Raw genomic sequence first — 144,179 nt, 5'->3', positions numbered from 1 at the left:
CAGCAACCAGCAGCCAACATGGCAGCCAGTTAAGCGCTAGGGCTTCCCACTGCTCAGAGATGGGTCCCTTTGCAGGCTACTAGGGACACCTAAGGGATGTTTCTCTATGTTCTTGCGTGGACGAGCTTTGCGTGATTTTGTGTGTGTGTGTGGGGGGGGTGCGTGAGGTTGAGATGAGGGGTCACACTGATCACAGGCACTGGGCGACTGCAGGGCACCTGCCAGCCACAGAATGGCCAGGGAAGAGGCCTGCAAGACCTAAGGCACAGGAGCAGGTATTGCTCAGGGCCCTAGGGCAGCTCTACCTAAACCCAGTGCCAATCAGGACCGTAGGGGCGGAGCCTCAGAAACAAACCCCTGGACTGGACAACCAGCTGCTGGCCCCGCCCACTCGGAGGACCCAGCCTGGCTGCTGGGACTGGAGTGGGCCCAGAGATCCAGAGGACACCTGCCCGAGCTGGCCCACACTTCCTGGGGGTCCTCTAAACTGACAGCCAGGTCTCAGTTCATTTCTGGGCGGCACAGACTCCGCGGTGCCTGGGCACACTCTCTCAAGTTTGCAGGTCAAGGCTGCCAGCCAAGAAGGCCCTCCCAGGATCTCCCTGCCTGGCTGGCTGGTAGGGAAGCTAGGTGCTGGTGTCAGAGAGCTCTGGGCACAGGGGAGGCTACCGAGTGCACCCAGGGCAATGGGTGGGCTGTTTGGTGTGTGTGTGTGTGTGTGTGCCTGTGATGCCTTCAGTTTCCCTGTCCTGAGCCCCAAGTCCCAGGGGAGATGAAGAGAAGGGACCCGGAAAGAAAGCCTTCTTACCTGGCCACACAGGTTGCTATCTCAGGTACCGCTCAGGATGAGTTCTGCTGGATTCTGTTCCAGGGAGTCATCCAGTCATGCAGTCCACTTCAGAGACCCAGATGGGCAGGATGCCTACTTCTGCAATCTAGCCCGCAGGCCGCCCACCGCCCTGAGCTGAGGACAAGGATATATGAAGAGAAGGAATGAATATTCTTTCCACACAAAACTCCCACCCTGACCCCTTGACTACCAGGTCCTGGCCTCAGGACCCCAATTCTATGCACCTACTAAATAAGGATCACCATCGCCAGGCGACCGGGGAACCAGGCAACCACTATGAGCTAATTCGGGCTCCCTCACAATCTCTCTCCTCTCCCTAACAATCCACCCCACCCTCACCCCACCCAAGCCCTTCACTAACCACTAGCCAGGACTCCTAGGAGATGAGAGGAGGGGACGGGGCAAGGGGGGGGCAGGGGGCGGGAGGGGAGAGGGACACTTTGTTCTTGTTCCTTCCTCTCAAGTCCCCACGTCACTCTCACACATGCATACTTCTTCCTGTGTCCTCCTACCTGTGAACCTACTGACCTACTGACCTACCGACCTAAGCACCTCCTACTCCTCTCTGCCTCTGGCTCGCCAATATTTACCGTTTCAGGCACACTTTCCAGGGCAGATGGGCCTCTCAGGATACCAGATGATGTACACCCTGGTCTTGTGGGAAATCCTGTCCACTATCCACCAGCAAGCCTTTTCTGTCATGAACACTGAGTCTCTCCAGAGGCCCACCCCCTGCACTGCCAGGATCCTAAGTCACGGCTGGTGGACAGACCTCTGACAGCCTCCAGGAGACTAGCCTGCCACTGCCACTGCTTCCCAATTCTCCATCCCTTCCAAGTTTCCTGGGCCTTCTATGCTCATACAACCAAGAGAGCTTTCTCCTTCCAGGCAGGCCGGCTCTGGCTTCTCAGAGGTACAAAGGCCACAAGCCCAAGGAAGGACCTGTCCTGCCACCCTCGTATTCTTGTTAAGCCATCGTCTCATCCACCAAAACAGACATGCCATCAGGAACAAATCCCCTGCCGGGCCCCTCGGACCTTTCTATACCTTGACTCCACTGGAGATACGACCTGTGGATATGTACAGCCTTACTGCTTTCCCCCAAATCCAAACCTGTCCATCTCAGGCAATACTGACTTCAAAAGCACAAGAACTACTAACCCCAGGGTCCCAACTGGACCTGCTTCAGGGCCAAAAGAGGCCTAGGGACCTGACCAGGGGACACACACCGAATAGCTGCATGGATACAAACATGCGAGCACACGCACATGCGCACGGACATGCACACACTCGCGCGCGCGCGCACACACACACACACACACACACACTCAGAGAAAGACACAGACAGGCACAGAGAGAGAGAATGAAACTCTGGTCTCCCTGTCTTCTAGGATCCTAGTTTGTGCATCCGTTATTTCCAGAACTTTCTCTATTCTTCCAGACATCCCTGGACGTGCCAGAGAAGGCCAGGTGATTTGGCAGCCTTGATCCTGGCACATCTGCCAGGGTGTTAGGGAAGTGGCCCCAGTCAGGAGAACCCCCGAGTCAGCTGCCCTCCTGGGTGTCAGGCATCACAGTAAGGAGGCTTTCCAGGGGCCCGGCCTGGATGGAACCCTGGCAGCCTGGTCTGTTTTGGTCACCCTGGGGACTATAGCATACTCTAGCTGTTTCTATTGAGTTTCACTCTGAGTTCTCTGCCTAGGCTCTTCCCCCATTGGGGGCACACAGTGAGGTGCCTTGCATTGGAGGATGGTGGGACTTCCCAGACCACTGAAGGCTTCCTGAGATGTGGGTGTTTTCCTGACAGGAATGGGACCCTGATCTCCACCTGCAGCATGGCACAAGAAGAGAGAGCCTTTTCTAAAAGAAAGGAAGGGAGAGCCAGAGATGACCAGAGTCGTGGGAAGGGTGTGAGCTGCGGTTGGGCTTGGGGTTGGGGTTGGGGTTGGAGTTGGGGTTGGCAGGGAGGGAGTTAACTGGCTGTAAGATACCTGGCCAGAAAAACTACAAGGCCTGAGCTACTGAGAGCTCTGGGAAGCAAGACAAGCAGGTAGCCTGTCTGGCCTTCCTGTCTCTCTGTGTAGAACACGGGGAGGCGGGGTTTGGGATGGCAGCCCCTGAGGAAGGCAGGTGCTGGGAAGGTTTTGACAACAGCAAGGGGGACCGGGATCGGTCTGCTAAACAGGGACAGGCAAGACACTTTGCCCACGAGAACCCAGATGCAGCCCTGGGTGCAGATCCCTGTGTAGAAAGGTCCCTTCCTGACCCCGTGCAACCTAAGATGTCCGCCTGCAGTGCACTCTGGACCTGGGAGGCTGTGCTTCCCGACTCAGGCTAGCCCATCCCTGTGGTGCCCACCCCGTCCCCTGGGCAGCTGCACCCTGCGGGCTCACGGGCCTCTCCTGGCTCAAGAGGGCCTCAGGAGCCCCCAGTCGCTCCCCTGCAGCCAGGAAAAGATCAGCTTCCTAGCCGATCGGCCGCCATGTTCAGAGAGGTGCAGGGACCTGCAGGCGGACTCCTCAAAGCCATTCCGCTTGATGGCGGTAGAGCACTGCGCATGCCAATGGCCTGCCGGCAAGGGCTCTGTGCCTCCGCCCTTTCAGAGGCGAAAAACGCCAAGAGGCAGCAACCAGCAGCCAACATGGCAGCCAGTTAAGCGCTAGGGCTTCCCACTGCTCAGAGATGGGTCCCTTTGCAGGCTACTAGGGACACCTAAGGGGTTTTTCTCTATGGTCTTGCGTGGACGAGCTTTGCGTGATTTTGTGTGTGTGGGGGGGGGGTGCGTGAGGTTGAGATGAGGGGTCACACTGATCACAGGCACTGGGCGACTGCAGGGCACCTGCCAGCCACAGAATGGCCAGGGAAGAGGCCTGCAAGACCTAAGGCACAGGAGCAGGTATTGCTCAGGGCCCTAGGGCAGCTCTACCTAAACCCAGTGCCAATCAGGACCGTAGGGGCGGAGCCTCAGAAACAAACCCCTGGACTGGACAACCAGCTGCTGGCCCCGCCCACTCGGAGGACCCAGCCTGGCTGCTGGGACTGGAGTGGGCCCAGAGATCCAGAGGACACCTGCCCGAGCTGGCCCACACTTCCTGGGGGTCCTCTAAACTGACAGCCAGGTCTCAGTTCATTTCTGGGCGGCACAGACTCCGCGGTGCCTGGGCACACTCTCTCAAGTTTGCAGGTCAAGGCTGCCAGCCAAGAAGGCCCTCCCAGGATCTCCCTGCCTGGCTGGCTGGTAGGGAAGCTAGGTGCTGGTGTCAGAGAGCTCTGGGCACAGGGGAGGCTACCGAGTGCACCCAGGGCAATGGGTGGGCTGTTTGGTGTGTGTGTGTGTGTGTGTGTGTGTGTGTGCCTGTGATGCCTTCAGTTTCCCTGTCCTGAGCCCCAAGTCCCAGGGGAGATGAAGAGAAGGGACCCGGAAAGAAAGCCTTCTTACCTGGCCACACAGGTTGCTATCTCAGGTACCGCTCAGGATGAGTTCTGCTGGATTCTGTTCCAGGGAGTCATCCAGTCATGCAGTCCACTTCAGAGACCCAGATGGGCAGGATGCCTACTTCTGCAATCTAGCCCGCAGGCCGCCCACCGCCCTGAGCTGAGGACAAGGATATATGAAGAGAAGGAATGAATATTCTTTCCACACAAAACTCCCACCCTGACCCCTTGACTACCAGGTCCTGGCCTCAGGACCCCAATTCTATGCACCTACTAAATAAGGATCACCATCGCCAGGCGACCGGGGAACCAGGCAACCACTATGAGCTAATTCGGGCTCCCTCACAATCTCTCTCCTCTCCCTAACAATCCACCCCACCCTCACCCCACCCAAGCCCTTCACTAACCACTAGCCAGCACTCCTAGGAGATGAGAGGAGGGGACGGGGCAAGGGGGGGGGCAGGGGGTGGGAGGGGAGAGGGACACTTTGTTCTTGTTCCTTCCTCTCAAGTCCCCATGTCACTCTCACACATGCATACTTCTTCCTGTGTCCTCCTACCTGTGAACCTACTGACCTACTGACCTACTGACCTAAGCACCTCCTACTACTCTCTGCCTCTGGCTCGCCAATATTTACCGTTTCAGGCACACTTTCCAGGGCAGATGTGCCTCTCAGGATACCAGATGATGTACACCCTGGTCTTGTGGGAAATCCTGTCCACTATCCACCAGCAAGCCTTTTCTGTCATGAACACTGAGTCTCTCCAGAGGCCCACCCCCTGCACTGCCAGGATCCTAAGTCACGGCTGGTGGACAGACCTCTGACAGCCTCCAGGAGACTAGCCTGCCACTGCCACTGCTTCCCAATTCTCCATCCCTCCCAAGTTTCCTGGGCCTTCTATGCTCATACAACCAAGAGAGCTTTCTCCTTCCAGGCAGGCCGGCTCTGGCTTCTCAGAGGTACAAAGGCCACAAGCCCAAGGAAGGACCTGTCCTGCCACCCTCGTATTCTTGTTAAGCCATCGTCTCATCCACCAAAACAGACATGCCATCAGGAACAAATCCCCTGCCGGGCCCCTCGGACCTTTCTATACCTTGACTCCACTGGAGATACGACCTGTGGATATGTACAGCCTTACTGCTTTCCCCCAAAACCAAACCTGTCCATCTCAGGCAATACTGACTTCAAAAGCACAAGAACTACTAACCCCAGGGTCCCAACTGGACCTGCTTCAGGGCCAAAAGAGGCCTAGGGACCTGACCAGGGGACACACACCGAATAGCTGCATGGATACAAACATGCGAGCAGGCACACACGCGCACGGACATGCACACACACGCGCGCGTGCGCTCGCGCCACCCACCCACACACACACACACTCAGAGAAAGACACAGACAGGCACAGAGAGAGAGAATGAAACTCTGGTCTCCCTGTCTTCTAGGATCCTAGTTTGTGCATCCGTTATTTCCAGAACTTTCTCTATTCTTCCAGACATCCCTGGACGTGCCAGAGAAGGCCAGGTGATTTGGCAGCCTTGATCCTGGCACATCTGCCAGGGTGTTAGGGAAGTGGCCCCAGTCAGGAGAACCCCCGAGTCAGCTGCCCTCCTGGGTGTCAGGCATCACAGTAAGGAGGCTTTCCAGGGGCCCGGCCTGGATGGAACCCTGGCAGCCTGGTCTGTTTTGGTCACCCTGGGGACTATAGCATACTCTAGCTGTTTCTATTGAGTTTCACTCTGAGTTCTCTGCCTAGGCTCTTCCCCCATTGGGGGCACACAGTGAGGTGCCTTGCATTGGAGGATGGTGGGACTTCCCAGACCACTGAAGGCTTCCTGAGATGTGGGTGTTTTCCTGACAGGAATGGGACCCTGATCTCCACCTGCAGCATGGCACAAGAAGAGAGAGCCTTTTCTAAAAGAAAGGAAGGGAGAGCCAGAGATGACCAGAGTCGTGGGAAGGGTGTGAGCTGCGGTTGGGGTTGGGGTTGGGGTTGGAGTTGGAGTTGGGGTTGGCAGGGAGGGAGTTAACTGGCTGTAAGATACCTGGCCAGAAAAACTACAAGGCCTGAGCTACTGAGAGCTCTGGGAAGCAAGACAAGCAGGTAGCCTGTCTGGCCTTCCTGTCTCTCTGTGTAGAACACGGGGAGGCGGGGTTTGGGATGGCAGCCCCTGAGGAAGGCAGGTGCTGGGAAGGTTTTGACAACAGCAAGGGGGACCGGGATCGGTCTGCTAAACAGGGACAGGCAAGACACTTTGCCCACGAGAACCCAGATGCAGCCCTGGGTGCAGATCCCTGTGTAGAGAGGTCCCTTCCTGACCCCGTGCAACCTAAGATGTCCGCCTTCAGTGCACTCTGGACCTGGGAGGCTGTGCTTCCCGACTCAGGCTAGCCCATCCCTGTGGTGCCCACCCCGTCCCCTGGGCAGCTGCACCCTGCGGGCTCACGGGCCTCTCCTGGCTCAAGAGGGCCTCAGGAGCCCCCAGTCGCTCCCCTGCAGCCAGGAAAAGATCAGCTTCCTAGCCGATCGGCCGCCATGTTCAGAGAGGTGCAGGGACCTGCAGGCGGACTCCTCAAAGCCATTCCGCTTGATGGCGGTAGAGCACTGCGCATGCCAATGGCCTGCCGGCAAGGGCTCTGTGCCTCCGCCCTTTCAGAGGCAAAAAACGCCAAGAGGCAGCAACCAGCAGCCAACATGGCAGCCAGTTAAGCGCTAGGGCTTCCCACTGCTCAGAGATGGGTCCCTTTGCAGGCTACTAGGGACACCTAAGGGATGTTTCTCTATGTTCTTGCGTGGACGAGCTTTGCGTGATTTTGTGTGGGGGGGCGGGTGCGTGAGGTTGAGATGAGGGGTCACACTGATCACAGGCACTGGGCGACTGCAGGGCACCTGCCAGCCACAGAATGGCCAGGGAAGAGGCCTGCAAGACCTAAGGCACAGGAGCAGGTATTGCTCAGGGCCCTAGGGCAGCTCTACCTAAACCCAGTGCCAATCAGGACCGTAGGGGCGGAGCCTCAGAAACAAACCCCTGGACTGGACAACCAGCTGCTGGCCCCGCCCACTCGGAGGACCCAGCCTGGCTGCTGGGACTGGAGTGGGCCCAGAGATCCAGAGGACACCTGCCCGAGCTGGCCCACACTTCCTGGGGGTCCTCTAAACTGACAGCCAGGTCTCAGTTCATTTCTGGGCGGCACAGACTCCGCGGTGCCTGGGCACACTCTCTCAAGTTTGCAGGTCAAGGCTGCCAGCCAAGAAGGCCCTCCCAGGATCTCCCTGCCTGGCTAGCTGGTAGGGAAGCTAGGTGCTGGTGTCAGAGAGCTCTGGGCACAGGGGAGGCTACCGAGTGCACCCAGGGCAATGGGTGGGCTGTTTGGTGTGTGTGTGTGTGTGTGTGCCTGTGATGCCTTCAGTTTCCCTGTCCTGAGCCCCAAGTCCCAGGGGAGATGAAGAGAAGGGACCCGGAAAGAAAGCCTTCTTACCTGGCCACACAGGTTGCTATCTCAGGTACCGCTCAGGATGAGTTCTGCTGGATTCTGTTCCAGGGAGTCATCCAGTCATGCAGTCCACTTCAGAGACCCAGATGGGCAGGATGCCTACTTCTGCAATCTAGCCCGCAGGCCGCCCACCGCCCTGAGCTGAGGACAAGGATATATGAAGAGAAGGAATGAATATTCTTTCCACACAAAACTCCCACCCTGACCCCTTGACTACCAGGTCCTGGCCTCAGGACCCCAATTCTATGCACCTACTAAATAAGGATCACCATCGGCAGGCGACCGGGGAACCAGGCAACCACTATGAGCTAATTCGGGCTCCCTCACAATCTCTCTCCTCTCCCTAACAATCCACCCCACCCTCACCCCACCCAAGCCCTTCACTAACCACTAGCCAGCACTCCTAGGAGATGAGAGGAGGGATGGGGCGGGGGGGGGCAGGGGGCGGGAGGGGAGAGGGACACTTTGTTCTTGTTCCTTCCTCTCAAGTCCCCATGTCACTCTCACACATGCATACTTCTTCCTGTGTCCTCCTACCTGTGAACCTACTGACCTACTGACCTACCGACCTAAGCACCTCCTACTCCTCTCTGCCTCTGGCTCGCCAATATTTACCGTTTCAGGCACACTTTCCAGGGCAGATGGGCCTCTCAGGATACCAGATGATGTACACCCTGGTCTTGTGGGAAATCCTGTCCACTATCCACCAGCAAGCCTTTTCTGTCATGAACACTGAGTCTCTCCAGAGGCCCACCCCCTGCACTGCCAGGATCCTAAGTCACGGCTGGTGGACAGACCTCTGACAGCCTCCAGGAGACTAGCCTGCCACTGCCACTGCTTCCCAATTCTCCATCCCTCCCAAGTTTCCTGGGCCTTCTATGCTCATACAACCAAGAGAGCTTTCTCCTTCCAGGCAGGCCGGCTCTGGCTTCTCAGAGGTACAAAGGCCACAAGCCCAAGGAAGGACCTGTCCTGCCACCCTCGTATTCTTGTTAAGCCATCGTCTCATCCACCAAAACAGACATGCCATCAGGAACAAATCCCCTGCCGGGCCCCTCGGACCTTTCTATACCTTGACTCCACTGGAGATACGACCTGTGGATATGTACAGCCTTACTGCTTTCCCCCAAATCCAAACCTGTCCATCTCAGGCAATACTGACTTCAAAAGCACAAGAACTACTAACCCCAGGGTCCCAACTGGACCTGCTTCAGGGCCAAAAGAGGCCTAGGGACCTGACCAGGGGACACACACCGAATAGCTGCATGGATACAAACATGCGAGCACACGCACATGCGCACGGACATGCACACACTCGCGCGCGCGCGCACACACACACACACACACACACTCAGAGAAAGACACAGACAGGCACAGAGAGAGAGAATGAAACTCTGGTCTCCCTGTCTTCTAGGATCCTAGTTTGTGCATCCGTTATTTCCAGAACTTTCTCTATTCTTCCAGACATCCCTGGACGTGCCAGAGAAGGCCAGGTGATTTGGCAGCCTTGATCCTGGCACATCTGCCAGGGTGTTAGGGAAGTGGCCCCAGTCAGGAGAACCCCCGAGTCAGCTGCCCTCCTGGGTGTCAGGCATCACAGTAAGGAGGCTGTCCAGGGGCCCGGCCTGGATGGAACCCTGGCAGCCTGGTCTGTTTTGGTCACCCTGGGGACGATAGCATACTCTAGCTGTTTCTATTGAGTTTCACTCTGAGTTCTCTGCCTAGGCTCTTCCCCCATTGGGGGCACACAGTGAGGTGCCTTGCATTGGAGGATGGTGGGACTTCCCAGACCACTGAAGGCTTCCTGAGATGTGGGTGTTTTCCTGACAGGAATGGGACCCTGATCTCCACCTGCAGCATGGCACAAGAAGAGAGAGCCTTTTCTAAAAGAAAGGAAGGGAGAGCCAGAGATGACCAGAGTCGTGGGAAGGGTGTGAGCTGCGGTTGGGCTTGGGGTTGGGGTTGGGGTTGGAGTTGGGGTTGGCAGGGAGGGAGTTAACTGGCTGTAAGATACCTGGCCAGAAAAACTACAAGGCCTGAGCTACTGAGAGCTCTGGGAAGCAAGACAAGCAGGTAGCCTGTCTGGCCTTCCTGTCTCTCTGTGTAGAACACGGGGAGGCGGGGTTTGGGATGGCAGCCCCTGAGGAAGGCAGGTGCTGGGAAGGTTTTGACAACAGCAAGGGGGACCGGGATCGGTCTGCTAAACAGGGACAGGCAAGACACTTTGCCCACGAGAACCCAGATGCAGCCCTGGGTGCAGATCCCTGTGTAGAGAGGTCCCTTCCTGACCCCGTGCAACCTAAGATGTCCGCCTGCAGTGCACTCTGGACCTGGGAGGCTGTGCTTCCCGACTCAGGCTAGCCCATCCCTGTGGTGCCCACCCCGTCCCCTGGGCAGCTGCACCCTGCGGGCTCACGGGCCTCTCCTGGCTCAAGAGGGCCTCAGGAGCCCCTAGTCGCTCCCCTGCAGCCAGGAAAAGATCAGCTTCCTAGCCGATCGGCCGCCATGTTCAGAGAGGTGCAGGGACCTGCAGGCGGACTCCTCAAAGCCATTCCGCTTGATGGCGGTAGAGCACTGCGCATGCCAATGGCCTGCGGGCAAGGGCTCTGTGCCTCTGCCCTTTCAGAGGCAAAAAACGCCAAGAGGCAGCAACCAGCAGCCAACATGGCAGCCAGTTAAGCGCTAGGGCTTCCCACTGCTCAGAGATGGGTCCCTTTGCAGGCTACTAGGGACACCTAAGGGATGTTTCTCTATGTTCTTGCTTGGACGAGCTTTGCATGATTTTGTGTGTGGGGGGGGGTGCGTGAGGTTGAGATGAGGGGTCACACTGATCACAGGCACTGGGCGACTGCAGGGCACCTGCCAGCCACAGAATGGCCAGGGAAGAGGCCTGCAAGACCTAAGGCACAGGAGCAGGTATTGCTCAGGGCCCTGGGGCAGCTCTACCTAAACCCAGTGCCAATCAGGACCGTAGGGGCGGAGCCTCAGAAACAAACCCCTGGACTGGACAACCAGCTGCTGGCCCCGCCCACTCGGAGGACCCAGCCTGGCTGCTGGGACTGGAGTGGGCCCAGAGATCCAGAGGACACCTGCCCGAGCTGGCCCACACTTCCTGGGGGTCCTCTAAACTGACAGCCAGGTCTCAGTTCATTTCTGGGCGGCACAGACTCCGCGGTGCCTGGGCACACTCTCTCAAGTTTGCAGGTCAAGGCTGCCAGCCAAGAAGGCCCTCCCAGGATCTCCCTGCCTGGCTAGCTGGTAGGGAAGCTAGGTGCTGGTGTCAGAGAGCTCTGGGCACAGGGGAGGCTACCGAGTGCACCCAGGGCAATGGGTGGGCTGTTTGGTGTGTGTGTGTGTGTGTGTGTGTGCCTGTGATGCCTTCAGTTTCCCTGTCCTGAGCCCCAAGTCCCAGGGGAGATGAAGAGAAGGGACCCGGAAAGAAAGCCTTCTTACCTGGCCACACAGGTTGCTATCTCAGGTACCGCTCAGGATGAGTTCTGCTGGATTCTGTTCCAGGGAGTCATCCAGTCATGCAGTCCACTTCAGAGACCCAGATGGGCAGGATGCCTACTTCTGCAATCTAGCCCGCAGGCCGCCCACCGCCCTGAGCTGAGGACAAGGATATATGAAGAGAAGGAATGAATATTCTTTCCACACAAAACTCCCACCCTGACCCCTTGACTACCAGGTCCTGGCCTCAGGACCCCAATTCTATGCACCTACTAAATAAGGATCACCATCGCCAGGCGACCGGGGAACCAGGCAACCACTATGAGCTAATTCGGGCTCCCTCACAATCTCTCTCCTCTCCCTAACAATCCACCCCACCCTCACCCCACCCAAGCCCTTCACTAACCACTAGCCAGGACTCCTAGGAGATGAGAGGAGGGGACGGGGCAAGGGGGGGGGGCAGGGGGCGGGAGGGGAGAGGGACACTTTGTTCTTGTTCCTTCCTCTCAAGTCCCCATGTCACTCTCACACATGCATACTTCTTCCTGTGTCCTCCTACCTGTGAACCTACTGACCTACTGACCTAAGCACCTCCTACTCCTCTCTGCCTCTGGCTCGCCAATATTTACCGTTTCAGGCACACTTTCCAGGGCAGATGGGCCTCTCAGGATACCAGATGATGTACACCCTGGTCTTGTGGGAAATCCTGTCCACTATCCACCAGCAAGCCTTTTCTGTCATGAACACTGAGTCTCTCCAGAGGCCCACCCCCTGCACTGCCAGGATCCTAAGTCACGGCTGGTGGACAGACCTCTGACAGCCTCCAGGAGACTAGCCTGCCACTGCCACTGCTTCCCAATTCTCCATCCCTTCCAAGTTTCCTGGGCCTTCTATGCTCATACAACCAAGAGAGCTTTCTCCTTCCAGGCAGGCCGGCTCTGGCTTCTCAGAGGTACAAAGGCCACAAGCCCAAGGAAGGACCTGTCCTGCCACCCTCGTATTCTTGTTAAGCCATCGTCTCATCCACCAAAACAGACATGCCATCAGGAACAAATCCCCTGCCGGGCCCCTCGGACCTTTCTATACCTTGACTCCACTGGAGATACGACCTGTGGATATGTACAGCCTTACTGCTTTCCCCCAAATCCAAACCTGTCCATCTCAGGCAATACTGACTTCAAAAGCACAAGAACTACTAACCCCAGGGTCCCAACTGGACCTGCTTCAGGGCCAAAAGAGGCCTAGGGACCTGACCAGGGGACACACACCGAATAGCTGCATGGATACAAACATGCGAGCACACGCACATGCGCACGGACATGCACACACTCGCGCGCGCGCGCGCACACACACACACACACACACACACTCAGAGAAAGACACAGACAGGCACAGAGAGAGAGAATGAAACTCTGGTCTCCCTGTCTTCTAGGATCCTAGTTTGTGCATCCGTTATTTCCAGAACTTTCTCTATTCTTCCAGACATCCCTGGACGTGCCAGAGAAGGCCAGGTGATTTGGCAGCCTTGATCCTGGCACATCTGCCAGGGTGTTAGGGAAGTGGCCCCAGTCAGGAGAACCCCCGAGTCAGCTGCCCTCCTGGGTGTCAGGCATCACAGTAAGGAGGCTTTCCAGGGGCCCGGCCTGGATGGAACCCTGGCAGCCTGGTCTGTTTTGGTCACCCTGGGGACTATAGCATACTCTAGCTGTTTCTATTGAGTTTCACTCTGAGTTCTCTGCCTAGGCTCTTCCCCCACTGGGGGCACACAGTGAGGTGCCTTGCATTGGAGGATGGTGGGACTTCCCAGACCACTGAAGGCTTCCTGAGATGTGGGTGTTTTCCTGACAGGAATGGGACCCTGATCTCCACCTGCAGCATGGCACAAGAAGAGAGAGCCTTTTCTAAAAGAAAGGAAGGGAGAGCCAGAGATGACCAGAGTCGTGGGAAGGGTGTGAGCTGCGGTTGGGCTTGGGGTTGGGGTTGGAGTTGGAGTTGGGGTTGGCAGGGAGGGAGTTAACTGGCTGTAAGATACCTGGCCAGAAAAACTACAAGGCCTGAGCTACTGAGAGCTCTGGGAAGCAAGACAAGCAGGTAGCCTGTCTGGCCTTCCTGTCTCTCTGTGTAGAACACGGGGAGGCGGGGTTTGGGATGGCAGCCCCTGAGGAAGGCAGGTGCTGGGAAGGTTTTGACAACAGCAAGGGGGACCGGGATTGGTCTGCTAAACAGGGACAGGCAAGACACTTTGCCCACGAGAACCCAGATGCAGCCCTGGGTGCAGATCCCTGTGTAGAGAGGTCCCTTCCTGACCCCGTGCAACCTAAGATGTCCGCCTGCAGTGCACTCTGGACCTGGGAGGCTGTGCTTCCCGACTCAGGCTAGCCCATCCCTGTGGTGCCCACCCCGTCCCCTGGGCAGCTGCACCCTGCGGGCTCACGGGCCTCTCCTGGCTCAAGAGGGCCTCAGGAGCCCCCAGTCGCTCCCCTGCAGCCAGGAAAAGATCAGCTTCCTAGCCGATCGGCCGCCATGTTCAGAGAGGTGCAGGGACCTGCAGGCGGACTCCTCAAAGCCATTCCGCTTGATGGCGGTAGAGCACTGCGCATGCCAATGGCCTGCCGGCAAGGGCTCTGTGCCTCCGCCCTTTCAGAGGCAAAAAACGCCAAGAGGCAGCAACCAGCAGCCAACATGGCAGCCAGTTAAGCGCTAGGGCTTCCCACTGCTCAGAGATGGGTCCCTTTGCAGGCTACTAGGGACACCTAAGGGATGTTTCTCTATGTTCTTGCATGGACGAGCTTTGCGTGATTTTGTGTGTGTGTGGGGGGGTGCGTGAGGTTGAGATGAGGGGTCACACTGATCACAGGCACTGGGCGACTGCAGGGCACCTGCCAGCCACAGAATGGCCAGGGAAGAGGCCTGCAAGACCTAAGGCACAGGAGCAGGTATTGCTCAGGGCCCTAGGGCAGCTCTACCTAAACCCAGTGCCAATCAGGACCGTAGGGGCGGAGCCTCAGAAACAAACCCCTGGACTGGACAACCAGCTGCTGGCCCCGCCCACTCGGAGGACCCAGCCTGGCTGCTGGGACTGGAGTGGGCCCAGAGATCCAGAGGACACCTGCCTGAGCTGGCCCACACTTCCTGGGGGTCCTCTAAACTGACAGCCAGGTCTCCGTTCATTTCTGGGCGGCACAGACTCCGCGGTGCCTGGGCACACTCTCTCAAGTTTGCAGGTCAAGGCTGCCAGCCAAGAAGGCCCTCCCAGGATCTCCCTGCCTGGCTGGCTGGTAGGGAAGCTAGGTGCTGGTGTCAGAGAGCTCTGGGCACAGGGGAGGCTACCGAGTGCACCCAGGGCAATGGGTGGGCTGTTTGGTGTGTGTGTGTGTGTGTGTGTGCCTGTGATGCCTTCAGTTTCCCTGTCCTGAGCCCCAAGTCCCAGGGGAGATGAAGAGAAGGGACCCGGAAAGAAAGCCTTCTTACCTGGCCACACAGGTTGCTATCTCAGGTACCGCTCAGGATGAGTTCTGCTGGATTCTGTTCCAGGGAGTCATCCAGTCATGCAGTCCACTTCAGAGACCCAGATGGGCAGGATGCCTACTTCTGCAATCTAGCCTGCAGGCCGCCCACCGCCCTGAGCTGAGGACAAGGATATATGAAGAGAAGGAATGAATATTCTTTCCACACAAAACTCCCACCCTGACCCCTTGACTACCAGGTCCTGGCCTCAGGACCCCAATTCTAAGCACCTACTAAATAAGGATCACCATCGCCAGGCGACCGGGGAACCAGGCAAACACTATGACCTAATTCGGGCTCCCTCACAATCTCTCTCCTCTCCCTAACAATCCACCCCACCCTCACCCCACCCAAGCCCTTCACTAACCACTAGCCAGCACTCCTAGGAGATGAGAGGAGGGGACGGGGCAAGGGGGGGGCAGGGGGCGGGAGGGGAGAGGGACACTTTGTTCTTGTTCCTTCCTCTCAAGTCCCCACGTCACTCTCACACATGCATACTTCTTCCTGTGTCCTCCTACCTGTGAACCTACTGACCTACCGACCTAAGCACCTCCTACTCCTCTCTGCCTCTGGCTCGCCAATATTTACCGTTTCAGGCACACTTTTCAGGGCAGATGGGCCTCTCAGGATACCAGATGATGTACACCCTGGTCTTGTGGGAAATCCTGTCCACTATCCACCAGCAAGCCTTTTCTGTCATGAACACTGAGTCTCTCCAGAGGCCCACCCCCTGCACTGCCAGGATCCTAAGTCACGGCTGGTGGACAGACCTCTGACAGCCTCCAGGAGACTAGCCTGCCACTGCCACTGCTTCCCAATTCTCCATCCCTCCCAAGTTTCCTGGGCCTTCTATGCTCATACAACCAAGAGAGCTTTCTCCTTCCAGGCAGGCCGGCTCTGGCTTTTCAGAGGTACAAAGGCCACAAGCCCAAGGAAGGACCTGTCCTGCCACCCTCGTATTCTTGTTAAGCCATCGTCTCATCCACCAATACAGACATGCCATCAGGAACAAATCCCCTGCCGGGCCCCTCGGACCTTTCCATACCTTGACTCCACTGGAGATACGACCTGTGGATATGTACAGCCTTACTGCTTTCCCCCAAATCCAAACCTGTCCATCTCAGGCAATACTGACTTCAAAAGCACAAGAACTACTAACCCCTGGGTCCCAACTGGACCTGCTTCAGGGCCAAAAGAGGCCTAGGGACCTGACCAGGGGACACGCACCGAATAGCTGCATGGATACAAACATGCGAGCACGCGCACACGCGCACGGACCTGCACGCACACGCGCGCGCGCGCTCGCGCCACCCACCCACACACACACACACTCAGAGAAAGACACAGACAGGCACAGAGAGAGAGAATGAAACTCTGGTCTCCCTGTCTTCTAGGATCCTAGTTTGTGCATCCGTTATTTCCAGAACTTTCTCTATTCTTCCAGACATCCCTGGACGTGCCAGAGAAGGCCAGGTGATTTGGCAGCCTTGATCCTGGCACATCTGCCAGGGTGTTAGGGAAGTGGCCCCAGTCAGGAGAACCCCCGAGTCAGCTGCCCTCCTGGGTGTCAGGCATCACAGTAAGGAGGCTTTCCAGGGGCCCGGCCTGGATGGAACCCTGGCAGCCTGGTCTGTTTTGGTCACCCTGGGGACTATAGCATACTCTAGCTGTTTCTATTGAGTTTCACTCTGAGTTCTCTGCCTAGGCTCTTCCCCCACTGGGGGCACACAGTGAGGTGCCTTGCATTGGAGGATGGTGGGACTTCCCAGACCACTGAAGGCTTCCTGAGATGTGGGTGTTTTCCTGACAGGAATGGGACCCTGATCTCCACCTGCAGCATGGCACAAGAAGAGAGAGCCTTTTCTAAAAGAAAGGAAGGGAGAGCCAGAGATGACCAGAGTCATGGGAAGGGTGTGAGCTGCGGTTGGGGTTGGGGTTGGGGTTGGAGTTGGAGTTGGGGTTGGCAGGGAGGGAGTTAACTGGCTGTAAGATACCTGGCCAGAAAAACTACAAGGCCTGAGCATACTGAGAGCTCTGGGAAGCAAGACAAGCAGGTAGCCTGTCTGGCCTTCCTGTCTCTCTGTGTAGAACACGGGGAGGCGGGGTTTGGGATGGCAGCCCCTGAGGAAGGCAGGTGCTGGGAAGGTTTTGACAACAGCAAGGGGGACCGGGATCGGTCTGCTAAACAGGGACAGACAAGACACTTTGCCCACGAGAACCCAGATGCAGCCCTGGGTGCAGATCCCTGTGTAGAGAGGTCCCTTCCTGACCCCGTGCAACCTAAGATGTCCGCCTGCAGTGCACTCTGGACCTGGGAGGCTGTGCTTCCCGACTCAGGCTAGCCCATCCCTGTGGTGCCCACCCCGTCCCCTGGGCAGCTGCACCCTGCGGGCTCACGGGCCTCTCCTGGCTCAAGAGGGCCTCAGGAGCCCCCAGTCGCTCCCCTGCAGCCAGGAAAAGATCAGCTTCCTAGCCGATCGGCCGCCATGTTCAGAGAGGTGCAGGGACCTGCAGGCGGACTCCTCAAAGCCATTCCGCTTGATGGCGGTAGAGCACTGCGCATGCCAATGGCCTGCCGGCAAGGGCTCTGTGCCTCTGCCCTTTCAGAGGCAAAAAACGCCAAGAGGCAGCAACCAGCAGCCAACATGGCAGCCAGTTAAGCGCTAGGGCTTCCCACTGCTCAGAGATGGGTCCCTTTGCAGGCTACTAGGGACACCTAAGGGATGTTTCTCTATGTTCTTGCGTGGACGAGCTTTGCGTGATTTTGTGGGGGGGGGGTGCGTGAGGTTGAGATGAGGGGTCACACTGATCACAGGCACTGGGCGACTGCAGGGCACCTGCCAGCCACAGAATGGCCAGGGAAGAGGCCTGCAAGACCTTAGGCACAGGAGCAGGTATTGCTCAGGGCCCTAGGGCAGCTCTACCTAAACCCAGTGCCAATCAGGACCGTAGGGGCGGAGCCTCAGAAACAAACCCCTGGACTGGACAACCAGCTGCTGGCCCCGCCCACTCGGAGGACCCAGCCTGGCTGCTGGGACTGGAGTGGGCCCAGAGATCCAGAGGACACCTGCCTGAGCTGGCCCACACTTCCTGGGGGTCCTCTAAACTGACAGCCAGGTCTCAGTTCATTTCTGGGCGGCACAGACTCCGCGGTGCCTGGGCACACTCTCTCAAGTTTGCAGGTCAAGGCTGCCAGCCAAGAAGGCCCTCCCAGGATCTCCCTGCCTGGCTGGCTGGTAGGGAAGCTAGGTGCTGGTGTCAGAGAGCTCTGGGCACAGGGGAGGCTACCGAGTGCACCCAGGGCAATGGGTGGGCTGTTTGGTGTGTGTGTGTGTGTGTGTGCCTGTGATGCCTTCAGTTTCCCTGTCCTGAGCCCCAAGTCCCAGGGGAGATGAAGAGAAGGGAAACGGAAAGAAACCCTTCTTACCTGGCCACACAGGTTGCTATCTCAGGTACCGCTCAGGATGAGTTCTGCTGGATTCTGTTCCAGGGAGTCATCCAATCATGCAGTCCACTTCAGAGACCCAGATGGGCAGGATGCCTACTTCTGCAATCTAGCCCGCAGGCCGCCCACCGCCCTGAGCTGAGGACAAGGATATATGAAGAGAAGGAATGAATATTCTTTCCACACAAAACTCCCACCCTGACCCCTTGACTACCAGGTCCTGGCCTCAGGACCCCAATTCTAAGCACCTACTAAATAAGGATCACCATCGCCAGGCGACCGGGGAACCAGGCAACCACTATGACCTAATTCGGGCTCCCTCACAATCTCTCTCCTCTCCCTAACAATCCACACCACCCTCACCCCACCCAAGCCCTTCACTAACCACTAGCCAGCACTCCTAGGAGATGAGAGGAGGGGACGGGGCGGGGGGGGCAGGGGGCGGGAGGGCAGAGGGACACTTTGTTCTTGTTCCTTCCTCTCAAGTCCCCATGTCACTCTCACACATGCATACTTCTTCCTGTGTCCTCCTACCTGTGAACCTACTGACCTACTGACCTACCGACCTAAGCACCTCCTACTCCTCTCTGCCTCTGGCTCGCCAATATTTACCGTTTCAGGCACACTTTCCAGGGCAGATGGGCCTCTCAGGATACCAGATACCACAATCCCAAGGAAGGATTTTTTTAAGTGTTCTAAAGTGCCTACGTCCCTATGAATACCTGATAGCCTGGCCTGTTTTGGACATCCTTCAGAATATGGCATACTCTGGCTGTTTCTAGTGATTTACATCCTGAGCCTTTCTACTCTATCTTCAGAAGCGGGATGAATCTGGTTCAAAACAGTTAATTTTTTAAGTAAAAAATAAACCAAATAAAAGTGGTAGTAGGGTCCTAATCCTCCCAACAAGTTAATCAACTAGATGTGCCTGTAGGAACAGCTAGGCAGAGTTCGTAGCTCCATTCCTGGTTCACTAAATAAACCTTTATGTATTCTTTCATTATGAAAAATGGTAGTTGGAATGGAAATATGCTTGTTTCAGTGGGTTATTAGGTCTTTCCTTTAGCATTTTAGACTGCAGAAGGTGCTTATATTTCCTACATACGAGTAAAAATTCTGCAAAAAAAATCTACTGTATTTGATCATAATATTCATTGTGTTAAACAGGGACTATATTTATCACTTTAGACTTTCAGAATGAATAAGTAGAAAAAGAAAGATACAGAAACAGACAAATTCAGACTTTTCTGTAAATAAATAACTGCTGACCTACTTTTAAAGTAGGACTTGCTCGACTTAGGCACATTTTGCATTATTATAGACCTTGGTATCTCAAATATTTTCTTTTAAAATGTTTTAAAAGTTTAAGCCGTGTGGTGGTGATACACGCCTTTAATCCCAGCTTTTGGGAGGCAGATGCTGGCAGCTTTCTGAGTTCGAGGCCAGCCTGGTGTACAGAGTGAGTTCCAGGACAGCCAGGGTTACACAGAGAAACCCTCTCTCTCAAAACAAACAAACAAACAAAAAAAAAAAAAAAAACTAAAAGTTTGATTATTCCTTTACTATTCCAGGGAGCACAGAATTCTGCGGAAGAGTAACTTTATTTGCTGTTGTGAGACTTTGGTATGTACACTCAGTGCTGTAATAGTAATTATCATAACCATAATTTCATGTCTCCCCTGGTTCACAATTCTAGAGTCTAGAGCCATGAAAATGCACATGTGCCCGGCAGTGGTGGCCCATGCCTTTAGTTCCAGCCCTTTGGAGGCAGAGTTCAGTGGAACCTCCTCTGTGAGTTTGAGGTCAGCGTGGTCTACAGAGGACCTCCAGAACTACACATAGAGAACATGCCTCGAAAAAAACAAAAGAAAAAGAAAAAGAAAATGAAAAACAGAAAGAATGTCCCTGAGTTTTTGTGAGAACTTGCCAATGCACACTCAGAAATGCAGAGGTTTTGCTGCTTTTGTTTTTGGGTCCGACTGACTTTCTGTCTGCCTGAAAATCAATAATAGTAAAATTTCTTACTGGTTAGGTTCAGGAAGCCGAAGCAGCCATCCACAGGGCAGGCCATGCTTTATCAATTATATAGTTCAAACCACCACAGCACCTGCACCTCCCTAGCCAAGGCAGGTGATCTCTGCTTAGGGTGAAGGTCCCTGAATCCTCTCTGCCTTCCCTGCGTTCTGTCCCAGGGAAGTACTTCTGAGTACCCCAGCAGGATCTTCCACCAAGGCTCTTCAGATGCTGCCCACAGCACAAAACTCAGTGTCCCCAAACTCAAGAACAAAGCCGACCCACGTGGTGTTCCTTCAAGGCCCAAGGCTCTGAGCTCAGGGTTACACACTCATAGGGGAGAGGACATGCACAAAGACCTCTCTAGCCACTAACTCCTCCAACATCTTATAAGGAGTCAGAGGGTGGGGTAAACTTACTTGATCCAGGCCAGGCTGTCCTGTGATCGAATCTCAGTCCTTTGGAGGACTGCAATGGCCAGCAGCATTCCCTCCGCGCCATCTCCTCGAGTCTGCATTCTTACTTGGGAACAAAGAAGAAAGGGAAAAAGAGCAATCCTTTCCCACTGAGTGCTGGCTCCGCCCTGCGGACGTGAAACAAATGAGATCCACCCCAGTGTCTCAAAGGGGCGGGAGCGATGAGCCTGGGAAAGCCACAGGGTCTTGGGACAGCTCATTTTGTTAGTCACTCACTGAGAGGCTGTTTGTCCATTGAATAAGAAGGAATCTTCGTACAGGAAAATAGCCATCCAAGATTCTCAAAAGTAGTTACAGGAAGAAAAAGCTTAAACAAGGTTTAATAAGGATGAGAGTTCTGTGGCAGCACACGATTATGGGTGTTTGGCCATCGTGTCTGTGTACCACATGCATTCCTAGTGCCCACAATGTCCAGAATAAGACCAGAGATGGCCCTGGAGCCCTTGAAAGTGAAGTTATAGAAACACAGGGACAGCAGCTGCTATGTAAGTGCTAGGAATCGTATCTGGGTCCTCTGGAAGAGCAGAGGGACCTCTTAACTGCTGAATGATTTCTCCAGCTCAGTGCTAGGGTCATGTCCTCAAGTTCTGGCAGGCAACCAGATCAATGACAATACCCTGAATTGTCTAGGGGGGACTCTCTTGGACCATAAAACCAGAAAACTCACAGGGAGGTCTCATACACTTGGCACCAGATTTTTTGTTCTTACATCTTTGAGGGGAGAATTTCCCAAGGTGGAGTAATTCCAATTCAACTAGGTTTACTTACTCTTTTTTGTAGTGAGACAGGTTTTTTCTGTGCTACTTTGGCTGTCCTCAAACTGCCTCTGTAGACCTGGATGGCCTCGAGCTCACAGAGATCCCACATGCCTTTGCCTCCTGAGTCCCAGGATTAAAGGAGTGTGTCATCACCTGTGGATATAGGTGGATGGATGGATGGATGGATGGATTTAAGAAAGCTTATAAATAACAGGTGTGCTTATGGCTTTTTCAACATCCATCGTATTTTTTTTATCCCTTTTGGTTTTCCTGTCCTATACTTTGCCCTCCCATAACTCCCTCCCATTTTCCCTGCTGTCTTCATAGCATCTGCATTCTACTTTGCAGTCGAGAAAATCAAAACATATTGTGTGTGTTTGTGTGTGCCCTGTTCTTATTATTTTTTTACGTTACCAGACAAAATAATGGTCTCCATCATAGCATTTTCATAGATGTGTGCCATTTTCCTTCATTCATCTCTCTCCCACACCTCTGACACCCCCTTCCTATCTTGTTGGTCTCCTACCTCCACTCAAATAGTTTCTCTTCAATTTGGTTGAAAGCAACCCCAGTCTACTAAAAACTCCTTTCATGAACATTCTTGAAATCATTATTGATAGGACCCAAAGTGTGAAACAGCCTACATGTCCTTGGCCTGATGAGTGTTTATTCAAAATGCTTAGTCTGCACCATGTCTCCATTTTGTTGTTTGGGATACAAGGCCTTACAGTGTAGCCTAAGGTGGCTGAACTTAAAAATCCTTCTCCCTCAAGCCTGGACTTGTAAGCCTGTGCCACCTTGCCCAGACTTTTGCAAAATATAGCTGGTAGGAAATTTTACAATGCACTTGACAGAAGAGAGATTATTGCAAACCACAGATCAATCTTGGCAGTATAAGAAGGACAATGGACAATGTGTTCTGATGCAATCAGAGTAAAGCCCTCAACTGCAAAGTGTTCACATTGACACAATGAAGTCTGATGTTTCAAATGATCTTTTAAGGCATCAGAGTTTCATAGTATTGACTCAGGCTAACCTGAAGGACTGAAGGCATGTGCCACCACGCCATACCCAGATCTCCATATCTGTGAATTCTCCTCCTCCTCCTTCTCCTCCTCCTCTTCCTCCTCCTCCTCCTTCTCCTCCTCCTTCTTTTTCCTTTTTGTTCACAAGTGAGATGGGATTGGTTAGGAGCACTTTTTTCGTATCACTACCACAATCATCACTGCCACATTCACCCACCCCCCCAAATAGATGTTTTCTTGCTATGAAAATAGTCATTATGGGCAGTTCATGAAGGAAATAGTGATTTCTTTGTTTCCTATTTAGTATTATTTAAAGATTTGCTAGAAATGTACAAATAAATGCAGACTTTTAAGTAAGTATAAATATTATGGCATTCACTGTAAGTGAATGAAATAATCAAAGACCACTCATAAGCTCAAGCCCAGATGTGAAAACCAAATGGAATAAATGTGCACAGAACTTGGAAGAGAACTCAGATTCTGCCACAAGGTACATCTAGTATCAGGTCATACTGAGTGCCTGTAAGAAATGTTACCTTGTGAGTCCTGAGAAGGCTGGATGCCCCAGGGTAGGGGAATTTGAGGCCAGGGAGGAGGGAATAGATAGGTGGGTGGGTAGATGAGCATCCTCATAGAAGGAGGCAGATGGAGGATGAGATGGGGGGTTCCAGAGGGGAAACTCCCGGGAAAGGGGAAAACATTAGAAATGAGAGTAAATAAATTAGCCCATAAAAAAGAAGAAAAACTTGTCCTGAAAAACTATATATATACACATACATACATACATACATACATACATACTACTGTTTTCTATCATATTCAGAAAAATATACTTTTTATTTTATATTTTCTTGTGAAGATTAGGCACATTGTTCTCAGGGGCCGAAAGAGGAGCTCAATGGTACACTACCCTTGCTTAAAATATGCAAGGCCCTGTTTTCAATCTTCAGCATGTAAAGAAACAAGGCAAACAAATATTTTAAGGGAGCTGGAGAGATGGGTCAGTGGTTGAGAGCAAGTATTACACCTGCAGAGCACCCGAGTTCAGTTCCCAAACCCACACGGTGCCTTAGGACCATCTGTAGTTCCACTTTCAGGGGATCCAATGCCCTTTCCCTCTCTCCCAGCTCCCTCCCTCCATCTGCCTCCTATGATTGTTTTATTCCCCCTTCTAAGTGAGATTCAAGCATCCTTGCTTGGGCCTTCTTTCTTGTTTGTCTTCTTCGGGTCTGTGGAGCACAGTATGGGTATCCTGTATTTTATGACTAACATCCTCTTGTGAGTCAGTTCATTGTACGTGAGTGCATGGGTTACCTTACTCAGTATGATAATCTCAACTTCCGTCATTTGCATGCAAAATTTGTAATGTCTTGGTTTTTGATAGCTGAATAATATTCCATTGTGTAGATGTACCACATTTTTTTTATCCATTCTTCCCTTGAGGGACATATGGGTTGTATCCAGTTTCTGTCTGTTATGAATAAAGTTGCTGTGAACATAGTTGCGGAAGTGTCCCTGTGGTCGAGTGGGGGCATCTTTTGGGTATATGCCCCGCTTGGTCTTGAGGTAGAACTATTCCCAGTTTTCTGAGAAACTGCCCAGTTGAATTCCAGATAGTTGTATAAGTTTGCAATGGAGAAGTGTTCCCCTTGCTCCGCATCCTCACCAGCATGTGCTATCTCTTGATTTTTGATCTTGGACATTTGTATGGCTGTAAGGTGTAATCTCAGAGTCATTTTTGGTTTTCATTTCTTTTTGAGACAGGGTTTCACAGTATAGACCTGGTTATCCTGAATCTTCTTCCTCTTTAGACTAGGATGGCCTGGAACTCAGAGATCTGCCTGCCCGTGCCTTCCCCCCAAGTGCTGAGATTAAAAGCATGTATTTTTTTCTCTCTGTCTCTCCCTTTCTCTGTCTCCCTTACCTCTTCCAGCTCCCTCTCCCTCCCCTGTCTTTCTCCTGATTTGCGGTCAAATTTTTACAGGGTCAGTTGTCAATTACATTCTTGAACTTTGCCTTTGTGGAAGGACTGTTAATTCATTCTAATAGGAATTTATTTGAGACTTCAGGGATGTTAGTTCCCGGCAGAGAGGTGGGCAATTGGTGGCTCTTCCTGGGCTAAAGATAGGCCAAGACTGAAGGGTCTCAAGACTTACAACATTCCTATTCACCACAACCACCAGAGAAATTCTAACTAGCTCATTAGATTCATAGAATTTTAACATAGTTTTGAGAGCACGCGCACATGCACACACACACACACACACACACACACACACACACACACCATTTGGAGAAGTTCAGTTCATGTCAAGTTTTATAGTCATAATCCAGGAGTTACATAGGACCACTGCATGGAGTAAAGGCACCTTGATTCGACACAGAGATTCAAGGATTTCTGACATATACCCACACCATTTGTATAGCTGCATTTATAAATGGACCTATTAGCTTCCTGAAAGTCTGTAATAAGGCCCTCTCACAGGCAAATATGGCAGCTGTGATTGTGATCCCAAGCCTTCCCATACAGGAACATATTTGCTGCATGGTGAGAGCTCTAGCCAGAAGAGTGCTGTTTGTTGGTCAATGCCCTGTGCTCCTGCCTTGGATTTTGTGTTGTTTAGGAAGTAGACGTTAGTTCAGTTAGTCCAGAGATGCCTGGTTTGAATCATCTGTCCATACATTTCCAGATACTTTATCTGTCAGATGAGTAGTTGCCTAGGTGTTTGAAAGCATTAATATCCTTATACTAGATAAATCTGATATGTTTTGTAATATGGTGGCATGATGCTGCGGGAGGGGAGTGACTTAGTGGGCCCGGGCTAAAGCAGCCTTCCTTCCCGACCCCACCCCAAGGTACCAATGGGTCTAGTATAAAATGAAGTTTATTTAAGACATGGGAAGAAGGTGAGAAGGGAGTGGAGGGAGAGAAGGGAAAGTGACAGAGAAGGGCAGAAAGAGAGAGGAGAGAGAAAGAAAAAAAGAGGCTGGCTGGGAACATGTGGAGAGAGAGGTGGGAGAACACAGAGGGACAGATAGAGGTGAGAGAGAGAGAGAGAGAGAGAGAGAGAGAGAGAGAGAGAGAGAGAGAGAGAGAGAAGCCAAACCGTCCATTATTATATCAAGCTTAGAAGAAATGCTAATAAAATCTATATGCAGGGAGATCTGGTGACCCACATCTGTGACCCTGCTCTCAGAAGTCAGAGGCAGCCAAATGTCATTTCTCCCCCCCCTCTAACAGAGGTGAGGACCAAACCCACTGAGCTAAATCCCCAACCCCTAAATGTCATCTCAAAATGAAAGTAAACAAACAAAATTTTCTCTAGGGACACGTAGGGTAACATGTGTAGCTAGAGCATGCAGGAGGCTCTGGGTTCCTCCCCAACACTGCCAATCAAAATTAAACAAATGCTCGCAGGATTTGCCTGCTAGGTCTGGATGCATGACTTCAAGGAATGACCATCAAGTGAGAAAGATCAAAACCTCCTTCAGGACAATTTGACAGGCCAGAAGTACAAAAATAGGAGGACTTTACCCTTTTCCTGTCTTTTTCCCCATGATTCTTTGAATTAAATATAGCCAGCCAAGGTAGAAAGAATTATTAGCATGGGCAAGGCCTTGGATTCTAGTCCAAGCCCCTCAACCCCAGATAAAAACATTTTTGTTTGTTTGTTTGTGGTTTTCTCCCTGAGAAATGGTCTCTTGTACTTCACCATGGCCTGAAACTCACTATCAAGCCTAGGTTAACTTCAAAATTTTCATCTTCCTACTTCCATCTTTAAAGTGCCTGAATTACACACATTTTGCCTTGGGGTAGTCTGTTCACTTGGGGGTACAGTAAGACCAATAACTCAGGGGATGGCGAGTTTTGAGAATAAAGTTTGTGCTTCACAGTCCCTAAGAAAGAAGCTACCACACTAGGTTGTAGAAAAAAGCTTTTGTTGTGGTTTCCATAGAGGAAAGGAGCAAGGCCCAGTAAGCAGGTTGAAGATGAGGTGATTTGAATGATTTCCAGAAGTGAGTCCTTATTCACCTAGTAACTGGCCCTGGGGAGGTTAAGGCTGCAAAGTCCTGGTGAAAGGGTGGGGGAGGGGAGGATGAGAGGGCCACTAGTTAGGTTTCAGGTGAAAGACAATAGCCCAAGCAGTTGTTTACTACCTCTATGCCTTATATAGGGCATTGTCTCTGGGATCAGCAAAACCACAAGAGGTCATAGCATCAGAATTGCAACAGAGACAAAGTCCTGATTAATATGGGCTTCTGTAAATGAAGTGTTTCCTTAAGGTGTTTCCTTTCTGATTTCTGATTCAGGAGTATCCTTCTGAAACTAGATCCAGTATAGAAAGTAAAAGGGTAAAAGAATTTAAACCGGAAGCCAGGAATGGTTTCAAATGACTTTTTTTTTTTTTTAACCCAGAGGTGGGATGAAACCCAGGGCCTCAGTCCTGCCTAGCCTGACTTGATTTATCCTGGCCAAGCAAGAGGCTTTGCATTTCAGATCAGTAGGACTGCTCATAAAATCCCCATTGCATTTCTCCCAGTGAGGGACCTCTGGGGGAGAAGGAAAAGTCTAGAGCCCCCATTTCACCTCTTTGCAAGTGGGAAGGAAGGAAGACTCCCAGGCGAAATTTCCCATGGAGAAGGCTGGGCTGGGATTACAACTCTCTCCAGGTTTTTAGAAGCCATTTTCTCGTTCCACTTTTTTTTCTTCTCTTTCACTTTAGCAAGTAATGGGCATTCAAAAGTCAATGCTTATTTTCCTTTGGGGGGTTGGGGTGGGAGAGGTGTTTGCAAGAAGCCTTCTATATCTCTCAATCTCAACTGAGCCCACAGTGGAAAAGATGTCATCTTAGAGAGTTATTAAAAAATTGTGATGACAATGCTGCTGAAGTGTGGAGCTCTTACTTGATGGCTTCTGGAGGGGCTGGGAGTAGAGGGCAGGGAAAGACGCAGTTTCCTTTAAGGGGATGGACACTGGGACTTTGACCATGCACCAGTGAGTATATGGGCAACACAACTTGGATTTGGTATATTTTTTAAAAATTCTTTTTTTTTTTTTTGGAATTGGATTGCACAAGTGTGGAAGTTGTATTAGAGGGTAAAGGGAAGTGAGTGTGATCAGAGTGCATCGTGTGAAATCCCCAAACAATCGATAAAAATATTAGGTTGTGAAAAAGTCAAAAGCCTTTACACTGCATGTTTCCTGGTCTGACATAAATGAAATGATTTTGATAGAGTGAGTGTCCTGGAGCACAAATCCTTTGCTTTCTCCTCTCCATGAAGGAATGCTTAGGAGAGCAGAACAGATGGCTCAGGAATGAAGAGCACTGACTGCTTGCTCTTCCAGAGGATCAGGGTTCAATTCCCAGCAATAACAAGGTGGCCCCAAACCATCTTCCTGTTCCAGGGGCCCCGACACCCACTTTGTCCTTGAGTAGGCCAGGTGTACAGATGTATATGCAGACACAACCCTGATACTCTTTAAGGGTGTGTGTTCAGAGGTACACTGTGAGATGGCTTAGGGCTGGGAGTATTGTGGAATTGCTACAAAGCATGAGCACAGAGCCTTGGGTTTGGTTCCCAGATGGAGGCAGGGAAGATTAGAAGTTCAAATGACCCCCAGTGAGTTAGACATCAGCCTCCAATGTAAAAATCCCTGTCTAAATAATGAGTTATACATAATGTTTATGTGGGGGCCAGGGTCTGGAGAGATGGCTCAGTGGTTAAGAGTTCTGGCTGCTCATTCAGAGGACCAAGGTATTGTTTCCAACACCCACAATGTGATTCACAGCTGTCTGTTAACTCTAGACCTAGGAGATCTGACCTTTGTTTTCTGGCATATACACCACCTACAGATATAAATACAAATAAAGCACTCATACATGTAAAACCGTGTGTGTGTGTGTGTGTGTGTGTGTGAATCTAAGTTTTAAAATGTTTTTTGTATGTTTTGTAATTGTTCATTTTTTATGAGTTTGAATATTTTGATAGCACGTAAGTACACCACAAGCATGCAGTTACCACAGAGGCCAGAAGAGGGCACCATATCCACCAGGGCTGGCATGGGCAGTCATTTGGGTGCTGGTACAGGAACTTTGGTTCACTGTAAGAGAGGCAAAGGCTTTTGACCTGCTGAACCATCTCTATTTAGCTGATAAACCAGCCTGTCTCTATCTTTTTCTTGAAATCCTTCTTACAGTAAAGACAAACTAGGTTCATTCCTGTTTCTGATTATCCTGTGGTTCTCAAGGATCAGACTGTGCCCCACCTATAACTTTAAATACAAATGGTTCTGTACTGCCTGTTCCAGGAAATGGCAACCATGGATGTGTTGTAAAAGGTTAATATGACCATCTGCTATTATCTATGTGCATATGTGTCCCTTATGACTAACTTGTAACGATGTGTTTTCATGAGGTTCTGACCAACTTAATCGATATGCTTCTAAAACCCTGTGTATGTGCCCCCATTTGGAAACCCCCTACCCCTGAACTATAGAAACCCTGTCAATTGGTGACCTCTCCAACCCCTCGTTAGGGGGAAGCAGCCTGTGTATACAAAACAAGAATTAATTTGGCCATGAAGATTTGGGTCTGTGGTCTTTTCCCTCAAATCTTTGGGACTAACACTGCCCTTCAGTTTACTGAATGTTTAAAACACGTCCACTGTGTCATTAGTGTGACTGTGCCTCAACAAAATTAAAAAACAAAACAAAACAGTAAAAACAAAACAAAACTAATAAGTTTAGTTTTTCTCTACAAGTGCATCCACCCAGGTGTAAGAATTCCCTCTGAAGGCTGACAGATTATGTGTGACTGTATGTATGTCCCACAATTTGGAAAAGACAAAACCACTGAAGCAGCTGCCTGGCAACAGTGGGAGGCAAAAGCACAGAGCACAGAGGATTTCACAATACTGAAACTGTTCTCTCCTACAGGATAATATTGGATATGTGTCACTGTGTGTTTGTCTAAACCCATGGACTGTACTTCTATGGAGAGGCCCGAGGGTGGTGCTCAGCTGTAAAGTGGTGACCAGCATGCCTGGGAGTCTGGTTTTCAGCTCAGGAAAGCAAAAGCAACCAAACCAACTCTAATGTAAACTACATCATCGAGTGACAATGCTTTGGTTACAAGCTATTTGATTATTGTACATAGTAAATCCAATTATTAGCAAAATATACAAACTTAGAATGGATACTGCATTTGCCAGATATAGTTACTTGTGTCCTTAAGAGATGCAATTTGGCTATATCTCTTGAAGCCTCCCTAGATAACAGTAATTGTACTGGCTGGTTTTGTGTGTCAACTTGACACAGGCTGGAGTTATCACAGAGAAAGGAGCTTCAGTTGGGGAAGTGTCTCCATGAGATCCAGCTGTGGGGCATTTTCTCAATAAGTGACCAAGGGGGTAAGGCCCCTTGTGGGTGGTACCACCTTTGGGCTGGTGCTCTTGGGTTCTATTTTTTTTTCGAGACAGGGTTTCTCTGTATAGCCCTGGCTGTCCTGGAGCTTACTATGTAGACCAGGCTGGCCTTGAACTCAGAAATCGGCCTGCCTCTGCCTCCCAGAGTGCTGGGATTACAGGTATGTGCCACCACCGCCCGGCTCTTGGGTTGTATAAGAGAGCAGGCTAAGCAAGCCAGGGGAAGCAAGCCAGTAAGAAACATCCCTCCATGGCCTCTGCATCATCTCCTGCTTCCTGACCTGCTTGAATTCCAGTCCTAACTTCCTTTAGTGATGAACTGCAATGTGGAAGTGTAAGCTCAATAAACCCTTTCCTCCCCAACTTGCTTCTTGTGATGCATGATGTTTGTGCAGGAATAGAAACCCTAAGACAGTGATAAAAATGGAAAGTTCCTGCCTATTTTAAGGCAAGGTACCAGGGAGAAGTCTTGTGGTCTTTTCTTTGTGACCCGATGTAAAGTCTGCTGGGCAACCAAGTGGGAACATGGTCCAGCCTACCAAGGGTATAGGAGTGGAGCTAGAGAACTGTTTTTATAGGCAATTAGATTTTTGTTAGAGCTCTGTCTCTTTTGGTTGGGAAGAGTCTTTGTGGATGGAGCTTTGGGTAAGAGAGGGTATTTCTTTGGGCTTGCAGGAATAGTAGAGAAGCAGCTGGCAGGAAGTAGGTATTCTAGGAAGGAAAGCAAAGAAGCCATCTTGAGTTTGGACTTGTTAAAGAGAAAGGCAGACTAGATTAGTGAAATGACACAGAGATTTCTAAAGATCTAGCTAGCAGTTTAGTTGTAGGATCTGACTTGTAAATACATATGTTGTATATATGCAGGAAAACACAGTTACCTCGCTGAGCTAGCAGGTTTTTACCTCATTCTTTGCCTCCCCTGTCTTTATTGGTATGAGTAATTTAAACAGCTTCATATTACATGTTTTAGCATTTGTCACTGACCATAAGAAGCATACTCTTCTAGTGTTGTAAGGCTCTGAAAATCGATGAAGAAAAACCCCAGACTCAAAAAGTATGCAAAGACAATGAACACTCATTTTGCAGAAACAATCAGCATGGGGGTTGGGGGTGTGTATTCAACCCCTCATCAATATGTTGATCCCAGAAGCCCTTGCAGGCCCCTTTTATTGTAGGGAGATGGGAATTTTTTTTCTTTTTGTGGTTTTTTTTTGTTTGTTTGTTTGTTTTGTTTTGTTTGTTTGGTTTTGGTTTTTGGTTTTGTTTTCTCGAGACAGGGTTTCTCTGTGTAGCCCTGGCTGTCCTGGAACTCACTCTGTAGACCAGGCTGGCCTTGAACTCAGAAATCCGCCTGCCTCTGCCTCCCAAGTGCTGGGATTACAGGCGTGCACCACCACTGCCCGGCTGGGAGATGGGAATTTTTTTTTATTGATACATTTTTTATTTACATTTCAAATGATTTCCCCTTTTCTGGGTCCCCACTCCCCGCAAGTCCCATAAGCTCTCTTCCCTCCCCCTGTTCCTCCATCTACCCCTTCCCGCTTCCCTGTTCTGGAATTCCCCTATACTCTTGCACTGAGTCTTTCTAGAACCAGGGGCAACTCCTCCATTCTTCTTGTACCTCATTTGATGTGTGGATTATATCTTGGGTATTCCAGGTTCCTAGGCTAATATCCACTTATCAGTGAGTGCATACCATGATTGATCTTTTGAGACTGGGTTACCTCACTTAGGTAGTGAGGTACTCACTTAGGTACTCACTCCAGCTCCATCCATTTGCCTAAGAATTTCATGAATTCATCATTTCTAATGGCTGAATAGTACTCCATTGTGTATATATACCACATTTTTTGCATCCATTCTTCTGTTGAGGGACATCTGGATTCTTTCCAGCTTCTGGCTACTACAAATAGGGCTGCTGTGAACATAGTAGAGCATGTGTCCTTATTGCATGCTGGGGAATCCTCTGGGTATATGCCAAGGAGAGGTATAGCAGGATCTTCTGGAAGTGAGGTGCCCAGTTTTCTGAGGAACCACCAGACTGATTTCCAAAGTGGTTGCACCATCTTGCAATCCCACCAGCAGTGGAGGAGTGTTCCTCTTTGGGAGATGGGAATTTTAAAGAAGGTAATTTCTCATATGATTGGTAGGGGCCAAAGCACTGACAGGGGTACAATATTGATTGGCCAATATGGTAGTTTATCTATCTTTGGTGAGAACTTAGAGAGTGAGTAAGTAATCTAAACTTTCATCAGTGGGTGCTGGGGAAGCTATGTACATCGGGTTCTGATTGGCTTCTGCCTGGTGGTCAGTGTTTTGCATTCCCATGTCCTGAGTGTTTAACCGTAGGATGAGATAACTAAACCATATAAGCTTGGTCATCACAAATGTCGCATCCTGAGATAAGATATTTCCCTGTCTTTATGGTTATTTCTAGGCTGATCTTTGGGTGGTGGTTTTTATGACCTCATTTCCTGGGACTGCTGGTTTAGGGGGACAGGTTATGGCTGTCAGTTCCTGGAATGAATGATGTTTCTTTTGCTCTCAGACCTGGTCCTGAAATGGAGTTTATGTAGTCCTCTGTGTAGCGTGTAATTTTTGCCACCCTGTTTTAAACTCCACTACCAGCCCCCCACCCAGAGAATATTGGATCCACAGATGAAACACACACACACACACACACACACACACACACACACAACCTGATTTTTTAAATTGTTTTAGCTCCATGGCTGAGCTCTTCTAAGCTTTCTTTGGCTAATGCACCCTTCTTTTCATTCCCAGCTCAGCACCCTAAATCTGCCCTCAACCTTAGTTGCTCTGTTGCTTTTAGTCCTATCATTGCACCCTAAATCTACCCTAAGCTTAATTATTTTTCTAACTTCCCGTCTGGAGAGACGGCCTATTTCTACTCTGCCTGAGATCTCTCATGACTGGTCAGCTTTTCCCCTTCGAAGAATGGAGAAATCTCCCTTCTCCTTAGAATCAGCTTGCCTGCCTATGGGAAAACTGGAAGTCCCTCCTATTCTGCCCAGCACATTGGCTGCTAATATCTTTATTGATGGATCAAGAACTGATTGGGGAACAGGATCTTCAGGATTCAAATGCAGATCCCTGATCAAAACATCAGATCCACCCCATACACTCTCAGTGTGCAATATGGATAGCGGGAGGGTTTATGTGTGGAGTCAGGAACATACGAAAAATTTTGTCCTGGTTATATTTCCTTTGCTGTGATAAACATCATGACCAAAAGCATCTTGGAGAGGAAGGGGTTTATTCCCTCTTGCATTTCTTTCTTTCTTTTTTTTTTTTTTTTTTTTTTTTTTTTTTTTTTTTTTTGAGACAGGGTTTCTCTGTATAGTCCTGGCTGTCCTGGAACTCACTTGGTAGACCAGGCTGGCCTCGAACTCAGAAATCCGCCTGCCTCTGTCTCCCAGAGTGCTGGGATTACAGGCGTGCGCCACCACTGCCCCGGCTTGTTTTATTTTGTTTTGTTTTTTTGGTTTCCCTCTTCCATTTCTATGGATCTGATGCCCTCTTCTGGTGTGTCTGAGGACAACTACAGTGTGCTCATGTAAATAAAAATCTAAAGGCATGCAAACCATACCTGGCTTGAACTTCTTTTACATTCTTTGATTTCTGTGTGTGTATGGTTTATGCAAGTGTTTCTGTAGAATGTGCACATGTTTGTGTGAGGGTGGGGAGGCAAAAGTTTCACATAAGGTGATTTCCTCAGTTGTTCCCCACTTTAGTTTTCGAGGCAGGATCTCCTTGAGCTATCTCCCTAGTTCTACCTCAAACTTCTGACCCTCTTGCCTCTGTCTCCCCGTGATGAAATTACTAACTTAGGCCACCATGCTGTTACTTCTTCAGATGGTATCTCACTATGTAGCCTCGTCTGGCCAACTTGATATGTAGCCCAGAATCACTTCAAATTTGCAGTCTTCCTCCTTCCTGAGCCTACAGGATTCTGTAACAACCAGGAGTGAACCACTATATACATTCATTTTAAAAGCAGGGAGGGTCTTATGTAGCCCTCTGGCCTCAAAGTTTCTACATAATTGAGGCTAACTCAACTTCTGACCACCCTGTTTTCATCTCCTGAATGTTAGAGTTGCGGGTCTATATCACTATGCCCAGTTTATGAGGCTCTAGGGATGTCCTTAGCCATTTACAGGTTGTACAAAGATGCATGTGTGTGCATGTACACATTGGAACCAGACATCACTTTGGGTGTTGTTCTTGAGGCAATGTCCACTTTCTCTCCCATTGGAAGGGAACTCACAGTCTAAGCTAAACTGACTGAGCTGCCAGGCCAGGGAACCAACAATCTCTACATCCTCAGTAAAGGTCTAATTTGTTGAGGAGTGATACCCATGACTCAAAATGTGTGTAAAAACAGAAAGCATTTTATTCTGCAGAAATCCAGCATGCAGGGGTCAACCATTTACCAGAATGGAGACAGAGATGTTGGCTTCACAGGTTCAATTTAAAGATGATTAGGGCAATCCGAGGGAGGAATAGGTAACCTTTATCTTGGTTTGTTGGCTCTATCTCCAGGGGTATGGTTGTTTCTGAGATTGGCTAGAGCTGGAGGAACTTACTCTAGAGCCTAAATACTGCTACTGACTTACTGTTTTTACCTCAGGACATAGGACGACACACCTCCTGATTGGCTATCCTGAGCTATCTATCTCATCAGACTTCTTTTCAACAATCTTGAAAGATGGGTGGTAGTGGCACACAACTTTAATCCCAGCATTCAGGAAGCAGAGGCAGGCAGATATCTGGTTTTGAGGCCATCCTGGTCTATAGAGCTCCTAAAGGTGACTTATATTTTGTTTATTTATTTTTGTCTGTGTCTTTAGTAATTGTGTTATATTTAGAAAGTCATTTTTCAAATTTTCAGACAGTATGTATAAACTAGCTTGCCTTTCTTTCTTTCTTTCTTTCTTTCTTTCTTTCTTTCTTTCTTTCTTTCTTTCTTTCTTTCTTTCTTTCTTTCTTTCTTTCTCTGTCTTCCTTCCTTCCCTTCTTTCCTTCCTTCCTTCCTTCATTCCTTCATTTCCTTCTAGGAGACGATTTTGATATCTTGCTTAGGCAGTCTTAGAAATGCCATCTTTCTCCTGGTTTCGCCTCCCAAGTATTCTAACAACAGGTTTGTGTATCCATGCCTATTCAAATTGTTTTAAAATATTGTCATGTAACTAGTCTCTAAAAGGACTGAACTTCATCTTATTAATCACACAAAACTTTAAAAGGGTACCCTAACCCACTGCACTAAGCAAAAAGGGTTCATTTTGCATACTATGGGACAAGAGGCCACGGCTGTTGATACTTTTGGTGAATACAATTAGAGGCATGACCTTGCCATCCAGTAGACAGAGGCTACGTGGTATTCTGTACCCAAGGTGCTCAGAGAGAATTATCTAGTCCTGATGACAACTGTAAAGAGGTTAATAATTTCTCATCACTGTCTAGTCAGACTGTCTCATTACAGGGTCTACTCAAAAGCAATATACAGCAAACCAGTAGCCAGCATCAAATTAAATGGAGAGAAACTTGAAGCAATCCCACTAAAATCAGGGACTAGACAGGGCTGCCCCCTTTCTCCTTATCTTTTCAATATTGTACTTGAGGTACTAGCTCAGGCAATTCGACAACATAAGGAGGTCAAAGGGATACAAAGGAAAGGAAGAAGTCAAACTATCATTATTTGCAGATGACATGATAGTCTACCTAAGTGACACAAAAAACTCCACTAGACAACTCCTACAGCTGATAAACAACTTCAGCAAAGTGGCAGGTTATAAAATCAACTCAAGCAAATCAGTGGCCTTCCTATACTCAAAGGATAAGCAGACTGAGAAAGAAATTAGGGAAATGACCCCCTTCACAATAGCCACAAAAAGTATAAAGTATCTTGGGGTGACTCTTAGCAAACATGTGAAAGATCTGTATGACAAGAACTTCAAGACTCTGAAGAAGGAAATGGAAGAAGACCTCAAAAAATGGGAAAACCTCCCATGCTCATGGATCGGTAGAATCAATATAGTTAAAATGGCCATTTTGCCAAAAGCAATATACAGATTCAATGCAATACCCATCAAAATCCCAACTCAATTCTTCACAGAGTTAGAAAGAGCAATTATCAAATTCATCTGGAATAACAAAAAACCCAGGATAGCTAAAACTATTCTCAGCAACAAAAGAAAGTCTGGGGGAATCAGTATCCCTGACCTCAAGCAATATTACAGAGCAATAGTGTTAAAAACTGCATGGTATTGGTACAGTGACAGGCAGGCGGATCAATGGAACAGGATTGAAGATCCAGAAATGAACCCACACACCTATGGCCACTTGATCCTCAACAAAGAGGCTGAAAACATCCAATGGAAAAAAGATAGCCTTTTCAACAAATGGTGCTGGTTCAATTGGAGGTCAGCATGCAGAAGAATGCGAATTGATCCATCCTTGTCTCCTTGTACTAAGCTCAAATCCAAATGGATCAAGGACCTCCACATAAAGCCAGACACTCTGAAGCTAATAGAAAAGAAACTGGGGAAGACCCTTGAGGACATCGGTACAGGGAGAAAGTTTCTGAACAGAACACCAATAGCGTATGCTCTAAGAGCAAGAATTGACAAATGGGACCTCATAAAATTACAAAGTTTCTGTAAGGCAAAGGACACCATCAAGAGGACAAATTGGCAACCAACAAATTGGGAAAAGATCTTCACCAATCCTACATCAGATAGAGGGCTAATATCCAATATATATAAAGAACTCAAGAAGTTAGACTCCAGAAAACCAAACAACCCTATTAAAAATGGGGTACAGAGTTAAACAAAGAATTCTTACCTGAAGAACTTCAGATGGTGGAGAAGCATCTTAAAAAATGCTCAACTTCATTAGTCATTAGGGAAATTCAAATCAAAACAACCCTGAGATTTCACCTTACACCAGTCAGAATGGCTAAGATTAAAAATTCAGGAGACAGCAGGTATTGGAGAGGGTGTGGGGAAAGAGGAACACTCCTCCACTGCTGGTGGGGTTGCAAATTGGTACAACCACTCTGGAAATCAGTCTGGCGGTTCCTCCGAAAACTGGGCACCTCACTTCCAGAAGATCCTGCTATACCACTCCTGGGCATATACCCAGAGGATTCCCCACCATGTAATAAGGATACAGGCTCTACTATGTTCATAGCAGCCCTATTTATAATTGCCAGATGCTGGAAAGAACCCAGGTATCCCTCAACAGAAGAGTGGATGCAAAAAATGTGGTATATCTACACAATGGAGTACTATTCAGCCATTAGAAACAATGAATTCATGAAATTCTTAGACAAATGGATGGAGCTAGAGAACAACATACTAAGTGAGGTAACCCTGACTCAAAAGGTGAATCATGGTATGCACTCACTAATAAGTGGATATTAACCTAGAAAACTGGAATACCCAAAACATAATCCACACATCAAATGAGGTACAAGAAGAAAGGAGGAGTGGCCCCTTGTTCTGGAAAGACTCAGTGAAGCAGTATTCGGCAAAACCAGAACGGGGAAGTGGGAAGGGGTGGGTGGGAGGACAGGGGGAGAGAAGGGGGCTTATGGGACTGGGGGTCTAGAAAAGGGGAAATCATTTGAAATGTAAATAAATGATATCGAATAAAAAAAATTAAAAAAATTTTAAACAAAAAAAAAAAGAAAACACTGAAAAGATTAAGATGAACAGAAAGAGAAAGACAAAGAGAAAAAGAAAGGAGGCAGTTTATAAAATAGTATCTAGAGGAATGGGGATTGAACCGAGCACCTTTTGAACATTATGTTCTCTTGCTTACTGAGCTACATACCATCACCCAGAGATCTGGTGAATTTGAGGAAATAATTACACTTAACATTTATTTGTACTTGAGTTAGTCCCACACCTCCAATTCAGCCCTCAAAGCCCAAATCGAATACAAATGATTTTAGAGAATGTAACAGAAAAGGGAGAAAATGCTGGTCACCATTGGTATATCACTATTGGGCAGAAGTACTAAGAGGAGACTCAGGGCAGGTCTGGGGAAGCTGAAGTGGAAAGACTTAAGTTTAGGACCATCCTGAGCTACAGAGGGAGACCTGTCTCAAAAAATGAAACAATGTGCTGGAGAGACAGCTCAGCCATTAAGAGTGCTTACTGCCCTTTAGAAGTTTGATGCCTAGCATCCTCACCAAAAAGATTCCAACCTTCGGTAACTCCGGATCCAGAGCGAACTAATGCTCTTTCTGTTGGCCTTAAGCATCTCCTTAAATCTCACCACACCCCCCACACCATGAAAAATCATTAAAACAAAACAAAAAAGATTAGAGGGTAATTATTATGCAAATGCCTTTATTTCGACTACTATGTTGCTACCAGATTACATCACTTTTCAGAGTTAGATTAACATAATGATCTTGAGAACTATAGCAAAGAGCTTGACAGAGCAAGAGTACATCAAGTCCGACATACATACTTTCCCATTTTTGTGACCACATGTCCTTGTTATAGGTGTAAAACTTAAAATTCCATTGTACACTTTAGCATTCTTTGCTTATCGAATTCCCATCTAAATTCGGAGCCCTCCCTCTCCTCAAAAGTGTCATACTCAACAGCATTTTAGACTGAAAAAGAGTTTTGTGGTAAAGGTTTTCAAACAAAGAAGCGTGTATCGGACTGACTTATTGAAGACCAAATATTTCATTTTATTTGAGCCTGGGTGTGAGGGGGAAACGCATCCTTAGGGTCCACTTTCCTCCACCTATAATTTATGCTTTTGTGTGTTTTACTTACATGATGACCCCTGTTAAAAAAGTAGCAAATCAGCAGACGTGTTGGATGTAATCAAAATATTCTTAAATGTACAAAAAATAACCATGTAGAAAGAATACTGTAAAAAGATACTGATTTTAAGAATAAAAGAATTCGAGAAGAGCTTCTAATCCATTCTGCACAGCCAGTTACTTCAGCGGATTTTCAGCACTATAAAGAAAGCAAAGAACACTCATCTCCACACAGCATCAGAGCTCTGTTCTCCAGAAAGAACTGCTAGAACTTGGAAAGCCAAAGGTCGAGCTAATAATATTCCTAGCTACACATCTAGGTGAGTCTCAAGAGATGGATATCCCAGGAGGGAGAAGATTCATAGATAATAGAAAGCAAGCTGGAATGTCAAGGGCAGCATTCTAGGAGGAGAGAGCAGATGGTCGGCTGTGAGCATGTTCAGGTGTGCTGACAAGAGTCAGCTGTACGGGAAAAGGAGTTGCCTGTTTACTAAAATGCTTTCTCCGAAGGCTGTCATGATTAATTAGTATTGCTAATCCAAACTAAAAGTCCTTTAAATGACCAAGACTTCTGAAGCCATGAGCACTTCACCTGGGACTAGCTGACTTGCTAATCATGCACCTTCGAGTAAGGTGGGCTCTGTTGACATTGGTTATTTTACACTCTCTTCATCCCTCTGCCCATCAAACAGGCAAACACGGTCATGACCATCTTCGGTTTCACTTCGACAAGGTCTTCGGGGAGAGCATAGACTCTGGCTCCAATTCGTCTAGCCATTGACACTGCATACCTAGTTTTTGAGGAAACAAAATCAAGATGAGGTGTTTTTCATTGAGAAAACCTTTGCACCCTATTTTTAAAAAAGGATTAAATTTTTTTTACTATACGTGCTTTGGTGTTGTGCCTTCATGTATGTTTGTGTTAGGGGGTTGGATGGTGTAAACCTGAAGCTATGGACAGTTGTGAGCTGCCCTGAGGGTACTGGGACCTGAGCCCAGGGCCTCTAGAACAGCCAGTGCTCTTAAACCACGGAGCCATCTCTCTGGCACAAGGACAGCATTTAAGAGATGTACTTCCTCTTATATAACCTGATGGCTGGGATGCAAAATTTCTGTATTGGATGTATAACTCAGAGAGCTGGGCATGGTGGCACATGCTCATGATCCTAAAATCATAGTACTCTTGGGGCAGAAGGTGAGGTCAAAGAGTCCCTGTAACTTTGAAAGTACTCAGAAGTACACAGTGACACTTTGTCCCAGAAAACATACAGTACAAAATAATAATTTCACATTTGTTTTCTGCTTAATTTTTGTTTTGAATTGATTTTTAACTTATACTAAATCAAGACATGAGACTTATTTTCTGTGAATGTGTGTTTTGCCTGCATATATGTTTGTGTACCACAGGTGTGTTCCTGATGACTGAAGAGGTCAGAAGAGGGTATTAACTTTCCCGGAAGTGGAAGTGCCACCAATATACCCAGATCCTCTGTAAGAGCAACCAGTGCTAGTCTCTCCAGCCCCAAGTTATTCTCAATTTTTACAATTTATTAATTTTGATTTTATTTACTCATTTCTTCCCAATATGAAATGAAAAGAAAGCTTGAAGCACTGAGTTCATACAAAAATGAAATTGTTAGCCAGGCATGGTGAAATATACCTTTAATTTCAGCACCTGGGAGGCAGAGACAGGGGTATCTCAGAGTCTGAGAGGCCAGCCTGGTGTACAGAGAGATCCAAGACAGCCAGAGAAACTCTTTGTTGAAAAAACAAACATTAACAGCCTTCCCTCACAAAAAAAGAAACATATGTGTGTGTGTGTGTGTCTGTGTGTGTGTGTGTGTGTGTGTAATTAACCAGGTTCACTGCATAATCAATTATGAAATTCTCTGTGCAGTGTAAGGAGATAACAAATTCTCAACACATTTGTAAACCTTTGAACCTTCTAAGGTAAGCATGTCACCACTAACAAGGGTCAGAGCTCGAATCGGAGAGGTCTGCGTGGCAGGAACCCCAGTGTTCTGGGTCTGAGCCCCAGGGACCATGTGTGGTCGCCCTTACTTGGCGTTATTGTGCTTGTCCTCTTCTGTCAGATTCCCACTCTTCACAAGGTCATAGTTAATGCAGCCTGGCTGGATGGCGTCAATTAAATCCACCACTGGCAAACTGGAGCTGACTGTCTTGTCCTATTGTGAAAAAGGGAACAAGTCTAAGAATTCTGCTGTTGACAAACGATTATGTGCTTCTTCATGTCAACCTGACCATGAAAAGGAGAACTTGACCACTAGCTCAACAATAACAACTCTAACAAAGACACTCGAGGTTGTCCTTAACATACTTGATACTACATAGCACCCATAACGTATAATAACGACCAGTATTCTGACCTTAAAACTCTGAATGGAAGTTGTCTTTCCAGCTTCACTCAATGTTTTGTTGACCCAGTTTACAATGATGTCATCATTTGCTTTCTGACCCTCTCCAAGGTCTTCCAGAACATTAAGAGTATACCTAAGAGAAGTAGCAGAAGAAAGTCACAATGCAGTCTATGGAGAAAAAGGCAAACATCAGAAATACACCTCCTGTCCATTTTTATCACAAAGATTTCATGGGGGTCAGCAAGATGGCTCAGTGGGTAAAGCAGCCTCATACATGTATGTTTCACAAACTGAATCTGATTCCCACATGGTGGATGGTGAAAAATGATTCCCAAAACTCTCACATCCATCCGAGGCAGTCGTCTGAGCCTTGCTATACTCACTCTCACATATACAGTTCATACATATGCATAGAAATTATATACTTACACAAAATTAGTATATGTACACATACAATAAAAGGAACTTTGTGTAATGAAACATGATTCTCTCTCTCTCTCTCTCTCTCTCTCTCTCTCTCTCTCTGTGTGTGTGTGTGTGTGTGTGTGTGTATGTGTGTGTATCAAGGAAGAGTTGGGGAAATAGCCTAATCTGGAAAGTATCAAGAAGGTCTTGGGGAAATAGCTCAGTCTGGAAAGTGCTTGTGTTATAAACACAAACATGAAGACCTCAGTTCAAACAGGAGCACCTATATAAAGACATGCCAGGCATGGGGAAATGTATTTGTAATTGTAGTGCTGGGCAGGTGAAAACAGCAGATTCCTGGGGCTCACTGGCCAATCAACCTAGCCAAAGAGCTAAGGCCATGCCCCTATGGAAGGCTCTTTCTTTGTCAGGGGAGTGGGCAGATATCAAAGCAGGTGGATGGTGTTCCTAAGCAGGACACCTGAGGTCATCCTCTCTCCTCTCTCTCCTCCTCCTCCTCCTCCTCCTCCTCCTCTTCTCTCCCTCTCCCTCTGTGCTCGCTAGCCTTGTGTCAAGTTGATATACAAAAGAGAGTTATCTGAAAGGAGGGAGTCTTAAGTGAGAAATTGCCTCCTTAAGACCTGCCTGTTAGTCATTTTCTGAATTAGTGATTGATTGGAGAAGGTACAGCCCCCTGTTCTATTCCTGAGCTGGTCATGCCAAGTTTCAGAAAGAGGGCCGAGCCAGCAATGAGGAGCAAGCAAGCAAGCAGCATCCCCTGCCACCTGCCACCCATGGCTTCTGCATCAGCTCCTGCCTCCAGGGTCATGGCAGGTCTGTTTGCCCTCATCGAATTCACAGGGGCTGTCACTGCCTGAACAAGACCCATGCAAGATAAAGACACAGCCTCAGAGCATCATCGGCAGAGGAAAGACTCATGGTGCCATACTCCTAGTGTTGACAACTGATGTGACTGGGTGACAGAGTCAGTTTTACCATGGAATGTACCTGCTAATAGCTTCCCATGTAAGATTCCACACTGTACATATGGGAGGCATTAGTGGGATCCAGTAGGTTATAACAAAGGGGATTAAAGTAGGAAGGAGAAGTGGGGGAACCTGGTTGGGTTGGAGGGGCTGGAAGTGGGATTGGATATTATTAGAGCTCATTGTATGAAATTCTCAAAGAATTATTAAAAATAGATCAAGAAAAGACATCTTCACCTTCTTAAATTATTATAAAATACTGCCATTATTCACATGTTCTTGAACACGTGCATGTCGTGGTACCCCTATAGAAATGAGGAAACAACTTGCAGGACATGGTTTTGTTCCTTTACCACATGGGTTCCTGGCACAGAACTCAGGTTATCAAGCCGGACACAGGAGCATTACCACTGAGCTGTCCTGCTGGCCCTGATCTTCAATTCCAAATGGATACATATAGGTGTTCATATTTCTTCTGATAATTTAATGTTTTTGTTTGTTCCTTTTAGGCAAGGTTCCCCTTTATAGTTCAGGATGTCCTAGAATTCCCTATGTAGCCCAAGCTGGCTTCAAACTAGCCATTTCTCATCCTCAGACTCCTCGGTGCTGAGGTTTGAAGTACAAGCCACCATCCTGGGCTTCTGACAACATTTCCTGATTCATCTGGGAGCGCTACGGAGAGCCTCCATGCATGCTGAGGATATCCTAGACTACTAAGCTAGAGCTGCAGACCCTCGGACAATTTGAGTCAGTGAAGTACAGTAGATCATCTGTTAATGTTATTCACTGACATTGCATCAGACTTAAGTCTACACATCAGGCTTCTGGGCCAGACTGGAAACAGCTACAGTTCTACCTAACTCACAAGGACGTATCTCCCAGTGAATAGCCAACATGCACTCACAGTAAAGTCATTTCAGACTCTAAGTACAATGGGCTCGTGTATTCATTGAACTAAATGATTAATTTAAGCAGTGAAATATACTGAGGGTGAATTCATATATGCATATCACTGTGAAGTTTCCATAGCCAGCAGTGTGACCAATACCTTCTCATCAGCTGCCACATTAGAGCCAAGGTCAAGGTAGAGTTCCCATCATTCAGGTCTTGTCCTCCAATGCCAACCAAGGAGAATTTAGCTGGACTCTTCCCTAATTCAACCGCATAGTTACAGTTTTCTAACTGCAAATGGACAAAAGCAAAGTAACAGTTAAATATTGTCATTTGTTCAATGCCCACCCAGTGCGTGCGTGCGTGCGTGCGTGCGTGCGTGCGTGCGAGTGCGCGCGGGTGCGCGTGCGTGTATGTGTGTGTGCACGCGCACGTGCGTGCGTGCACGCGCGCGTGCGTGCGTGCATGTGTGTGTGTGTATGTGTGTTCGTGCGCGTGTGCAGACACACACAGGTGCACTCATAAGTTGGATAATGGTAAGTATCAGCTCAAATCTTAGATCTAGTTCCTGTCCTCTAGAAGCATCTTAAGGTTCTAGAGGTTTCTCTCTCTCTCTCTCTCTCTCTCTCTCTCTCTCTCATTTTTATTCTCATTTCATTTGCATTTGTGTTTTGCGTACATGTTTCAGATCCCCTAGAACTAGAGTTACAGACAGTTGTGTGCTGCCACTGGGGTGCTGGGAATTGAACTCAGGTCTTCTGGAAGAACAGCCAGTGTCCTCATCCACTGAGCCATCTCTCCAGCCCGAGTCTAGATGTTTAAAAGCAAAGAAAGAAATCAAGAAGGTTCAAGGGTCTCTACCTTTTTCATGTTGGCCCCCAGCTTTGGGTATGGAGGCTTGTTAACCTTGCTCCAATCCACAGGAACTTTAATTCTCTCGTAGAGCTGTAAGATCACCAGGGCATCCTGCAGGTCACTAAAAATTGGAAACATAACTTCATCAGTGATCATAGACAGGGACACAAATCACACAAGGTCTATAAAGTCGCAGTTCCTACGACTCATTTGTCTGTGCTGAAAATAGAGCCAAGACCATTCAATTCACTTGATAGTATGTGAGCGCAACTGTGCAAGGTGGCACATACCTTTGGTCCCAGGATTGGGAGGAGGTGACAGGGTGATCTTTGTGATTGAGTTTAGACTGGTCTATGCAGCCAGTTCCAGGACAGCCAGGGCTACACAGTGAGTTTCTGTCCTGTCAGGGCCAGGCAGTAGTGGCACATGCCTTTAATCCCAGCACTTGGGAGGCAGAGGCAGGCACATCTCTGTGAGACTGAGGGCAGCCTGGTCTACAGAGTAAGATCCAGGACAACCAGGGCTACACAGAGAAACCCTGCCTTGAAAAACCAAAATATTTTTGATGATGATGATGATGGTGAAGTAAGGATTGAACTTATTGTAATCAAAAACTATTATAAATGTTGGGGTCACAGGATAAAAATGCAAGGCATTGCTTGAGAGTCAAAAATATGTATAATAAACAATGATACAGATAAATACATAATATATTCATGGCATATATGTAAATGCTATGGATAGAGTTCATAGGTAGTGCATGACAGATGACAGGAAAATAGTAAAGATAGGGAATATAGTTAGCATCCAAACCATTGTATGCCAGCAAAGAACAGTTGGGCCAGGAAGCCAAAGGCCATAAGGAATCTGTTAGGAGGATTCCCGGACTAGTTAAGAAACTTAAAGTACCTGTTCCCTAATGTACCATCAAGACACATACTCTATCACTAACAGCCTGAAGTCAGGCAAAGAAAGAATTTGGCTTTTGTGTATTTGGAAAACAATGATGGAAATAACTAATACTTTATAACAGGAATATCTGCTACAAACGATCAGGCAGAACAATTTCAGTGTTGTCATTACTTCTGCTACATCTATTCATGATATTCATAACGTCATAAGAGCAGGAGGGCAGCTTACGCATAGAGATGGTTGACATGGGGATTAACCCCAAGAGAGTTCATCCAGTTGCGGAAGGTTCTTTCTTCGCGAGTTTCCCCTATTAAAACATCCACAAATTGTATTCATTGGTTAAAGGTCTTGTACATAGGGCATAGTGCGTGTGCTCATTTATTTTATATGCTTCATTCTGAGCTAATAATCAGTGCATCCTAGGATGTCACTCTGACTATAGATAAATGAAATATGATTACAAAAGCTGAGAAGTTAAATTCTGCATGTAGGTACACCTTCCTGTGGTCTGGCCAGACATGGTGGCTCCTATCTATAATGTCAGCCCTCCTTTGGCTGAAGAAAGAGGAGCAGCAGGAGTCCAAGACCAGTCTTGGGCTACATGGTTTCAGGCTAGCTTCCACTACATGCTGACACCCTGTCTCACAACTACCTCCAAGGCTCTGGGAAATGTCTCTCAGTTTATAGAGTCCTTGCCTAGAGTACATGAAGTTCTGGGTTCATTCCCTAGCGCTTTCAAATCCACGGATGATGCCTATAATCCCAGCACTTGGAGACAGGAGGATCAGATACGTAGGGTCATCGTTTACTATGTAGTAAGTTTGAGGTCAACTGGAGACACACTAAACGCTTGTCACAAAATAGACGACTAGGTTAAAAAAACTCAAAACAAACAAACAAAAAGGAAGATATAGCACTAAACAGTGAAGCAAACGTGTGTTTACTCAGTGTTCTCGTGATAGGCAAACCTGGATTTTTTTTCATTTTCTTTAGTAGTGGTGGCTGTTCTAGGCAAGAACTCTGGCACTGAGCCACACTCTCCAAGTAGATGATTTTATTTGCATATTTTCCTTCCACCACCACCTCCACCCAGCCATTGCCAGTTCTCACTCAGCATGGCATCTGCTCTTAATAGATTCTTCCAAAGCCAAATGGACAAAGCAAGTCACTGGGTTGGAATGACATCATCATTGTGGCCTCTGGGGTTTAATGTTACAGATTGCACTATTAGAATTAGAGGACCTTTGAGTTACCTTCCAGAAGAGTCCAGTCAATATCCTGGTTTTCAGGTTTAGTGAGTGCTGGATATTTATTAAAGAGGTTAGCTACAAAAGCCAAGTTCAGTTTGGGGTTTCCGCTGACAACATCAGCCGGGGTAACAAACTGTCTGCAACCTAATTTATCTGCTTGTTGAAGCATACTTTCGGCTCTCTTCAAATCATCTGTTTCCTGTTGAAGTAAAAGAAGACATATTTTGAAGGCCATCCTAATATATATATAATCCCACCTACAATCCAGTCATAGGCTGGGTAAAGGATAGTACTTTCTTTCACCTAACCCATGGTACTCATGAAATTGGTTTCCAATACCAAAACATGGGGAACATGCAGTACTTGTAAGTTCCCCGAGATGGCGCCAGAGTACATCTAAAAACTGAATAAAGCATTCCATTGACTTTACCTCTCAAGGCAAAATGAAGAAGGAAAAAAGCCATTACCTACTATTTCATCCACATTCCTTTGAAGATTTAACATTAAATATGGATAGTTCAGAAAAATATTTTATTTTCCAAACAGCTTTTTATTTTTATTTTTTTATTTTTTTTATTTTAAATGTCTCTCACATCCACTTGCCTGAACAGAACAGGGCATTTGGATCTCCTGGATCGGGAGCTACAGGTTGTGAGTTAGAGAGCAGCACTATGGTCTCTGCTAGAGCACCAAGAACTTTTAACAGCTGCACCATCAATCTAGACCCTTAATTTTTTTTTTTTTTTTTTTTACTTAAAGAACATATCTGAAATAACTTGGAAGCCTAGGCTTGAAGTTAAAAAGGATGTTGGGCTGGGTGGTTGTGGCACATGCCTTTAATCCCAGCACACAGGAGGTGGAGGCAGGTGGATCTCTTTGAGTTTAAGGCCAGCCTGGTCTATAGATTGAGTTCCAGGATAGCCAGGTCTATGTAGAGAAACCCTGTCTCAAAAAAAAAAAAAAAAAAAAAAAAAAAAAAAGAAAGAAAGAAAGAAAGAAATGGGAGAGGGGTGTTTAGACAAATCTGAGACAGCGACATGAAGGTGGAAAGAGGTTTTTTGAACAGACTGAAAGAGATGGGTAATATCTTGTATGAATTTAAATACTAAACAGATTGACCAAATTCTAAAGCCAGTAGGGAAATCCTGGATGGATATTTGGAGAATGACTCAAAGGGATGTAGGAGAAAAACATTCAATAGGGAGTATTTGCTGGTGGGATGGTTCATCTTGGCCATTAATACGGCTTGAGTTCAAATGAACTTGGAGACACACCTCTGAGAGTGTCTGAAATTATATTTCGAGAGAGGACAAGCTATCCCAGGTAGTTCTCTCAATGCATGGGCTGGCCCTTTACCCCTACCAGGGGGAATAAGCCAGGGGAAATGTTTATTTCCACATACTCTCCTTGAATGTTTATGGCATTCATACAATCCAGTGTCATCAAAATTATGAAACTCAGAAGTTCTCAAAATAAATCAGGGTACTTCCCTGTGAATCACATGTACCACATCCTCTAAAAAAAAAAAATCATTTTAAAAGTGTGTATCCATTTTAAAAGTGTGCATCCATTGTGGATGCAAAAAATGTGGTATATCTACACAATGGAGTACTATTCAGCCATTGAAACAATGAATTCATGAAATTCTTAGGCAAATGGATGGACCTAGAGAACATCATACTAAGTGAGGTAACCCAGACTCAAAAGTTGAATCATGGTATGCACTCACTAATAAGTGGTTATTAACCTAGAAAACTGGAATACCCAAAACATAATCCACACATCAAATGAAGTACAAGAAGAAAGGAGGAGTGGCCCCTGGTTCTGGAAAGACTCAGTGAAACAGTATTTGGCAAAACCAGAACGGGGAAGTGGGAAGGGATGGGTGGGAGGGCAGGGGAAGAGAAGGGGGCTTACGGGACTTTCGGGGAGTGGGGGGGGGGCTAGAAAAGGGGAAATCATTTGAAATGTAAATAAATTATATCGAATAAAAAAATTAAAAAAAAAGTGTTCACTCCATTACATGAAGTGATATTGAAATTGATAGAATTTATGTAAAATTATTTGCGTATGGCAGGACATTATCTTTAGACCCAATACAGAGAAAGCAGAGGCATGTGGATGTCTATGAGTCTAACACAAGCGTGCTTTATAAAGCCTGTTATAGAGGTATGTAGCAAGAGTTTGTGTCAACAAACTAGAGTGGGGGGGGGGCAAGAAGAAACAAACAATGGTAAAAGAGTGGAATTTGAAAAGGCACCTTGCCAGGCGGTGGTGGCTCACGCCTTTAATCCCAGCACTTGGGAGGCAGAGACAGGCAGATTTCTGAGTTCAAGGCCAGCCTGGTCTACAGTGTGAGTTCCAGGACAGACAGGGCTACACAGAGAAACCCTGTCTTGAAAAAAAACAAATCCAAAAAAAAAAAAAAAAAAAAGAAGGCACCTATACTCACATTAAAACCAGACATGTTAATGTCTATCCGTGGTTCCCCTTCCTTCTGTCCTTTTGGTGCAATTTGATTGAGCAGATGGAAATAGGCTTTGGAATCCTACAAGAGAATTGAACATACCAGTGTGACCACACTTGCAAAGAGTAGCTGCATCTTCTTGTCCCTTGGTGATGGGGATCTTTGGATCAGCTTGAGTGATAAGACATTCTTCTCTGCTTTCTTATTTGAGAGATCTTTCTTTTGTTTCTTTGAACTTGATTGTTATGACTTTACAATGTATTGATACCATCAACCCAATAAAGCTATTAAGAGTTTCTGTACCTTCACTGAATTACTGAAGTCAATAAGCTTGACAGATAAGCAAGCATGAAATAGAAGAGCAGAATCCAGGAAGCATAGGGAAAGAGAAAATGAACACATTATGGCATTGCAAAGCATGGGGAGTAGCAACCTATGGAGACTACATCTGACATGTCAGTTATGTTTAATCAAACATTGAAACAGAGAAGCTTAAATGGGAAACACATACAAAACAGCATTTAACCTTCTAAGATCAGAATACACTTAGTGAAACTAGCTCATTTCTTCCCCTTCGCCCACAGTGATGGGGACTGAGGATAAGGCTTTACATGATCACCACATTCAAGAAGTCTTTGCAGTTCAAAAATATTCAAAGCAGGCTTCACAATAAAAGATTTCCACTGACTAGGCATTTTGGGGCACGCCTGTACATGGTTGTTAGGCAGAGGCAGGAAGACTGCAGTTTTGAAGCCAGCCTGGATGACACAGTGAGCTCAAAGCCACCCTGGGCTACAGAGTCAAATCATATCTGTATAAATCAAAATGGCCTCAGAAGCGTGCTTCTGCCGGGCAGTGGTGGTGCACGCCTTTAATCCCAGCACCTGGGAGGCAGAGGCAGGTGGATTTCTGAGTTCGAGGCTAGCCTGGTCTACAGAGTGAGTTCCAGGACAGCCAGGGCTACACAGAGAAACCCTGTCTCTGAAAAAAAGAACTGTGGTTGCTGGGAATGGGGGAAACCCTGGACTTAATCCTGAAGGCTCCACAAAATGTGAGTATCTTTAACTACATAGCACACGTGAGCAAGAGCTTATCTCAAAGCATGAGATACAACAGGGACTGGTGATATCCTGTAATTTTTGTCTCTGGAAAGATGGGAGAAAATCTCTGAAGCCATCGTATCTCCACAAATGCTCTGGCTTTCTGAAGTTACCTTGATGTCAGCACTGAAGTTATTGATCTTCTGCCAGCCTGAGTTTTCCAGATGGAAGTTGGCCCATCTCAGCAGAAGCTCTTCTGGAGACAGTTTCATAAGCTCCTCCAGAGTCTCGCCATCTCGAAGCAAAGCTGCCAGTGCTTGTAGACAGAAATGCCTCAGTCAGTATGTCATGTGAGAGTAGCCATACCAAGCACTTGAGTGTTCTCTCTGTCTGTCTTTTTGTCTGTCTGCCTGCCTGCCTGCCTGTGTGTCTGTCTGTCTGTCTCTCTCTCTCTCTCTCTCTCTCTCACACACACACACAAACACACACACACACACACACACACACACACACACACACACACTCTTTCTTACTTTGAAACCAGCCCATTTTGCTCCAATCTCCCTGCCTCAACCTCCCAAATGCTAGGATTAAAGGCATGCAGCATCATACGTCATTTTAGTCTTTTGATACTTTGGTAATAGAGACCTAGTTTCTAGGTCCTCAAACTCTGGGCTAAAGACATGGCTCAGTTGGTAAAGGGCTTGCTGTGAAACCACCAGGACCCAGGTTCAATTGCCAGCACCCACGTGAAAAGCCAGGTGTGGGAGCACACGTCTGTACTCTTTAGAGCTGCAGAAGTGGAAGCAGGGGTGAAGTGGGGTGGGGTGGACTGTGCGCCAGTCTTGGGGTTTTGCTGCCCAGTAGTCTAGCCACATTGGTGAGCTCATGATTTAATGATAGACCATGTCTCAAAAGTAAGCCTGGGGCTGGAGAGAAGAGCTTGGTAAATTGCTTGCTGTGTATGTATGAAGACCAGTGTTTGGATCCCAGTACTCGTAAAAACCTGGGTGGAGTGGTGTTCATCTGTAATCCAAGTGTTGGGGAGGTGGACACAGAAGGATCCCAGGGGCTCACTGGCCACCTTGGATAGCTGGATTAAAAATCTGACAGTTCATGTACATAACCACACACACACACACACACACACACAAGCACACACAATCGTGGAGAGAGACATTGGAAGGCACCCAATATCAACCTCTCTGTGGTGTCCTGTCTTTATAGTAAAATCACACATGAACTGCCATGTTAGTTACAGATAAATTACAGAGGTGTTTGGTTGTTTTCCTGAACAGCTTTGGATTCATTCTAGGTACCACCTGCTTAACTCAGTAAAGCGCAAACATGACAATTTTTATGAAGAACAAGTAAAAATCAACAATATACGTCTTTCAAAAGAACAACTGTATTCTATTACCTTCATTCCTGCTTAATTCAATGTCAGCAAACAAGCCAATCTTAATAATCTGCCAGAGCAGGCCCAAAACCAGATGAGGTTTTCCAGCCCGCAGATCCTCGGCACCAATGTTCACAACATGACATCCAATGGCAGAAGCAGAGTTCAGTGCCAAGTTCAGGTTTTCCTGCAAGACAGCCAAATTATGTACTTCTTGACCTTTTATTCTCCCCCACACCCAGTCCACTTCAGCTCAGCCTTCCGTGAAAATACTACTAAGTTGAGAAATTAATATGAGGTATTAATTTCATCCACCCACATATTCAGAAAACAAATTGCAGAGTTCAGCATTAAGAAGCAAAGCAACAGCAATTCTCAGCCTCACTAGTATTCATTTTGCAGAACTCTACAGGAAGTGGACCTTTTCTTTTTTATCTGGTTGCTTTTGAACTATGCCAATTCTAAAGTAAAAAGTCAAGTAACCAAATTAAACATGTCCATGTAAATGGTGTTATTTTTCTAAAATTGCCTGGATTGGAGTCCAGCAGCATAGGGCATCCATTCAGGTTCTAGAAATAACCAATCTGAACATCTCAAAGACACGCCTGCCTGATGGGATTTTGCTGTACTAATCCACTCACTCCTTCAGCAGAAATAAAAAAGAAATGCTCTGTCCCTTAAGTACACTAGCTAAGAAAGAGCTTAAATCATTTTGTTCATCTGGGTGCTCTCTTAACTCAACAGGCAATGAAAGGAATACAGGGCTTTGAGTTTGATATGGAGCAACACCTCAGTGCCAGTGTGAACTTCCAGCAAGCCCCTACAAGCCTGAGTCCCAGCTCATTGTATAAAACATCAATGGTCACTCCACACTCAAAGCTGCTCTGAGGATTACAGGCCAGCGAACAGAACACACAATCTATGGCCTCTGGTTCACATCATAGTTCATGGAAGAGCGAGGAGAGACGTCCACACACCTGGATGATGAAGGGTGTCAGCTTCTTCTTATTGATTGCTCTCTCATCAATTGTATCAGGAACTGAAAGGTTGATCATTTTGCTGAAATGAACAAACAAACAAAAGTTGGTTACTTTTTAAAGAGTCCGCAAAGTTCGGAGATGTAGCTCAGTTTGTAGAGTGCTTACCTAGCATGTGTGAGGTCATGGGTTCAATCCCCAGCACCACTTAACTAGGACACAGAGGAATCTATATTCTCAGCACCAGAGCATGGTGGAAAAGAATCAGGAGGCCAAGGCCATTTGAACTAGCGTGAGACTGTCTCTAACAACAAGGCTTGAATAAATCTTCATGAATGTTAAATCTTATTATAAACTATCTTCCGGGCTGGAGAGATGGCTCAGCAGTTAAGAGCACTGACTGCTCTTCCAGAGGTCCTGAGTTCAAATCCCAGTAACTACATGGTGGCTCACAACCATCTATAATGAGATCTGGTGCCCTCTTCTGGTGTATCTGAAGGCAGAGACAGTGTGCTTACATATAATAATAAATCTTTGGGGGGGAGTGAGCGTGGTCAGAGAGAGAAGAAAAAGTGTCTGAAGACACCTACAGTGTACTTATATATAATAAATAAATCTTTATAAAATCAATAAACTATCTTTCATGCAATATAAAAATGCAGTCAATCTGAGGCTAAAGACATGGCCCAGGGGCTAAGAGAATTTGCTGCTCTTGTAGAGGACACATGTTTGGTTCCTAGCTCCCAGCTCACAACTGCTTGTTAAATCCAGTTTCAGGGGATTCTATGCACTCATTTGGCCTTCACAGGTACCTGCAGAATGTGTTAACATAAACCCATGAAGCCACACACATAATAAAAATATACAAAATGCCATAGATGACATTTATCATGTTGACCATAAAAACCATATATGTCCAAAGTGCAGATTAGACAAAATATGGTGACATATTGGGGTGCCCAGGTCTGAAAACAAATCTTTATTCATATTCCATATACACATATGTATGGACACACACAAAGACATGCATATGTACAGTCACACATACATACAATCTGAATCTCAGTTTTGCTTTTTGGGATTTTTTTGATGCTAAGGCTGTGAGGGTTTTGTTTGTTTGTTTTATTTTGTTTTGTTTTGAGACAGGGTTTCTATGTGTAGCTAGAGCTGTCCTCAAAGTTGACCGATGGACAAGGCAGGCCTTAAACTTAGAGAGATCTGCCTGCCTCTGACCCCCAAGTGCTGGAATTAAAGGTGTGTGCCATAGCTGCCTGGCAGGTTTGCTTTTTTGTTGTTTTTTTCCTTCTTTCTTTTCTTTTTCTGTTCCTCCCTCCCTCCTTCCCTCCCTCCCGAGGGTGGCCTTGAACTCACAGATATTTGTCTGGCCCCATTTCGTGAGTGCTGGGATGATAGGCATATGCCACCATGCACAGTGGACTGCTGAGTTTGGAAACCAAGGCTATGAATATGTTGGTCATGCCTTTTGCCATTAAGGGCATGACTTTTGCCCAGCAGCAGTCTTGTGCAGTATTTGGGGGCATCTGTTCTCCGAATGGATCTGTCAACCGAGGTCAGCTACGGATATTCCACTTGTGGTGTCCTTATCAGAATCTGAAAAGTTTCAGATGGTCCTGTAACCAGCTTCTAACCTTGCTTCTGGAAGTATGCCTGGTGACACTCACTGTGTCAATGCCAAAAATAAATATGAAAGTAGAAGGGGGTGAGATCGGAAGAAGATGGAGATCAAGTAGGAAAGGGAGAGGGACCAGACAGGAATGTCCATAGGAATATGTTCAAAATCCCTCACATATATAGACACACATGTATGTATGTATATGAAAAGGTCACAAGGTAACACATTATCATGTGTAATTACTATATGCTAATAAAAGCACGAACAAAAATAAAACTAAAGTTTCAGAGTTTGGATTTTTTCCTTAGGGATGCCCAAACTGCATGATACTATGAAGACCACATTGGAAACGGAAATGTAAAAGGGTCTGACCCCATTCACACAGCTACTGAGTGGGAAGGCTTGCAAAGGAACCCAGAACTTTCTCATGGGGCATATTTTCATCTCTGAGTGTAGCAAAACCATCTCTAAGAACAGGAGCAGCAATGGACAGTGTTGATAATCTTACACCACTTCTGCCAAGACAGTACTGGCTCTAAGGCACCTAAGGTGACAAAAGCAGTTTTCAGATATAGAACACTGGAGAGTCAGAACTGAAGGTTAGCTTCTTTTTTTCCCATTGGAAGCCAAGGTACTTGAGAATAAACAGATACTGACATACTTATGTTTCAAAAGAAATTGTAATGTTCTGCTTTCTCAGTGATAAAGATAAATTGGAAGCCAAAAGTTCTACCCTATAAACAAGGTCCCCACTCTGTGACTGACCTTTACTTTCACACATAGATGGAGATATTAAATGAAAAAGATAAAACCTGGGCAATTGCCCCCCCCCAACCCCTTCTTGTCATCAAACAGTCAAATAACCAAATTCATTACTAATACCTTTATTCTGTAGAGATTATCTTTGGAAATCTTGATACAAAACCAAACTAGTCTCTTACCAGAGTACAATTCCATCCCCAACTGCTTTGAACAGGTCATCAGTATTTGGGTTCATGGGTATGACGTGTCTGCAATCGGGATCATTTTCCAAAGCTTTGTTTATCCAGTTAACAAATGCATATTTTTCTTCCTCTAAAATTATATGAAGTAAGCAAGAAATCAGTTCATGCTTTCTGTCAATCATTTGGTTCCCAAACCCTATGCTTGCTGCATAGTGCTGCTGAGAGAGAATGCTTACAAATGAGTGGTCATCCTCTTTGAATACTCAGTGACGCAGAAGCAACACAGTGGCCAGTAGGGATTAACTAATACGTTAGTAAGTAGAAACAAAAGAACAGGTTAACCGATCTTTAGGGAAGTTACATAATATACAGCATGCGCCTGCTGAGTGAACTGTACTAACCCAGGTACACCCATGTCGTGTGATTACCTGAGTACGAATGCTGTGTCCCTTCACTGGACAGCTCCGAAGTTCCTCCCAGAGCACAAATCCCTTCTTTCCTGTTGATGGCTTTGCGGAAGGTTTTTGCAATGTCACTGCTCTTTACCTCTTGGAAAATCTATCAATTAAAACAAGGTTGTTGACTCACAATTTTCAATCGGGCGCACGAACAAGCACATGGAACCCCGTTTTACCTGTCCATCACCTATAGTGTTCTCCACAGGCAGTGAGTGTTAAGAGAAAAACTGGCTTGGGTTTTTGCAACACTACAGCACTGTTACTAAAGAGGAAGCGACAGTTTCACACACTCGCCAAACATATTCAGTGCTGCATGCATTGAATGCACTTTTAAGTTAAAAAAAAGTGGAGATCAAAGGCACAGACGATTCATTTCCCATGGTGAAGCATAGCTCTGCTCTTTTCTTAGAGAGAAGAGGATGACGGATAGCCCCTTCTTTAACCACAATTCTTACCTACAGACAAATTTATGACTCGACCAAAATTCTATTTTGTGGTATAATGTGGTAGCTAAGAGGTCACTCAATAAAAAGCAACAGAGTAATAAAGGACAAAAGTATTATCCTGACAGCATTGATGATTCTCAAGGAGAGTAAGTATGAAATAGGCAGTATTGTTAATACTGCAGTCTGCTGCTCTAATGTGGCAGACCCAAAAAACTAGTCTAAAAAGTAAGAAAGAATGTAGACAACCAAGCCAGGATGCATTTGCTACACAGTGGCACAGGCGGGCACATTTGTAATCATAGAACCCAGGAGAGACAGAGGCAGCAGGATCCATACAAGTTTGGGCCCAGTTGGGCCTACATAGGTTCCTGGTTGCTAGGGTTACATAGAAAAGTTTTACCACAAGAAGGAGGGGATGGGGAGTAATGACTACAAAGAAGAGCTTGAAGCAGGATTGCAAGTCTATGGCCACCTTGGAGAACACAGTGAGACCTTGTTTAAAAGTCAAAAAATTAAAAATGTGAAATTGGACTAGGCAGAAGGGGTGCACAATCTTTAATCTCTGGAGACAGAGCCAGGCTGATCTCTGAATTCTAGGTCAGCCTGGCCTACAGTGAGTTCTAAGGACAGCCAGGGCTGTTACACAGAGAAACGCTGTCTCAAAAAACAAACAACAAACAAAGTGAAATTAAGAGCTGTGAAGGCAGAGCAGGGGCAGAGCTCTTGCCTTGTCCACGCAAGCGCCAGGGTTTTAACCTCAGCTATGTGAAGAAGGAGACAGAAGAGGAAGCACACCGATAAAGTGCGCTTTAATGATTGTCCTATTTGGGCATTTGAGTTCAGCTCCTCTTCCCACTGCAGAACTTAGATAATGTGTTAACATTTTAAAATAAATTTTCGCTTTTTAGAAAAGATTCATGTGCATTGGTGTTTTGTCTGCATGCATGTCTGTGAAGGTGCCAGATCTCCTTACAACTGGAGCTACAGATGGTTGTAAGCTGCCATATGGGTGTGTGGGAATTGAACCCCGGGTCCTTTGGAAGAACAGACAGTGCCGTTAACCACTGAGCCATCTCTCCAGAACCACAAGTTAAACAGGGTAGAAGAATGTAAGCTTTATAAACTGGTTTAAATAATGTGAATGAATGAGCATCCTTGAAATTTGTCTCTATACTTCTGAGATTCCCAAATTTGTCTCCTTCCAAAATGTCCACCCCACCCCACCCCCCATTTATAATATGCATGCTTCGATTTATCACTGCCAACTAGGAATAAGTCTGGCAATTTGCTAAGCATTCTTTTACGAGAAATTGAATGTACTATTGTTATCGGAGGGGCTCACACATGGGGGGGGGTCAGAGAACAGTTCTGAGGAAGCTGTTTCTCTTCTTCCACCTTCATATGCACTCTGGCAATCAAACTCAGGTCAGCAGGCTTGCTAAGCAAATGTTTTACCCACTGAACCATCCTTCAGGGTCACAAAACTTTTGCTAAACGTCTTTAGAACCTCCCTTTAAGTGGAACCATAAACAAAAGAATTGCTGAACAGAACATAAGCCATGTCATAGGATTTTAGTGCTGCTGACTCATAGACAGTGTCATTCTCCTCCCAGTAGAGGAGGTCACCTTTAGTTGAAGTTCACAAAGTAGAGTAGTGAGTGCAGACTGGAACAGTCTAGCCCATGCAATACCAAGCAAGCTCCAAGCAAAGCCCTTTTGTAATTAATCTACTAAGAGAAAGGGACTTTTTTTGCTGTTGGTTTGTTATATGTAACTGCCTCTGCCTTCCCCCTTCCCAAGAGCTGGGATTATATATGTGCAACCCAACACAGGAAAAGGGGGACTTTCTGTAATGGACATTGTTATTGATTATTGCAGTCATAGTATGCCATTACCATTCTCAAATCCCAACTTTGGCTCCAGAAACTTTTTTTGTTTGGGAAAATACTGTGCAATTAGCTTTTAAAAATCAAGTTCCCTCTAGTTTTTTTTTTTGTTTGTTTGTTTTTTGCAGGTGTGTATGTGTATGTTAGTTTTTGAAATGAGGTTTCTTTGTGTACCTGTCACTATTCTGGAATTCATTCTGTAGGCCAGGCTAGCCTGGAACTCAGAGATCGCCTGTCTGCTTTGTGAGTACTGGGCCTAAATGTGTGTGCCACCACGTACAGCTGCTTCCTCTAGTTTTAATGGTGTGTCCTCAAAAGTTGAAATTTTAAGCTATAGCTATAATGAGTCGGTCTCAAAAACAAAAATGAAACAAACAAAAAAAAAATAGGGCATGGTGGCTCACATTCATAATCCCTGCACTCAGGAGATTAAAGCAGGAGGATTGCCAGGAATTCAAAGTCTGCTTGATTTACAGATAGAGATCCTGGCTCAAATAAGACAAAATGGAGAAGAGAAAAAAAAAGAGTATCTCCTCAGTAAAAAGTTAATCTTTGTAATTGTGAACTCCACTCCATTTTGTTAAAAAGAAAGAAAGGAAAGAAGGAAGGAAGGAAGGAAGGAAGGAAGGAAGGAAGGAAGGAAGGAAGGAAGGAAGGAAGAAAAGAAAAAAATCGTGGAGTTGGACAGGTGTGCACTTCCTCATACCAAGCATTGCAGTCACCACTGACCAGCCCAAACCTGTTAGAGCTGCTTCAGAGGAACATGGGAAGAGCTGGTGTTCTTGTTCTGTGGGCATTTACTTATGCATCACACTCTTCTAACAAATTAAGTTGTTTCAACGATCATGAGTCTAGCTGAATGGTAAATTCACTATATGTGTATGTCTATACACACACATATACACATACATATATATGTATACATATATATGCAGAGCAGAATGCCATGAAAATATATTTGTGGTAAATATCATACCTCTTTCATAAATATGGAAAACAGTGCTTGAGAATGATGTGGAAAATCTAATTAAATGTGTTAAGTGCCTTTTTCTGTGCACAGAGTCCATGTTTACCACTGAGTTATATTCCCAATTCTGCCTTTGAAACGTTTCTAAACACATTTCAGCCAACCTTAAAATTTTGTTCCATAACATTTTATCCTTTCTCTTAGTTTAAAACTTTTTTCTATCCTTTTTGAAAACAAGATTCATTATGTAGTGTTCTGCCTGCATGTATGCATACATGCCAGAAGAGGGCACCAGATCTCATTATAACTATTTTCCTTGAGAGAGAGAGAGAGAGAGAGAGAGAGAGAGAGAGAGAGAGAGAGACAGACAGACAGACAGACAGACAGAGAGAGAGAGAGAGAGAGAGAGAGAGAGAGAGAGAGCATTGAAAATTCATCCACCAGAGGCAACTAACTTGGAGGGTCCCAGAGTCTGAATCACCAACCAAAGAGCAAGCACAGGCTAGACCTAGGCTCCTCTGTAAGTATGTAGCAGATGAGGCGCTTGGTCTTTCTAGGGTTCCCCCAACAGCTGAAACAGAGGCTGGCTGTCCATGAGGTCAGCCATGAGCTGCCTGTCTATCTTTGGGTCCTGCACCCCTAAAATGATAGCCTTGTCTGGTCTCAGTGGGAGAGGATGCTCTCAGTCCTACAGCGACTTTATATGTGGGGGAGGAGGTGGAGGGTGGAGAGGTGGGTGCGTGGTGGGGAGAGCATGTGGGGGTGGTATTTAATACAGAGAGGGGCTTCAGGGAAGTTGAAATGGGGAAGAACTTGTCTGCGGGGTACTGGGAAGAAAGGAAGGGTTGATATTCGGTTATAAAGCAAGTTAATAAATTTAACACTCTTAAGAAAAAGAAAATTGATACATCAGATTGGTTCATTCTATGAAAGTCTGTATTTTTCTTTCTACTCAGGGAAGACATTACTGGATTGGATGACAAAACCTTTGGAGTAGAGGCTTTGGCTTAATAGGCATCTCGGAAACCAGAGCCAGCACAAGGCTGTGCTAGGTTACCCAGTGGATTTTTTTTAAGGCTCAGTTGTGATCCTAATGAGTGCTCTGTGTTATGCTGTTTTCCCTCCTCGAGGACAAAGTTGTTTTTATCATCTGGAGACAATTTCCTTGTGCCCTAAGCTCTGAAGGCAATAGCCACTCTCATTGTATGCATCTTTTTTAGTTTCTTTGGTGGCATCTGTGGCTCTTCCTTTCCTAAGCCTCGATGACTTTCTCTCAAAAGCTTCAGCAGGCACTTAAGATCTTTTGACCCCAAAGTGAGTCCTGCCCAGGCTAAGCAGCCAACACCGAGCAGTGCAGAGGCATATGACTTCAGAAGGAAAGATTTCAGAAAGAATTTGCAGAAAATATCGACTGCTTCCAGTATGAGGCTTGCTTCCAACATAGCCGGTTTGAATTTTTCCTTCTTATGGAAATTGTTGCTGGCCTCAACTTGGAAAAGAGCATGGGTGCATTTATTTTAAATAGGAGAAAATCAGAGAGAGAGAGAGAGAGAGAGAGAGAGAGAGAGAGAGAGAGAGAGAGAGAGGTAAGGGGCCAAGGGTCTACAGTAGCCACAAGCTGAGAGCAAGACAATTCATTGCATCATTGAGGTTTGTCCAGCCTAGGTAACTTGATGAGACCCTGTCTCAAAGGAATCAATCAACAAAAATAGCAATAATTATTTAAACCACTAGGAGCTATGGAACATTTACTCTGTGCCTATCATTGTTCTTCTAAGTACTTAGCTATTTTGAAAAGATTAATCCTGTGGATTGATTTTTTTCTTTTTCTTTTTTCTTTTCTTTTCTTTTTTTTTTTTTTTGGATTTTGTTTTTTTTGAGACAGGGTTTCTCTGTGTAGCCCTGGCTGTCCTGAAACTCACTCTGTAGACCAGGCTGGCCTCGAACTCAGAAATCCTCCTGCCTCTGCCTCCCAGAGTGCTGGGATTACAGGCGTGCGCCACCACCGCCTGGCATGTGGGCTGATTTTATTAGCAAAAAGTTAGACCTATTACCACTATGTAAAAGCAAGTTTATCATTGTGAAAACAAGAAATTAATGTAATCACCTCCGTTTAAAAATATATTGCCCCACCGGCCTTTCACAATCAAAGAAAAGAATTGTGTTACTTTGTAAGTATAAACCCCAGTGTTCTGTGTATATGGTTCAGTGGTAGAGCATTTATTTAGCATATGCAAGACCCCTAATGTTTTAGACATAGCACAAGAAAAGTCAAAATAGAAAAAAAAGGTCAACATTTAAAAAGCCCAGTAGCACAGCATGACAGCAGATGCCTTTCATCCTAGCACTTGGGAGGCAGAGGCAAGCAGATCTCTGTGAATGTGAGGCCAGCCTGATCTACAGAGAGAATTCCAGGGGAGCCTGAGTTCTTACACAGAGGAAAGCTGCTTCAAAAAACTAAACATAAATAAGTAAGGCTAGTAACTTCAGGTTGAGATACTCAAAACAAAAGCAATTATTAATTAAAGCCCTGGCTTTGGAGTTTTTTTTGTTTTGTTTTGTTTTGTTTTGTTTTTTTTTTTTTACCATATTTGGAGCTTCTTCTGCCCTTCATCTATACTTGAAAATGAATAGAAACAATCTTCTTTGTAGCTTAGTTTATACTGAATAGTGTTTTAAACTCCAATTCACAAAAAACTCCAAAAAACAAAAAACAAAAAAACAAAACAAAACAAAAAACAAACCACCAAACCAAGCATGTGAGAACATGCTTCTTTTTCTTTCCTTATGCTAATAGCCAGCAAGAGTTGCAGTCTCTGGTTCTTGTGTAGTTCAGCCATGGTTCAATTTTCTTTGAGAACTTGCAAAAAGTGTTTAATCAGCAGCAAAGCACATGAGAGTGGACAGCCATTTCAATGTCCCCCTTTCTTCTTCTTCTTTCTTCTTCTTCTTCTTCTTCTTCTTCTTCTTCTTCTTCTTCTTCTTCTTCTTCTTCTTCTTCTTCTTCTTCTTCTTCTTCTTCTTCTTCTTCTTCTCCTTCTTCCTCCTCCTCCTCCTCCTTCTTTTTTTTTTTGTTTTTGTTTTTTTGAGACAGGGTTTCTCCGTGTAGCCCTGGCTGTCCTGGAACTCAACTCTGTAGACCAGGCTGGCCTCGAACTCAGAAATCTGCCTGCCTCTGCCTCCCAACTGCTGGGATTAAAGGCATGTACCACCACTGCCCGACATCCCTCTTTCTTCTAACAGTCATGGCCACAGTATTAGTATATTTTTATGTGGATCACTTTAATATCATAGGGATGTCCTTGGAGACCAGAAGAGGGCAATGGACATCCTAGAACGGGAGTCACAGATTGTTTGGGTGCTGGGAATCAAGGCTGGGACTTCTGGAGGTGCAGCCCATGCTGCTGAGCCATTTCTCTAGTGTCTTGATTAGCAGAGGACCAACTAGAAAAGGCTTATTACCCGCTAGACAATGCTGGTCAACTCACTTTCCTTTTCCATACATGCCTGTTTCATGTTGAAGCAAGGCACAGTGATCACATTTTTAATTGCAGCACATGAGGCAGAGGCAGGGCTACTTCTGTGAGTTGGAGGACAGCCTGGTCAACACAGTCAGTTCCAGGACAGCCAGGACTACAGAGACAGATGCTGTCTCAAACACGAGAGTGGAAATTCTTCTAAATAGTACTTTGACTTTAAATGTCCTCCTTAATTTTCTAATATATATATATATATATGTATATATATATATATATCCTTCTTTTGTTTGTTTTATTTATTTATGGATTTGACTGCTGTCTTCCTGTATATCTGCATGACAGAAGAGGGTATCAGATCCCAATGGATGGTTCTGAGTCACCATATGGGTGCTGAGAAATGAACTTAGGACCTGTAGAATAACTAGTGATCTTAACCATTGTATCAACTCTTCAGCCCCTCCTTACTCTTTTATTATAGAAAAATCATACAGTTTGCCCAAATTATTGTGTCTCTACTTTAAAGTCCATACTAAGTCAACATTACCTTACAAAAACCACTAAATGATGTGTGCAAATGGCAGTCTTTAAAAAAATACAAAATTTAAAGTTTTCTCATGAATATTTTCTTTGTAGACAAGTTTATAATGTTGTCCTCAACATTATCAGTTAGACTGCAGATTATAATGACTCACGCTGCTTCTTTCTAGTCGTTAACAAATTGTCAGCTATAAGTTACATGAAAAGCACCTAACCACAGTTCACGACTGCTCTGACCTGCGTGAAATTTACAGTGACACATGCAGAGTACATACAGAGACATGCAAATGCTGACACCACAAATCATTTGTAACTTACTATTGAACACAGAATTCAAAGCAAATGCTTTGGCCATAACTAGAGACAAAATGATGGGAGAAAGTCAGTTTTTCACAAGGAAAATGGCAAGAATTGTGTGTGTATAATAATGGCACACATCTGTAATTTTCAGTAATGACAACTCATCCCCCACATCTGAAAGGTCTACTTGGTTTTAAGAAATCATATACATATACATATGCATAAACATATACATACATATATACACACACATATACATATATATTTGGTGTTTTGCCTGCATGTATGTCTGCTGCATGAGAATGTAGATTCTGTCGTTACAGCCCATTGTGAGCTGCCATGTGGGTGTTGGTAGTTGAACTTAGGTCCTCTGGAAGAGCAGTCTGCTCTTGGCCCACAGTGCCATCTCTCTAGCCTTATGTAGTCTATTTGTTTCGTGACCATATGGTGTGTTCTTTGCATTAGTTCTACTCAGAGGGAACATATCTGAATTTCAGTTGTCATAATGAGTCATGGTAACTGAAGAGAGCATATGCCATAATAGCAGATATGCTGGTGCCAAGATGGAGTATGGAAAAGGAGGACAGGCATGCTGGGAACTTGGTGACAAATATGAAACACGAATTCTTAGTTTGCAATATATTGAAAACAATGCGTGGCAAGATCGATTCAAATTCAGGCTTAAAATAATCACAAATAGTCAGGCAGTATATCATGCTCCTGCAATCCCAGCACTGGGGATGCTGAAGCAGGAAGAAATCATAAACTGGAAGCCAGTCTGGTCATCTTAAAAACCAAGGTAATCAATAAATAATAACATCCATAAAATCTTAAAGTAGGCTGAATATAACATTGTACATGCCTTTCACCCTCGGCTCTCTGAAGGCTGAGGCAGGCTGACCATGACTTTAAAGTCAGACTGTCAAAAAACAAGATAAACTAAACAAATCCCAACACAAAAACAAAACCCCAAACATGCATGTGTCTTATCTGAGGCAGGGTCTCTCTTTGCAGTAATGGCTGCTCTGCCTTGATGAAAGGTATATACCACCATGTCTGCCTTTAGGGCATTCTTTTTGATTATTTTTTTTTCCCCTGTGAGACAGGGCTTCACTGTACAGCTTTTGCCGTCCTAGAATTAGCTCTGTAGGCCACGCTGGCCTTGAATACATAGATATCTACTTGTCTCTGTCTCCTAAATTCTGGGATTAAAGGCATACGCCACCAGTACCCTGGTTTATAGGCTGTACTCCACTCATGTGCAGTGCTCAGGGAAGCCAGAAGTGGGTGCCATTCATTTCCTGTGCAACTAGAATCACAACCCTCCATTTGAATTGAACCTAGGTACTGTGGAGGATCAGCTAGTACTCTTAAATGTTAAGCTATCTTTGCAACCCCGTAAGGGTGTTCTTAAGTGAGAGAAGAAGCAACAGCAATTTAAAACGTCATCATGCAATAATTTCTTAACAAATCTAGACTGAAAATTTATAATTCACTACAATCTTGGCTATAATCCAAGCAGCTAAGATAGTTATGTATTGATGAAGAACCACATGCCTGACACACATGCTACAGGAACTGAACTAAATGCTTACAGAGGAGAAGAAGTGTTATGAAATCAGCCACAAACCTTGAAGAATATTTGATGACACTAGACAAGAAAACAAAATTGTAAATGCCTCTCCGGATAGACTGAAAAGATTTTCTTCTAGCTTTTAATTATCAATATGATCACCCTGGGGAAAATGTGATGTTTAAATATCACTGTTACAAGGGGGAGATAACATCTTTTAATCAAAAACTTCAGCTCAGGAAACCTCTAAGACTGAGTCATATGATATCAGTAAACTTGAGTAGCATGATATTCTATATGAGGAGAGAAAGAATTCCTCAAAGCTGTTATTTAGCTTGTTTTGCTCAATGTACCTTTTTTTAAAGATATTTTGTTAAATATTCTAATAGCCGAAGAACTTAAATTTAGTAATCAGAATAACAAAAATGTTACAAGGTACCAGAGTATGATATATTTAACCATTCAATACAATGGTATTCATATTTTATACTTCCCATTATACAATGGAACAACAATGACTTTTAATAATCACAGATTTTTGACATACTTACATAAACAAATTCATTAAAGCTTATCTTCCCATCTTTATTTCTGTCACCATCCAGCATGAGTTTTTGAATAATTTCTCTCACTTTATATCCGGGCAATGGCATATTAGCTTCTTTGAAAAGCTCATGAAGTTCATAGTCACAAATGAATCCATTGCTGTTGAGATCTTTGTGAAAAGGAAGGAAAAATAAAAAGCCAAAGAAACAAACAAAAAGATAAAACAGAAAAAAGATTAGAAATAAATTTGTAAGAATATCATCACTTTACATGCTGGCCTAATTACAATCTGTTTTAATCCTTTGGAATCTAAGGATGTGTGGAAGAGGAATGTGTATTTTAACTGAGTGGGTAGTATTTTGTTTATATTATGTATCTTGTATTTTTAAAAATGTTTATAAAGCTTTATTTAAAAACAGCATCCCTGATTATAAGATACTATACATTCTAGTTTATAGAGCTATTATTAAATCATAGAAACAAGAGGAGTCTTAGAAACAATACTTTATACACTAACAAACTTTGTCATGGTGTAACCTAGTTTCTACTACCTCTCTGCAGGATGTAGGATGTGGGATTTCTATGTATATGCTTTTCTTTTTGTAAAACTGGTTTTATGATTTTGCATGGATTTTTATCTCAAATCACTTCTGACCTGGAGTAACACAGCCTTGAGGGCCAGTTTTTTTGCGTTAATGTAAACACTTGTTAATCTAACACAAATATAGAATTCAAGAGAATAATGAAATAAAACGCAGACATTAAAAATGATTCATTCTATAAATGATTTTCTTATGTATAGGCTACTGCAGCTTAGGTATATTAAAATGTAAAGGAAGAAATAATCTACAAATAAGCAAATGACCCAAGATGACCGTGATGGAAATGTTTTGATTAGGGAATTTACTTAAAAGTTCTGCCAAGGCAGGGATAGGTGGTGCACACCTTTAGTCCCAGCACCAGGGCTTTCTGCATGCTAAGTACAAGCTCTATTACTGGAGCCCAGGCTCTAGAGTCAAATGCTCTAAAATACCGTGCAAACGAATTCTCAGACATTAGCTGGAGGAAGATGCTCTATTCCTAGATGAGCATTTTCAAAACAAAACTAAGCAGTGAAGACCAAAAAATTCAGAAACAGCACCCAAAAAAGACAAACTGTCAGGTCGTCAGGAAACCAAAACATGACGGAAATAACTCTCAAATAACATTTAATCTCACTCCCTTTGTTCTAATCCTGTCCCCACCCAGCAACCATCTGATCTGTAATTTGGTTTTCTAAGTGACCACAGCCCTCTGTCAGAGACACTAAGCTGGACCCAAATAAAAGAAGAAAATAAATAATCAGTTAGAACCCTTGGGTCTTACTTTATCCAATAGTTTTCAATTTTTGTACAACTTTTGAACTCTTGAGGATATTTATCCTAAACATTTTTAGTGTTTAGAATGTGTATCATCGCCAGGCAGTGGTGGTGCAGGCCTTTAATCCCAGCACTTGGGAAGCAGAGGTAGGCGGATCTCTGAGTTCAAGGCTAGCCTGGTCTCACTACACAGAGAAACCCTGTCTCGAAAACTACCAAACCAACCAACCAAACAAACAAACAAAAAAACAAAAAAGAAAGAAAGAAAAAAAGAATGTGTATCATCTAGTCAGGCAATGGTACACACCTTTAGCTCCAAAACTCAGGAGACAGAGGCAGTTAGATCTCTGTGGTTGAGGCCCGTCTGGTCTACAGAGTGTTCGTTCCAGGTTGGCCAGAGGTTATACAGAGAAACCAAGTCATAAAAAAAGGGGGGGGGAGGAGTTGGGTGAGGGAGAGAAAGTGTGTATCACTGCATCGCCTTTCTTTTATAAGCTCTACTTGGATACCTTCTTATATTTTCTCAACAGATATGATTATTTACATTGTGGTATTTTGGTGCTAGTATTAGCAAATCACAAGGAGCCTTTCTTAGGCCAGGACTGGAAGAGAACAATTTCAATGTCTTTAAGGAGGCAGGGAGAGCCAGAGGAATGGCAGCAGCTAACAATTAAGTTTACAAAACCTCCCAGCTGGTAAAGTCCTTACAAGGCACAAAACAGTGTGTAATTATTTTCAAAGCATTTTATGCTGATTTTAGTTCCAATCTCCAGTTTAAAAAAGCAGAAATAAAACATAGTCCATTTCAGAATCAGTGACAGCGATCTAACATGCTGGAAAGTGTGAGGCAGCACATGCTAGTTTCAGCAGAATCCATCCTACCATTAACATTATTCACTGAAAGCTAAGACCGTGTTTGATGGTGAACTTTTGCCATTCTGAATTGGATATGAACATAACATTTCAATAATATGAGCATCTAAGATACAGACCCAAATCGAAAGCAGTTTTAACTGGAAACTAAAATCGCAATCAGCAGGCACGATGGTAGCTCTTTATTTTCTCATTAAAGCTGCCAACATTCTGCAACCCATTTCTGGCTCATTCACTGCTCCCAACTATACACTGGTATGAGGCGGAAGAGTCTTTGTATTTGGGAGACTCGTCTCTTATGCCATCACATTCTCTATTGACTGATTAAAATTATAAATGATTTACATACAGCTTATATTATCCACAATAGTCATGATGCTTCTTCGAGCATTGTAGTTCTGAAAACATGATTATTATGGGTACACTAGCATGCCACAGGGGAACAAGGAAGGCTACCTAGGTGCCAAACCAAGTGCTTGCACAAAACTAATGATCTAACATGTAACAAATATACCAAGTTTATTTAAAAACAAACACTGAAAAAACAATAGACTTGAAAAAATCACTAGGAGGCACTCAAGAGTGTACTAGACAGAATCATCTTTCACTCTGGCTGCTGAATTCATAAAAAACAAACCAACTGTTGGTTACAAGGAATTCACTCTCCATCTGTGTCTCTCTGTGTTTCAGATGACACATGTAGAGTCACATCTGCGTTTTGTTTTAAAGGAAATCTTATTATTCTCTTTTTACCAAGTATTATTTTAAATGCCAGTTACCTCCTTCAACACCCTCCCCTAAGTAACCTCAAAGTAAATAAACTTATGTTCCTGCCATGTTCCTGCAGAAGTTTGAATCACACCAAGAATGCATATCCTTAAAAGGAAATGTTTTCCCTCCCCTTGCATCCTGTTATTTAAGCTATTTTAAGTCCTTGTCTGGAGAAGGCTGAGCCAGAATTCAAGTGGTTTTGATTTTGGCTGCTGTTTTACACTGCCTTGCTTAGGTGGTATGCAGTGTAACCCATCCCTTCAAAAGCCTCTTTTAAGGTGCTACTTTGGGTTATAAATCTGACAATAAGAAAAATGTGGATTTCCTTTGACCCTCAGGGAGTGTGTGTGTGTGTGTGTTGCTTTAACTCTTCGTGAATCTGTCTAAATATGGTGTTTTTCTAGAAAAGAGGTTGCAACTCTGTGCCCTCATATGTAATACATATATGGGGTCTACATTAACCCATTGTGGACTGTGTTCCCTACAATTAAAAGAAATCCAGTGGAGGCATACAATAATTTGAAAAGGATGGGATTTGCAAAGTTCAGTTTCACTTAACCAATTTATTCTAAAAACTTTTTCAATAAAATTTTGATAAAGTTAAGTGTGTAATAATGGATTTATACAAACACATGAATGCCTATAAAAATTCACAAAATCACTGATTTAAAGACTTGACCAGGGCCTGGAGAGATGGTTCAGTATTTAAGAGTACTTGTTGCTCTTGCAGAGAAAGAATTCAGTCTTACTTCCCAGCACCCATCTAGTAGCTTGCAACCGTTTAGAACTTTTGTTCCAAGGAATTTAACATCCCTTTCTGACCTCTGAAGGTACCAGACACATATGTGGCACACAGACACACATGCAGGAAAAACACACAAAATTAATAAATCCAAAAATATTTTTTGTAACACAACTGGCCAAAAGTTTTTTTATGGGAACATAGATTTTACATATTACACCCTAAGATCTAAGTAGGAAAGCCAAGAATTCATTAGGTATTAAAGTGTGAAAACTTAGCTGGATAGTGTTTCTGGGCACCTTTAAACCCAGCACTCAGCATGCAGTGGCAGGCCAATCTCTGAGTTCTGGCCAGTCTGATCTACAGAGCAAGTTCCAGGATGGTCACAGCTACCCAGAGAAGCCCTGTCTTTGGGGGGAAAAGCCAAGGAAAGGCTGCTACTAAAAAATCTTCAAATGTGTATCTAACCCTGTGGCTCAGCTTCTACTTCTTGAGGTAGCTTAGTTCAACAAACAAAAGTGGATATTTAATGAGTCCCAGTAAAGTGTAGTCTAGAGCTTAATAAATACTCCTCTATATTGCAGATTCAGGAGTGGAGTTCACCTAGATTTGAACACTGGACCAGTCTAGAGGGCCAGGACTGGGTATTCAGAAAGGTTATAATCTTTTCCTGTGTGTTTCCAGCACTTCGCCTATAGTTTCCTCCCTGCTGCTACTCTCTTCTTTCTAAACATACTGACATCCACAAATACCCAGATGTGTGCGATCCTCACTTCTCACCCAGGTCCTCATACAAATTTCCAGTGTCAGTACATGGCCTTCCGGCTATCCCCAAAGATCCATTTCTAATATTGTGTAGAAAATGAACCACACACCACTGTGAAAGAGCACTAGTTAATTTATTTTTCAGTTGAGATACAGTATTTATTTACTTATTTAGTGTTATGAGACAGAGCCGAAAGTCTTGTACTTGTTAAGTAGCTAAGGTTAGCCTTGAATTCCTCTTCTTCTTGTCTCTACGTCTAAATTTTTCAATTTCTGGCAGATATCAACATGAACATGCCCAGCTTTATTCATTAATCTGCATGTTCATTCATTTGTGTTGGTTTGGGTCTAGAAATACACACACGCATACACACACATATGTGCCCACCCGTGTGTGTATGTATGTGTGTGTTTGTAGGAATGCCCAGTTCCATCTATATACTAACCAAACACTTCCACTAGCCTCGTAGCTCTTATAGTTTTCTATTTTAAGATATAATTAAACAAATGTGCAGTGTTGTAGTTTTATTTAACACTGAAAGTAGACTGGACTAAACTGCCATTTTTTTGTGGCATTGTGATGTGGTTTCTATATACCAGAGAATATCAAGTAATTGGAAACAGTTCCATTTTCTGGACTGAGAGAAATATGGCACAGCTAAAATCACCACAACCAAAATGCCTTGGCTTCATTTGGTGGGAACCTCAAAGGAATGCACCCATACTATTCCTGGCTACTTAAGCAACCCCAGTATTCTTGTGTTTCAAAAATACTGACTTTCATGTTTACAAAAGTTTACTAGATCATGCTTTGGGGGAGAAAAAAGTCGTAATTTATTACTATTTTTTATAGATTATATCTTTGTTGTAATTATGTGTGTGTCTGTTGGGGGGCATGTACACATGTGATTGCAGCTCTCCACAGAGTTCAGAAGAGGGTGTTTGATCTGGCCTTGGGAGTTCTAGAAGGTTGTGAGCCTCCTATGTGGGTTCTGAGAATTGAACCCAGATCCCTTGCAAGAATAGCCATAAACCCTGAGTCACCTTTCCAGCTCTCCAAAGTTCTGTTTTTAAGAAAGTAGTTGCAGGACAAAAGTCAAACTGAGAGTATTTTAATTCACCCAAAATTCATTATTTGGTGGAAGTAACAATACAAAATTAAAGTCTTAGAATGTAAAAGACATCTTGTATCTGGTAAACATTCACTTTGTAAATGAATAAATAAAATGAAAACAAAATTACACACACACACTTTTTTTGAGGCAGGGTTTCTCTGTGTGTACCCCTGTGTGTCCTGAGACGCCTTAGGTAGACCAGGCTAGCCTCAAGCAGAGGTTCACCTGCCTTCCCAGTGCTAGGCCACCACCCAAAGGGGGAAAACTCTATCTGTCTATCTATCTATCTATCTATCTATCTATCCATCCATCCATCCATCCATCCATCCATCCATCCATCCATCTACCTACCTACCTATCATCTATCAATCTAGGTTATGTTTTTTTGAAACAGAGTCTAGACCATGCCGGCCTTGAACTCTCGGATATGTGCCTAATAGTGGGACTAGAGGTGTGTGCCATCACTTCTGGCTTGAAAAATATAGTCAGGCTTTCCCTATCTAGCCTTGGCTAGCCCTGCATTGTTGAGATCTTCCTGTAGCCACCCTAGTGCAAAGATTATAGACTGCAAGGATTCCTGGCAGGCTCTAATACACCTAGCTTTATTCTCTTTACAAAAAAAAAAAAAATCCATGCAGGATATCGGCATTTACATTAAAACAGAAACGTTTTGTGTTGGGGGAAGGGTAGCACTATGGATTCCACTCACCCAGAGGGAAATCCTGAGACAGTTGTTGGTATAATTAAAATAATTGCATATGATTAGAACAGGTGCAAGAAGCTAGTGAAAGAACTTTAAATCCTAATACTCAATTTATTGCTGGTAAAGAGAGTTTCAAAGCACTATTAATTGATTGAACAAAACCTGTGATTAGTCGTGATTACAGAGATTTTCTCTGCCCACTGTGATTTTGCTGAATTTCTAAGCAGATAATCAAGGCTATTATTGCTAATAGATGAGGAAAACGATTTCCATATTTTGTCACAAATGAAGTGAGACAAAGTAGTCGTCTCTGCCCTCCCTTACCATACAAAGTATGAAACCATCATCATCATCATCAGAAAATTAATTCTAGATCTTTGTTTCATGAATAAGGGATCCTTAAATTAACAAATTAGTTCCACAACACCTTTGAGGGCCGCCTGAGGGTTCTGTATCCAACACCATGGAAAAACTCCAAAGAGGTTTGTAGGAATATCCAAAGAATCGGGTGAGCTTTTCAAAGAGATTCTGAAAGATAGACTCTGCACAAGCACTTCCCACACATAGTACCCCACCCACACAGACACACTCTCCCACACAGACACCCCACGCCTGCTTTTATGTGTTTCAGTGTAATGGGCAAAAATACTCTTTAATAATTGATTCTTCACAGCAAAGACCCTTTGAGTGTGAAATTGATACTGGTAAAAGCCGAGTTCATCAAAAGACTGTATTTCCTTGATATGCAAGTAATTAAATATTTATCAAGAACCTAACAAGTGGCAACACTGCACTAGGCATTTAGAGGGGAAACAATAAAAAGAGTATTAATCAGAACAGGCAGAAATACTGGCCTCCTGAATTTTGATTGACAGGTTGTAAGGGGTTGTTTAGGGAAACCTGTGCCTGGTATGGGTTTCTTACAGTCCCACTTCTTGCCTATGCAATGCAAAGATTCATACAGCGATGGGCTTTTGTTTGTGTTGCTGTTCTGAATTTTTTCAGTAAAAACTCTAATCCAAAGGTTCTCAACCTGTGGGTTGTGACCCCTGGGGGGATGTCCAACAACCCTTTCACTGGGGGCGCATATCAGGTATCATGCATATCATATATTTACATTATGACTCATAACAGTAGCAAAATTAAATTAATGAAGTAGCAGTGAAATAATTTTATGGTTGGAGTGGACATGAGGAACTGTATAAATGGTCACAGCATTAGGAAGGTTAAGAACCACTGTTCTAATTGATCCCTCTTTACTATGTATATTTTAACCCTGTCCTCACCATGGCAATGATTAATCAATTCTCTATCATTATATCTTATCAAAGCAATTATGTTGCAAACTCATAAAAAGTACTCCAAGTCCCATCAAAGTAAGTCACATCTCATTTAATGTTAATTTAAAAGAAACAGTGACCATAAATATTTCTAAGAGGCAATCCAAGAGGTCAAGGCCTTCCTTCAGGAGGCTAGGCATAGTGATGAAGCAATGTAGCATTAGTATGCCATGGGCCCTACTCAAACACATAAAGAAACAAACCACGCCCTTCCTAACACTGAAAGATGAATGTAAACAAAAGACGTTTCTAAAACAATTATAGTAAGAACAGGTCTAAAGGGATATTGATGAAATAGAAATTATTAATAAAAAATAACACCACTTCTTATGACCAAGGACTTATTTCCTATTTTTCATCAGTTGAATATATACCTATGGACTTCCATTCTCCCAGTGCATCATATGTGCAGCAAGTTAATATACGGCTTTGTAAAATATACACAGATAAAATGATGATTCAGAACAATTTAACCTTTTCTGTCTAGCCTTATGATAGGATATGAATAGCCACTGTAGCTAGGGGGTCATTATTCTCTTCAGGGTATGCTGTTTCTATTACTGTAAATGCTGTTATAGACATTAAGATCATACATAGGGATGTAGCTCAGTTGGCGGAGAGTTTGTTTAGCATGCACAACGGCCTGGTGGTTTGAATAGGTTTGGCTCCCCTAGACTCATGTGCTTGAATACTTGGCCTATAAGGAGTGGCACTATTAAGGGGTGTGGTCTATTGGAGTAGGTGTGGCCTTGCTGGAAGGCAGGCTTCGAGGTCTTGTATGCTCAAGCTATGCTCAGCATGGTACACAGTCTCCTTCTGGTGCCTGTAGATCAAGATGTAGATTTCTCAACTACATCTCCAGCACTATGTCTGTCTGCATGCCATCCATCCTGCCATGACAATAATGGACCAAACCTGTGAACTATGAGCCCTGACAATTCAAGGTTTGTTTTTATAAGAGTTGCTGAGTTCGAGGTGTCTCTCCACAGCAATGAAAACACTAAGACAGGTGGTAATGTCTTTAATCTCAGCACTATGGAGGTGGAGAAAGGGGACTGAGAGTTTGAAGTCATTATGAGCTATTTGGAATGAATCTGGAGGCCAACCTGCTCTAAAAGAGACTGTCTCAAAAATGAATGAATGAATGAATGAATGAATGAAAAGGGAACAGAGATAGCTTTCCTTTTAAATGTTTTATTAATAATAGGATTTTAGAATCAGTTTCAGAGTAATTCTGATTTAAATAACAAACCATTATGCTCTAACTTCACTCCCTCTGGTTTAGGTTTACCTTAAGCCAGGGGGTTTCAACCTTCTTTTCTTTTCTTTTCTTTTCTTTTCTTTTCTCGTCTCGTCTCGTCTCGTCTCGTCTCGTCTCGTCTCGTCTCGTCTCGTCTCGTCTCTTCTCTTCTCTTCTCTTCTCTTCTCTTCTCTTCTCTTCTCTTCTCTTCTCTTCTCTTCTCTTCTCTTCTCTTCTCTTCTCTTCTCTTCTCTTCTCTTCTCTTCTCTTCTCTTCTCTTTCTTTCTTTCTTTCTTTCTTTCTTTCTTTCTTTCTTTCTTTCTTTCTTTCTTTCTTTTTTTTTTTTTGACAGGGTTTCTCTGTGTAGCCCTGGCTGTCCTGGAGCTCACTCTGTAGATCAGGCTGGCCTCAAACTCAGAAATCCACCTGCCTCTGCTTCCCAGAGTGCTGGGATTACAGGCGTGCGCCACCACCACCCTGTGGTTTCAACCTTTCAACCTTTCTAATGCAGAAAAGCTTTTAATGGCATTCCTCATATTTGGTGACCCCCAACTCTGAAATTATTTTTGGTGCTGTTTCATAACTGTAACTTTGCTACTGTTATGAATTGTAATGTAGATATTTTGGGAGACAGAGGTTTTATAACCACAGGTTGAGAGCCAAAGCTTAAGTACAAGCTGTGCCTTGTGAGGATTCATATCAGTAGTTAGTTCTTACTCCATTTCGCTTTAGCCTTTATGGACTTGATATTTGATAGAATGAAAACACTAAGTATTGCTTCCATAGCTACTCAATTGGAAGGCATGTGATATGATGTTAAAAGGTTCAAAACAAAACAAAACTGGGCCTGGTGGTACAGGCTTGCAACCCCAGCTACTGGGGAAGCCAAGGAAGAGGGATAGATAACAAATTCAAGACCTGGTTGGGCTATGAACTCAGCTCAAGGTTAGTGTGGGCAGTGTATGAGACTTTGTCTCACAATAAAAAGTGAAAGAAAAAGATGGTAATGTTGTTTATTGGTAGATAGTTGGTCTAGTACTGTATGCATGTATACAACAAATACACACGAAAGAAAATCAGCCATATATATTGCTTGTGTCTATAATTCCGATTTCTGGGTGAGGTTAGAGGATCACAAGTTTGTATCAGCCAGAAAGCTCAGTGAGACTGTCTCAAAATAATAATGGCTGAGGATGCAGCTCAGCTGTAGAAGACTTGCCTGCCATGCCTAAGTTTGGGTTCAATACTCTGATCCAGGGAAAAACAACGCCATTCCAATAGGCCTTTCCCTCTTTGTATGATGCTTGTTGGCAGCATGAACTGTATACACAGTGAGTTCAAGGCTTGCCTGGATACAGATTGAGACTGTTTTCTCAATAAATAAAAAGCACAGGAACAGTGAAATCTGACTAATGCTTCAGCTTTCACTCCAAACACTCCCCTCTGAAAAAACATGATATGAAAATAACACAATATTCTAATAACACAACATGTGTCATCAAATTTTCAAGTGCCACAGCAGCCCAGATTTAATGACTAGGACTCTGGGCTAAAAAATGATTGACCATAATAAATACTAGATACTATTAAAGTATTTTTAAAATTTAAAAGTTTTTATATACATATATGTATGTATATACATACATGCATATATACTGAAGGAGATGATTTTGTGAATTTGAGAGGGAATGTCAGGGACATGGAAGGAGTTGGAGGGAAAAAGGGGGAGACCGCAAATAATATAAATACTGTATTCATATAGAAAGAGTAATAAAATGTATAACTTTTATGTCTTCGTGTGTGTGTGTGTGTGTGTGTGTGCCAGAGGACAACTTGCAGAAATTAGTTCTCTCCTTCCACCAAGTGAGTTCCCAGGATTAAATTCAGATAAGAGCCATTAACTATTGAGTAATATTTGCCGGAATTAATACAGTTTTCACTATAATTTCTAAAATTTTAGCTGTCTAGTTCTGGTTTGATTTTTGGAGATAGTCTCACTATATTGCTCAAAGGCTGGTTTATGGTAAATTCTAGCAATATCACCTTAAGATCAAATAAATATGCCTTTCATCTGGTTGTGGAATAAAATACACTCACCAACTTTTGCAAAGGCCTCTTTGAGTTCATCAAGCTCATCTTTGGAAATCTGGGTGGTCGCCATCTCATCCATGTAAAGATCTTAAAGGGAAGCAAAAGGTTCACTGTTCAAAAAAGTTCATGAAGAATATGTAACATTAGCACTTGCTAAATCACAAACCCAGTAAGCTTGCAAAGTACTAAAACACTCTGAATACGTAACCATGTATGTACACCCAAATTAAAGAAAACCAACCAATGACAAGTCCTCATTCATCAAAAGCTATATAGAAAATAAAATGAATCTATCCTTTTAAGAATAAAGTTAAATGGTACAACCACTCTGGAAATCAGTCTGGTGGTTCCTCCGAAAACTGGGCACCTCACTTCCAGAAGATCCTGCTATACCACTCCTGGGCATATACCCAGAGGATTCCCCACCATGTAATAAGGATACAGGCTCTACTATGTTCATAGCAGCCCTATTTATAATTGCCAGATGCTGGAAAGAACCCAGGTATCCCTCAACAGAAGAGTGGATGCAAAAAATGTGGTATATCTACACAATGGAGTACTATTCAGCCATTAGAAACAATGAATTCATGAAATTCTTAGGCAAATGGATGGAGCTAGAGAACATCATACTAAGTGAGGTAACCCAGACTCAAAAGGTGAATCATGGTATGCACTCACTAATAAGTGGTTATTAACCTAGAAAACTGGAATACCCAAAACATAATCCACACATCAAATGAGGTACAAGAAGAAAGGAGGAGTGGCCCCTGGTTCTGGAAAGACTCAGTGAAGCGGTATTTGGCAAAACCAGAACGGGGAAGTGGGAAGGGGTGGGTGGGAGGACGGGAAGAGAAGGGGGCTTACGGGTCTTTCGGGGAGTGGGGGGGCTAGAAAAGGGGAAATCATTTGAAATGTAAATAAATTATATCGAATAAAAAAAAATTTTAAAAAAAAAGAATAAAGTTAAAATTTTTAAAAGAATTTACAGTTATCCATTGTGTGTGTGTGTGTGTGTTTGTGTTTGTGTGTGTGTGTGTCTGTTTAGTCACAGCCTGCATTTAGAAGTCAGAGGACAACCACTGGCATAGAGTCTCTGTTCAATATGTGGATCCCAGTAGTTGAACTCAGGAGGTCTCACTTGGTAGCAACTTCCCAATGATAAAATTTTAAACTACTTTCTCCTCTATATGGTTTTATGTGGAGGACCTAACATGCAATAAAGACACATGCTCCACTATGTTCATAGCAGCCTTAGTTATAATAGCCAGAAGCTGGAAAGAACCCAGATGTCCCTCAAAGGAGGAATGGATACAGAAAATGTGGTATATTTACACAATGAAATACTACTCAGCTATTAAGAATGATGAATTCATGAAATCCTTAGGCAAATGTGTAGAACTAAAAATTTCATCCTGAGTGAGGTAACCCAATCACAAAAGAACACACATAGTATGTACTCACTGATAAATGGATATTAGTCCAAAACCTCTGGATACCCAAGACAATTCACAGACCAAAGGAAGCCCAAGAAGAATGAAGACCAAAGTGTGGGTGCTTCTGTCCTTAGAAGGGAGAACAAATTACCCACGGGAGGAGATACAGAGACAAAGTGTGAAACAGAGACTGAAGGCCATCCAGACACTGCCCCACCTGGAGATTTATCCCATATACAGTCACCAAACCCAGACACTATTGTGGATGCCAAGAAGTGCTTGCTGAAAGGAGCCTGATATGGCTGTCTCCCGAAACTCCCTGCCAGAACATGACAAATACAGAGTCAGATGCTCACAGTCAACCAATGGACTAAGTGTGGGGTCCCCAATAGAGGAGTTACAGAAAGGACTGAAGAAGCTAAAGGGTTTTGCAACCTCATAGAAGGAACAACAACATCAACCAATCAGACCCCTCCCCCCAGAGCTCCCAGGGACTAAGCCACCAACCAAGGGGTACACATGGCTCCAGCTGCATATGTAGCTGGATGTAGAGGATGGCCTTTTCAGGCATCAAGGGGAAGAGAGGTCCTTGGTCCTGTGAAGACTCCATAGATGCCCCAGAGTGAGGGAATTGAGGACATGTAGGTGGGAGTGGGGTGGTTGGAGGAACACCTCTATAGAAACACGGGGATGGGGATGGGATAGGGGCTACCCAGGAAGGGGGAAACTGGGAAAAAGTATAACATTTAACATGTAAATAAAAATGTATCCAATAAAAAAACGCAAAAAAAAATTAAAATCTTAAGCTACACTAAAAGAAGATAGGAACACACCAAGGTATAATGCAAAAGTATTATATGACAGAATCATGTGTGTGTGTGTGTGTGTGTGTGTGCCATAGTGAAAGTCCAAATCACTTTGGCTAGTAATTCCTGTAAAATGTTATTGATTTCAAACATCAATCATATTGATATCTGTCAAGCACTATTTATAAAAGGGGGATAAAGAGAAACCAGTCAAAACAAATATATTTGGTTTTTATACAGATTCCACAAGTATATGTTAGCACACACTTGGGAGGCAGAGGCAGGCTGATTTCCATGAGTTCAAGGCCATTTTGTTTCATGTAAGTTCCAGGCTGATAAGGCTATTTGGTGACACATAACTTAAATAAACAAACAAGCAAACAAACAAACTGGCAAAGAAACAAATAATCTTGACTCAAAATAAAGTAGCTATTTTGTTTAAAAATCATAAACTGGGGCTGGTGAGATGGCTCAGAGGTTAAGAGCACTGACTGCTCTTCCAGAGGTCCTGAGTTCAAATCCCAGCAACCACATGGTGGCTCACAATCATCTGTAATGGGATCTGATGCCCTCTTCTGGGGTGTCTGAAGACAGCATATTAATCACATATAAAAGAAAGAAATAAAACCTTTAAAAAATCATAAAAAGATTTTTTAAAAATTAAGATGTAGCTGTAGCTATAAGTTTTATTGGAGAGTTGGGGCAAATCCTATTCTGTCAAATCTTATTAGTCACTTTGTCTGCCACTCATTAGACATCGTTTACAAACATGGGGGCTTCTTTCTATGCACTATCTTTACCTTCATTGTTTTGGATTAAAGGCACGGGCCTCCCAAGTTCTGGGACTAAAGGTGTTTGCTAGGGCTGAGCGGCACCACAACTCGAACCAGGTTATTTCAGTAAATAACAGTTTCTGGATTCATAATATGGCCAAACATTCTACAACATTAAGCTGTAGTAATAATTCTTAGTTCGTTTTACATATTGTACTAATGATATTTAACAGTGCCAATCACAAATATACTAAATTGGATTAATTCTAATTTTATTGACAAACATTTTAAGTGATCATTTTGGTTTGTTTTAAATTGGGGACTCATTCTGTAATCCTGGATGGACGGGCACTCTCTATGTAGATCTAGCTGACCTCAAACCAATGGCAATCCTCGTACCTCTATGATTCATCAAGCTGCAATGAAAGGCTCATGCCATCATGCCCAATCATGTTTTTAATGAAAAATTATTAGCCATTCAATGAATTACACACACACACACACACATATATATATATATATTGAACAGTGGCACAAAAAGACTTGGAAGTGAGAAAATCGAATCTAAACCATGTGGTTTGACCTCTATCTCTAAAGGCCCTTCCTCGTTTGGGTAGTTTGAATCCATAATTATTTAAAATAGGTCAGTCAAAAAATTTCCAAGCGATAATAAAACCATACAACTTATTTCACTCACATACTACAGATCATTTCTGTTTGTTTGTCTGTCTGTCTGTTTGTTTTTAAATCAGTTAGAAAATGTAAAGAGTTAAGCCTGCACCTAAACAACTTATGATCCTTGTTGACCTTGCTTGCTTGGAACCATCCTTATTCCAGCTGACAGGAACATACATCTTTCCGTTTTTCCGTTCCACTTCGTCCCTCTTCAACAGGCCTTTCAGCTCCCCTTTTATCCTCACACCACACTTCAAAAAATGTTTTATTGTTCTTTTTGAATTTGTGTGTGTTTGGGTATGCACATCTTGGCTACAGTGCCTGTAGAGGCCAGACGACGACATCAGTCCACTGTATCTGTAGGTACAGGCAGTTGTGACCTGCTCCCTCTTCTCCACCCCACCCCCATGGATGCCAGGAATAGAACTATGTGGTCTTCCTATAGAATTAGGACATGCTTAGATCTCACTGAAATTATTTTAATTTCTGTTCTTTCTTTATTTTTTTTTATTTTCATACAAGTTCTCCCGAAGAAACTAAAATATCCTAGATTGGCTTTTATGTGAAACAGAAAATTTCTTATCATTGCTGCCTCTGGATACTTCCTGAATGCTTGTCATGCCGAGTGATTTCTTGATGTCCCAAGGACATAGTGTATTCTTCTTGGGCATGCAATGAGAGGCCATCAATCAGTACCCTGGTCCTGCTACTTCCTAACTGTAAATCCACGAGTGAGTTTATTTCATCTCTCTGAGGCTCAGCTTCTCATCTGCAAACAGCACTAATAATACCTGTTTCCAGGGATCCTCATAAAGATTAAAGATGACGTATGTGAAAGCAAATTATAAGCTACAAAGCATTATACAGCAACTTCAAATCCTCAGTGAAAGAAAACAGGGAATAAATAACTCCATAAGTAATTGTGAGAGGCTATAAATATCAGGCATCAGCTCTCCTAAGAGTCTTTTAAAGGGGATACATGAAGAGCTGTCTCATCTCCCCTATAATTATTGGCTACAGAGTATAACAAGTCTCCCTCATATATACAAATTACAAGCCTTCAGTCAGTGTAGTTTAAGAAGGATGAGGATAAAAAAACCTGTCAGTCACAGTTTATGTATGACTCAATTTGGCTCTTTCCCAAGGCCAACCTCTAGACAGAACCTGAGGTGTAGGCAAGTGATACATTTTAAAAATTAAAAGTAATTTTAGTCCAAATACTTCAAAGCATCAACAGCTTGCTAATAATCTCACATTCCTCTCCACCCGAACATTTTCTTATGAGCACTAATGCTGAATAAAAGGTAAAGATTAAGATTCAAGTTTAAAGCCTGTTTAATAATGTATTATAGACAAGGAAAAGGTTCTTTGAAATGTCTCCTTTTCACCCCTCCCCTCGCATCCTGTCTTACAAAAGTGAACTTTGTTCATATGATATGAGAGTACTAAGACTCAGTGAACAGAACTATGTTTCCCTCCATTTCATTTTGGCAAATGAAATGCTAGCCAAGGAAGAATGCTCCCAGGGTCTCCAGTTTGCAAAGCCTTTCACTCTGCCTTTGTTCTCTTCCATCTGACCAATTGTTTGGTACAGAGATAGCAGCAGGAGTCAGGCGAGCACTCTTTCCTAAACATTTGAGACATAGAAAAACAGATTTTCAACTCGGGGTATAAAACAAAAGCAAACAAAACCTTGTTTGTTTGTTTGTTTGTTTTTCATAAAAGGATATGGTGTACAACAGGGTACGGATTCAGGGCGTCACCCATAGAAGAATCTTATGCTTATGAAGTCATCCCTAATTACAGCGTTTGACTAACAATACAGCAATTATGAAACCACTCCACTGCCTCATGTAACTATACAGAAACCTTGGACACAAATCCTTGCTGAGACTGGTTTACCTAAAACTACCTGAAACTATTACTCAAAATTTGAAGGCTGTTCGAGGTTGGGAATGGGGGGGGGGCGGGAGGAGGGTCCTGATCCCTTTTCCTCAAGTACTCAACAGTGGACTTACTAGTGTGTGTCATTCTGTGCCATGGTACAGTCAGGAGGAAAGGGTGGCACTTTCGGGAACTCCTTTGTGGGTAATCAGTTTGGATTAGGAATTCTATATTGTTTTTTTTTTCCCTCTTGGAACTGGACTGGCCAAATAAAGGATAAAACCGGGACAGAGCTGGGTTTGTAGCTCAGCATTAGAGACCCTGTCTACCAAGTTCCCTGAGTTTCATTTCCAGCACAGCAGAAAACAAAGAAACTGATCAACAACCCTAGTAACTCACAGGATATTTACCATAGACTTCATTGACAGCCACTAGTAAACTTTGTACAAATGGAATTGGGAAAATGTTGATTAAAGATTGTCCAGTGTATGACTTAAAACTCCCTATAGAGAAAGCAATAAAGAGGGGAAGAAAACATGGAAGAATGTATTATTTTGCTAGAAATGAGGAGGAAACCACAAAGATGTAGCCAGCATTGTGGACAAGCAATTCTAGAGCAAGCAACAAAAAAGGGGATATTGCTTGTCACCTTCTTCCATTCAAAGCACGCAGTGCTTTGGAACACCCACACTTCACATTCCTACCTGTACCAACAGAAACTGCCACCCTGCCTCCTCCTCAAGTTAGGTAAGTAAGTCAACAGTGCCAGTCTCTAGGTTGGATGGGTGTGTGCCACTCTGTGGGCTAAAGCTCACCATCTCTTCCTGTGATTACTCAAACTCCAGTGCCATATTTTCTAATGACTTTGGCAGATTCCAATCTGAGTGTCTAACACATTCACTCATGACTCATCTAAGCTCACCAAGCCTTCACTGAAGGCTTAATATATACTAGGCCATGTGTTCAGTGCCACAAATACACAAGATTAGGATCCCAAAGTCTCTGTTCTCTAGAACTAGAGTCTATTGTTCAGTACAGGGAAACAGCAAATCATCCTAGAGCTATCAGTCATTTGCACTGCATGGTAGGTGTCAACCAATATTTCCATGGATGTGGTAAGACCTTTGTCTTAAAGACTGGAGACCTGTTCCAGGCCTAGGCCTCAGAAAGAGAAGGTGCTATCTGGAGCTGGAGAAATACAGGACATCTTGGGTTTTTAGTCCAGGGTTGGAAGGTCAGAGTCTAGCTGGGACCTGACCAAAGGAGGCAAAGGTCTGCAAGAGTCACTCAATTCGACCACACTGCAATCTCCTCCCCTCCCTTTTCTCAGTACTATGACTCAAATCCAGGGCCTGAGGCATGTTAGGCAGGTGCTTTCTTCAGTCACATCCCTGGCCTCATTCCTTTCCCTCACTAACTCTCGTTTCTGATATACCAGGCTTCACATCCAACTTCTCCATTTTTTTTTCGTAGTCTCCAAGCAAATACATCCGAGACACTGGTTGCACACAAAGTTTGTTCCCTTTAGGTGAGACAGTCATTAAACTTCCTGGATTCTCTCTCACAAAATTTGAGATTTTCTTCCATCATGTCCCTTTAGGGTCTCACGTTTGATAAATTCTAGAAGTTTCAGTAGTCTCTCCCTAAGATCTTGATATATATATATATATATAAAACTCAGGCTAGCTATGAATTTGCCATCTTCCAATCTCTGTCTCTGTGGTGCTTTAATTACCAGCATGCACCACCATGCCCAATTAACATTTCCTTATTCATAGAAAATATAGTTACTCCAAGAATAGCATTTAATACTCTTATCAAATCTCTTAGATGAAAATATCCATATCTCATTGATCACTATCACATCTCATTGGCATCCACCCAACCTGTATCACAGTGCCTGAAGCGTAGGTAATAACAACTTATGTGAAGTATCAGCACGTCCTTCTAAGTTTCTATTTTAGCCACTCATAATTTCAGAGGACATATTTACCATGGGGTAATCTACTTGCTTCATATGTAAAATGGAAGTTACTTCTCAGAAAATATAACCTTGGAAATATTACTGTTGATATTAAAAATTATTTCTTTTTTGGTGTGTGTGATTCATACTTAACAGAGCAACTGAATTTAGAGAAGTCATTTCAAAGTCGCATAGTTAGAAAGAGATGAACCAAGTCTCAAACCCCAGACCTTTTTAAACAGTCAATATTCCCAATCACTTTCTGCTGAAATCTTAACAACTTACTGAATGAACTTACTTCCCCAAGAGTCAGTAGGGTAGATATAGAACATATTCATTACTGTATGCCTTAGACACCGTGCATTCAGATTTTCTTTCCAATTAAAAATGGCCCACCACTAGCATCTACAACCAGTTGATCATGCCTGATCCCCAAATTTGGTAAGCTATAATTGCTTGTACCTGCATTAAGTGTGTACCACTTGCCTGATATTTCAGGATTCCCACCACTTACACCAACCTTCTGCACCAAGGTTTGCACTTTGATTTCTGTCTCTTTTGAGACAAGGTGTGTAGCCCTTGCTGGTCTGGAAATAGGAATCTTCCCTCCTAAACTTCCCTCCTGCTGAGACTGCAGGTTTTCTCCCCATGCCCCAGCTTTGAAAAAGCCTTTGGATTCTGAGCTTTCCTTCGGACCCTACCCTCCCTGTTAATGTCTACAGCATCACACTGGATTGACTTTCTCCTTTTCCTCTGAAGACTTCTTCCCTCTACATCTACTGTTCAATCTCTCTGCTTTCCCTTTCTTCTCTACTACATTACTGTCAACCTCGAAGGGTCTACTGAAGTCTCTTTATTTTTAATTTAAATTAAATTTTTTGGGTTTTTGGTTTTTTTTTGTTTTTTTTTTTTTGGTTTTTTTGGATTTGGTTTTCTTGAGACAGTGTTTCTCTGTATAGCCCTGGCTGTCCTATAGCTCACTCTGTAGACCAGGGTGGCCTTGAACTCAGAAATCTGCCTGCCTCTGCCTCCCAGAGTGCTGGGATTACAGGCGTGTGCCACCACTGCCCGGCTTAAATTTTTATTCACTCACTTTACATCCTGCTCACTGTCCCTTCCCAGTTCCCCCTACCACAACCCTTCCTCCAACTCTACCCTTTCTTCTCTGAGACAGTAGGTACCCCCTAGATATCCCCCCATCCTGGCACTTCTAGTCTCTGTGAGGCTAGGTGCTTCCTCTCCCACTGAGAAGAGTCTTCTTGAGAAGCCTGATGCCCAGTGCTCTACCTCCTTCTGATTATTCTCTTCAGTTCAGCACAGATTTTAGCACTCTGTCACAAAGCTTAGAAATAACCTTGTGTTCATGTAAACATAACCACTCAGTCATACAGTTGCTTTTGAGTATAGAATTCTTTCTCTTTCAGAACTTTTCTCCTTGAAGCAAACTTTTGTGGAATCTTGGTAAAGAATCTACACTGGGCTGGGGAGATGTCTCAGAAGTTAAAAGCACTGACTGCTCTTCCAGAGGTTCTGAGTTCAATTCCCAACAACCACATTGTAGCTCACAACCTTCTGTAATGGGATCTGATGCCCTCTTCTGGAGTGTTTGACAGCTACAGTGTACTCCTATAAATTAAATAAATCTTAAAAAAGAATCTATACATCACTTCTTTCTGTGTTCTCTGTCTGCCTGTCTGTCTGTCTCTGCCTGTCTGTCTGTCTCTGTCTGTCTGTCTCTGTCTCTCTCTCTCTCTCTGTCTCTCTCTCTCTCTCTCTCTCAGACAGTTTTTTTTTTCTGTTTAACTCTGGCTAATATGGAAAACTAACTCTATAGACCAGGCTGGACTTGAACACAGAGATCCACCTGATCTACCTGCCTTTGCTTCTTGAGGGCTCCTCCAAGCCTGGCCCTACATAGCATTTTCATTCAATGCTTTCAAAGTCAAAAGGAAGCAGTCAAATCCCAGATGTCCTCACACTTCTTTTATGCTCCTAGTTCTGAAGTGCAGAAAGATATCGCGACTGTTTTATTTATTTTTTGACAATTCACTAACCATAGCACATCAGCATTTGTAATACTTGTGTATTTGGGGATGAGAAGACGGTTCCGTGGGTAGAGAGAGAGCTTGCATGTAAGCCCAAGGACATAAGTGCAAACAACCAGAACCTGCGGGAAGCTAGGCACAGTAGCAGCCATCTAAAATACCAGTGATCCAAAAGCATTAAGGGGTGCACAGAAGAATCCCCAGAAGCTCTGAGGCCAGCTAGTCTGGTGTATCTAATGGCAAAAGTGGAGTAACCCTGCCTCCCAGGAGGTGGACAGAGAGGTAGTCCTCCAACCATCACATGTTAACAAGGGTGCATTAGCACATATGCATATAAACACAGATTGTTTGGGTCTTCTGGGTCTTTTTTCCCTTTTGTTTTCTATTAATTTATACTAGACTTCATCTTAGTCAGGGTTCTCTAGAGCCACAGAACATATGGGCAGTTTCTATATAGTAAGGGAATTTGTGGATGATTTACAGTCTGTAGTCCAACTCCGCAACAATGGTCAGCAGCAGCTGTGAATGGAAATACAAGGATATAGCAGTTGCTCAGTCCCCCAAGGCAAGCAGGCGAAGAAGAGAGTGAATCTTCCTTCTTCCAATGCCCTTATATAGGTCTCCAGCAGCGGGTGTAGTCCAGATTAAAGGTGTGTGCCACCACTCCTTTAATCCCAGATGACCTTGAACTCAGAGATCTCCCTGTCTTAATCTCCCGGAATTCAAAGCCCTAGCTTCAAGATCTTGTGTCAAGATCCAGGTCACAAACTTTTATCTGTCAGCCTCTAGATTAGGATAACAGGTGAGCCTTCCAATTCTGGATTCTAGTTCATTCCAGATATAGTCAAGTTGACAACCAGAAATAGCTGCTACAGTCTTATTATGACATTTTTGCACACATATTTTTTTAATCATACTTGCTTATTGTTTTCAGACAAGGTGTCATTTAGTCCAAGCTAGCTTGGATTTTTACTATATAACCAAGTATAAATTTAATCTTCTGGCTCATCTGTCCCTATGCTGGATTATAGGTGTGCACCAAGATACTTGCTTTATGTGATGCTGAGAACCAAACCCAGGGGGCTGTGCATGTTATCAACTGAGCTACATCTCTTTCAAGTCCCTCTCTAACTGCTTGTTTGCTTTTTCTGTCTAGACTGGGCTGGTCTGGAACTCACAAATATTCAAATGCCTCAACTTCTATGTGTTTGGATTGAAGGTGTTTACCACCACACCTGGTCTTGCCACTTGTTTGTTATAGTCAGTGCCCAGTTGTTTTTTTTTGTACTCAATATGAACAACAACAACAACAAATTATGAAAAGAATATTCAACTATACAATACTTGATTTAGCACAGTTATTTTTCAGGCCTACATCCTCTGCTAATTATGTTTGCCGTTTCAGCCACACATTGTAAGACTAAAGCAGAGAACATCTTTAGATATTCCTCACAAAACCAACAGCATTTGAGTTTCCGGTATAGCTACCTAGGTTATTTGGGTTATACAGAATTAGAATCTGGGGAAAAAAAAATAAAAAAAAAATAAATAAAAAAAAACACTGGTTGAAAGAATCTGGATATATGGAGCAAATATCCTTGGTTCGACACCCATGGAAGGCAGAGGACATTGTTTCCCCTTGCGGGTGGAGTTAGAGGTGCTTGGGAGCTGCCTAATGTGAGTGCCTGAAATGGAACTTAAGTCCTCTGCAAGAGCAGTATGTGTTCTTAACTATGGAATCACCTTTCCAGCCCCACTTCTTGGTGTCACTCTGGTTAAATAGCATAGGTTTGGCTTGGTGGAGTTCAAAGATTCTCCTAAGGTAATTTGAAAAGTCTTATTACTTGGGACTGGAGATATGACTCAGCAGTTAAGAAAGCTGGTTGATTTTGTAAATTGTTGCTGAACACTTCCTTGACCCTTTGCTCTGTCCCACAAACGTGTTTTCTTTAAGTATAATTTTAACTTGGATATATAACAAAACCTTTAACTCAAACATCCATCTTCTCAGAAATGTAGAGATGTTGCTCTCCTTTGCATGTGCTGCCTCCTGATCCCTGCAGATACACAAATGACCTTTAAATGTTTCTGAGAAGAATAAAGGAGCAGAGATTTTTTTAAAAAAAATTCATATATAGATTTAACCTATGCCATCTTTGCCCACTTTCTAATCCTTTAATACTGGCAATCAGTTATACCATCCTAAATTTTTGTGGTTTTTAATTTGTTTGTTTTTTGTTTTGAGATAAGGACTCTCATGTGCTCTATCTAGGCTGGCCTCAAACTCCAGATTCTCTTGCCCCTGCTTCCCAAATTCTGTGATTTCAGATATAGACTACTGTGCCCAATCCTCAAGTGACTTTAAAGGAGATGCATCACACGATCACACTTGTTAGCCAGTAACCCCCTCCCTAAATCCCACAGTGTGGTGACTACCTTCTGCCTTTTCTGTCTCTTACACTCATTCCAGATTACTTGAAAACAGAAGATATCACACACTTGATTTTGTATCTTGGCTCACAAGAACACACCAAAACCTGGCTGAATAAATAAGCATTGATGGGAGCGAGCAGACCTACTCTCAGGAAGTTAGTCTATCTACTCATCTCAGATGGGTTTCCAAAATGCATAGTCTTGAGCTGAGCATGCTGATACCAATAATTACAGAACTTGGGAGTGTGAGGCAGGAGGATTGTGAGTCCCTGGGCTACACAAAAGTTCAAAGACATGGATAGGCTATATAAAGAAACCCTGTCTAATAAAAAGTAAACAAAAGCACCCCAAAGAAGCAATGCCAAGCTAGGGAGATTCAGAGTATAGGTTAGTGGTAGTGTTTCCCTAGCATGAACAGTATGAGGGGTTCAGTCCTCACAGTTCTCAGGGCCAATAGATAAATGAATAAATGACCAAATAAACACAGTTGCAAGCATTATTAAAGAAAACTTTGGAAAAAAAACCCCTGAGAACACAACAAAGTCACATTCTTTATATGCAACTGGCCTGTGATCACGTTTTACTTATTTACTCTGGTTTCACACTTGGAGCTACTACAGAACTCTTCAAGAGGTTTGCAACCTATGATGTGAATGTAACTGAAAGTCAAACAGAAAGAGGTTTAGAAACAGTTCTTGATGCCTTTTGGCACACACACATCACATTTCACCTTTATAATATGACATAGGCATGGATCGTGTTTTGACAGGCTTGCCATTCACAGGTTAAACTGAATAGATGTACCTAGTTATACAATTACCTAATTATGTCAAGTTGTGTGCTATGAACATTCTCAATATATAAAATATGAGAAACAATATAATCACCATCCACAAGAGCAGCATATACTCCATTTCCCTGGGTTTACCAAACAGATGTGCCCACTTTTTCTTCATTCCCTCCTGTTCCTCTTTGACCTACCACTCTAACTGGAATTGTTTCCAAGCTAACACCAGAGATCCCATAATTTCACTAAAATATATCAAGTAAGAAACAAATATGTCTTCTGAAAATATTTGCAGTCTATTCTAGAATAATATAAGCTAGATTCTAATTGATCTTTTTCAGTACCAGTATGTATGAGTCACTCAAATCCCGAAGGGTGCTCAACTCTGTGTCATTTCCTCGAGGAATATCAAATACTTCCATTTTAAGTAAAAGTTTCCTTTCCCCCTTGGTTCTTAATAAACACAGATAAGATCTAAAAGCACTGGCTATTTAAAAATAAGTCACTAACTCTTCCAATAATAGCAGTGTTCTACTTAACTTACATTGAAGACATTCTTTAAATGCTTGATACCCAAAAATTTTATAGATTTTTTAATGCAAGTCATAATAATGATTTAAATAGGTTCAACTCAAAAGAAAGACTCAACCAAGAGGGAGGAAAAGGACAGAGGAAATGATGTTATACTATAATCTCAAAAATTAAAAATAATTAAAAGACTCAACTCATATTACCCCTTTCTTACTCTGGACACCGATTTCTTAGACTGAAATAATGTGCACCTCTTTTGAAAGCTTTCATTCACTTTTGTGTTTTCTCAGCACTTAGAGGTTGCATCTCCTACCCATATTCTGTGTAAAAATAACGCTGCTGCGCATGAAATGAATTTCCCTTCATCCCTGAGGGGTGTTCAGCTTCCTGAGCTGTAAAAAGTACCATATTTGATAAGTCAAGATTGATCTTCAGGGACGTGTGTGAAGTATACATGTGCTAGCAAGAATCAGAACAGTTAACATTTCAAATCAAAACAAAAAAGACTGCTAAGGATTATCAGAAGTCACTAAATACACAGTTCCAGCTCTCTCTTTCAGCTTAGCAGAGAATCTATTTGTCACTAAAGTGTCTGCTTCAGAATCATGTATCTTACCAATTCAAATATTCTCCCTGTACTGAAAAGACTAGAGTTAATATTTCATACTACGTAGATGATGCTTACTTAGCTCAGAGTTAAGATCATTCTATAAGTAGCTATACTTCCTTTTGTCAGAAACTTCGAGACGTTAAGACTTTTAAGCTCCTCTTCTGTGTATGATTGAAAAGCCTGCTAGCAAGATGAACACTGCTTTGGGACAAGGAAAAAAACATCTAAATCATGTGTGTTGTGAACTGTAAATGCTGGGACAACTGTTTTACATAAGCCACTTTGTAAGAGCAGAGATACTTATCTAATTGTGACATGTTCTAGCGTGACGAGCTTTGTTAGAGAACTTAAAAAAAAATCCTTTAACAAGAACCAAAGGCATTTGAAATCCTGTCTCTTCTCCCTTCCACTCGAAATGCCACAGATAATAATTTCTATCAATTAACTTTGAGGTATCTAACTTGACAAGTGAAGATTATGTAAGTAAGACTTCAAACCCATTTCTAAAAAGAGAAAACAAAGCCCCTAGAACATTCCCAGCATTGAAGAAGAGAAAAATCACCAGAATAGAGAACACAGAAAAGCTTAACTGCTTAATTTAAAAAAAAAATGTCTTACAACAAATCTGACTTATCCTTAAACAATCAAGATTTTAAAAGTGATTCCAAAGGTCTACCTAAACAGAAAGTAAGAACTTCGCGTTTTTAAACAGTCAAGCTAGGCTTAAATATCCAGTAACCCACAAAGTTAGCACGGACAAAAACAAAATTAAAATAGTTACCCTTCTGACCGGAGCGAACCTGTTTCTTTTCTTGAAGCACTAAGAGGACTGTCTCCCACGCCCAGAACGTGAAATCTGGAAACCCAACATTCTTCTTACAACTGCATCTTTAAAGAGCAAGTCACAACACTTCCTGCTAACAAATGAACACCCTGACAAAGGAATGATACAATACTTACGAATCTCCTTCCTGGCTGCCTGGCTGCCTTGCAGTCCTTTGCCAGAGGTTGAATAAATTCGAACTGAAGCACAACCTTGAGAGAAAACTTTTATGCTTTCAAGCTTTCGTTTTTGGCTCCACTTTTAAAACCAGAGAGGGAACCAAGGGAACTTCAAGTTGCTTCAGGTCAAATAGCTACAACCCATATACCTATTTAGAGTTTGAGCAGTAGCCAAGTAACCTGCTTATTTTAGAACACAAAGAACAGCTTCTCCCCAGTGTCCAAGCCACTCATGCACCTCAAGTACATTACTTGGAAAGGCAAATTAACTATCCCAGGACGCTTATGTTTTCTATTATTCATTTCAGTCCACATACAACATTTATACTCCAGATTCTAACTGGAGCAGCACACTTATTTCTCTTTGGTTTCTGTTGGAAGAGCAAGCTCTGACACCAGCACAATATGCCAAACTGTTCTGTGAAAAAGGCAGTGCCACCTTAGAAAGCACTCAAGGGTCAGACTGGGTGTCCGTTCCTCACAGCTCCACAGTTTAATAGGTTTATGTGTTCTTGAGCCAGTTGTTTTATCTCTTCAGCCTGGCTTTCCCAGCCAGGATGACGACGACCACAAGCATTTTGGGTTGAAGCTGGGGCTGGGGCTCAGACACAGTGCTGGCCCAGTATGCAAGAGGTCCTAAGGTTCCATCCCTCCCACTGTCAATAGTAGTAATGATATGCAATACTCACTGGGCATAATGGCATATGCCTTTAATCTGAGCACTGGGGTTACAGATGCATGAGGTTCTCTGTGATTTTGAAGCCAGCCTGGTCTACAGAATGAGTTCCAGGACAGCCAGGGATACACAGAGAAACTCAGAACTGGCCTCGAACTCAGAAATCCGCCTGCCTCTGCCTCCCAAGTGCTGGATTAAAGGTGCATGCCATCCCTGCCTGGGTACTACTTTCTTTTTTTAAAAAAAATATTTATTTTATGTATGTGTGCACACTGCCGCTGTTTTCAGACACACCAGAAGAGGGCATCAGATCCCATTACAGATGCTTGTGAGCCACCACGTGGTTGCTGGGAATTGATCTCAGGACCTGTGGAAGAGCAGTTGGTGCTCTTAACCACTGAGGCATCGCTCCAGCCCTACTTTTTTTTTTTATATAGTGTAGAACATTTTTAATGATTTTGTATATGCCATAAATACAGTTGTCGACAGATGCTCTTATTAAAACCCTTCTTCCCTATTCTAGTAACTGTATCACTGAATGGCTAGATAAAAGAAAAGCAAAAGCAAAAAACAAACCAATGCACATCAAACAAACAAACATATAAACAACCCCCCCAAAGCCAAAAGCAAAGCAAACATTAGCTCTGACCATTTCTATAGAGTCAGTGTACATTAATAACCTGAGAAGAATGGAATGGCAGCACAGGAGCAGAAGAAGGCACAGTCTTGAAGTATTTGTGACCCTTATCAAATCACTTAGCCTCTCTGGGGTCCACATGCCTATCTGTAAAAATGGAACTAATTCCACGTATCTTTTAAAGGCTGCTAGGGAAGGTGGAAGTATAGGACAGGGTCAGCGTCCAGTATGGTGTTCAGTAAGTGGCGGGTAGTATTGTAACCTGCCTGGATACTTCCTGCTTACTAACATTTCCTCTGTCTAAAATATGAGGACATAAAATGAGATAACATGCTCTGAAACTTTGCGAAGAAAATAAAACAAGGTGATGAGTCTTATATAACCCCACTAAGTTCTCAGTGCACAGATGTGACTCACAGAGCATTCACTTGTAAAGAGGAAGCATCACTGGGTAGTCTTCATTAAGAAGCAATGCTCGCTCGGGCCTCCTCCCTTCCCCTTGCCAACCAATACTGGATTACACTTCATTGCCTTAATGGACATGTTTCAATGTGTTACAGCAATCATCAAAGTCCATATGAAATAGCCCCCCCCCCAAAAGCAATACAATGTAGAAAAGACAGGATCTACTAGGAGAAGCCAGGGTGTGTATATATATATATATATATATTAATTGCTGACTCCGTATATGAATTTCTCAACATTTTCAAATTCTCCATTTGCAAAACAATCCTAGCACCTTCTCCCTGGAGGTTTTCAGGGTAGATAATAGTTTTGGAGAACCTACGAATCTCCTGGTACTAACTGGAAGGCAGAAACCTATGGAGGTGTTATCCTGTATCTTGTAGGTAAAGAGCACTGGAACAGAGGCAACCACCTCAGGTAAGGAGATGGCAGTGCTGGGCCAGAGATGCTGTAGTTTCCCAGCAGGAGGTGTTCTTCAGCCACACCTGTTGCCTCAAACCCCTCAGGTAGGTCTGTCCCAAGTGCTATATAACCAACTTTTCAGATGTACATCATCTTCCTTGAGTAAACTAAGGTTTTAAACTAACAATTGTGCAGCTCAAGAAGACACTTTTCTTTCTTATTTATAGATAATTCTAACAGGCTACTTAGAAAGTTGGTCCTTGCCAGGTAGTTGTGGTGCAGGCTTTTAATCCCAGCACTCAGGAGGCAGAGGGAGGTGGAAGCCTGAGATCAGGGCCAGCCTGATCTATAGAGTGAGTTCCAGGATAGCTACACAGTGAAACTCTGTCTTAGCAAAACAATCAAACAAAAATGTATCCCTGACTTCTTTGGCCATATGTAAATGTGTGTGTGTGTGTGTGTGTGTGTGTGTTTTCAGATTTTCAAACTCAAATGCTACTAATCTGTCTCCTACGAAGCATTCAAGAGTTCCTCGGTTTTATTCTCCAGCACTAGAAAAACAAAAACCCAAAACGGAAAATCCAAACAAAAACCTCTCAACACCACACGTTTCCATGTACACTCAAGGCTTTTTGCTTTTTCTTTTTAATTTTTTGGTCCTTGGTTCATGTTGTAAACTTCTTTTTCACTCAGCACCTGAATAGGGTGGTATAGGAAGGGCTGAGCAGCGACACTGTGTCTATGCATGTGCCCGGGCCTGTGACTGTGTGGCTAGAACCTGTTTTTACTATGGCTAATGAAAACTGCCTTGGGAATAGAAGCAGGCAATAGAATGAAAATGCGTTTCATATTCCAGTCTCAATACATCAGGATTGAATGCAAAGCCGATGGAAAACACGTGCAAATTGCCTTTTAGATCTTACAATCAAAACAATAAGGTTCACACACACCCTTGAGGGCGGAAAGAAAAAAAAAATCCAGAGGCACACCCATTAACGTCACAGGGGAGTGTAGCTAGAATCCAAATCTAGAGCGTATTTTTAAGAGTGCTTCCAACTTTCGGTCAAACATCATACTCCCCACCACACCCATGGCCACGCCCATTCTTTCCTTGTCTCACAGGTACCTTGGAGGCCTCTCCTACTGTGCTTAATGACACACCTCAATAGAATGATCTAATTTCCTTTCAAGAAACAAGATATTACCCATTTTTTTTAAATTTAAAAAATAATAGCACAGTGAGTGAAACATTCATGAACAGAGGTCTAACATATAAAACAGGTGCCAGTATAAGACACAGGAGTCTAGTAAAGCTAATGCAATTTTTGAACCACATTGGAACATGCCAAGGTCAACAATGCATCCTAGAAGCAGCAGCACTGGCTAGACAACCTTCCTATTGCACACAGGTCAGTTTTAACAATCAACTAGATCTGTTTTCAGGGATACTTTTTTTCCCTCCCTCTCACCCCAGATGGAATCTGGGGCCTTGTGCCTTCCACACAAATGATTTACACGGAGCTGTACAAGGTGCTATAATTATTTTTTCATATTTGGAGGAAAAAAATCAAGGCACAAGCACATATTAAGTTCAGCATCCTGAGATCGCAAACATTAACAGTCCACCTTCATAAGCACAAGATTCCCCAATAAGTAGCCCTTCCTTATCCTGATGCACTTTATTTTCTACTGACTTGACCATAGATAGCATTGGAATTTGGAATGTAAACACTTTACATTGCTTCCATATCTGGTTAGCCGTAAGGCATATGATAGGATGTTATAAGATAAATAAAGCCAACTAGGTGGTCCTGGTCTCTAATCAGCTCTTGAGGGAGGTTGAGGCATAAAGATGGCAAATTCAAGGCCTGCATATGATATGGACTAATTGCAAGGGCAGCTTCAGTAACTTATTGAAGACCTTGTCTCAAACACCTCTCTTCTTAGAAAGAGAGAAGCTGACTAGAACAGAAATAGGCCGTAGGTTCAATCCCCAGTATTACACAAGGTCTATACACAAAAAAACAAAACAAAACAAACAAAACAAAATAAAAAGACAAAGATAAAACAATCTGTATGTGGTGGCAAATGCCTACATATCTAGTTACTGAGGATGAAGTTAGGCATGTGGGCATTGAGGGGCAATGAGGCATGAGGATCACAGGGTTGTGCCAGCCTGGATAATATCATCGTGTCTCAAAATAAAGTGTTTGAGGGGGCTGGTGAGATGGTTCAGTAGTTAAGAGCATTTCCTGCTCTTCCTGGGAACTGTTTCAGTTCTCAACACCCATGTAGGGCTCTAACTCTTGGGAATCCAGTGCCTTCTTGGGGGCTCTCACCTGTGCACACACACAAATACATACACACACACAAACATGCACACATTTATTTTGTAATTGAAGATAATTTTATCTGTGCAGCTACAACAATAGTCATTTGAAAACTATTTCTCTTTTCACTCATATCTCCAGTAGAATGTAACAGATGGTGGCATAAACTATGCAAATACTTCAAGCATTCTGATGATTGCATACATATCTTTCCCTCTCTCCGTTCAATGTTTACTTAATCCATTTTTCTATCTAGTGCACAGGAAATAGTGATCTGGCCAATTATATTTAACATTTTAAAGTATTAGGGTGTGCCTATAACACCACTATGCTCAGTTCATATCTAGGCTCGCCCAATAAATAGGAAATACACTGAATTTTTCCCAACTAATATAAATCAGTTTACTGCATCCATGCCTTCAGATTCCTACTTAGTTATGTAGATACACAAATCTTTTCAAAAAGCAACTAAAGAAGGCTGAGAGTGGGGGGCATATTCTATCTTATCTCCAGTGGTCAGCCCTGAAATCATATACATACAACATTATACAGAACAATCAGGTCTATTTATATATTAGGAAATAGGAGCAGAAACTGAAGGAAGGCTAGTTAGAGATTGCCCCATCTGCGGATTCATCCCATATACAGTTACCAAACCCAGACACTATTGTGAATGCCAACAACTGCTTGCTGACAGGAGCTTGATGTAGCTGTCACCTGAGAGGCCCTGCCAGTGCCTGACAAATACAGAGGTGGATGCTCTCAGCAAACCATTGGACTGAGCACAGGGTCCCCAATGGAGGAACAATGGAGGAGCTAGAGACAGGACCCAAGGACCTGAAGGGGTTTGCAGCCCCATAGGAGGAACAACAATATCAACAAACCAGACCCTCCGCAGAGTTCCCAGGGACTAAACCATCAACCAAAGAGTACACATGGAGGGACCCATGACTCCAATTGGATATGTAGCAGAGGATGGCCTTTTCAGACATCAAAGGGAGGAGAGGCCCTTGGTCCTGTGATGGCTCACTTCCCCAGTGTAGGGGAATGGCAGGCCAGGAAAGTGCGGTGGGTTTGGTAGGCTGGGGGAGGGATGATGGGATAGGGGATTTGGGGAGGGTAACAAGGAAAGGGGATAATATTTGAAATGTAAATAAAGAAAATATCTAATAAAAAAGAAATAGATACATAGCAATAACAACAATTGAGAAAACAATTGTCATGAATTTGAGAGTAAGACAGGTACATTGGAAGACTTGAAGTAAGGAAAAGGGATGTAGGAATTGATAACTATTCTTTAGTTTCAAAACTTAAAAGTACTTAAAAATAAAATGGTTGTGGATATAGCTCAGTGGTAGAGCACTTGTCTACCATGTATGAGGCTCTAGGTCCAATCCAAATGTAGGTAGCAAATATCACAAACAGACAAAGTCCAATGCCTTGACAGCATGACCTTGCATTTTAGATTGATACTAATTTATTTTATGGGAGAAAGTGGAATGATCTACATCATTCAAAGGTAAGGAAGATCAAAGAAAAATCTTTAACAGGAAGGTAATTAGGAAGGGGTAGCTAGATGAAGTGCTATAAGCCTGTAAGGCCAGTACTTGGAAGGAACATAGGGCCTTATGAATGCTGGACAAACGCTTTCACACTGGTCTACAGCTACAGACCCTGAAATGCCTTTTCATATTTAAGGAAAGTAATGGTACAAAACAATATCTTAATTTCAGAAGACAAACAGTTGGGGAGGTACAGTGGTGCAGCTGTATCTGGCAGGAGTTAAAGGGAGAGTTGGGGATGAATATGGTCATAATGCAATGTATGACATTCTCAGAAATTACTAAAGGCAGGGGCTTTAGTAATGGCTCAGCGGTTAAGAGCACTGACTACTCTTCTGAAGATCATGAGTTCAAATCCCAGCAACCTCATGGTGGCTCACAACCATCTGTAATGGGATCCGATGCTCTCTTCTGGTGTGTCTGAAGACAGTTACAGTGTACTGTACTGTACAGTGTATAGGTATCACATACATACTTCTTTTTAAAAAAGAACTAATAAAGGTATAAAAACCCCTTAATCTTGACGTTCTGAGGATGACCCCATATTATCATGTATTTATCAGCTCTATTTCAATAATAAAATGACCTGTTTTGAGCTAAACCAGGATTCTAATTGAATATTAAATTAAGGACAGAGTCTTGCCTGAGAGGCTTGCCTTAAACTTATCCCAGTCTCCTCAGCCCTGGGATTGCAGGTGTAGCTCACCATTTCTGACTTTTCTCTGTTTGAAGTCTAAGATCTCAGAAAATGGGTAGGTTGAGCTGAGCCCACACATGGGACAACTAATGAAAACATATAAAGAAATATGTAATATGCTTTCTATCTTTCTACCTTCATGTCCTTGACTGAAATAAAAGAAGAGAAGGAGGAAGAGGGGGAAAAGGAAGAAGAGCAGATCTGAAGGAACAGGAGGGGGGTTAGAGATGAGGGATAATAAAGAGAAGGAAACAACAGTAAAATCCAGCCAACTTAATGGTTCCCCCAACTTTTTGGCTTTGGACCTGAAATCTACCAAGAACTTTCTGATATGTGAATTAAATTAATGTAATCATCATGTTAAAATTGCAGCTGGGAAAAATGGTAAGATTTAAGGAGCATAATATAGCCCATCATATGGTAATAGTTATAGTATTTTTTTAAAAGCAATTATTTCAAAAAGCAAATAATTGAAAACTGTGTTGGTTGCCAGTTTTTCAATTAAATCCCTTTGGTTTCAGCTGAATTTTGAGTGGAACTTTTTTTAAAGCAATACTTGGTTTCATTAAATTATCACTGGAAAAATTATCATTTCACCAAGTTATGTCGATCTTCTAAATGCTGACGCTTGTATAACACCTAAAAACATATTAATTAACAAAATCATCAGTCTCATCAGAAAAGCATACGTATTGAGCCAGGTAGGATGGTTCATACCTCTCTGTAATCCTAGCATTTAGAAGGCTAAATCAGAAATAGTGTCTCAAGTGTTAGGTCAGTATGGCAATATAGTGAATTCCAAGTGAGCCTGAATCACAGTGCAAGTCTCTGTCTAAAACAAATAAACAAACAGCATTCTAGAGGTGGAGGCAGGAGACTCAGAAGTTCAAACTCAATCTTGCTTTGCCTCTATCATGAATGCAAGACCAGTCTGTCTCCAAACAAACAACAAAAAACTAATTTATTAACCCTGATTTCCAAAAATAGGTGTCATACTTCTAACTATGTGAAGGTGCTATCCATGCTATTACAAAGCACAATTTAAGCTAACCCAATTGCAAATTATTAAAATGGAATTTTAAAATGAAATAAAAGAAATATGGTAGGAGAAAGAAAATATTGAGAGAAAAATTTGAGAGAGAGACAGAGAGAGAGAGAGTCAGACAGACAGACAGGCAGAGACTCTCCTTGATTTTCCTCTATAAAAGGAAATGAACACAGGATGTGAGCAAACGTGGGCATGAGCACATGGGTTTTCCAGCACAGCCTGTCATCCTATTTGATTTCAGGACAGGAACCAGCATGGCATCCTCTCTGAGTCAGCTCCTGTACCCTTCACATAGGCAAAAATAACTTGGTGATATATTCATTTTCCATGGTGACTGTTCAGTCCATTTGAGGATTCTATAAATCTTCACATGACAGAGACACATTTCTAAAGGAATTTACACATTACATTGAGACTCCTGTGTCCTTTCTCTTACCCACAAACATTGAATTAATCCTCAATTAAACTGTGAAGACTAAATCCACAATTTAAGCCCAAGGCATTCCTAGGTCAGTCAGCAATACAGGTGTAACTCTGGTAGAAGAAGCACAGTAGTGAGAACCAAAAAGAAACTATTTACTTTAGTTATCGGGAGTTTGGATTCTTGCCAAATATTCCAAACAAATCATCAATTTTCCCTGTTCAAATCATAAAATATTCAAGAGTTCAAGACTCTTTCGGTGGAGATTTTAAAAAGCTGAGAAACAATATTAAATAGCTGAAAATAGTTCTAGAGCCTCAACCATGATCAAAGAATATGAGAGCAATTTTGTCATCTACTTCTTTTAGTCATCAGTTTTGGCATCTAAGACAGTGCCTGGCACATAAGCAGGACTGAACAAACCAAACTCACCCTACAAGAAAGAAAAATCTCATTTAGCTCTCAAGACATCACTGCTCTGGGTTTCCAAACTCACAACTGCTTTTTGACCTCACAGGGAGTAATGAAAGAAATCTTCAAAAGAAAGAGCTGTTTTAGCATTTCCTGCCTGCATGCCCTAGTACAAGATTAAACTTGTCAGTTCTTAGCAAGGCATAGAAAATACCCTTTAAACGACTAATTCAGATGAAGTGGTAACATGAAACAGAGCTTCTAGGATGCTGGTTGCCACATGTTATCACATGTTGCCATGGCTTCAGATTGTTCAATGCATCCATGAAGTTTCAAATATATTTGCATGGGAAATATAGTCTGTCTCCTGCTACCATTGCAGAGACAAGCTCACAGAGAAAACTTGTGGCCTCGTTGTCTAATAAAACATTCAGAACATTGCCAACATCCACTTCAAGAACTGCACTGTGCCAGTTCAATGCTTGCTCATAATTCTTACAAACATATACACACTGTCAAAGCCCAAACTACATAAATTCCAGGTAATTATTACTTGGCAGTGCACAGACTGCATTGTTAAATATATATTTTTGATGCTTTCTCCAAAATAACTAGGTGAAAGATACAAATTGTGTGTGTGTGTGTGCAGTTTGGGAATTATTCTTTTAAATAAGGAAGCAATCCCCATCTTTCTAAGTACTTCAGATATTTTTGCCATATCTAATTCAACACTCCTTCTATATTGTTTGTAATCACTCTTAACTGGTTCATTTCTTTGGTATGTTACCATTAAGGTTTTAATTTGCTTCATTTAATTTTTTTAATCTCCAGAGACTTTAGTACAGCAACAATGGTTGCTATTTTCTACACATAATGGTCATTGTTAAATCTGCCTCTACACAGAACTGTGAACACAATGTAGATTTATCTGTAAGAAATTCCACAGTCTCTAAAAGTGGTTATATGCTCTTAACGTTCATATATACATATGAAAGAAGACTTCCAAATTTTACTTATTTCATTTGTGCTGAGAAGATTCATTGTGTATCTTTGAGGACGGAGCACAATTCATCAACACAGTAACAGCCTGGTTCAGCCTGCTAAAGAGATGGATTGTTATCACCCCGATTTGCTCGGCTGATATTTCACTTGGTAATTTGTTAACTTTGTATGGCTAAACACATCTCATTACAATGAATTTTGCTGCAAGTTAAAGGGCTCTATCATCTTCGATTGCTAAACATTCCATTTTTAGGATTAATCATTGTGTGCCTGCTTCCCACCTCATTACATCAGAAACTGGCTAAGCCCTTCAGAGTTCTTCCACTGGGGTTGATTCTTTGATGTAGACTGGTTTTTAGAGTTCATGAATTTCCAGGGTGAATTTTTAAAAGACAAAATTAAAGGCTAGTGGTACCATTCAGTGATAAGTCGTGCTTGACTTGGAGTAAAACACACACACACACACACACACACACACATACACACACAATCCAAATCAATTATATGTGAAAAAAGAAACTTGAATATCTATCTGTTGTGATACATATCATTGCTTCCTTAAAAAACCAAAACCAAAACCAAAATGCTTTGTAGCTGTTATACACCAGACAAGTACTCAATCACTAAACTATATCACAAAAATCTTTTTTCTCCTTTGTTTTTCTAATTTATTTTATTTATTTTTTTAGACAAAGTCTCAAGTACAAAGCCAGCTAGGCCAATCGACAGCCAGGCCAGCTTCACCTTGTGATCCTCCTGTCTCACTAAACTCTCCCTACACTAGAGGTGTGCTATGCTATGCTTCCCTTTCTTTCCCAGATTATACTTCCTTCTGTTAAGGACTGGTTACGTTGAAGCTGTAGCCATTCCTAAGCGGTTACACACATCACTGAAGCTAGTGACAGGAGGCAGCACTGTGACACGTATCCCTAAGATGCATGTGCTATGTAAGTTACAGAAGCTCTCTCAGTACAGAGCAGGAATTCTGCTATGCACTTAGAACAGGTGTGTCTGAACTGTGATTTTCCTGGTTCTGCTCTAAAACGCTAACCCCATAATCTCACCTTCCAATGTTACAGGCAGAGTGATGAATTTTACTAAATGAAATAAAAGGCAATTGCGAATAAAACTAGGATGGAAAAATGAGCCAGACGGCTTTGTTCTCTGCCGCCCACCATGGATCATTAAATATAAAGAGAGCATAACAGCCTTTTCTCCTGAAAGCAGGGCAGAAATGAAAGCATGATGTTGTCTCTGCTTCCCTCACCCAAATGCAACAAGGTGACATTTTCTTTTCAGTTCTGCAGCCACAATCAGTCTGGCAGGCCCCATTGTTTTTTTGTTTCAACCAGACAGTAAATTTCTCTGTGTTCTCTTAAGCTACCAGGCTTACCAGATGCCTTTTTGTACTTGTTAAGGTGTTATTTTTGTAGAGTCTATAATGAAAGCACAAGAATGCTCAAGTATTTCCATTGAAAAACTTTTGACTTACTGTTCAGGAATAGCAAAACTCACCCTGACCCCAATGCCCCAAATACCAGGGCTTTAATAGAAATACCCCATTTTGCTATTCTGAGACATGAATTTGTTGGGGCCAACAATGGACTAAGCCATCATTCCCTTAAGGAACAACAAGAAGTTTGAGAAACTTCTATAAGAAGTTATAGTCTTTATAGATTTCATAAAAAGGCAGTCATTGTGGCTTGTGTTTAGAATCTGAGTATTCAGAGGCTCACTCATGAGGACTATTAGTGTTACAGACCTGGGTTACATAGCAAGGTCCAGGCCTTCCTATCTCAAAGATATCCAAAAATATAAAAACCAAAATTTAAAAATTCCATAAATGAAACTTCAAATTTTCCATTAAATTTAAACAAAGATCAACGATTTAGAAATTGCTACAAATTCTAAATCTAAGCATATATGAATTGTGTGTAGTAGCTAACACCATAAGCCCAGCATTGAGAGGCTAAGTTTGAGGCCAGCCTGTGCTTCAGTGTGAGACCTTGTCTCAACCAGTTCCTGACCCTGCCCTACCCCAGAGTAGATGTAATTTTGGGATAGGGGTTGTAGTTCAGTTGGAGAGTATTGGTCTGGCAAGATAAGCCCCTGGGTCCCATGCTGAGCACTGTAAAACAACATCATCAACAACAAAAAGTTCTGGCTCCTGCCTGTTCTTAGGACTCTTTCCCTTCTATTGGGTTGCCTCTTCTCAAGGCTTTTGTCTTTTCTTATTTTATCTTTGTGTTTTCATATTGGGTTATTGCCTCTTGAGGCATGTTCTTCTCTGGAGAAAAAGGAGGGAGAATGGATGGGGGGAAGAGAAGAGGTAGGGGAGGATGACAGGAGTGGAGGGTGGGAAATTGGGGTCTGGATGTATTGTATGAAAGAAGAATCTATTTTAAAAGAAATTTTAAAACAAAAGTCATCTGAAGTGGCACATATCTATAATCAGGAAGTGGAGACAAAAGGATCACCAATTCAAGGCCAGCCTTGGATAGTGAATTTGAAGCCAGAATGAGCTACATTAATTCTGTCCCAAACAAATAAAACCAGAACTACTTAAACCTTACACAAAAATAAGCTCATAAAGGCTTAGTATGGTGAATCATTGTAATCTCAACACCCAGGAGCCTAAGCAATAGGTATGGTGATGCGTTCAAAGCCAGCTTGGGCCATACATAGCAACCTATAGAATAAGACCTTTCTCAAGGTGAAAAACAAAACTCTAGAGACAGATATATGGCTTAGCAGTTAAGGACACTGGTTGCTCCTCTAGAGGACCCAGATTTGATTTCTGGCACCCACATGCCAGTTTACAACCATTTGTAATTCTAGTTCTAGGAGATCCAACATCTTCTCTGGCCTCTGGAAGCATGAGGTATTCATGTGGTGTACAAACAGGCACGCAGGCAAAATAAGCATACAAATAAAATTTAAATTTAAGAAAAAATGAAAATGGATCATACATAGATCTAAATGTAAAGCTTAAATTTTTGAAATATTTGGAGAAATAAAACACAGTATCTGATTTGTTGAAAAGTTTTTAAATATGACCTCAAAAAAGTAAAGTATTGATAGCTAAGAATCATTAAAAATTCTTTTGCTTTTGAATGGTTGGTGTTTGTGTGCGTGCCTATACTCCAAATGCTAAGGAGTTAGATGCATATGAATCTAGAATTCAAGATCAACCTGGCCAACGTAAGGGGAACCCGTCTCAAGGCTTTTTCATTGTGTGAAAAACCTTGTTTATCCCAGACAAAATATTGCATATCATATGCTTAACAAAGAACTGGTATACATAAAATACAAATTCAACAAATAGTCCAATAAAAAAAGCAAAAAGACACGTGTAGACATTGTATCACAAAGGATAAATAAATGAAAAATAGTGTTCTAGAAGGAAAAGATGTTTAAAATCATTGGCCATTAGGGATTAGTGAAAGTCTACTAAATAGTGATATCATCAAGTTTCAGCAAGGATGTGTAAAAGCTGGACAATTCACACACTGCTTGTCAAAGTAGAAAAGAGGGGCTGGAGAGATGGCTCAGGTCCTGACTTCAATTCCCAGCAACCACACGATGGCTCACAAACATCTGTAATGAGATCTGACGTCCTCTTCTGGTGTGTGTCTGTAGACAGCTATAGTGTAGTCATATACATTAAATAAATAAATACATACATACATACATAAATCTTTTAAAAAGTGGAAAACAGTCAAGTCATTCTACCCATTTGCTTTGGCAGTTCCTTAAAAAGCTGACATGAAACTTCCATACAATGCAGTATCTATACTCTTTAGGTATTAACCTACAAGCTAGGCTTTTTGCTAACTTGACAAAATATCTGATTTGCATAGCTTAAGTGAATAAAGATCTATTTTGGTTCAGGATTTCAGAGGTTTCCCATTGATTTGTGCGGCAAAACATTATGACAGAGTGTGTGGCACGAGGTAGAGACAGAAAGGCACAGGGGATATGATACAGGCCCCAACAACACATCCCAGGTGACCTCTGTCTTCCAGCTGGGCTCCACCTCTTTACCATTTCACATTCAAACCATAACGATTTTCTGAAAATAAACCTTACACTTGGATAAATGTTTGCACACAAATGTTTACAGTGCCTTTATTTGTGACAACAACAACAAAACCTGGAAATGAGAGGGGAGCATAGCTCAGTGGAAAGGCATATGCTTTGCATTCTTGGAGTCAAAAGTTCAAGCCCCAGCATGATGCCTTCAGTTTATTCCCTGGGAGCCCTATGGTGGAAGGAGAGTGCCTTCCTGTGAATCCTTCTCTGAGCTCCACTTGGGTGCTATGGCACATGCAGGCCACCCTTCAATAAACAAAGGCAACAGATGCATCTTCCAGGCAGGGGTGATTGTGCAAAACAAGTCATGTACCAGAAACTCAGGGTGTGGGCTTGTTGAAACTTTATTTTTAAAGCAATACCAAGATATAGCTGGAAATGTTTCAGATGTACACTAACAGAAAAACATTGTTAAACAGTGATACATACACCCTCACCACTGACTGCAATTTAATAATGAGAAGGAACAAAGAATGGATATGCACAATATTCTGGGAGACTTATCAGAAAAATACACTGAATGAAAAAGCCACTTCCCAGCGAGTCTTGGTAGCCAATGCCTGACCAAGAGCTGAAGCTGGATGATCACTAGTTCAAGTAAGGTCAGCTTGGGTTATAGGGAGAGAATGTATCAAAATAAAATAAAAAGACAGGGAAGTAGATCTATGGAAGGAAGAAAAGGGAAGAGACATGGACAGGGACACACCCCCACAGAGAAACACACACACACACACAAATATAGATACATACACAGAGGGAGAGAGGGAGAGAGGGAGGGAGGGAATGAGAGAGAGAGAGAGAGAGAGAGAGAGAGAGAGAGAGAGAGAGAGAGAGAGGTCCCATTATACAGATTCTGAAAATGACAGGGAAGTATAAAAATAGAGGATATATTGGTGATTGCCAGGTTTCAGGCATGAGGGTGGAAATATGTCTTGTTATAAATGAACAATAAAAGATGCTATGGAAGTGATGGACTGTTCTACATCTTGACTGTATCAATGTCAGTATCCTGGGATTGATGTTATACTGTTTAGCAAGTGGCTAGCATCAGAAGAATCTGGGTAAGGAGAACCTGATCTTGGATCTCTCTATGACGTTTTTTACATTTATGTGTGAGCCTACAATTACCTCAAAATAAAGTGATAAATAAAAATAAAATTCAGAGATAAATACCTAAAGAAGCCAGGTATGGTGGTTCACACCTTTAATCCCAGCACTCAGCAGGCAGTTAGGCAGATTTCTATGACTTTGAGATCAGCTTGGTCTATTTTGTGAGTTCTAGACAAGACAAGGCTACACAGTAAGAGACTAAATCACTAAAATGTATGTATTAATCCAATTAACTTCTCATTTTAAACATTGTTCCCATAGCCTTCTTAAAATATTAGCATAAATATTGCTAACATATTAAATTTTCAATAAAAACCAAACCAATTCCACCTCCCAAACTATAATCAATTCCTGATTCCACTAGAGTATAAATATTTTTTATCAATACCAAAATACAAAGGAGCTGACATTAAGAATTATTATGTTATGGTTAGTAAGACAATTAGAAACAATTTTAATTTGCTCAAATGAAATAATGTTCAGTATAAATCAGGCACTCTAAACCCCTAAAACATTCCTTCCTGAATATTCACATAGCTCATTCCTTGATTACCATCATTCCTGCCCAGAAATTTCTCTGAGAAAAAGTTCTGTGATTTCACAATTAGAAATGTTAATCCTCTACATTTTCCTCAGTATAATACAAATTCTGGTTTAACTTCCCCTTAACACAACAGCATCTAACATATTACATGTTAGGGTTTGCAAATGAAAAATCCCACAAGGGGCTGGTGAGATGGCGAAGTTGCCAAAGTGATTGTCATGCAAGTATGAGAATCTGACCTTGGATCCTCAACACACAAGTAAAGGCCTGGTGGTGCTTTATGCTAGCAGTAACTCTAGTGTCGTGGGGAAATTGAAGGAGATGGGAAGGTTCCTAACCTTTATGGACTAGCCAGCCAGGAGAATCATTGAGCTTCAGGTGTAGTGACAGACTCTGTCTCAAAAAAATAAGTGAGAGAAACCAAGAAAGACAGCATACATACATGTATGCTTTTCCACATGCATACACATAAGCAAGCACGCACGTACGCACGCACGCACGCGTGCGCACACACATGCACACACCCCCCCATACCCATTCCCCCCACCCCCCCCACACACACACCATACCTACCATAACACATTCCACAAAAGGCTCAAGTGTTGAAGACTTTGTCTCCCGATAGTGGAGCTAATGACTGAGAATCGATTGGCCCAATCACTGGATACAACCACTGATGAACTGATAATCCGATGGCATTACTAGGAGGTTAGAGCCCAATGGGACCATGTCCTTGAGGGTACTACACAATTTCCAGTCTCTCTTTCTCTCCTTCCTGATGGTCATGTAGTGAGCAACCCCATTCAGAAGGATCTCCTGCCAAGATATTCTGCCTTATCTCAAGCCCAAAGTAACTTACCTTGGACTGAAACTATGGGCCAAAATAAATTTAATTTGTTTCTCTAAATAAATTTATATACTTTCTCCAATATATTTGTCATAAGAGCAATACTTTGCCAATGTTATATTCTATACCACCTCTAGTAGAGTGTTCAGTTTTATAAAGGTGGTATCCTTTTATTTATTTATTTTATTCGATATATTTTTTATTTACATTTCAAATGATTTCCCCTTTTCTAGCCCCCCACTCCCCGAAAGTCCCATCAGCCCCCTTCTCTTCCCCTGTCCTCCCACCCACCCCTTCCCGCTTCCACGTTCTGGTTTTGCCGAATACTGCTTCACTGAGTCTTTCCAGAACCAGGGGCCACTCTTCCGTTCTTCTTGTACCTCATTTGATGTGTGCATTATGTTTTGGGTATTACAGTTTTCTAGGTTAATATCCACTTATTAGTGAGTGCACACCATGATTAATCTTTTGAGTCTGGGTTACCTCACTTAGTATGATGTTCTCCAGCTCCATCCATTTGTCTACGAATTTCATGAATTCATTGTTTCTAATGGCTGAGTAGTATTCCATTGTGTATATATACCACATTTTTTTTTATCCACTCTTCTGTTGAGGGATACCTGGGTTCTTTCCAGATTCTGGCTATTATAAATAGGGCTACTATGAACATAGTGGAGCACATATAGGTGGTATCCTTTGTAATTTTATTCATGACTATAATTCCTAATGATAAAATATTACCTAGTTTATGTAAGATATACAATAATTATTTGAAGAAGTTTATGATTCATCGGATGAAACTTCTTTTTGGTCAAGTGTAATATAGGTGCTGTATGTGATAGCATATCCCTGCAAACCCAGCATTTGGGAGGCTGAAGTGAATGAATAAGAATTCACTGAGGGTCTGGGAATTTGTATCAGTTGGTAGAGTATTTACACAGTATTTATATGAAGCCTTGGACTCAATCTCCATACCTTAAACCCTGGGTATGTTGGCACATGCCTTTAATCTCAGCATATAGAACATACAGGCACCTAAGGTCACGATCACACATGACCACATAAGTCAACTTGGGATACCTGCGTGCCTATATCAAAAGAATAGCATAATAATTTTTTTGAGAGAGGGTTTCTCTGTGTAGCCCTAGCTGCACTGGAACTAGCTCTGTAGAACAGGCTGGCCTTGAAATAAAGAGATCTGCCTGCTTTTGTCTCCAGGGTACTGGAATTAAAGGCATATGCTACCACCACCGGGCAAAAAATTCTAATTCTATAATTTAGTAGAAACCATGAGTGATTAAAAACCCTATGATATACTTGCAATATATTGAATTAGTGTTTTCCAACCTTTTGGAATGCATTAACAATGTAGGATTATGAATATGTGCTTGTTAGTACACTGAGAACAATCGACTAAAGATAGAACACAGAAAAAGAGTTCCCTACTCAGTGTCTATTACTAATGCATTTCTATTAACTATGGATGAACTGTAGGACCCAAGCTGCTTTCATGATAAGTGGAGGAATTCCAGTGAGTTCACAGCAGTTTGAACACAAGGCATAGCACCTGCCATTCGGTTAGCATCCGAAAGAAAATGGCAGTTAGTATAAACTGACACAGGATGGAAGAGACAGTGCTATTAGACAGTGTGGACTATGTATGTGGTATTGAAATGGACAGAGAACAGTGACGGAGTAGGTCTACTGCTAAAATCCAGATCTCCCATGATAAACTGTGCTCCTCTGCCTTAACCACTGTATGCCTAGGTTACTCACAATCAGACCTCCATTCACTCCCTTGTAATAGAAATGTCTGGACTGGACTCCAAGCTCAAATGGTGTATTGTTTGATTAATCTTGGTGTAGCAGGCACATTGTTGACAATTAACAAAGACATGTTACAAGAATTAAGTAATTATATAGGGCATTCAAAGTGGGTCTCCAGGAAATGGTGCTGACTTCCAGCCTTCTTTGCACAGTGAAACCCCTCCTTTCCTCAAGGGCCTTCATATTTTTCAGTGTCCAGAGGAGCAAGAAGCTGGGACCCATTACGTTTATTTTTCTTTCTCCAACATATTTTTAGTTAAGTACTTGGGCATTTCACACAAATGCACACTGGTCACACATCCCATTCCTCCCAGGTACCCTCTCACCCTTGCTATTCCCCAGCCTCCCCACCCCTGCACAAATACACCAAGTCCAATTTGTGTTGCCCATAACCACACTGGAACACAGTCGAACTCCCAGTGGCCAGCCCCTAAAAGATAATTTTGTCCTTCCCCAACCTAGCTCCCACCAGAGGCCATCAACTGTGAGGGGCTACACTTCAGCATCTTTATCACAATCTTTAAGGACTCTTTCCCAGGAAATTGTCTTACAGTTGAATCCAGAATGCTAGAGCAAAATATTATTTTAGGGACCAGCAGTTCTTTTCGTAATCCCTTTAAAAGTTCTTGAGATAGGATCTCCTAATAGCCCAGTTTGACCTCAAAATTGTCACAATCCTCCTGCCTCGGCTCCTAAAAGCTGGAATTATAGGTGTGGCCCATCTCACTTTGTCATCATCTACTTTCATCTAATGCTATATGGGCGAACCTGAGACATTCTAACCAGAAAGTGCTGATAGGTATCCTGTTCTCATATTCACTCCTAAAACACCATCAGAGTCATTGTACCATTGTACTTCCTAACCACAAAGCACAAATGTCTTCTGCAAATGTCATTCGATAGGAAGGATCTTTTTATATATTATGGCCCTTTGTAATGTTTGAAATTTGTTCTATGTGAACACGTTTGAAAAATAAATGCATTCAGTAATTGTTTAGGTTAACCATAACCATTGTTTTTGAGTATTTACTATTTACTTCTGCATTCCTAGGCACTGCTTATCTTTGCTCTACAGCGGTCAAGAATGTAATAGAACAAATATGCAGCTGGGTGTGGTGGTGTGCCTCTATTCCCAGTTACTGGGAAGGTGAAGCAGAAAGGTCTAGAGTTTGAGGGCAGCCTTATCTGCATATTGGGGCCATCTCACAAACCAAACAATGATAACACATATTTAAGTGAACATTCTAAAAGTCTAGAATACAGTTTGTTTTAAAGGACTGAAAGCACAGGCTTGGAATCCCCACTACTTCAGGGGCTGAGACAGAAAGATAAATGTTCAAAGCCTGGCTAACCGCACCCAAACACAACTAAAATCATGTATGTACTTTGCATTACTCAAGGAAAAGGAAAATTTTACTGGAGTAACTCAAGGATAAATCAGTGGGTAGTCGCACCAAGAAAACAACAGCCAAAATCAGTCCAAGCTGGGATTCTCATTAACAGAAGAGGTGAAATGAATGAGACAATCTTGTCAGTAAAATCTTTAACTCATTATCTTGCCTGTGGTTAAACGTTTAATACTGATGTGTTCCACTGTTTATAATAGCCATAATGTAGAGACAATTCACATGACCACCAATGAGCGAATGGTGGACATATCCACACAACCTAAATGTTGGTAGTGCATAAAAATTCAATGATGTCAGAACGCACGAGAGCTTTTAAAGCACTATGCCAAGTAGAAGTCAGATTCGAAAGGATCATACGTCATACCTTTTAATTCACACTAAAGTCCAGAATAGGGAAATTTATGGAGATGCAAAGTAGATTCGTAGTCACTTAGGGTTAGCAGGGTGGGAAGATTATGGGTAGGTAGTCCAGTATTTCTGAGTGAATAAACAAATATTTGAAAATGAACTGTTTGAAAATGGGGAACTGGCTTAGCAGTTACAAGCACTTGTTTTTACAGAGTATGAAGGTTTAATTCCCAGCAGTAATATGGCATCTCACAATTGTACCTAATTCTGGTTCTAGGGGATCCAACACCCTCATCTGATCCCTGTGGGGACCTGACATGCATGTGACACAGACATACATGAGAGCAAAGCACTCATATGCATAAATTAAAATAAATAAATCTTAAAAGAAGAACATGGAGTGTAATCATACACATAATAAGAGATGGATTAAAATGTGTTGAAGTGTATACTTGTAGAAGATAGTATGGGCATGTGCGTGCAGTTTTTCAACAAAGCTCCTACAATGGGAAAATATGAACATGTCACAGCTTCCACTTTGATTTTAAAGTTCAGCAGTTCTTAGCGTGAAAATGTCATCCATACTGGGGTATAAGAGAGATGGCTCAGAAGTTAAGAGCACTTTTTCTTGCCGAGGACTTGGTTTTGGTTACCAGCGCCCATTTTGGGCAGCATCTAAACAAACCCTCTCTAACTCTACTTCCAAGGAATCTGACGCCCTCTTCTGACTTACATAGTTACCCAGAGACACACACGGTGTACATAGGTACATGCAGTAAACACACTCACACATTAAATAAATAAATCTAAAAAAAGAAAGGAGATGCTATTCACAGTTGGAGGTGATGGAACATGCTTACACTCTCAGCATGCAGGAACCTAAATTGTCAAGTAGAGGCAAGGCAGTAGAGCAAATTCCAGGCCAGCAAGGCTTTACATAGAGAGAGACTTTATCTCCAAAAACAAGGAAAACAAAGCACATACATAACATTCACTCATAATCAATCCTTAGAGATAGCCAAAACCAGATATGCTGATAAAATTCCTGCAATTCCAGCACTGAGAAGCCTGAGGCGGAAAGATTTAAAAAGTAGTTTTTTTTGTTTGTTTGTTTGTTTTTTGACCGATTCTGAATCTATTTTTTTTTGGGTGGGCGAAAGGTGTGGATCTAATGTCACTCACAATTTGCCGAATAGGATTTTTTTCTAGTGTGTACTTTTTATCACTTCTGTCCAATATTATGTGATCACAGCTGTCTGTGTTGATTCATAGGTCCCCACTCTATATCTTTGGTCTACAAGTCTGTTGGCTTTTGTTTTGTTTTGTTTATTGCCAGTAGAACTTTGTAGTACAATTTGAGGTCAAGTAATTTTGATACCTTCCAGCACAGTTCTTTCTGCTTAGCACTGCTTTGGAAACACATGGTGTCTTGCATTTTCATATGAATTTTAGGACTTTTTCTTTCTAGTTCTGTCAACAATGTCCAGCCACAAAGTTGAAAAAAATTGCGTCACTTACAGGAAAAATTATGAAACTAGGGATCATACCGAACAAAATAAGCCACATTCAAAAGAACAGATATTCTGAGTTTTCTTTCACATGCAGAATCTTTACACATGAAACACCAGCACATGCCACATACATAGGATGTGAATCTCAAAGATGATTTGGAAAGAGTAAATAAAACTGAGGAAGGCCAGGAGGCCTAGGAGAAGAGAGAGTAATGGAGTAAATATGGTCAAAGTACATTATATATTTGCATGAAAATTTCATGAATTCTTTCAAGATGTACAATGAACTTATGCTAATAAAAGTTCTAGTAAGTAAATAAAATAGTTAAAAAGTAAACAAAAGCAAGGACACCAAGTGATTATTGTCTTCGCATGAAGTCCAGGTATCATAAATCAATGGCCTGCTAATTTGGGTTTCAATTTGATTGTTCCTCACACCACCTTTACATTATTACTCTCCTTCTTTCTTTTACTTCATCCTCTCTCCCCCTTCCCTGCGCCCCCCTTTCTGCTGGGGATCAAATCTATGACCTTACTTACGCCTAGTACAAACCACTGAGCCCTATCTCCAGACCCCAGCTTCATGCAGATAAGCAAGACAGTTCAAGTCATTCCTTTTTCCCCATTTCAGTGGGTCCTCTATATCTATATGTCCCATTTGGTTTCAAGAAACACCAGGTGGAAAACATTTAGAAAGACCCATGTTTGTAATGGATTTGTATAGAATCTTTTCTTGTCCTCATTCTGTAAGCAATATAGGTAAGCTTTCATATTCTATGAGGTACTGCATAACCTAGGGGTGATTTAATATTCTATGTAGGAGAGTGCTGTGAGTATAACTCAGTGGTAAGTTTAGAATGTGAGAGGCTTTTGATTTGGTATTCACCTCTACGCACAAAAAGCATGAAGAATGTGCATAGACTATATGCAAAGACCACTTTATTTCCTATGAGGGGGCTTCTGCATCCTGGGAGAGTTCTAGAAACCCATTTCCTTTGAATAGAGAGGAAATGCTGTAAATGGGTCCTGCTGTGTGTCAGGCTACTATGATGGAACCAGAAAAGAGATTTTCCTCCTGAGTTTATTTGCTCAATCCCTGCTTGTGGTAGTTCATCCAGTGGCAAACATTTCTCACTGCCTTTCAAGAATGCCATATGCATGACTTTGATCCCCTGATTCCAGAAGGAGCGACTGTCAGACCCGAAATCCCAGGTTCTCCTACCCAATTTAAGGTCTGTGAAAATCATGGAAGCACAACTTAGGAAATGAAAGCCATAAACTGTATGAGTTACTTGTAGTTTATACACAGTTCAGATAAAACCTAAGTGAGGCCAGGCAGTGGTGGCACACGCCTGTAATCCCAGCACTCTGGGAGGCAGAGGCAGGCGGATTTCAGAGTTCGAAGCCAGCCTGGTCTACAGAGTGAGTTCCAGGACAGCCAGGGCTACACAGAGAAATCCTGTCTCAAAAAACCAAATCCAAAACAACCAAAAAATCAAACCAAACCAAACAAAAACAAAAACAAAAAAAACAAAAAAAAAACAAAAAAACAAAACAAAAACAAAAACAAAAACAAAAACAAAAAACAAAAAACCTAAGCGAACAGGAACTGCAGAAGGTCCGAGAACTGCCTGGGCAAGTCAGCTTTTCTAAGGGCTTCTGTACACAGGGATACTTGGATAGTTCTAAAGTTGCAGAGCCAACTGCTACTGTCGTACACAGCATCTCCAATTTAGTGAAGCTGGAAAGAATTTTATTTTTGTAAAAACAAAATTGGGTGTGGCACATTTTCTAGCCAAAGGGCTATTTTATTCCAAGACACTGGTGTCTGCTGACCTTCATTTATAGGCTGAACAATGTTCTATTTAAGTAAAATTAACTCATAGTGGGCTCTTTTTTTTTAGGATGTAATAATTATTGCAAAGAAATAACAATGTTTAAATGTGATTTGTTCTTAGTTTAGATTTGATTATACTGGGATATAAGTGAATGTCTTTGTCCATACAGAGTTTAAATTTAGAAATTATTTTATGTTTAAAAAAGACAGAATTTAAATTCATTTCTCCATGACATATGTATTTCAGAGTTGGGAGATGGGCCAACAAGTGATAGTCATGAAAGGATTGACCCAAGTTCAATCCTAGAACCAACTTAAAAAGCCATATGTGGTGATGGGCATCCATAAGTACATCACTTCTACATGGAAATGGGAAGAGGAGAGGAGAATCACCCTAGCATCACCCAGACTGGATGGAAGATGCAGTGCTGCAGTAGCAAGACACTTTCTCAATAACGTGAGAGGCAAGAACCAGTTTCCACACATGTTGTCCTGATGTTACATGCAGGTGCACTTGCATATGCACATACACTAATTAATAAATAACTATAACAAAGATTCGTAGATTCTATAAAAACCAATACTACCTTTGTGTCCCTTTCTTCTCCTACATTGCAGGAGTTATCTTCTATCTTCTTTGTAACCCCAGTACAAAAGTCTTCATTACTTTCATTAAATGATGGGGCTGGAGAGATGGTTCAGTAGTTAAGAGCACTGGCTGCTCTTGCAAACAACCCGGGTTTGGTTCCTGGCACCCATGTGGCAGCTTACAACTAGCAATAAGTCCAGTTCCAGAGAAACCAGAGTCCTCTTTTGACCTCTGTGGGCTCTAGTCATCTACACAGGGCACCTGCACATGTTTCTATCTATTCATTAGTGGCCTATAGGCCTTTTTGAAGAGACATGTATTCCAGGCTAGCTTCAAACTTAATCTTGAGCTTCTGGCCCTCCTTATTCTGCCCTGTGAGTGCCCCCTCATTCTGCTGACTGCCATACTCGTGCTACTATGGTTTGGCTTTGTCATACTGAGAACCACACCTAGGACCTACTGTATGCTAGGCAAGTATTCTACCAGCTGAATTATATCCCCCCCCCCAATACATATATACTTAAGGTACCAGATATACCAAACTCCCTTCATCTTTATACAGAGCTCTAAATTGGGAAGGTTTCCATTCACTTGCCTTTAGCATCTATATGACATGCTTTTCATCTGGGAGCTAAAAGAAGCTGGATTACTTAAACATTTAGATTAAAAAATGCATAAGCTGACTTGTATGTTTGAGCGTGTAATCTAAAGAACGTTTTAAAAGCTCTATTGTGCTAAATTGGTTGTATTTTAAAATTACGATAGGATAAATATTAAAATAAATTAGTTAGCCAAGTCTGGTATCTCATGCTTTTAATTCTAGCTACTCCAGAGGCTGAAGCGGTAGGATCAAAATTTAAAGTCCAGCCCAAGAAACCTAGCAAACTGTCTCTTGTTTCTTGCTTTTTGTTTATTTATTTAGAAACACAGTCTTTCCAAATAAACATGGCTGTCCTGGAACTTACTCTGTAGACCAGGCGAGCCTTGAACTCACAGAGATCTATCTGCCTACCTCTGTGTCCCATGTGCTGGGATTGAAGCCATACACCACTATGTTCAGCCTGCTTAAAATATTTTTTGAATTTTCAATAGCTTTCATTTGCTGGGTTTTGCATTTGAAAACGTCTACCCGAGTGAAAACAATAACAAATTTAAGTTTAATGTTATACGTTTATCAGTTTTACATTGGAAAAGAAATTGATTTAGGGTCCATACAAAGGATTTGTGAGCTATGGGCTTACAGCAGTCATGTTGACCTGGAGCCAGAATGGACAGTGGAAGGAAGGAGGGAGTCGACTCCCGAATGGACAGTGGAAGGAAGGAGGGAGCCGACTCCTTGAAAGGGACCCTCTGCTCTCTGCCTATGAACAAACACAAGCACACACTAATATTTTTAAAAGGAAATATACTGATTTAACTTCTAATCCTCTGCCTTCTTCAAGTTTAGTTTTCACTAATTTATTTTGCCCATGCTGTTTTTCTCTAATGTAAATATTTTGCCATTAATATTTCTATTACTGTGAAAAACAAGAAAACTTGAAGCCTCTTCTCCCATATATTAAACTGGGCATTAACACTGACTCTTACCTTTCACTCTTGTTTAAGCTATATTTGTTATATTTAACTTATTAGGAGCCATGTTTCCAATTTTCCTTTGAACAGAAGTTCTTTTTAGACTGTTGAATAGCAAATCCTCATAAAAGGATGAATTCAATGATAAACAGGTTTCTGAGCTAAGCAAAGCAATCCCTTTAACCTATACCTTTGCTTAAATCATCATAGTCACACAGAAAATCAACAGAAAACAGTATTTTCATAATCGCATTAAACAATACAAACAAGAACTAGTGACATGGGTCAGTGGTTAAGAATGCTTGCTGCCGGGGCTGGAGAGATGGCTCAGTGGTTAAGAGCACTCACTGCTCTTCCAGAGGTCCTGAGTTCAAATCCCAGCACCCACATGGTGGCTCACAACCATCTGTAATGGGATCTGATGCCCTCTTCTGGTGTGTCTGAAGACAGCTACAGTGTACTCATAAATAAAATAAATAAATCTTAAAAAAAAAAAAAAAAAAGAATGCTTGCTGCCACTGGGGCACTGCATAGTAGAAGGAGAACATGATTCCTGCAAGTTGTCCTCTGATCTACACACACACACACACACACACACACTGAAAATAGAAAAAAACCCCACAATAGTTTCCATTTTTAAACTTATTTTAAACTTTCAATTAGATGTACAAGTGTGTTTGTGTGAGTGTGTGTGTGTGTGTGTGTGTGTGTGTAATTACCCACAAAAACCAAAATAAAGTGCTGTATTCTTGGAATTGGGAGTTACAGGTGGCTGTGGGCCACCCTTTATGGGTGCTGGAGGGAAGGCAAGTCCTCAGTAAGAGCATAAAGCAGCACTCCTTAACTAATGAGCCATCTCTTCAGACTCCCCAATACCCCCTCTCCTTCCCTCCCTCCCCCCCTTACCCTCTCTTCCTTCTTTCCTTCCTTCCTTTCTTGGTGGGGGCGGGTCAAGACAGTAGCTCTGTGTAGCCCTGGCAAGGAGAGTGTAGAACATGAACTCAGCTAGAAATAGAGACAGTGGCTGACTATCTACTGCATTTTATACAACATAAGGACTTTCTATGTTTACATAAAATCATAATGGGTTTATGTATTCATTTTTCAATTCATGTATCATAACTTAAGATAATTGACCTTCTATTTTCTATGCATAAGTTACAGGATTACACAGAATGCTTTTCCTAGTGAATATTTTAAATTGCACATAGTAAAAGTAAGAGGACACAACTTAAAAATGAAAAAATGATTTTTCAGCCCGGCAGTGGTGGTGCACGCCTTTAATCCCAGCACTTGGGAGGCAGAGGAAGGCGGATTTCTTCTGAGTTCGAGGCCAGCCTGGTCTACAAAGTGAGTTCCAGGACAGCCAGGGCTACACAGAGAAACCCTGTCTCAAAAAGAATGATTTTTTTCACAGTGAAAATCGCCCATTCTCACAAACTTTTGGCAAGACGGCTCAGCAGGTAAAGGCTGAATACAATTTCTGAGACCCACATGATTAAAAAAAAACAAAAAACAAAAAAACAAAACTCCTTCTGCAGGTTGTCCTCTGACCTCTGGGTGCACCATGACACATGTGCATACAGAATAAATAAATATAAAAATTATATTAAATCCGAACTACCAGATGACTCAGCTACCATTCTTGGCATATACCATAAGGGCTCTACGCTACCTCAGAGATACTTACTTATCTATTTTTATTGCTGCTCTCAATTCATAACAGCAAGGAAATGGAATAGGCCTAGATATCCATCAACAGATAAATGGATAAAGAAAATGTAATACAAACCCAGTGGGTAATTTTATTCAGCCATAAAGAAAAAGGACATTTGCAGGAAAATGAATGAATCTGGAAAGCATTATTTTAAGTGAGGTGGCTGAGATTCAGGCAAAAATCACATTCTTTCATGTGTGCATCCTAGCATATAATGTTTACATGTATGCGAACAGGCAAATGTGAGTGTGGGCCCAGGCAATGAAACTACAACTGTCAAGAGGTGTGGAGGAAGACGAAGCAATCTGGCCCATGTGAGCTGAAAGCAGGCAGGAGGGTGGGGAAGGGTACAAGGGGAGGGGGAAGGGGAGAAGGGAGGTATAGAAAAAGAAACCATAACAAACTGTTTGGGAAAAAACATTTTGGAAGTAAATGTGTGTATATTAATGTGTATATTAATGAACAATTTAAAAGAAGAAGCTAATAGAAGAAGAGAACAGACTCTGTATTGACAACCAATAAGGAAAAAAAATAAACTTTTTATTTAGTAACAAGGAAAAAATAATCAATTGATGACATTATGATGCTATTCTGAATAATATTTGAAGTAAGAACTACAATAACTGCCAGTGCATGTGTGTGTGTGTGTGTATGTGACTCTGAGGATTGAACCTAGAACCTCATGCAAGCAAAGCAAATGTTCTTCCATTGAAGTATATCCCAGTCTTCTGAAAAGGCCTGTTAAAGCCCTGGCAGAGTTAGGAAATACAGCTACAGTATGCTGGATTTATATAGCACCTGTCTGCTGAAGAGCCGAGCTTTCACAGAGCCCACTTATCCTTTCAGCATGCCTGTGAAATGCATAGATTAAAAGCAGATGCCTTGAAAATCAAACAAACTCCAGCTATGAGTACAACAGTGATTCACTGAAAAGGGCCTATCTGTCCAGACAGGGGAGAAACCAAAGAACAGAGATCCCACACCACCCATCATTTTGAATCAGCAACACAACATTTATCTCAATCACATTTCTAAGCTTTAGGAAAATTTAAGTTTCTCATATTATAAAATCGGTTTGTAGCCAGGCCTGGTGGGTTCAAGTCTATAATCCAGGATCCCTGAGAGGTTGAGGCAGGAGGATTATAAGTTCAAAGGCCGGCTCCGGTCTACAAAGTGAGTTTACAGCTAGTCTGGGTGTCATGCTGAACTCTGACTGAAAGTAAAAAGCAACATGTGGGCCCAGCATATAGATCAGTAGTAGAGGGTTTGCCCGGCATGAGGGAGGTGCTAATATCCCTCTCTAGCCTTGTAAGTATAAAACGAAGTTAAATGATAATACAACTGAGAACGGGGCCTGGAGGGATGGCTCATGTGGGTAAGAGCACTGGCTGGGCTTCTAGAGGACCTGGGTTTGATTCTCAGCACCCAAAATGCAGCTCACAACTGTACCTCCAGATTTCTTTGGGGATTTGGCATCCTCATCTGGCCTCCAATGGGCACTAGGTACCACAAGTGATACATAGACAAACTTGCAAGCAAAACACCCATATACATTTAAAAACCCAGTAAGAAACGAAAGTGAGAATAGCCAGATTGCAGCCATATTCAAAAAGCAATACCAGCCAACTGAAATCATGGAACTACTCCACTTTTCAAAATTGAGAAAATGCTTGGTGTCTATTACATATACGGACTAAATGTTATTTAGCAGTGTAACAATTTCATGTAAGTTTCTCAAGATGAAATTCTGGCTCATTGGCAGTTATTATGAGTCTATGTCCAATATACTTGCCCTTCCACATTTTGTTGTTTTGTTTTATGAGATAAGATCCCATGCTACTAAGGTTAGTCTAGAACCCATTCTATGCACTGACATCTGATATGTTGGGATTACAGGCCCTTGACACCACATCCTCTTCTCTCTCAGTATTTTTCTATTAAATAGAACATTTCTTCATCCCTAGAACAATCCTGGCTCAAATTTTACTTTCAAGTGGTAAGGATATGACAAAGTTCAATCCTACTGAATTTAGCTGTGAATCTTTTGAAACGGCCTCCCCTCGATAACTAAAATAAATTGGCCCATGTATTATGACATTGGCTCTTAAGAATGGTATTTACAGTCTGGGGGGATGGTTCAGCAGTGAAGTGCTTGCTGTGCAGGCATGAGGGCCAAGTTTAGATTCCTCAGAATATAAGTACAAAAGACAGATGAGGTAACATGTGCTTGAACTGACAGGCAGCACTGAGGAGGTGCAGACAGGAGGGTCCCTAGGGCTCACCGGCCAGTCAGTCTAGCCAAATGGACAAGCTCCAGGTTCAGTTAGAATCTCTGTCTTAAAAAAAAAAAAGGAGGTAGGTCATTAAGAAAGATACTTTATGTAAGGTACACACAGAGGCATACACATGTAGGGTGGGGGTTTTCACGTAAATATTAGATAGTTGCCACAACTTTAAACAAAGGACTCCACACTGAAAGCAGTCACAACAATGCTTCCAAAAAGCTGTAAGCATTAAGCTTACAGTATATGGCACACCACTCCCTAGAATAAGAACACAGACTCAAAACGTGACCCAGCTTTGAAAGTTCTAATCTTAGGCTTACGTTTTACAGAACAGTTTGTCTCCTTTAGATCATTTTCCACCAACCCCCCCCCAAAGAAAGCTGACATACTAACAAGTACAAAATAATTCTAAAACACAGATATTCAAACTCTTGTATATTGATAGATGTTCATTTTCAAATCTGATTTCATACCATTACTTCTAGAATCAGTTACAACAACAAATGTTTTAGTATATATAGTTATCACCCAGAGTATACTAGACTGAATACAAATACAAATCACTGCCATTGTAATATATGGTAAGAATATGAGATCAAGAAATGTGAAAAGCCATATAGGAATGACACCTTAAACAGAACACGGAGTTAGACATGGACTTTCTTCCTTTGTGTGTTCAAGCAACACGGCCAAGTTGCCCCCGCCCTCCATGACAGCAATCATACTACTTGCCTGGGAGGAAAATTTCATGGGTTTCTGATAGTATACTGAATCGTAACATTCTGCCATAATAGTTGTTTTCAAGTTTAATACAGGTATAAACTTTTTTGTTTGTAGAAGAGACTTATTGCCTTCAAAATATTACTAATTCTACTCCAAATGTCACAAACCTAGTCACATCTTAGCAATTAGACTCTGAAGATCATCAAAGAGACTAGACATTTTAGACTTCAATGTCATTTAAGGTATTATAATAGAAGCAAAACATAACTTAGCTTGCTTGCCAAGTGGCTAGGTCTAAGGGTAGAAATTAAGTTACAGGTAGCACATGTCTTTAATCTCAGCACTCAGGAGGCAGAGGCAGGTGGATGTCTTTGAGTTTGAGGCCAGCCTGGTCTACAGAGTGAGTACATGAGTGCAAGAGCTTGTTACACAGAGAAACCCTGTCTCACAAAAACCAAATCCAAACCAAAACAAGAAGATAAAGAAAAAAAAAGAAATAGAAAAATAGATTCACAATCCTCCAATTTCAATAAAAAATCTGGGTTAATTAGATAATACCTCTAAGTTGCAGGCCAGCAATGAGATTTGTTTTAAGTGTATGGGCATGCCAAGAAGTGCTATGGACCAGAAAGTAGTGGTAATTCTGGTTAGTGGGCAGGACATCCTGCCATGTCATGTGTGGGGGGTCAGAGGACAAATGTCAGGAGTCAGTTCTCAACTTCTATTATGTGCTGCAAGGATCAAATTCAGCTTCTTGGGCTTGGTGATATATGTGCACCTTTACTCACTGAGCACCTCCCAGGCTCATGACCCTGGGATGTTTTGTCTGAATTGGTTTTTGTTTCTTTGATTTTCATTTTGTTTTGAGAAAGAGAGAGAGAAAAAACATAAAGTTGGATGAATAGGATTTGGGAGGATTTAGGATGGGGAGAGAAATATATGATCAAATTCTATTGTATGAAAAAATTAAATAATGATTAAAAAGAAAACCATGAATGTAACTAAAAAAAAATAATTATTTAAAAACATTTTTCTTCTTTCCTTATGGAGAGAGGCTCTCATTGAAGCAAGGCTAGCTAAGGATGTCCTAGAATTCCTGATTCCCCTACATCTGCCACTTAAATGCTGGAATGAGAGATGTAATTTACTATGACGGGCTTTAAAACATTTTTATTTTGAAATAATTTTGGCTTGACAGAATAACAAAAACAATCATATAGATGTTGTTGATCTTCACCCAGCTAGTATAATTTATATATCTATCTAAACATCGTTTAAAGCTAGGAAATTAACGATGGCTATTACTGTCTACTCAGGTACACAGTGCTGAGCTGCAATGATATTTTTTTTTTTTTTGGAAGTTAAACCTTTACTAGAAATTCAGTCTCAAATTATACTGTCACCTTACTTCCACTAGGGGTCTCTTCTCGAGGAGTTCAGGTACAGTTTCAATCCATTGCTAGCTAATCTGTGCAACAGGCTAGCCTGCACATCAGAAAGGTCTACTTTCAGATATGTGTGGTTTCAGGCTCAGAATCTTATGCACAGATGAAAATGGAGTGCAGAAGGTATTCAGAGGTTACTGAAATAAAAAAGGCTAGGAGGAAAGATGCCAAGCAAAAATCTTTAAAATATTCCCAGTTACTTTAAAAAAAAATATAGAGTGTGCTCGTGCGTGCGTGCGTGTGTGTGTGTGTGTGTGTGTGTGTGTGTGTGTGTGTGTGTGTATGTGTGTGTGAAGTATATACACACATAAAGTGTGCTAAGAATTGCTGTGTAAAGGTTAGAGGACAGATTGCAGGAACTAGTTCTCTGCTATCCAATAGGCCCAGAGGGTTGGACTTAGGTAGTCAGGACTGATACCAAGTGTCTTTATCATGTGAACCTTCTCCAAAGGGTCCTCAACCCCTAAGCCTCATTTCCCTTTTGTAGGGTCTGCAGTACTTGATTTTAAGAGCTAATATGTGTAAACTGAGCCTGTGTTTGCAAGTAGTGAAACTTTAAAATTCCTGACCTTGGTAACTCCTCTATGTGTTTCCCTTTCCTTTTCTTTCTCTTCCATTTCCTTGTTTCCTTAACTCATACACTTATTGCTTGAGGCAGGGTATCCTGTAGTCCTTCTTGGCTTTGGACAGCTGATGCCTCTGCCCGAGCCTCCCAAGTGCTGGGATTACAAGCACTTGCCACCACCACACTTGGCTCTTCTACACTGTTTCCGTACGTGACAATATCTGATCTAAGTAGTGAAACTTCCACTACAGGACAATATGGGAAAGTCCTTTTAGAATCTTCTAATCAAATCACTACATAGCATAAAACCCAACCGATTTTGGGAATTTTGTATCAAGTAGGTCTGGGTGTGGTTTCTGGGCCAGTTAATTCCAAACAACAAAGACCTGATAGTTAATTTTAGACAAAGGATTGTTCACCACCTTTAAGTAGATGCCCAATATTGAGAATAGTATAGGCCAGATTACAGGGTAGGGATGGTCTATTTTTAAACACTATCCTGTGGGATATGGCTTCAAAATTAGCCATTTAGGGATGAAATGCGACATGAGTTAAATATTGGCTTTCTTAGAAGATGATTTTAAAACGATGTTTAAAATTTAGAAAAGGCATATGGAATTTCTGGGAAACAGATATATACCAGCCCATAAACACATTTGAAGCCTTTGTTTTAAAAGCAGCTTTTTAATTTTTTAATATTTTTTTAAGTTTTTATTTTGCTTGAAACTACAGCAACAGATCACTTTCTGCTCCCCCCGCCCCCGTCATGCAAATCCAAGAAGCTGACACACATCGCCTCCCCACCTCGCCCCCCCCCCCCCACCTCCTACCCCACACTTTTGTCTTGGTAGTTTGGGAAATATGGGCCTCAGCGGGTCGCATTCCAGTTTTAAAGTCAAAAGAGGTCATGTGACCATTACCCTAGGGGCATCAGCGACTTAAGACACGTGATGCCAATCTGCAATGTGTGGGACCTCGGCCATTAAGTTGCAATTCACAGTAAAGTGCATCTCAGGAGTCAACTTTAGCCTCCCAAACCCAGTGCGATATTGAAATGGAGTAAATGGTCACTGCTCAGCAGGTTTTTAAAGTTCACCTACATCTTCTATCTACCATAGCCACCCAAACTCCCCCACCCTGTCTATAATACCCCTACGAGGAAGGGGATGGGAACACCCTTCAGGTCTGGTCCTATATGAGTAGGCGCCCCAGTTTAAATCCAAGCTAGACCTGCACCACTGGTGTAGTTCGTTATACAGCTCCAACGAAAAGCGAGGCTTCAGGTTGTAAACTCGGCAAAGCCAGAGCAAGCAAAGGCTGGGAGCCAGGCGGAGGTTGGGAACCTCCAGCACTTGACCGAGTGGAGTAGCAGCAGCAGCAGCAGCAGCAGCAGCAGCAACTTTGGGACTGGCGACTACAGGAGCAGTCAGAGTCCCCAGGCCTCTTATTAGGTCGGGAAAGTAAGCGGGAGGAGAAAAGTAAACATGGGCAAGTGCAGCTGAGTCTGGGAACCAGACTCCAGCCACCATCTCTGCTCAGCCTCCCAGGGATCCCAGAGAGGTCCTGGGTGCAGCAGCCCTACTCCCTAGCTCAGAGTTGCACAACCAGAGCCATCAGGGCACCAACTGACCGCCAGGGCGCTGCTAGGGGAGAGAACCAAAAGGTACCTCCGGGTTAGCCTGGAGAGCTTCTGCCACCGAAAGGAAAAAAAAAAAAAAAAAAAAAAAAAAAAAAACTGCTTACTCATAGGGAGTCGCGGCGCAGTCCCGAAGCTCCGTGTAAGGGCTGGGGAGGGGAGCGGAGCGGGCGGAAGGTGGGCCGCCGAGGCCAGGCTCCTTGTTAGGGCCACCGCACCCGCTCTGCGTCCCGCCCCTTGGGGAGCCAAGGGGTCCTCAGGAACCCGTCGGGACACCTAGAGCGGGCAATTTGGAACTAGCGGGAAGCGACCTAGGCTGAGGGCTCCGGGATTTGCCAGCGGCTGAGGAGGGAGAGAGGGAGGGATGGATTGAGGAATGGCAGTAGCTGGAAAAGGAAGGCAGAGGGAAGTTAGGCTTAGGGTTTCCACTTCAGGGGTGGTCGCTGCCTTATGGAATCTGGGTAAGGGTTGGCTTTTAAGCCCTTCTGCCTGTGGTGGGCAACAAGTTAGGACGAACTAGAGAGCAGTCACAGCGAAGAGCAGAAAAAGTGATGGCAGAGGGTGGTAATAAGGAACCATTTGGAGCTCCCACCCATTAGGGTGGTGAAGATCGCCTGGGAGCTGAGCCTCAGACTCCAGATGAAATTTTCTTCGATCTCCCCCTTTGCCCAACCCCCGCCCCCTAGTATAAGGCACGTTCCTGCCGAGGTTCCGGGAGATGCTCTCACCGGGACCCAGTCTTACCCACGCCCAGGAAACCGGCTCCCCTCGCGCCCACGGAGCTGCAAAGCACTTACGTAAAAGTCGCAGAGTCGCTGATCTGGCCCTACAGCTTCCGACCAAGCTCTCAGACAACTTCTGCCCCTAGGAATCTCTGCAGCTGTGCTTCTAAAGCCAGCGCTCCCTCCCCTCTTGCCAGCCCCCTCCGCCCTGCGGCCTCAGCCATTGGCTCTAGTGGTGTTCACCAGCGGCCTGGGAACCAGGAAGGGGATTGGGCCAGGAGCCTGTCACATCAACTGGGTGGGGAGCTGAGAGATCAGGCACTGGCAGGGATGGGCACTGAGGAGGGATAGGACTGGAACTCTGTTTGCAAGCCGGTTTTTCCATTCCCTACCTGGTGGAAGAACTTAGAAGTAAGTCTACAATGCTTGGCTTGGAATACACGTTTCAAAAACATTATTGAAATAACTGTAAAGTTGGGAAATTCGGAGCATGTTTGAACATCTCCTATTAAGTCAGGTGTGGGGGGTGACAATGCTGTTTGTTATTTTCCTCCTCATTAGGAAGGTATAGTACTTCACTTTGATCTCTTCAGACCTGGCACCAAAGGACTCCGAGAGTTCCTTTGTTTTTTTCTTGGTTTGTTTTGAGAGAGGATCACACTAGGTAGCCTCAAATTATCCTCAAATTGGCATTCTCTCCGCTCAACAGTCTAGTACTGGAATAACCACCTAGCGCCAACACACCCATTTCATCATAGGCATGGAAAGGCCCTTGTGAATCTGGCACCAGCCAAATGAATTGTTGGCCTAAATCACTTGTCTGGTAGCTTTGTCCTTGAGAGGAGTGAGATGTGGGTAAGAGAAGGAAGAGGTGGTAGAAATCACTTGGCTGCACTGGAGCAGTCCCTAAGCGGGTCTCCTTGATGGGTGTCCTTTCCCCTGAGGTAATTTGGGGACAGGAGGTTTTCCTTCACCTTCTCCATTGCCCACAGTTCTGTGCCCCTGTGCCACCATCTACACTCTGTTCTGTCTGTATCTATTTTTTTAATCCATTGGTTCATCCTAGCTTCAAAATCAGCCTAGAGGGGCAAAGTTTAAGTGTCCCCCTGAACCCTGGCTAGATTTTTTTAAAAAAGAGAATCATAGAAAACCCCTGAGTGCATCCTGGTCCAAAGCATTCCAGCCCTAAACACATTGTTGTTGTTGTTGTTGTTTTCCAGGAAGAGTGTGTTTGTAAATTTGGTAAAAATCTAAAGTTGGTTCATGGTACATGTGCCAGGGAAAAATTTGAAAGTATGAGAAGCTTAAAAATTAAATGCAAGGGCCAGCAAAAGAACTTAGTGTGGAAAGGCCCAAGCTGTCCACCTCTCTCCGTCCCTGGACACAAATGGTGGAAGGAGAGGGCTGCCCTCTGACTTCCACTCATGTGCCTTGAAATATGTGCATCACACACACACACACACACACACACACACACACACAGAGAGAGAGAGAGAGAGAGAGAGAGAGAGAGAGAGAAATAAATAAAAATGCAATGTATATTTAACTAATAAAAGTTGTATGATCTATGAATTATTTATAAAGATCTTATTATAAAAAGTATAAAGTTAAAATTAATTTAAGTAATATGTGTTCTGTTCCAATATATCTAAAACGTATAATTACACGTTCTTATAGAGGAGCTCTGGACACGGTATTTTTATATCTGTAACCCCAGTATCCAGGAAGCTGAGGTAGGAGGATTGCTGAAATGTTCAAAGCTAACCTGTGTTACCCAGTGAAATGAAGGCTGAAGGATGGGGATGGGGGAAGCACAGGGCTTGGAGTGAATTCTAGGCCTCATTAATTGAGGGAGGGGTGCACAGTGTCTAGAGGCTAGACCAGTAGAACACTTGGCACTGGGAAAAAGCCATGTTAAATATTAGTCAGTGATTAGCCAACCAGGAGACCTTACAAAACGCACAGAAAGGTGAAGAAGAAATGAATATGCACTCATGCTTGTCAGTGAGAGAACATCTCTGTTATTTGTGATGTTATCTTGTGTCTGTCTGGGTTAAGCATACAGTGTATTGCCACGCACATTTTTAGGAGGCTCCCGAAGGAGATTCTTAGTTTTCAATAATTGGCCCAAGGCTTGGGGTGGTCACTGACCCACTTTCCTCACAATTTCTGGACACACTAAATAGGGACGGTTACTTTTGCAACGTTTCCTGTGCCAGTCCCTAGTGAACTGTCCCCACCTTGCTTTTAAGGTAGAGTCACTAATTTATCAAGAGGTCAACAGTGTTCCTGTAGGCAAGTTTGTCTAGTTTAACTTGTATTCCATTTTTACCATGGTTTTCTAGTTCTAGAATTTTGAAAGCAGGCTCTGTGAGGGAAGGCGCTTGCCACAGGCTTGATTATCTGTACTCGGTTCCAGAAACGTGAGGTGGAAAACAGAAGACCAAGTCCTGAAAGTGTCCTCTAACACATACTCTCACCTCACAAGTGGATTGCACTTGCACGCACAGAGACACACTTTAAAAAAAATCTCACATTATTCTCTCATGTACCTTATCCCCAATACTCCACCCCTCTCAGTTCCTCCCCAGCCCTCCCCTCTCCCCCAGATCCACTGCTCCTCCATTTCCCTTGAGGAGAGAGCAGGCCTCCCAGAGATTCCCACAGGATGTGGAAAAACAAGATGCAATAAGAGGAGGCACAAATCCTTATATTGAGGCTTGATGAGGCAACCCAGTAGTAGGAAAAGGGCAGGCAAGAGTCAGAGACACCCCAAGTCCTACTGGTAGGAGTCCCACAAGAATGTCAAGCTATACAACCATAAAATATTTGCAGAGTAACTAGCTCAGACCAATACCGGGCCCGAGATTGTTGCTGATTGTTACTTTAGTCCCTGTGAGCGCCTACAAGCCCTTCATAAGCACATGTTTAATTAATTAATTAAATGTAACAAAATAAGCTAGAATGGAACAATTCTGCACTTATCTATAATCCCAGCATTCAGGAGGCAGATGTCAGCTTGGGCTACAGAGGGAAAAACTGTTCTCAAAATGTAAAACAAACAAAAACCTTATGAAGACCGGAAGCTAGTATAGTTGGTAAAAGGTTTGCCTAGCATGGGTGAAGCTCTGGGTTAGATCTCTGCTTGAAATGAAAACACTTAGGAGACAGGCAGGAGGCTGGAGGTCATTCTTGGCTGCATAGTAAGGAAGGCCTGCCTGGAAGAGTTAAGACCCTGCAAAACAAAACAAAATAACACAAAGACAAACACCGTTTTGTTCATGTTCATAGTTTTGTATGTCTATATGTGAACATGTATGTATTCATATGAATGCCTGTGTGTGTCTGTAAATCTGGAGGTCAGAGAACTGCTCCAGGTAGTATTCTTTAAGAAATGGTACTATCCTGGGTGGGGAAGAGATGTGTGAGGGTGTGCCTGGAAGGTGTGGGAAGTGACCATGATGTAAAGTGAATAAATAAATTAATGGGAAATAAGAGTTAAATATAACTATATATTTTTTAAAAAGAAACCAGGCAGTGGTGGTGGTGCACGCCTGTAATCCCAGCACTCTGGGAGGCAGAGGCAGGCAGATTTCTGAGTTCGAGGCCAGCCTGGTCTACAGAGTGAGTTCCAGGACAGCCAGAGCTACACAGGGAAACCCTGTCTCAAAAAAACCAAAAAAAAAAAAAAAAAAAGCCACACAAAAGAGAGAGAGAGAGAGAGAGAGACAGAGAGAGAGAGAGAGAGAGAGAGAGAGAGAGAGAGAGAGAGATGATGCCACACACCTTGTGTTCCTCTTCTAAGTATATGTGTGTGGTGTCTGTGTAAGTGAGTGTTCACATGTGGTTGGGTTCATGTGTAAGCATGTGGGTGCAGAAGCCTAATTATCCTCAGGGGTCTTCCTCCATTACCTTCACCTTATTTGAGCAGGCGGTTTTCTGGCTAAACCAGAATACTCTAATACCCCTGGGCAGGTTTTCCCAGGGATCCTCTCTCTCTCTCTCTCTCTCTCTCTCTCTCTCTCTCTCTCTCTCTCTCTCACACACACACACACACACACACACACACACACACAGACACAGACACACACACTCACGCACATGCACACGCACAAAGACCTCTAACTCTGGTTCTGGTCCTCATGTTTGCTAGGCACTGAATTACCTTCCCAGACCAAAACAAAACAAACTTTCTACTAATAAATAGTTTCCATCAGCATAAAGATCTCAAAGTTAAGCCAATTAAGCTGGGGTTGTAGCTGAGTTGTAGAATGCTCGCTCACATGGAATAGAGCACTGGATTCAATCCTCAGCACCCAAACAACCTTCCCCTTTCAAAAAAAAAAAAAAAAAAAAAAAAAAAAAACACCCTCAGCCAAACATCACCCTTTAATGCTACCTTAGCAGTGCATACTTTTAAAACCGTGCTACCTCATTATCTCAGTAACTTTCCAAGAGATAATGCGTGCCTTTTGCACAGAAGCACACTTTTGGATTGTAGTTGAGATTCCTGTTTGACTAGCCCAACAGTATAGCCCCGGTTGAGCTCCTTTGTAATGAGCAGCGTGAAGATAGCCAAAGATATTACCTAGCTACCTTTCATTTCAAAGTCATTTTCAAAGTTTTGCTTTTGGATCTAAGGAACCGCACACAGGCATAGAGATGTGTTTAGACTGCTTTCCTTTATGCCAACAAAGGAAATTTAACCCAGGAAGGATGGTTAGCAGGGGTAACCTAAAGTTGAGGGTTTTCTTATCTATGCAAATCAGCCTGCCCAGAAGATCTTTGGTGTCCCCTCCCCTGCTTACAGGCAGCTGATAGGCTCTAATCCATTCTAATAGCACCTTACAAAGTACTCTGGTATGTGCAGAAGTTGACTGAATGTTTATTGAACTAATGGTTATTTTATGGGTCTATTCTTGTAAAACACTAGTAAGGAAAAGGCTAGATATAGGTCTCTTAAGACCTTGTGAATCAATAACCTAAATGTTTTTAGCGCTGTCCTTCTGACTCCAGTTTTCTATCCATCTCAGCTTTATGATAAATAACTCAAAATCAATATCACAAAAATCTGAAAGCATTTCCTCCTGTCTTCCCTGAAGCTCAGAAAAGGATCCAATTTCTTTTTAGGTGTTCTTCTTCGTTGTCCAGCCGACCTTTCTCTTGACCTTTCTACTTGTTTCCCCAACTTTTTCAGTCTAGCTCACTGGTTAGGAGTCCAAGGTTTTCTTGCTCTCGGAGGGTTCTTATCTGCTTGTTTATTTTACCCTGTTCTGATGTGTTTGTTAGTTCTTATTTCGTATCACTGTATTTCATTTTGTTATTAAAAACAAATTAATTAGCCAGGTGAGGTAGCACTTGCCTTTCATCCTAGAGAAACCCTGTCTTGAAAAACCAACATAATGTTGGGCGGTGGTGGCACACGCCTGTAACCTCAGCTCTCTGGGAGGCAGAGGCAGGCAGATTTCTGAGTTTGAGGCCAGCCTGGACTACAGAGTGAGTTCCAGGACAGCCAGGGCTATACAGAGAAACCCTGTCTCACAAAAACAAACAAACAAAAAACAAAAAAAAAAAAAAAGAAAAAAGAAAAACCAAAATAAAATAAAATATAAAAAAAATATGTCTGGCAAGATTATGGTACAATGGGTAAAGGTTATTGCTACCAAGACTGACAAAGTGACTTGGATCCCTGAGACCCACATGGTAGAAGGAGAGATGTCCACTGACTTCCATGGGAGTACTGTAGCACAAACAACAGAGCTCATCACACATTCATACACAATAATCTTTATTAAAAAATTGGGGGGGGGGGCTGCGACAGTGTTTTTATGTGTAGTCCTGGCTGTAGTGAAACTCTCTTTGTAGTCCAGGCTGGACTTGAACTCACAGAGATCCACCTTCTGCTGCCCCCTGAGTGCTGAGATAAAAGGTATGTGCCACCCCCACCCTGTTACAATAAATTCATAAATATTAAAAAATTTAAAGCTAGTAATAAAGTAAGAAAATGATATTGTACTTTTTGTATGTTGTCACAATGTAATTTGATCACACAAACTTTATATAACAATCTTAAAAGAATCTTGATCAACTCAATATCAAACTGATATATTTATTTGTTTTTAAAGTCCCATGGTGTGTGTCTGTAAGTATGTGTGTACACGTGTGTGTATATGTGTGACTATATGTATGTTTGTGTGAGCAGTTGAGTATGTCTGTGTGTGAGTACATGTGTGTGGGTGTTTGTATGTGTGTGACTATGTGTGTGTGAGTATGTATGAGTGTGTTTATGTGTGTATGTGAGTATGTGTATGTATGGGTGTATGTGTCTGTATGTGTGTATGTGTCAGTATGTGTATGTATATATGTGTATGTGAATATGTGTATGTGTATGTGAGTGTCTGATCCACCTTTACTAGACACTGAACTTTAGGCTTTGAGTATAGGCAATCTACCTCCAAACCCCAGTCCCAGCCACAGCCTCAATTTTGTTAACTTATTGTATCTACCTCACAACTTATTTTCAAGCCAGAACTCATTATGTTTTAAAAATTATGTTTTATATGATACTTGTATTATGTGTCTGATGTGTTTGATCCTTGAACTGACCCTTGATTCTACATTTCTATTTAACATGTTGTGACATAATTTTTATTAAAGTAAATTGTGATTTTAAAGACATCATGTAATTAAAATATTAGTCAAGGAGGAAATCTTAGTAACCCCGAAAAGTTCTTAAAATTTTTGAACCAGGGAGTAAAAATTTCCATAAGTGTTCCCATTGGTTATTGAGGATTGATTTTTATGTTTCCAACTCAAAATAAACACATATGTGAATCACATCACAGATGCTAATTTTTTGAATAGGCACTTACGAAATATTTTTCTAGTTGCAAAGGTTACTCTGAGTATGAATGTCTACTAACGCAGGCCAGTTTCTCAAAAACTTTGTCAAAAAAATTTAGTGGGACATATGTACAGCAATATCAGAATTTCATTAAAAATAAGAATAAAAAGCAAAAAGTGGATTGAAATGTATTTGATAGGATTTGAGCATTGAAAACCAACCTTGGCTCTGTTCTCTTTAGCTTCATGGGAGGTCATTGTCATCCTTGGGCACGTTAAAAATTCAAGTGTCAGGTATCCATGGGGTGCCTTCCCTTCTTAGAGGAAAAAGGGAGGTGGGAATGGGGGAGGGGAATGTGAGTGTGGGATTGGCAGGAGAGGAGGGGGGTTGCTATTGGGATGTAAAGTGAATAAATAAATTAATGGAAACAAATCAAATGTCCTTGTGCCCCTTGTTTTTGTTGTCTGTTAAAATATTCACTTAAGCACTGGTCATGATGATATACACCTGTGAGGTCAGTAATTTTGATGCTTGAGGTAGGAGCCATGGGAGTTTGAGGCCAACTTGGGCAAAGTGTTCCTCTCCATAAACTAACAGAATGAATGAGTGAATGAGTGAGTGAATGGATGAATGAATACATCTATTACTATTCTTTTAAATTGCCTGTTAGGTACTGGCCTTGAATTATCCTAAGCAGCATAGGAAAAGCATATTTGCAGAGCACAAGTAATTAGTAATAATCCAATGGCAAGATTAACACAAGTGAAATAATAAGAAAACAGTTCAAGATAAAAATATATTAAAGGCATGTTGTAGGGATTATGAAAACTCTGAAAATAATAGGGCTGAAGCCCCCCAAGAGGCTGGGTCCTTTGTGAGGTGAGGCTCAAGGAAAAGGAAAAAGTCCTCTTAGAAAGAAAACAAAAGGGGCTTTGAGGTGTGTGTCTGGAATTGGGCTTTCTTTCATGGCTCCTGGGTCGCTATCTGCAAAACAAAAGCTAAGGATTTACCCCAATAAAGGAGTCCTGATAACATCAATGGGTAAGAAGATTGATCTATTTAATCTATTGAAAAGATAAATTACCATGGGTAGCAGGCCTCTTCCTATGTGCCAGATTTAATTGTGACCAAAACATATTTTTTGATTTTATCTTTTACTGACCACATCGAGACTTTTTTCCTTATTTTCAATTTTTTTCAATATTGTTTTCTAAATAATTCAACTACCAATTGGCCAGTATTTACATAGTATCAGCTAGTCTAAGTCCTATACCAGTGACTTACAGTACAGTATTGGATTCACATAGGTTAGGTGCAAATGCATTTTATATAAGGAACTTTAGCATCCATTTGGAGTTCAAGAATCAGTCTCCTACAGATTTCCAGTGTTGGCTGGGAACTATATTGGCTATCCTCACTGTAGAAACATAAAATACTCTCTTCTCTTACAGTCATTTAACACCAAGTTACAGAATATGTTGCTTTTATCTGGAGAATGTTTGTGATGATTTTGATTTGAGCATTATTAATTATCTCATGATGTCTATGTAATAAAGCCACATGCTACATTTTGCTTTCATCTTTATTTCTTTAGGTTTTAAACTCTTTTTTTTTTAAACAAAACAAAGACTGGGTCTAACGCTGTAGCCCTGATTGGCCTAGAACTCACAGAAATCCTCATGTCTCTTCCTCATGTGTGCTGGGGTTAAACACGTGCCAATATGCTTAGAATGGTTTTATTTTATAATGATAATGATAATAATGATAATAATAATAATAACAACAACAATAATAATAGTTGTTGTTGTTGCTACATTGTTAACTCTCTCCAGGTTCTGGGTTGCATTAAGAAGCCAAACTGCATCAGAATAATGAAAATTGCCTTCTCTTCATCAACTCACCACTACATTCACCAAAACAACCCATCCAAAATCTAGTAGAAAAAAATACTTGTGATTGATTATTTCTGTATGTTTCCTCAGGAGAGCAAGTGTGCATGCCAGCTCATAGGCACAAAGATCACCTATGAAATTGAGTTTACTACTTCCAAGAGTTGGTTTTCTCCTCTCAACATAATTTCCAGGCATGGAATTCAGGTCATCGTTAAGCTAGGAAGCTGAGGCATCTTACTGGCCTCGTGTGTTTGATTTTTGAAATCTAGCCTTGCAGTGTAGCCCAGCTTAGTCTGGAACTCAAGATGATACTGCCTGTCCAACCTCCTAGGTGCTAGGATTACAACATTTTGGCTTTCAAATAAGGATGAACAGGGCTGTAACTTTCAAGAAGGTTGAGGTAGGTGAATATGCTAGTCCTTATTCATCATCTTGTGAGTCTAGTTTATAAAGTATTCTTTTTGGTGAAGTATTCAATGTAAAATCTTCATCAGAATGTTACTTTCAAATTTTAGAGGTTTTCAGAAAAGAAAGATCTGCCAGAGATACCTTGAAGAGTCTTCAGAATAAAATGTAAAGTACATTTTAAAACCCATAAAAATGATTCTTAGGGTCTGCATCACTACACAGGCTCTTAAAGAAACAGGCATGGTTCATCAATTTTATTTGGTTGTTTAATTCTTGAGCATGTTTAGATCACATTTTGGTGAATTTAGGAGTTCCCATCTTGCTTTAGTGGGTATGCTTTTGTGAGTGTGTGAGTGTGTGTCTGTGTCTGTGTATGTGTTTGTGTATGTGTGTGTGTGTGAGAGAGAGAAATAAAAATATACAATTATTTTAAAATGCTATCACTTTTTACTCTTCCTCCCAAAATGCTCATGTTTAAATATTTTTGTCTGTATCTACTAAATATGCAAAATGGCACTGAAGAAAATAAGCAGAGACATTGCCAACATTGGATGAGTAGATGAACCTTGCAACATTAAGCTAATGCAAAGAAGCCAGTTAAGAAGATCAGGTATTATATGTTTCTTGTTACATGAGATGTACAAAAAGGAGGAGGGCAGAACTAATGTTTGTTAAAGAGGAGAAAAGTTGGAGGAAAATAGGAAATTATAGCTCATGGAGAAGGAGTTCCTTGTAGAGTTATTGAAAAACAGGTCCTAAAATAGATTGCATTGGTTGCACAAGTTTATCAATTGACTAAACATTTCTTGAATTATAGCATTAAGAAGTGAGCTGTATGGTGTATGAATTGTATCTCAATAAACCTGTAAAAAGAGAGGGTGGGGAGGAGTGAGAGTGAAGGGAGACAGGGAGGGGAGAAGGGCGAGGGGAGCAATTAGGCCACTTAGGTTCAAGGAAAACCATAATGCAGCTAGCTACAAGACTTGACAGAAAACCAGTTGAGAGTCTGTGGTCACAAGAGACTAAACTCAGAAATCAAAAGGGCTTTTGAAGCGATCCATTTTTTTTCATCAGCCTGATCCCTTCTTTGGCAGTTCTCGAAAAAAAGGAAAGTCAATCCAGTTTACCAAGAGTAAGATTTAATATAAGTGTTACAACATTATTTTAAATTAAGCTGGAAGCAGAGTTCTGATAGCAAAAGATGACAGGTTTCTTCTTTGCTATTTTTAGAACAGTTTTAATTACCATATGACAACTAGTTCAAGGATTTAAAATATAACTTGTGTTTATAAAGTTAATTGGATATTTGGTCTAAATACCCAAGAGGAAATGTCTTTGGGAAATGTCAAAGAAGGCTTTTGGATAAGAACTTTGCCTGGCTTCAGGCAACATCTCTTGGTAGCACTTGTGTGTGCTGTTGGCAACTGCTCTGCAAAAGAAGGAAAGACAGGTGCAAAAATCAATCCTGTTTTGCAACCCAGCACCCATTGTTCAGTGTGCGTTTTGATACATATAAAAAGGAACGTGATACTCACACAAAAGGAAAGAAACATCCCTCGGTTAAGACACCAAGCGCTGGCTGGGTTGTTTACCACTGTGATAGCCTCACCTGGTACAAACAGAAGGAAAAGCTGTCTACCCACCGAAGCGTCCCCTTGACGCACTGAGCACCACTATGGGCAGATAACTCCAACTTAGGGCTTGAGCTCCCACATGTTTTTAATTAAACCCAACAAAGCGGTACAAAACATTTGTGTGGATGGGCACACATGAGTGCATGTTTATGTGTGGCTGTTCATCCGTGTGTGTGTAGGTCCATGTTCATCCTCTGTGTCATTGTCATCTTAGTTTTTGTAAGAGATACGATCTCTCACAGGTTTAGAATAGACTGAACAGTGAGACTTAGGGTTCTCGTTCTCTCTCTCTCTCTCTCTCTCTCTCTCTCTCTCTCACACACACACACACACACACACACACACACACACACACACACACCAAGATTACAAGTAGGTGCCACTGTGCACAGATTTTTTCCATTTAAATACTTGAAAGCATTTTTTCAATTTATTTGCTTTATATCCCACTCACTGACCCACTTCTAGTTCCCCCTCCCACAATCCTTCCCCCCTCCCCTTCTCCTCTCAGCAGGTGAGCCCCCTTGTTTTTCCCTGCCCCCAACCCTGGCACTTCAAATCCCTCTGAGGCTAGGCTTCCTTTCCCACTGAGACCAGACAAGGCAGCCCAGCCTTGGGATACAAAAGAATGTATCCCGTGTATAGGCAACACCTGAATAGCCTCTGCTCCAGTTGTTTGGGACCTACATGAAGAACAAGCTGCACATCTGCTACATATGTGCAGAGGGGCCTAGGTCCAGCCCGTGTATGTTCTTTGGTTGGTGGTTCAGTCTCTGAGAACCTCAAGGGTCCAGGTTAGTAGACTCTGTTGGTCCTCCTGTAGAGTTCCTGACCTCTTTGTGGGCCTGCAATCCTTCCTCCTATATTTCCATAAAAGTCCCCAAGCTCCACCCATTGTTTGGCAGTGGGTGTGTGTATCTGTATGAGGCAGCTGCTGGGTGGAGCCTCTCAGAGGACAGCCATGCTTGGCTTCTGTCTGCCAACATAACAGAGTAGCATTGATAGTGTTAGGGATTGGTGCTTGCCCATGGGGTGGTCTCAACTTGGGCCAGTTACTGGTTGGCCATTCTCTCAGTCTCTGCTCCCTCCCCCATGCCTGCATTTCATGAAGACAGGATAAAATTTGCGTTGAACATTTCATGGGTGGGTTGGTGTCCCTATCACTCCACTGGGGTTCCTGCCTGACAATAGGAGGTAACCTCTTCTGTTTCCATATCCCCAATGCTATGAGTCACAGCTAAGGTCACTCCCATTGATTCTTGGGAGCCTCCCCATCCCAGGTCTCCACTGTGTGCAGCTTTTTTAAAAAAACATATTTTCACTTTTAGGTTTTTAAGACAGGGCTTCTCTGTGTAGCCCTGGCTCTCCTGGAACTTGCTCTGTAGACCAGGCTGGCCTGTAACTCAGAGGTTTGCCTGCCTCTGTCTCCTAAATGCTGGGATTAAAGGTGGTTGCCACCACCACAAGGCAAAAATTACCTTTTTAATATCTTGAGATTATAATATGTGCTCTTTACTTTTGTGTGAGCTTGACACAAACTAAAGTCATTTGAGAGGAGGGAATCTCATTTAAAGAAATGTCTCTATAAGATCTTGTTGTAGGCCAGTCTACTGCGCATTTTCTTAATTATTGATTGATTGATGAGAGTTCAGCCCATTGTGGGTGGGGCTATCCCTGGGCTGGTGGTCCTGGGTTCTGTAAGAAAGCAGGCCGAGCAAGCCATGAGGAGCAAGTCAGTAAGCAGCATCCTTCTATGGCCTGTGCATCAGCTCCTGCCTCCAGGTTCCTGCCCTGGCTTCCTTCAATGATGAATACTGATATGGAAGGCTAAGCCACATAAACCCTTTCCTTCCCGATTTATGTTTTGGCCTTGATCATAACTAACTCTAACTAAGGCAAATATTAAACATAATTCCATCCCTCAAAAGTCTCTCATGTTTCTGCTCCCCTTCCTCTCAAATTCATGGCCTCTTTTTTCTTTATAATTGTTGTCGTAGTGATGGTGGTGGTGGTGGTAAGGATGTGTGTTAGAGGGTTTTTTTGGAGACAGGTTTCACTGTGTAGCCTTGCTGGACTGTTGTTTGCTATGTGTACCAGGCTTCCCTTGAACTCCTAGAGATCCTCTCCTGCCTTTTCCTCCTGACATCCCACATATATATCTGAATATATAAATTCAATCTGCTCAGTTTGGATGATGTTACTCATCTGCATGTTTTAAAGGCTGACCATTTAGTAGTAGTCAACTGCCATGATGGTGGAGCTTGGCATTTAGGAAGAGGCAAGAGAGGAATATGACACATAAGACATGAAAGCAGAAAGGACAATGGATGGGAAGAGGAGAGGGAGGGAGGAAGGGAACCAGCTTTCTAATGCAGATGGTTAGGAATCTGACACCAGGTCTTAATGCTTGTATGACAAACATATTACTGACTGAGCTGTTGCCTACTCTCACATAAAATTAAAATAAAAAAAAAAACTGGGCTCTTTTAGAAAAGTTGAGTTCAATTCTCAGCACCCACACTGGGTGACTCACACTTGCCTAGTGACTCCATCTTCAAGTCCAGGGGACATGACAGCCTCTATAGTCTGGAACACTCTTGTGCACACCCACACATAAACATAACTAAAAATAATAAAATTAACTTAAAAATAAAAACAACATTAAACACAGGTTGGAATCCTCAAGAAAGATTATCATATGAAATAAGATCAGATGACTAAGAAATATTTTAAGTCAAGAGTCACCAATGTTTGTCTTAAAAGGACTGGAATTTTTGTGTGTGTTCTTGGGTGCTGGTGGTGCTGCTGGTGGTAGTGGTGGTGGTAGGGATTACTCTAGGTTCTGGAAATGGTATCCAACTCTTCTACCCTTGAGCTTTGCCCCAGTCCATGCATACCAAGTACTCCTTGCATATAGCTCATAGAATCTCTGTTTTAAGGATTCAAGTCTGTTGGCACACAGAAGCATTCTTACAAATAGGTAAGCAAGAGTGTGTGTGTGTGTTTGTTGACAGCCCAACTTTGCTTTAAAGTTTGTTTTTCTGTTGTGATTTAGAGACATGATTTCCACATGTACCCAGGATGGCCTCTTGCCGACTAGATACCTCAGGCTTGCCTGTATGTACAGAGGCCCTCCTTTTTTAGCTTTCTGAATCTGGGATTGCAGTCACTGCTCCTGGCTCCAGAATTATATGTCTTTAGATGTTCTTTAAAAAAACTAGTATATAAAGTATTCTGTTTCATTATGGCAGATTGAAACTAAATTTGAGTTTATTTTCCACTCTACATAATCTCCCTGATCCCCCTTACTGCCCTTGTTTCCTCCCCCATACCCTCCTTTCTGCTTTCTTGTCTTATGCGTCATATTCCTCTCCTCCCCTTCTTAACATCCCTCCTTCCCCTTCAGTGGTCTCCTTTCTACCTTCATAGCATATACTCACATTGGCACGCATTTATGCACATGCTGTATGTAATAGGCATGATCTGCATCCAAAATAAAATATAACTTTTGTCTTTCAGAGCTTAGATCACCCCACTTAATATTTTTCAGATTCATCTATCTTTTTGAAAATTTCCTACTTTTATTTTTCATTAAAACTGAGCAAATTAGTATTCTTAAGGGGTTTTTGTGTAAGAATTGGATCAAGATAGGAAATAAATTAAAATATGAAGTAAAGCTCAGGCCTCTACTGTCAACCGTTGATGACCTTAGACAGAAAGGTTTACCATGACTTTGAGTCTAGCCTTTTCTACATAATGATTTCTAGGCCAGCTCGGGATATTTAATGAGACCCTATTTTAAACCAGTAAACAATAAAACAAAACAGATGAAACAAACCAAAGTACTCTGGAATGGCAGAAACAGCTGCAATCTCAGCACTCAAGAGATGAACAGGGGAGTATTAGAAGTGGAAAGGCACTCTTGACTGTGTATCAAGTTCTTGGCCAGCCTGGGCTACATGAGAGTCTGTTTCAACAAAGCAAATGATAATTAGTCAATAAAATGCAAATGAGAACCTTGGCTTTATTTTTTTTTTTTTTTTGTTGTTGTTGTTGTTTTGGATTTGGTTTTTCGAGACAGGGTTTCTCTGTGTAGCCCTGGCTGTCCTGGAACTCACTCTGTAGACCAGGCTGGCCTCAAACTCAGAAATCCACCTGCCTCTGCCTCCCAGAGTGCTGGGATTACAGGCATGAGCCACCACTTCCCGGCTCCACCTTTGCTTTATTATTTATAGTCTTCAACACCAAATTGACAGATGGCCATCTACTTTCTTTCCTTTTCCCCTTTTAAATGTCAGTGTAATTGTACTAGTAAAATTTTGCCGGAGAGGAAATGCAAATCACAACAGTTATCACTACTCATTATTACTGTGTGCCTACTGACAAGCTCTGTCTATAATTCTATAAACATTGCAATGTTTAATGGTAACCATTCTTCCACTATTAGAAACATTATTCCCATTCTCAGGTAAGAAAAATATGGTTTACAGAAACTGTCCAGCATGGCAGTGCACACCTTTCATAACAGAATTTGAGAAGCTGAAGCAGGATGATCATAAGTTCTGGGTCACCTTAGGCTATATAGTAAGTCGGCCTGAAAGTGCAATAATAGGGCTTGCGATATAGTTCAGTTGATAGAGTGCTTGCCAAGCCCACACAACAAAATGCTCGTTTTGATCACCTTCACTGCATAATCTGGGCACTTGGAACCCAGTACTCAAAACATGGAGGCAGGGGAGAGTCAAAACCTCAGGTCGTACCTGGCTACATAGAAATTCTAAGGTGCAGTTGGTCTAGGCGTTTGTCCCTTAGCTTCACTAGCAGAGTTGGATCCTAAAAACCCACATAGTGAAAAAGAACTGACTTCCAGAAGGTGTCCTCCACCATCCTGTGTCCAAGTATATGTGTATGTGTGTGTATTTGATGTATGTATATGTGTATGTATATGACATATATGTATATGATGTATATGTATGTGTTTGTGCATGTGTATGTATATGATGTATATGTGTGTATGTATATATATATATATATATACACACACACACACACATACACACACACACAATAAGTAAACACATGTAATAACAATGATAGAACGTCAGAGGCTAGCCTGGTCTATATGATATCTTATCTCAAAAACAGATGTGAGATGGCTTAGCAACTTTAAGCTCTTGATACCAAGCTGGTTGACATGAGTTTGATCTGTGGAACTTCAATGGCAGAAAGAACAGACTCCTACAAAATTCCTTTAACCTGTACACACATGCATACATACATGCTGCTGTAGCATGCATACACTGTACTACCCCAGAACCCCTAGTCCACAAAATGAAGAACTACGTTAAATAAAGCACAAATTATAACAGAACTTATGATTTCACCTCTCTTCTCAATTCTATGCTCAGGTCTGAATACTACTAATCATCACCCACATATTACCAAGATGCTGGCATTAAAACATGGGGTATTTGAGAGGTAAATAACCAAATAATAAATGTAAGATTTTATTTTTTTAATTAATAAGAACAAGTAGACCCCTGCCCCCCCCCCCCCAAAAAAAAGCAATAAACTCTCGGGAGGCAGAAGCAGAGACAGGTCATCCTAGGCTCCTTGTCTCCAAAGCAAAACAAAAGTCAAGCCAAAACATCAAAATAAAATGAATAATAGAGTATCTTTTTCCCAAGATCAGTTTGTATAGGGGAACAAGCCCTGGGCTGGCCAGAGGGTTTGACTCCGTCTCCTGTCTGCCTATATAGCCCATGATTGCAGCCAGAAGACTTTATTGGAAGCATTGGTGGACTCCAGTCCTATGAAATAAAGCATAAATAAAAAACTGCTTATGATCTCACCTTCTTATTTCCAGGGGAAATGAGCTTGCACATAGGCAGTAATGTTCTTAGCAAAGCGTATTTATTTCATGCTCTGATCTGAATGATAGTAACTCCTCCACGGTCCATTCAAGTGCTGAAAGTTAATCAACAAGAATGACAGTATTGAAAACTGAGGTACTTGGGAGGTGGTTGGGTCAAAAGGAGGAAGCCCTCATGAATGGTATTAGTGGATTTATAAAAGAGGTCCCAGGTGACTGTCTTGTCTCTGCCATGAGGACATTTAACTACATCATGAATAATAATGGCGAGTCTTCTAGTCTGTCTTCTGGTGCTTCATTTTTCTGAGATGCCCTACTCTCTAGAACAGCATACGTAGTGAGAGAAAAGGTCAGCTAGTGTTCAGAAATCATAAGTATTAATCTAAGACAGTGTTTCTCAGTCTTCCTAAGGTTGTGACCCTTTAACACAGTTCCTCATGTTGTGGTGATGCCCAAACATAAAATTATTTCCATTGCTATTTTCTGTCATTCTGCTACGGTTATGAATCATAATGTAAACATCTGATATGCAGGATAACTGATTTCCGACCGCAAATGGTTCATGACCCTCAGGTTGAGAACCACTGCCTAAGATGATTTATTAGAGCAACATAAAAAGGTTAAAACAGCACATGTATAGTTAGTTTGCTGTCAATTCTGTATAATAGCATGTACTTATTTTGTGATTATTCTATCCATGGTGTTTTCATCAAATGAAACTCTTAGTTTTCAGAGCAAGTAAAAAAAAAAAAAAACAGTAAGTAGCAAGGTCGAATTGTATTCTACATAGTCAGGAATACTAATATTGTTGCTTCAGTACTATTAAGACTAGACGCAGTCAAACATGGCAGTGCATATCTGCATTCCTAGATCTTGGGGGTTGAGGCAGGAGCATCACTGGGTGTTTAAAGTTAGTGAGGGCTACAAGGCGAGCCACTACAACAACCACCAACACAAAAACTAGAAGAAACAAGTGGAGAGTTTTAATTTTCAGGATGTATTTTATAGACTAGTAAAACCTGTAAGAATTTCAATGAAAAGTTTTAATCATATCAGTTACTTGTTACCAATTAAAAATGATAGATTCTCATCTGTCCACTAGACAGGATATAGACAAGTATAATTTAGTAAAATAGAATGTTAATATCCAATTTTCCCTTCGGTACATTACAGATCATATCAATCATTACAAAGTTGTGGCTTTAAGCAAATTAAATATATCCAAGAATCAATGTCTTCAAGCAAAGTACCCCAAACTGGCATTTCTTTTCATTTTACTTAATTCTGAGGCTCTTGCAATTATCAGTTTCTGATTGTGAGCCTAGCCTTTAATGGCTGAGCTATCTCTCCAACCCCTGTTTCATATTGTGATAGAAACAATATTGTTTCAGCGAAAGGACCATTATGGACCATCTCCTGAGGCCTGCAGGAATCCAATGACCTCTTCTAATCTTTTGGTTCTTATGAAACCTGTTTGGAAAGTTACTTTAAGTAGTATCATTTTGCTGCCTAGTGGTAGCATAAGCCCAGTACTAAGGAGGGAGAGACAAGAAAATCGTGTTAAATTCAAGACCTCTTAAGGCTTCAATTTAAGATCCTGTCTCAATGTCTCTCCTTCCAAAATCTGGTATATTGGAGGATTAGATTTCTTTCCATTTACTGGAATTTTGAGAATTGCCTTGTAAATATACTAGATAATTTTATATCCCTGTGATACTGACATAGTACGTATCGGGTACATGCATGCCCTCATACACGAACATTTACACACATAAATAAATGAATAAATATTTAGAAAAATAAGAGAGAGAGAGAGACAGAGAGACACAGAGAGACAGAGACTGGATATATTTAATTTGCTTAAAGCCACAACATTGACTCCAGATCAACTAAGGCAAAGGAAAGTAGCTGAGTTGTAATAGGAGGAAGTCATTCTCAGAATATACAGGCAACACTTTATAAGACATAGGTGTAGGAAAGGACTTTCTGGCTAAGCCTCCATTCACTTAGGAATTAAGGGCAACAGCTGACAAGCCAGGACTTAAAAGCCTCTATACAGAGAAGGAAACAATCAGCGGAACAAAGAGGAATCCCACAGAGTGGGAGATAAACTTTGGCAGTTACTTGTTCAATAGACAACTGTG

General features: G+C 42.7%; 1 protein-coding gene and 1 non-coding gene across 6 annotated transcripts; one reads left to right on the top strand and one right to left on the bottom strand.

The window, feature by feature from the left end:
- Positions 1–38,227: 38,227 nt before the first annotated feature.
- Positions 38,228–125,570, bottom strand: Pls3 (plastin 3). 5 transcript variants are annotated; one of them, XM_052171231.1, is made up of 17 exons: positions 125,461–125,570; positions 117,199–117,266; positions 76,020–76,100; positions 65,021–65,184; positions 55,252–55,381; positions 54,821–54,953; positions 52,247–52,328; positions 51,291–51,456; positions 50,044–50,186; positions 48,816–48,911; positions 46,367–46,562; positions 45,342–45,420; positions 44,208–44,322; positions 43,504–43,637; positions 41,074–41,197; positions 40,748–40,872; positions 38,228–39,477 (listed from the first exon to the last, which is right to left on the bottom strand). In XM_052171231.1, the coding sequence occupies exons 3-17, from the start codon at positions 76,090–76,092 to the stop codon at positions 39,345–39,347; spliced, it is 1,893 nt and encodes a 630-aa protein (XP_052027191.1). In that variant the 5' UTR covers positions 76,093–76,100; positions 117,199–117,266; positions 125,461–125,570; the 3' UTR covers positions 38,228–39,344. The 5 variants fall into 5 exon arrangements, with proteins under 5 accessions (XP_052027191.1, XP_052027193.1, XP_052027190.1 ...); XM_052171233.1 differs by lacking the exon at positions 117,199–117,266 and adding an exon at positions 86,074–86,111; XM_052171230.1 differs by lacking the exon at positions 117,199–117,266.
- Positions 125,571–135,929: 10,359 nt separating this feature from the next.
- On the top strand, positions 135,930–136,056 carry LOC127675954 (small nucleolar RNA SNORA40). The gene has a single exon (XR_007975617.1). It is a non-coding gene; the product is annotated as a small nucleolar RNA SNORA40 (small nucleolar RNA).
- Positions 136,057–144,179: the final 8,123 nt, after the last annotated feature.

This window comes from Apodemus sylvaticus, chromosome X, assembly GCF_947179515.1.
Source record: "Apodemus sylvaticus chromosome X, mApoSyl1.1, whole genome shotgun sequence".
Classification (NCBI taxonomy): domain Eukaryota; kingdom Metazoa; phylum Chordata; class Mammalia; order Rodentia; family Muridae; genus Apodemus; species Apodemus sylvaticus.
The sequence above is the reverse complement of the archived record's forward strand: the minus strand, read 5'-3'. Positions and strand labels throughout refer to the sequence as shown.

What these genes read in the sequence shown, in the direction of transcription:
- Pls3 (XM_052171231.1), bottom strand. Translation starts at nt 76,092, where the DNA reads ATGGATGAGATGGCGACCACCCAGATTTCCAAAGATGAGCTTGATGAA. An exon ending in GGGGATGGAATTGTACTCTG is followed by an intron (nt 52,329 to 54,820) that starts GTAAGAGACTAG and finishes TGTTCATTTCAG; the next exon opens with CAAAATGATCAACCTTTCAG. An exon ending in TGACTGGACTCTTCTGGAAG is followed by an intron (nt 45,421 to 46,366) that starts GTAACTCAAAGG and finishes ATGTTTTAATAG; the next exon opens with GGGAAACTCGCGAAGAAAGA.